The 117,519-nt window shown below is 41.2% G+C and overlaps 2 protein-coding genes and 1 long non-coding RNA gene across 3 annotated transcripts; 2 read left to right on the top strand and 1 right to left on the bottom strand.

Annotated features, from left to right (window-relative positions):
- Positions 1–19,019: 19,019 nt before the first annotated feature.
- LOC124261286 (ral guanine nucleotide dissociation stimulator-like 1) lies at positions 19,020–70,105 on the top strand. Its single transcript, XM_046695594.1, is given in 18 exon segments — positions 19,020–19,164; positions 29,529–29,621; positions 34,041–34,246; positions 35,018–35,080; positions 36,218–36,402; positions 37,850–37,983; positions 39,380–39,592; positions 46,893–46,996; positions 47,615–47,699; positions 48,726–48,815; positions 49,391–49,632; positions 50,586–50,654; positions 51,063–51,122; positions 59,714–59,837; positions 63,430–63,448; positions 63,451–63,575; positions 64,619–64,730; positions 67,776–70,105. Coding segments are annotated over 18 exon segments (2,097 nt in total). The 5' UTR covers positions 19,020–19,137; the 3' UTR covers positions 67,922–70,105.
- A 5,511-nt stretch (positions 70,106–75,616) lies between these two features.
- Positions 75,617–75,917, bottom strand: LOC124261288. The gene is made up of 2 exons (XR_006894288.1): positions 75,734–75,917; positions 75,617–75,684 (listed from the first exon to the last, which is right to left on the bottom strand). It is a non-coding gene; the product is annotated as an uncharacterized LOC124261288 (long non-coding RNA).
- Positions 75,918–86,003: 10,086 nt separating this feature from the next.
- Positions 86,004–93,057, top strand: LOC124261297 (protocadherin gamma-A10-like). The gene is made up of 5 exons (XM_046695604.1): positions 86,004–86,061; positions 88,398–88,477; positions 91,627–91,784; positions 91,901–92,094; positions 93,053–93,057. Exons 1-5 carry the CDS (start codon positions 86,004–86,006, stop codon positions 93,055–93,057), a joined length of 495 nt encoding a protein of 164 aa, XP_046551560.1.
- The last annotated feature ends 24,462 nt before the right edge of the window (positions 93,058–117,519 follow it).

Raw genomic sequence — 117,519 nt, 5'->3', positions numbered from 1 at the left:
TAATGATGGCACATTGGTAGCATAACTTCCGTATTGCAATCTAATGCATTTACTATACGAACAAAAAGAGGTTCTATCGGATTTGACAGCGGCCGTTAGTGGAGTACGTGTACAGAAAATACTATGTGTGAAGTGTCGACATATGACTTCAAAACTGATTTTAGGGACCGTTCATAATTTATGCCTAGTGGGGGTGATGATGATATTTATGAAGAAGCATGTACAATGTGAATGACACTGCCCCACCCACCCGTAAAATTTATGTACAAAGTAAGGGACGCCTCGTTGATGTCATGTACAAATTGCTGATCTCCCTTCTAGTACATGTGCACAAAATTGATGACCCCACCTCCCCCAGAAGAAAATGGATGGAACAACAACCCCTACCCCCTTTAAAATCATCAACATCCCCCCTATCCATAAATTATGAACAGTCCCTTATAATGTAAAGAACAGTTAAAGCTATAGTTTGGCATGAAATGCATGTGAACCCGTTTTTTTGTAAATATCTCTTCATCCAATGACCCAATCGATCTCAAACTGTGCAAGTGGATGTTTTGTCAGACAACCTAATCACATTGTAAATCACCGATTTTATGCATTTGTATTAAAGAATCTGTCTATGTAACTGTCAACAAAATAAACAGCAGAACGCAGACGACTTGCAGAGGGAGGGAGCCAATGACCTGTAACAGCGGCAGTGTTGGGTCAATATTCCAGCAATGTCATGTTGGCAGCCACCAGAAATGGGGTTCACGTATACTACCCATGTGGGGAACACCATCTTAAAGACGGACTAAGTGCTGATATATTGTTCCAGGACATTCCAAGCCAGCTCAAATTTCATGATTGATGAACCGGTAAATTTGGCAGTGCAGAAATGTTTCAATTTCTCCTGGCAGTAATTACAGTTGTATACCCAACCTCAACTCACAAGGGCATGTAGATTTAGATAATAGCCCCTTTTAAATTTCCCCCTACCCATACAATCACAGTTTACATAGCTCTAGGTTAAATGTAGATTATATCTGTTAGCGTGCGTGAGCTGCAGAGGTGATCGCTGAGATGAGACAATCTTCTATCAAGGTCACCATTATCTATCACAGTGTGGCAATTTACCATGAAAATTCTCTTAAGCAAGTGCTTAGAATTTGTAATTAAATTCACTATTGCATCATTCAAATGAACATACTTTATTTAGAAACCTTTGAATATCTGTTTAAGCCATATATACAATGTGGACTATATTGAGAACTCTGCTCCACTAAGCCCCATCTTCACACGGCCATGACCTACTTCTAGAATCGTTAAATAATTCTCAGAGATAGCCAAACTAAGATAAAATGATTAAATGAAAGTCCATATTGTGCATATTACATTGTTTTTACAGAAAACAGTAGAAAACTATTATTGAAAAATGTACAGTTTTCCCAATGTTTGAACTATGTTTGTTCACCACTTGAATTCCAAAACCAACTTCAACCATTTGTGTTTCAATAAGTACCCATGATTATCTATTTTTGAAAAGCACAAGGTGTTAATAAGGTCAAATACTCCACATATGTCACATCCAACTTTACAGCAAGTTATAATTTATGGATATAATGACTTCGACTTGTTGGCTCATTGTGTTGCTTTCAACCTGTTATAAGTAAAGCATGTGATACTATTGTGGAACAGTTTTTAGTTTTTCTCATGCATGGAATAACTTCTTTATATCCCCATTTGCTATAAAATATGAATGGTTCAAAAGTAGATATGTTTTGATTTTACTTTTCTGCTTCCTGTACAACAGTAATGGAAAAAACCTAGTTACTTCTGCACAGAGCAAATCATTCGAAATTACTCTCCTGAAAGGAATGTTGAACTTCAGTGACACACCTGTTTAACTGATTTTTGTCTTAATCCTTACCTGATAACACTTTTCCATAACATTTTCGATTTTGTTGATAACAATATCATTTATTATACTGAAGATTAAATAACGTACTTAGTACCTAGTACTTGAAACTGCAAATTATAATCTGGCTAAAGCCCCACCCCTTCAACATCCAACTTGTCATTCCACCCGCCCATCAAACACATCGTGGAACCGGTATGGGGGATTAGGGGGGATATTGGGAGTTAAGGAGGGGTAGGGTGGGTGAGACGCGACGCGACGCGACCCACCCCGTAGTGATTTCATAACACCAGGGCAGCGAGGGTTACGTGGGGACACTCATACCTGCTTGTTCACACGTTGGCAGTTGTAATGTTTAGCTGGCTACCGTGCTCCGCATCATGTAATATTCTGTCTGGGGTTTTCTAACGCGGAATGCAGTTTAGAAATGAACTTACCTATTTCCCAACCATTCGTGGAAGTCTATCTTGCCAGCAGTAGAGTCAACTTGGAAATTGGGGAATACATCGCCGAGGTTCACCATTTGATCCGACAGTTCGACCGGTCTGATTGAGAAGAGCAAGTTGCCGGGTCTGATAGAGAGTGCGCAATGCGCCTAGATAGTGGAGATCTAGTTTAGAGTATGACCTGTCCGTCTTGCTCTGATTACAAAAGGATGTGTTTGCGCAGTTTTTTTGTGGACGCCTTGATGATTTGAATTCAATACGAAGTGGGATGCGGGTTAACGAAATAGGGTGCAGGTTAACGAAATAGGGTACGGGTTAACGAAGTGGGGTGCGGGTTAAACGAAGTGGGTGCGGGTTAACGAAGTGGGGTGCGGGTTAACGAAATAGGGTGCAGGTTAACGGATTGGGGTGCGGGTTAACGAAGTGGGTGCGGGTTAAACGAAGTGGGGTGCGGGTTAATGAAGTGGGATGCGGGTGCACAGGGGCGTGTAACGCTAAAAACTGCTATCAAGGTATATACTGTCACTGACGAGGTCTAAATACTATATAAAAGGATACTAATTAAGACCCCGTCAGTGACAGTATATACCTTGATGGCAGTTTTTAGCGTCAATACAAGCCCCTGTGCGCGGGTGAACGAAATGGCATATGAGTGAACGAATGTTTAATAAATAATATGTCCATACATTTATTTTCACCTTAGTTTATTATAGACAGTGCCACTTAAGTTGTGTTCGTATAGACCGTCATGATAGTGTCTTTTCACCGAAGCGTCATAAAACATCTTCTACACTTCATTCCTGCAGATAAGCAGGCAGTCGGCTCTCAAACAATAATTATTAATTTAAATCATAATTTCAAAATTATATAAATAAAAAAGGGACATTTTGTACTCATAACGGACTGCATGGAGTCCTTCTCTGTCACCATATCTAGCTTGTGTAAGGATAGAATAACTTTACATCCGCGGACTTGTCATTCAGTGAAGCCTTGAAGCTAGGGCAGTCCTACAGGAATGAGTACTGTGTGTTGTAGCACCGCAGTCCACAATATTCTAGTCTGCCTTTCCAGCCCTGAACCACATGTTCCCTTCCGCCAAACCCGTTCTACTATGCAAAGGCCCCACACTAATAAAGCAAGTCTTGTAACCGTCGGGTTCTTAAGCAACCTTAGTCAAGCAACATACCATCATAGCGGTCTGTACATACAAAGTTTCAACCGCCTCCATGGTGTAGTGGTTAGAGCGTCCGCCCGGAGAGCGGAAGGTCGCGGGTTCGATCCCCGATCGCGTCATACCAAAAGACGTTAAAATATGGTACTTGTTGGTCCCTGTCTGGCGCTCGGCATTAATGGGTACAACAAGGACTGGTCGGCTCGGAGTCAGTATAATGTGTCTGAGTGGGGTATTCATGCTTCTACTGCGGCATGGTATCTCTCAGTGTATAAAACCAGCTAGTCTGGGCTAGTACAAGCAGCCGCACATACACATACACACGCATGCACGTCGTCATATGAGCGAAATATTCTCGAGCACGACGTTAAACCCAATTTCACCTCACACATAAAAGATTCGAGACTAACCACTGACTGTGTTGTAAGGGGTGGAATAGTCCTAAAATGACGTCATCATCGAACACCTGGCTGACCTCATTTCACAGGGGTGTCAATGACCGTGGGATCCGGCGTCACATCACACCATGACATCACGCCATTAATTTGGACCAATCAGCATACAGCCAACTCACTCCGGTGTGACTCACCCTGACCGAGGGGTCAATGACCGCGCGCCCCGTGGGAAACACATCATAGCATCACACCATGACATCACGCCATTAATTTAGGCCAATCAGCGTAGAACAACTATCGGGGTTCACTGGACCACTGACCACAAACTAGTTTCGTCCGGTTTCAATTTTACCTATTAAAAAAACCCTCTGACAGTCAGTTGAAGTTATCATTTTGTCCTCTTACAAAATGTTTATATTTTCTATACTCAATAACCTTTTCTGCGGCCTGTGGAGAAAATCTGTCATCTCAGAGCGCGCGCCGTTGAGGCATGGTGAATTAACAGTCGCAGCCTCCACACACTTCCCTCGTCTCACTCAGCCGAGGTGTAATATGATACCTCCTCAAGTTGTACTCAAAATCGTGGGTCTAACATTAGCCTGTCTCACGGTGTCTGACCCATATTATTTTGCCTACAGCCTAGCCCTCCCTGCACTGCTAAGGCTCTAAATGAAGTCTAGATTTCCCCCCAGGTTTGCCTTGGGCTCCTTGTCAATTTAAATAGGTTTGTTTGTTACTATCAAGATAATACATTCAGAGACTAAACATTAGTCTAGTCAAACATGTGCACTCATATGTGTAAAAGAAATGATACGGGTTTTATAACACATTTGTTCAATGCAATCAGCGTTCATTGCCACATGAAAATGGTTTGAGTTTGTCTTGACCATCACCAAAACAACCCAACTCAATAGAATTTCAAATGTATTTCAAACTTACCGGTATTCACATTCCATATTTGAATATCCAATCCATATTGTCATTGTATCCTGCCTTGTAATGCGATAAATTTAGGAATCAGGGATGATATTGAGATGTTATACCCAAATCCCATATGTTTGTGATTGTATTGAATGAATCAACCACCAAAACACATGAGACTAATATTGCACCTTCCATGTAAATAGAACATATGTTATATCTGGGATTGTGTTGTGCAAAATACTCTCCCGCTCACAGTGCTAGCAGAGACGCGATCTGGTGACCCACATTTGCGTGTGTGGGACTATGCTGTGGCGGGAGGGGTAGGGGAGGCACGGGGGGCACTGCTGTGGCAGAGGGAGGGAGGTTTCTGTCGACAGTAATAGCCTGACGACATTTCTCGTGAGTGTAAAACACCCATAAATAAAAATGCTCGTTAGAATGAACGCTAGCTAGGGCGTGTCAGCTTTGAAATGTGCGTTCTGGTCATGGGGTTTTTGTACATCATATTTAGGAATGCAACTTTCAACTTTCTAAAATTCCATCAGGAAAGGGGTGTAATTGTATAGTGTTAGCATGAAAGAGTAATCATAAATGACAACTCACAGGTGTATATTATTTTTATATGGGTATTTATATAGCACTATAGTCCATACCGCATGCATGCTCAAAGGGCTGGTAACTTTTTCCTTGGATGTCAATCACAGCCATATTACCATTCTCAACTCCCCGGGGAGCATCTTGCTGCCACTAGGCGCACTAAGTTAATGTGGCTCCCAACGAGGTATACATCACAAAAAAACAAGATAAACTGATTTTCATTTTTTTATTAGCTCCGTTTCAAACGAGTACAACTACGGGATAGGAGCGCTCCCAGAAGTTTACTTTACATCTGTTGTCTTATCACCGTTCCTAATCGTCATGGCCTTCACTCTCTTCATCAGATGTTATGTCTGCATTATCATCTTCGGTCAAGCCTTCGACCCAAGACTTATATTGGTACAGTTTGGAAAACACATCATGATACAGATTATTTGTGTCTCCTACTTGTTTCAGTATTCCTTGTGTCTTTGGACCATACTGCATATGGTACAGATAAGTAATAAATCGTGCATACGTCTCTTTAAACGTGCTCCAGATGAATTTGTTCAGTTTGGCTTGAATCGTGTCTTCGTTTAAACCTCTTTTCATGTACAGCTGTCGTTTCTCATCCAAAAAGTCTTTATTCAGCTCACGTGTACGTGAATACATTTGTCTTATACCTTGCTCTTCGAGATCAGCCATCTCTTTTTCCCTGTTGTTTTGTGTGACATCGTTTAATGATTCATCATCATCATCATCATTTTCCATTTCAGGACATTGTTTATCGTGTAAATGCCTTTGTAAGTTGTGGTTATTGCTAAACACTTGACCACAATAGTCACAATCTGACAGTGTACGTGGCGCCTTCACAGGAGAGAAGTTGTCGTCTTCCTCCCTCTTCCTTTTCACTTGGGGTATTCCCGGTGGACACACTGAAGACTTTACAGGACACCAGTTTCTTCTGTGTTTTTGCAAATCATGCACGTCTTGAAACATGAGTCCACAGTCATCACAAGATGGCATGGCTGGGATGTTTTCTTCACACGTCTGCTCACGCCGAAAGTCAAACTCGGACTGAATGGTCCTAGCTTGGATGTCTCCTTTTAAGCTGAATGCATTGGGGCAAAGTCGCAAATGGGGAGGTGTTTGGGGTTTTAGATCAACCAACAAGTAACCATATGGTTTCTGGATAGCCCTTTGAAACGGCTCCATGAAACGGTCTGTGTTACCTGGATACATTTGCCTCGCCAAAGTCATGATGGGTTGTTGATCGATAGGGTTGTTGAACAGAAGCAGATAATGGCAGTTTCTTCGTTGTGTGGGATCCTTACTGAAATACAAATTCTGGTTCAAGGCTATCACTGAGAGATTACGATGATGACTTCCTTCCGTAAACAGATCTGTAATGCGTGGATCTTTGCTCGCTGTCGACATTAAATCATCGAGGATCACCACATTCACCACATGGGGGTCCAGAAACGCATCCTTTTCGAGATCAGAAGGAATGCCTTGATGAAATTCAACATAGGGATAAACATGGGTTTGAATGGTGTTATACAAGGGCTGCCATCGTATGTAGAGCCAAATAATACGTTCAGGATAAGGTTTAATGTTCATGCGTTCTAGAATCTGTTTCACTAAGTACGTTTTCCCACAGGAGGTGGGCCCTGAGACAATCATGGTGAAGGGGTGTATCAGTCTACATTCTTCCAAAGCACCCACATGTGGTTGCACTGGTTGCATCATAGGTGGTGGTGGTGGTGGTGGTAGTGGTGGTGGTAGTGGTGGTGGTGGTGCTCGTGGTGGTGGTGGTGGTGGCTGCATTGCTTGTCTGTGTTGATTCCTGAGATGTCTAAGCATGGCATCCCTTCTGGAAAACGTCTTATAGCACACGGGACACTTTGCTGGCTGCATGGTGGTCCGAGTCTAAAAATGGCAAAGAACCTGTCTACTAGCTGCTTTTATCTAAAAACACGTCTTCCGTTTCTTTGTGCGACTCTGGGAGGAAGTCATTATTTTGGCTTCAGTTTCCCCGTTCTCCTGCATCTGAATACGAGCTTTGGCCTGTTGAACGACTTGTTGGGTTGGAGACGTGAGAGCAAACTTGTCTGTAGAATGGGGTAGGTTCATCTTGAGGCCTTGTTTCTCATAATAGATCACATAATCATCCACGTTAGTAAAGGGATTGGGATATCCTTTAGCCTGCAAATAGTAATATTTGGTCCATTTCTTAGGATCGTCCAAATAGGGTCTCCAGTATCTCCTGTTCATTGTCTTGTTCAGAACGAATACTGACTCTCACACAGAGGTTTCAGATGAAGTGTCACTATCACGGGTCCACAGCTAAATGAGGCTTAATCACCGTTTCTGTCTTTTATATAGATGTATGCTAGCCCTAATTCTAACTTCTAAAAACATGTTGTTAGCAGAGCGTGGTTTCGATCCACGGTCCTCTGGGTTATGAGCCCAGTGCGCTTCCACTGTGCCACTCTGCTCTCCCTTCACCTACCTTTTGTTAGGACTTTTATAACCAAAATTGATTTATTCTCAAATAGTCACAAATACACACAATATTGTACGATGAACATCACACTCGTACACATGTAAATCTACATGACTACCATGATGTCATTCTCTTTCGGTTGCTATGCTCCTGATCTAAAAATACCCCTGGGAAAGTGGTTTAATCCAAGGTCAACTCAGTACAAGGTCATTGACACCCCTGTGAAATGAGGTCAGCCAGGTGTTCAATGATGACGTCATTTTAAGACTATTCCAGCCCCCTTACAACATTTACAGACCACCGCCATATAGCTGGAATAGTGCGGCGTAAAACAACAATCAATCAATCATAGTAACGACAACAGACAATTAATCAAGTCACCACGACTGGCCCCCGTTTTGTTTTAACCAACAAAACGGGGTGCACAGGGGACTAAACCTACGCAGAATATTCATATTATATGCAAGTATAATATGAATATACTGAGCAAATATAGAAACGTACTGAGTTGCACGTGTTGCCGTTATTATAATGGAGATCTCCTACAATGGTTGACATGTTTATATATATCATTTACTGTTCCAAGATTATAAATGCCTTTTTAACAGAATGTGTTTGAATTAGGTTAAAAGCAACTAAGTATAAATGCTTGAAATAGTGGAAGTGTTATAAAATCCCCCCAAAATGTAATGAGTCCATTGTATGATTTCTACTTTAACTGAACAAAAAAAAAGAGAAACTCCACACTTTGAGAAATGAATTCTATTGAAAATGGATAAAAAAGGTAGTTAATATTGCCGAGTACCATTTCGGCCAGGTCTGACCTGACGCATCCGCCACGACGTGTGCATGCAGCTAGACTAAGGCTTAGTCTCTGAATATATATAATTTGGATAGTAACAAACAAGCCCATTTATATTGAAAAGGAGCCCTAGGGAGACCTGAGATTCAGAGACTAAGAACATCTGCATTGGGGCTACACGTGCTGGGGTCATTACCAATTAGAAGTCACAGCATACAACCATCAGATAACGCTATAAGTGAAAGGCATATTTATTGGCCCTCCTGTTAAGCCCTGTCCTATCTCCATGCTGTCATCACCTCATGTGGGCCGATCAAGTGCCCCTACTGCCTAACATTTTACTGTTCGGAAACTTGCAGCCCACAATGTCACTTGGACACTAGATGACCAAGGTGCAAGATCTGTGTGGAACACCAACAAAATTATTTATGAATTTGAACTTATCTCCAAATTCAAAAGTTTCCATTTGTATAATATGCGAAGAGGATATAGATAACCACCTTTTTAAACAAACTCGTTCAATTGAAGTGAAAAGGCCAGCGTCTGTCTTACGCTTGAAGATGTTCTGGGCATTTCTAGATACTATATCATCCTCACTAGATTTCACCTTTGCATGCGTCACATCACGAAGGTAAACAGATTTAATTCCGAGATGCTGTGCCTTTTGAATTTGGTTCTTCACGAGAAGGCGACTAACAGGGTCGGGTGGTCAGACTTGTTGACTTGGTTGACACATGTCATTGTATCCCATTTGCGTAGATGCTCATGTTGTTGACCACTGGATTGTCTGGTCCAGATTCGACTTATTTACAGACCGCCGCCATATATGGAATATTACTGAATGCGGTGTAAACCCAAACTCACTCACTCACTCACTCACCTTCATGAGTGCTAGGTCCCTGCCATATGTTTTACTGTTGAGCAATTAGATAAAAAAGAGATACTCAAAAACACACCAGAGTTTCGGTACACAATAATCTTATATCAGGAATAAGAAAAAATAACCCTTGTTTTAATTCATTACAATTAAATCCTTAACCGCATTTACAATTGGGCTGCAAGTGTGTGGACCCAAGTTAGACAATGAAACAATACTTTTTACAACATAACATTCAGGAGTAACCTTTCCCCACGATTTTGCTTGATTTGTCTCTCTTCAAACCAGAAACTGTGCACAAGGCCTCCACTATAGCTTCATGTCACCCAATGTGCTTTGTTAATTAAGAGTTGACAGATGAAAAAATGTGAGGCAAGATTCCAGACCACTGGTGAGGATGTTGGTCCGGCCAGCCATGATAGTTAGATATGTTTACTTTGTAACCCGACCCCCAAAGTGAGTTAGTTTTCTTGCAGATGTTAACAGACCCTGAACCTGAGGAAATCTAGACTTGCTTTAATTAGGGCTTTAGCACTGCAGAGAGGGCTAGGCAGTGGGGAAAATAATGTTGTTCAGGGACTGTGAGACAGACTAGCATGCAGCCAGTGGCCTAGTCTCTCGTACAGACCCTGAAGCAAATGTATCCAAGAAAGCCCACACAAGTCTAGAAAATGTGGCAAGTCTATATTTCCTCAGCTTCACCAAAACATTTGACATAGTCATAACTAACTGACATATACATGAAGAGTATTTTGCCATTGCGGGGGATATTGATGACTTTTTCCGCTTGTTACATTATATATATGCGACATCAATTAAACTTCCACATATAGTGCAGACACAACCTTTGGATTTTGGAGAATATAAATAACTTTGGATTTTTTTTGTGAGATCCAGTTGTCCAGCCATAGGATTATCAAGAGATGCTACCCTTAGCTGGTATCCCTGCTTGCTCTCAAAATAGGTTTGGCGACACTTGATACTCATTACCCCAAATCGGCCCACACCACTGGTAGGACCGGGAGGCGGTGGGGGCAGTAACTATTCATGTCACACACAATTAAAGCAGTAATGGGTGATAAGAATCTTTGCATATGTTGTGAAATTCCAAGAAATTATCCCTCTGCAGATTTGTTTAGTCTCTGAAAATGAAGAAAGTTTCAGGGCTCCTTTTCATTATATATATTTTTTTTTTACTATGAACTTTTTTCAGTAAAATATGTTCATTTCAGAGACTAGTTGTTAGTCTACCAGTGGCCTAGCTACCATTTTAAAAAAAAGGCCCGGGATTACACATGATTAATGCTAAAAAGATTGGGCTTAACACGATCTAAATGTATAGCTTTACAACCTATCGGGGTTACACGAAAGAAATTGGCTTCCTTATTATAATCTTGGTTTGTCAACACCACGCTCGGGTGTTTTACCATGCTGACCAGCATTCATTATTACACCTACATCACTACGGAATTTATTTACAGTCAACCGACGCTTTGCGATGTAACTAAAACAATTTTTGTTTGGTTTTGTGTTTTTGTATAACAACACCCAGCAATATTTAAGATGCCGATGCCTGAAGGCGGTCTAAAACTAAAAGAGTATGGGTCAGGTGATCTGGTGATTGACATCATGAGCATGAATCTACGTCAGTGGGATACGGTTTCATTCTGTCAACCAAGTCAACTAGCCTGATCCCACTTTCTGTTAAGTCGTCTCTTACATATTATTTTGTTTGTTGTTTAACGCCACATTCAGCAATATTATTGCATTATCTAAGCAGCAGTCTGTAGATAATTGAGTGTGGGCCAGAAAACCCAGTGATAAACACGTGGAAACCACCTTATAAATTACAGACCCGTGAAGATCCGAGGTAGAATAGGTCTTCAGCAACCCATGCTTGCCACATAAGGCGACTATGCTTGTCGTAAGAGGCGACTAACGGGATCGGGTGGTCAGGCTCGCTGACTTGGTTGACACATGTCATCGGTTCCCAATTGCGCAGATCGATGCTCATGCTGTTGATCACTGGATTGTCTGGTCCAGACTCGATTATTTACAGACCGCTTCCATATAGCTGGAATATTGCTGAGTGTGGCGTAAAACTAAACTCACTCACTCACTCACTATAAATTACATTGTGTGTTCATATCATGAGCCACGATCTATGCAACTGGGACACGATGACATGTATTGACCAACTCAGTGAGCCTGACCAACGATCCCGTTAGCCACCTCTTACGACAAGCACGGGCTGCTCAAAACCAATTCTAACCCTGATCTTCACGGTAACTCGTCTATTACAAGAAGCAAAGGAGTGAGTGAGTTTAGTTTTACGCATCTTCAGCAATATTCCAGCAATATAACGGCGGAGGGAAACCAGATATGGGCTTCACACATTGTACCCATGTGGGGAATCGAACCTGGGTCTTCTGACGAGCGAACGCTTTAACCACTAGTCTACTCCACCGCCCACAAGCAAAGGAACCTCCAGGGGCCCGATACTCATACCCGGAATCCCCATGGATGGACGACTGTAACAAAAGAAAATATACTGGACAAAAATAGTTAGGGATATATGTAAATTCAAAATTATGAATAATGATCTATTTAGACATTAACACACTGATAAAATATCAATCATAAAAATACCAACATCCCCAACTTATTTTGTCCAGTAGACAAGGAATTCAATATTTCACACAATAGTGAGGCTTCCTGTAGGTTATGCTAGCGGACAGTTAAGCACGCATAGAGCTTCCTGGTAATTCAACTGCCTGAACTACAGCAAATTGCTTGAACACTATAAGGATGTAGGAAATGATGCGTTGCCCCTGATGGCGATTAATGTGCGTAGATGCACGGGGGAAATGTTTCGCTAAATATAGATACAATTTGTAGAATGTCAAACTACAATACGTATGATTTCCGATGAACTTACGTACTCGTGACAAATGGAAAATTAATGGGGAAATTTATTAAAGTAAAACTAGAGATCTACTAACATTGAAACTATAGAAATGTTACGACCGCTTTATTGTCTCATATTTTCGCTAGCAGTACGTTGTGTTAATCTTGCAGCCTCAATCGGACATCAATGTTTCAGTTGTATGACCGCGGTCGGCGATTTATGTCGCCGGCCGGCGCCAGCAGGCTAGTGGAGACATGGAACGTCATTGTCAGGATCCGATCACGCATAATCTCAGCCAGGTTAGTGAAGATTGGGGGCGGTGGGTGCTTAAAGCGTTTGATCGTCACGCCGAAGACCCGGGTTCGATTCCCCACATGGGTAAAATGTGAAGCTCATTTCTCGTGTGCCCAGCCGTGATATTGCTAAAAGCGGCGTAAAACTATACTCACTCAGTGCAGACAGTTAGTTAATAGTAAATTATGATCATCTGGGAAGAATACTTACTGACCAAGATATCATAAAACACCTTCCCCTGATCCTTGACTGGAGTTCATTTGTGGTGGTGGTGGTGGAATTGGGTTAAACGTCGTGCTTGAGAATATTTCGCTCATATGACGACGTGCATGCGTGTGTATGTGTATGTGCGGCTGCTTGTACTAGCCCAGACTTAAGCTGGTTTTATAGTGATAGCCCACTGAGATACCATGCCGCAGTGAAGCATGAATACCCTACTCAGACACACATTATATTGACTCCAAGCCGACCAGTCTTTGTTGTACCCATTAATGCCGAGCGTCAGACAGGGACCAACAAGTACCATATTTTAACGTCTTTTGGTATGACGCGGTCGGGGATCGAACCTGCGACCTTCCGCACTCCGGGCGGACGCTCTAATATACACCACGGAGGCGGTCTCATTTCTGGTGACCGTAACATAAAGGTAAGATCATAAACTACCTTTCCGTATTTCCTGAACCCGTGAAGGTCTTGGTTAGAATGAGTCTTCAGTAACCCATGCTTGTCGTAAGAGGCGACTAACGGGATCGGGTGGTCGGGCTCGCTGGCTTGGCTGACACATGTCATCGGTTCCCAATTGCGCAGATCGATGCTCATGCTGTTGATCACTGGATTGTCTGGTCCAGACCCCCGCCATATAGCTGGAATATCGCTGAGTGCGGCGTAAAACCAAACTCACTCAATCACCGTATTTCCTGACGTGAGTGAGTGAGTTGGTTTTAACTCCATTTTAACAATACTTCCGTATCATAACGGTAAGGTCATAATCCACCTTCCATCTATACACATAGAAACGAATAAGGGAACACATGAAAGTACAAGTGTTCCTTTATTTATTTCCAGAATTTCACTCACAGTGCAATACATACCTTGTGAAGAAACCTGGAAAAGAATAAAGGAACATGTGTTCCCTTATTCGTTTCCATGAGTATATTTACACAATAAAATGAGTGAGTGAGTGATTTGGCTTAGGGAAGTTTTAGCAGTGCTCACCTGAAATAACGGCTAGATAAAAAACAACCGTCCCTAGTTTTGCTTAGTGGAGTGAGCGAGTAGGGTTAACACCGCTTTAACAGTTCTTCCGTGTTATAACGGGGTGCCATCTTGATGTGCGAGGAAAGCCACGGGTGATAGATGTCTCAGGCGTTTACCGTTACAGCGATATCCATGGGAACGGGCATGCATGGTGTCGACTAGACTAACAACTAGTCTCTGAAATGAACATTTTTTACTGGAAAAAAATTCATAGTAAAAAAAAAATAATATATAATGAAAAGGAGCCCTGAGACTTTCTTCATTTTCAGAGCTGAGGAAATCTAGACTTGCCAAATTTTCTAGACTTGCGTTGGGCTTTCTTGGATATATTTGCTTCAGGGTCTGTATGACAGACTAGGTGTCGACAAACCAATGAGGATCAGCATCTAAGCGAAAGTGGGATTCGAACCCCCAAATAGCAGCCCAGATAGTACATTTTACTAAAGAAGTAAATGTTTCATTGTGATTAAGGGAATTCCCGAACAAATATTATTTTTCCCCTATAGGTATTTCAATTTCCTGTCCTTTCAGTGTGAATTATCATTTAATCAATGCTCCTTTCGTTCAATCAAAAAATGGGGGAGGTGGGGTAGCCCAATGGTTAAAGCGTTCGTCACGCCAAATACCAGGATAGGATTGCCTACATGGGCACAGTATGTGAAGTTCATTTCTGGTGTTCCCCGCCGTGATATTGCTGGAATATTGCTTAAAACATCACCCACTCATTCAACCAACCATGAAAAATATTTATCAAGCATTCTAACCATCATGATATCAGTAAGCCGTCCATTAACTTAGCGACCGCCTCCGTGGTGTAGTGGCTAGGGCGTCCGCCTAGAGAGCGGAAGGTCGCGGGTTCGATCCCCGGCCGCGTCATACCAAAAGACGTTATTAATTTATATGGTACCAGCTTAATTCTGCATGGGCTAGTACAAGCCACACGCATGCACGTCGTCATATGAGCGAAATATTCTTACGTGCGACGTTCACCTCACCTCACCATGAACAAGACAGGAATTCACTATGCAGAGTTGCGTCCCTTAACAGTGGCAGTATCAGCTGTTCTTGACGGCGAATTGTGATTGCAAGATCATGTATCTTTATATATCTGCTACATATATCAAATGAAATACTGCCAAGCGGAGTTAAGTTAAACCGAGCTCACTTCATGTAAATGTTTCGTTACCAACGCTACAGCCGACATATTCTAATAACACGCGTATGTGACTTTGTCCATAGTGTTGGCTGCATGAAGTTTACAGATGTCTATATTCTTGTGATAAGATGGAAAGGGACGCAGGCTCCTTGAAGTCTCGGGGACGAACGTGAGAAATACCGAGATCACATGTTTTCCGTCTGTCAGATTGTCGTCTGCCAAGCGGCGCAGGACAGCAGGGAGTCATGAGCGCTTTGTCATGTTCGACTTAGGGTTTTTTTTGTCGAGGACGCAATCAGCACATTCTCCTGGATGTAATGACAGCTGAGTGACGTTACTTCACACCAAAATAGCCGAACAAACACTGTGTTTTGAATCACCGGTTCATTAAAGGAGGTGGTCGCTGCGAGTCCAGAAGTTGGCAGAACTACACTTTCAAAGGGATGCGTCAAGTGTCTGATTGAATCAAGTGTCTGACTGCCTCACTGACACACATTAAATGCGGGACTTCGAGGTATGTTTATGTGTCTATGTTGATTGTTGGATTTGATACGACAGGAAAGTGTTAACGTCGTAACCTTTACGACATACACTTAGGCATTCAAAAGATTTGGTTAACACATGTCATCGTATCCAAGATGCGTGTTGTCAGTCAATGGATTGCCATGTCCAGACTGGGTTTTTCATAGACTTTCGTCATGTCGAAATGTTGCTAAGTGCGGCCTTATAACAACGGAGCAACAAACATACGAAAACAAAAAAAAAACAACCAAAAAATAAAAAACGAACAGTGTAAGGTATTTGTTTTAACCATTGTTAGTGAGCTTTGTCATTTTCAAGACCAGCTGGGGCGGTGAGGTAGCCTAATGGTTAAAGCGTTGGCTCATCACGCCGATGACCCGGGTTCGAATCCCCACATGGGCACAATGTGTGAAGCCCATTTCTGGTGTCCCCCGCCGTGATGTTGCTGGAATATTGCTAAAAGCGGCGTAAATACCAAACTCAGTCAGTCAGTAAAGACCAGCTGATCCTGTCCATGCTAAGAGAGGTAACTCTACGGCGAATTACTGCATCTCAGATACGGGTGTGTCACCCGTCAAAATGGAAGGAATATCAGCTGGATCGGAATGGGATGATCAGGATTGGTAGTTTATTTGAAGTGTGTCATAGTATTCTTAAAAGGTCAAAAGGCTTAAAAATAAGAAATTTCTAACAAATTCGACCATAAAAATAATGGTAACCGTCATGAGAACTTTAACGTCGCGGTTGATTTAGTGAAAAGCAAGGGCGACAGAAAGTCGGGAGTTTACGCAAACATGAAGGTGACAGAGAGAGATAGGTAATTTTCATGATTGTTTCGATGTTGTCAGTTCTTTATTCATTTGGTCAGCAAAGACCCTTTATCGTGTAAAAAAAACAAATCAAAGAGGTGACAGAGAATTAATTAAGAGGTGTTTTAGTGGTCACATACACTCGGCTAAATTTCCGGTTAAGACAAAGATGAGTACATAATCTGATTGAACTTTTAACGTATCAAATTTCTGTAACAAGGCATGTGACAAACAAAGGTAGGGTCGAACACCTGAGTGTGAGTGAGTGTGTTGGGTTCTGGGCCTATAGCAATATTCCAGCAATATCACGGCTGGCCCGGGGACACCAGAAATGGGCTTCACACAATGTACCCATGTGAGGAATCGAACCCGGGTCTTCGGCGTGACGAGCGAACGCTTTAACCACTGGGCTACCCCACCGCCGCTAACACCTTATGAATATACCTTGAACGCCAGCAGAGTTCGTGCGGGCTTTGCAGCTGTGTTACAGTTCTAGTTTTTAGATAGAGTGGTGGTGGTGGAATTGGGTTTAACGTCGTGCTTGAGAATATTTCGCCCATACGACGACTTGCATTGCGTGTGTATGTGTATGTGCGGCTGTTTGTACTAGCCCAGACTGAAGCTGGTTTTATAGTGCTAGCCCACTGAGATACCATGCCACAGTGAAGCATGAATACCCCACTCAGACACATTATACTGACTCCGAGCCGACAGGTCCTTGTTGTACCCATTAATGCCGAGCGCCATGCAGGCAGGGACCAACAAGTACCATATCTTAACTTTTTTGGGTATGACGCGGTCGGGGATCGAACCCGCGACCTTCCGCACTTTTAGATGGAGTGATGCAAAGTAAAGCTATGTAATTATAAACCTTGTGGAGCGTTAATTTTCGGATGGTGAAGGTGATGTTAACAATGACAGTAAGGAGTCCGGTCGTCCGATTACTCACTCCTTCATTTGAGGACCCTCGACGGACCAGGCGAGTGTAGAGTCATAACTTACACATCATATATAGCTTCTGACAACGTAGAACGGCAATATGAGTAAGATATGTCTTAGTAACTGTTATAGGGTCACCTGCACTCTATTCGCTTTCGCGACAGTGTTCAAACTGGATTTGGGTTATTTGGTCCTGACCCGATGTTTTCGCTGAGTGCCTTCTATGTTGTATTTTTTAAAAGTGTTAAAATTGAGGGAGGTATGTTTCATGTTTCACACTCTTACGTTTAGTTTTTAATAACAAAAGTCTTTGTGAAAAAATACGAAAGGGTAAACTGGGGACATATCAAACATGAACGTTTCCGACATACTTAATGAAAAAAATCATGTATCCAATTTCTGGACTCATTTGAAAGTCACGAAAAAATTAAAGTTTCGAAATTATAAAGAGGATATATTCGTGCGGACCAACACAGTGAAAAAAGTATATATGGCAAAAAATAATGAAAGAAAATTAATCCGATTCACTGCTGTAAATATATGATGAGAAAAAAGGAAAATAATTTGTTTTAGAGTGATTTGGTCGTTGTTTCTGCTTGCGAACGATCCTGACAAATCCCAGAAAAAAAACCCCGTAAACCCCTAGTAATTAAAGCCTTTAACTGACAGGTGATTGGTTAACTTGTTTGAGTGGCATTTTTAGAAGTTGAGACGTACAATATGGAACAAGTTTTTATGGATAACAACTTCTTTATTTCGTTTCGATACAGATTCTTGTACCGTTGTACTCTTGCTTGACAACGGTACAAGAATCTGTATCGAAACGTCGCACTCACGAATTATAGAAGTTGTTATCCATAAAAACTTGTTCCATATTGTAAGGTGATTGGTTGTTCCCGTCGTGACGTAGTTGGGATTAGTATCTAATTCGGCGTGAAACTAATATTCATTCACGATCTCATTATGTAGAGCATCCTCGATAATCTCCAGGATATACGTTCCAGTGGTACCAGTGGAGATTTATCGGAACGTATACCCTGGAGATTAGTCTCTCGTACAGACCCTGAAGCAAATATATCCAAGAAAGCCCACACAAGTCTAGAAAATGTGGCAAGTCTAGATTTCCTCAGCTGAAAATGAAGAAAGTCTCAGGGCTCCTTTTCATTATATTTTTTTTTTTACTATGAACTTTTTTCAGTAAAATATGTTCATTTCAGAGACTAGTTGATAGTCTACCTGGAGATTATCGAGGTTGTATACAGAGCGACGTACGTAACTAGGAAGTTCTACAATTGTTCAAATACAATTTGCCGATAGAGAAAATGTTTATTAACTCCGTAAATGGTACTCGAATGTGCTTGTTTCAAGATGGGTTTATCATGCTGTGTCTTGTCTGAATATCGAAGTAATTATAGAAATAATAGGAAGAGGTGTATCATATCTGACGTGATTGCGAGATATTGTAAGGGAAGTAACCCGTGGGTGGCCTTCAGATTTCACGGAAATCCCCGAAAGTAAGTGTCGGAAACCCAGACAAAATGGCTGACCGGAAGTAGGCTGGGTGATCGCTATCACACAAAATATTGAACCAAAACTTGATCACTTTGATCAAAAGATGGCTAAAACGAATTTAATACTTTTGACTTAGTTAAGGAATGGAAGCAGGCAGACAGGAAAATCAGGTGAGTGGTCGTTTAGAGTATTTCTATCGTTTGGATTTATCGCAGGTACATGCTTGTAAATTCGTGACATTGTGTTTGACAGGTGAGTTCTTTATGTATTGGTATCGGTAGAATTTTGTGCACGTTGTCATATTATGTAGTATTTGAGTCCCGAAGGCTTTGTTTGTTATTTTCAAGTCCATGCTTACCGTTAGTAAGCCAGTATTTATGTGGAGAATGTATGTTTTGTTTCGGTTTTGTGTCGTTTGTGAGATGTTTGTGATGATCTACGAACGAACTTCGGTTATTGAATGTTGACCCCGAAGAGACACTCGGAAAGATTTAATCCGACTACTTTACACTCAAGGTTTTCTTTAATCTATACTTTTCCAAAAACTTATCTAAATAGCTTCTTTCTGGTTACCCAGCTGGTTAGGGGTAATATCTTTTATTTACTAATCACTGAATCAGTGTTTTTCTATTACAGTGATACTCGATTATTTTCCGGGTTTTGATATTTATGTTACAAATCATGAAGTGATATTCGTTAGTTTAATAGAATCAAAGTATCATGTTTTCCTCTAATAAACAACCCAGCACATATTCTATAGATACAGTGTTGCATACTGTAACAAATATATTGACATACTATGTGATAACATGCATTTGATAAAGTGTTTCAAGATAGCAAGCTAGAGTTAATGAAATGAGATTGCAACAAAATCAGGCCCTCCTATCTATTTGACGAAAAAGTGTTAAATGGGATTATAATGATGGCACATTGGTAGCATAACTTCCGTATTGCAATCTAATGCATTTACTATTCGAACAAAAAGAGGTACTATCGGATTTGACAGCGGCCGTTAGTGGAGTACGTGTACAGAAAATACTATGTGTGGAGTGTCGACATATGACTTCAAAACTGATTTTAGGGACCGTTCATAATTTATGCCTAGTGGGGGTGATGATGATATTTATGAAGAAGCACGTACAATATGAATGACACTGCCCCACCCACCCGTAAAATTTATGTACAAAGTAAGGGACGCCTCGTTGATGTCATGTACAAATTGCTGATCTCCCTTCTAGTACATGTGCACAAAATTGATGACCCACCCACCTCTCCAGAAGAAAATGGATGGAACAACAACCTCCCACCCCCTTTAAAATCATCAACATCCCCCTAGCCATAAATTATGAACAGTCCCTTATAATGTAAAGAACAGTTAAAGCTAGTATAACTGATGCTTATTCTGTTTTGTAATTTGTACATTTATCAGTAAAATACAGTATGCTGATTTTAAGATGGTATTAGTGTTTGATTGTGTTGTTCGAAGGATAATTGGCTATTGGTATCCCAACCAATTCATCATGTACACAGGTTTGATAACAGAAAACAATTTACGGAACAGAAAAATGTTCAACATTCTCAAGTTACATCTATTTTCCTGTTCAGGTCCAAATGAAATGTGTTTTGTATTATTAGTGCTGTATTTGGTTTCTTAATGAAGTATTCAAAATTAAGTATGAAAGTCAGGGTGTTCTTGTAATATTGAACAATATTTTGGTCTTAAGTTTCAAATACCATGGTGTAAGAAATCGTCCCAGGATGCTCCTTATTTTCAAATGTGACACCCTCCATAGTCTAGGGCATTTGGTCGGAGATTGGACAGTTCAGTTTCCAGCTGCATCATAACTAAAGACAACTTAAATATGGTACATGGTGTACTTGTTGTGCATGCAGCATGAAGGGGATTAGACTATGATTTATCATCCCTGAGTCATTTCTGGTGTCCCCCGCCATGATATTGCTGGAATATTGCTAAAAGCGTAAAATCAAACTCAGTCAGTCAGTCAGTCATCATTGTAGTGAAATTGCAACAATCTCTGACACATTGTGTAACCTGATTTAACCCCACCCAGGGCTTGATTTAGTGCTTTGTTATTTGCACTGGTGCAGCCCAATACTACAAGGTGCAACCACTTTATTAGTCTTACTTGCATCATGTGCAAGTTAATTTTTGAGAAATATATCAACAATAATTCTAACATTGTTTCAGCAGCATATAACTAATTCAATAGCATATTTCTTTCTTCACATTTTGCAAAAAAGCAGTGCAACTGGAATTTGGCTGGTGCAACTAGGTCTTTATTTCAGGTTGCACCTGGTGGAAGTAGGTTAACATCTATTAAATCAAGCCCTACCAACCTCACTGTCTTATCAATTTTTGGGACTTGAATGTGAATGTGACACAAACAAGGATTTGAAAGATCCAAGTTCAGACAACAGGTGTGGTGAGGTGAAATTGGGTTTAACGTCGTGCTTGAGAATATTTCGCTCATATGACGACGTGCATGCATGTGTATGTGCGGCTGCTTGTACTAGCCCGACTTAAGCTGGTTTTATAGTGCTAGCCCACTGAGATACCATGCCGCAGTGAAGCATGAATATCCTACTCAGACACATTATACTGACTCCGAGCCGACCAGTCCTTGTTGTACCCATTAATGCCGGGCGCCAGGCAGGGACCAAGAAGTACCATATTTTAACATCTTTTGGTATGACGCGTTCGGGATCCAACCCGCGACCTTCCGCTCCCCTTCAGACGACAGAATTCGCTTGATATTTTTCGAAACAACTCATTATTTCGGTCATTATGAGATATGTCAAAACATATACAATTTAATTCGGATTGTATCCAAGCTATTTTTTACAGTAGGTGAATCTGAAGCATAGTAAATCAAAGCAAAAACTGATATTTGTCTCATTGTAAAAGTATCATGATGATATTTTTTAAATGATTTACAAGTCATTCTTCCCGAGTGTTAATGGTCTGGGAGACTCTTGAGTTCTAGTGAATCACTTGCAAGTAAAAATATGATTTATGAATGGCAGTAAAGTCATCAGTCAGTACATACAACTCTGTGCATTGTTGAGCCTGTTAATATGTAATTAGCTCTTGGTGTCATTTATAGTTCTTTTCTGTTATTACACACAGAGAAACTAGATTAGTCAATGACAAATTACAAGATACAGGCATAGGGCTTGAAATCCAAGAATTGTAGTTATACTGACTGATTTTCTTTTTTGAGGATTTGTGTTAGTGAAAGTCTTAAAGGTCACATGCAACCAAAAAATCAAACATAATTAAAACACAATTATCACTTCTTCATGACATATAATATGCATTGCTGATTATGAAAAAACAAATAAACAAAATTATAAGCGTATAATCGCAAATCAAAAGTGCAATATTTTGTACTTGGGTTTACCTCCCTCGAAACGAAGCAGCCGGGATACCGAACCCAGTCAGAGCGGGTGGGTGTGCACTCAAGTGTAACGGCTGGTTCATTAGCAGATGCCGCCTTCACGGCTCATTTGTGTATGTGTATATATAGAAAGTTGGGTTTTGTAAATACATGCTCATTTTTTGTGTATAACATTTTGCAATCAACAGACATCATAACATGTCATGTGTTCAAGTATCACACCTGCCTGTCTGTGTAATTACATAATGTGACAGAGACCGAACTCGGGCCATAAATCAATGCGTTTTGTTTATGGTGTATAGCCTGATTGGTGTTAAGTTCAAATTGCATGTGGTCAGTGATCGCAGTTGTGTATTGAATATTGTCATTAGCAGACAGGCAGGCAGACACACTGGTGTCAATAAAACAAGACATTGAGTTTTGTCTGTGACAGCAACATATCTATATCACAGTTAGAAATCGTGTCAACTCTAAATAATGACATTGCTTTTAAGTATCGAACTGAGAAAGTGACTCGGTAAGAAGAACGTGTGGTGAAATAGATAAATGAAATTATATAAACAAGTTATTTACTGTCATAACATACAAAAAGCTCGCGCCTGTGAGATATCAACAAAACATTATGAAACTAGCTCACACCAAAGCCTTCACCGAGTATTCACCAGACAGCCCCGCTTCCAAGTTGCGCGAACCTATTTCACTGCGCACGTGCTATGAGCGCAGCCAGCTGTTGAAACCCGTATTCCCCAGAAAGTCTGGGGAAAATTAGTGAAACGTTTGAACTCCGATTTCGCGTTTTTTTTCATCGCGTTATTTTCAACTTTATAAGTTGAATTTGCATTTTGGCTTTTTTCGGTAAGTCCATACCGAAGGTATCAGAATCTGCAAAGTTGTGTTTTACGTTGCATGTGACCTTTAAGATTTATGGTTGACATCGGTAACTGCCAGCTTCCTGCTTTTAAGCAATCGTTGAGTGGCATTTAGAAGCTAGTACGATAAACAGGAACAATTTTTTATGGATAGACTACTTTATTGCAATGGATGCATCGTTTCTTACTTGATAATGGTGTTAGCATTGACACTTAAATGTCACATCCTTTGAAATAAGGAAGGTGTCTATCCTTTAAGATCACATATACTCTAAGGGGTTACAAATACTCTAAGGGGTTACAAATACATAAGACACTAATTGGCATCATTATAAATGAAACCCTGTCATTAAAACTACTCATTTCGATCTTTAATTAACTTAAATTGACCTTTATGACAACAGTGCACAATTCTCACCCGCGAACGAAATTTCAACCAATCAGATCGGCGCGTCTCTGTGACGTCATATGAGGAATAGATATGAGGGCCGATGCAGAATTCATTTACATTTCAGGGGGTAAATTATCTTGTTTACAGGTTTGTAGAAACCTGAAATCCTGACAACTGTTGTGAAAAATGAAAGCTATATGTTCTCACAATCTACTGTCATTTAATTTTGTCTCCTGCTTTGCCTAGTTTCCGAGTTACAACTTGTTTTCATAGACGATTCTGTCAAAATCGCTTGTGTCGCTAGGCCTTAATTGTTCGAGCCAGACGCTAGTGATAGTGAAAACGATGATCAGCCTCGCTCATCACGGTTACGGTTAATTTCTTCAACCTAAACAGTGCGACATTAAGAAGGGTGGATTGCCATCAGATGCAGTTATTTGAAAATATCCCCGGTAGTTGTTGTCTGATTGTAATAAAGTATCAAAGCAGTGTGGGCTTTTTCAGGTTTTCTAATGCCTGGATAGCATAATGACTGATCCAAATTGATCCCATTCTGTGTTTTTTTTAACTTGATATTTAATCATGTCATGTAAAAATATGACATCTATTACGTATTATATTAAGATTTGACGTTTGATTTATTTGAATCCGTAACCTACTTTGCCATTGCCAGAAGAATCTGAAAATTTACTAAGGTAAATAGGTACATGCAGTTTTAGCACACAGCAAATGCTTATGTGTATTTCTTATGCAACAATGAAGTTCTGTTTGTATTCTCAAAACAGTGTCGGCCCATAAATTTTCACCTGCAATACAGCAATTAATACTCCCTTGTTGTAACCCGTGTTAGGTGGTATAAACCTACACATGTTATTTGTCATCATTCACTTGATGGTCAGTTATTGAATTTATAACAGGTACAATTAGTATAATTAGTGGTAACACCACTTAGATTACCCGACAAAGGTTCCCATTTGGCATTTCTTGTGTCTGGAGTAATTACTCAACATTATAAATGTCGATCAAAGGATTAACCGATAACACGCTGATGGATTAATTACTTTTATCTTACAGAGCGGATTTGTCAAAAGGTAGTGTTTATGTGTGTAGATTTACTAATCTATACTGAATACACTCTGTCATGTCAGTGTCTGCGTAAAAACAACATCCTTCTTTCAAAGGATTAACCGCCAATACATTCATTGATTGCTCATTATTGGCTAACTAAATTACTTTTTTTAAAGATCGGCAGACATTATGCAATTTGTTGCCAGGTGTGCTATCTTGAGTGACCAATAAGACTATACACCAATGTGAAATACCTGAAACGATATGTCACTTTTTCGTATATTAGACTGTTAAAAGACACATCACTTGGAACAGCTGCAGATGAAAGGCATATCACTCGTTTTTGTGGATATTGATGGATACATTCCTCGAATAAGGTAATAGCCTGACATTGCTCCTATAACTCTAATCTGTTTTAATTTTAATATTTGCATTTTGTTTTTATTCATTTATCATAGCGTTCAACTGAATCATTGTTTTCGCCGTGAAGTGTAATGAGACAGAGAACATACACTAGGGCGTGTGTGAAGTGATATAAAATGTCTAGATATTACAATTATGATTCACATTGGCAAACTATAAAATGTCTAGATATTACAGTCCTGTTATAAATTCACTATAAGTATCAGCAGATCGTCTGCTTTTTATTTAGTTTCAAAATGCATACAAGTATGATAATATACTAATTAGGATTATAAGACCAAATATAAAGACGTACATTGACTAGTATCTACACACTGGTGAGTAGAGGTTAACCACGTGAATTGAATTGATTGTTGAAGATGTTAGAAGGTAACATAACAATTCTCTCATGGAAGCGAGGTGGGTGTCAATATAATACTACATGTACAGTATTATTGTTACTTCGACCACAACCTCGCTTCCGAGGAAGAAATCGTTATGTTACAAGTTGTGTCATGGAAAATCTTTATGGTCATCAATCATACATATTTTACTACAACTAGTAAGTAGTTTTGATTCTTTAACTTTCGTGAAAAGTTCTGAACACAAGTAAGATATTGTTTCAGGCTTCCACAACGCTCGCTTCGCACTCACAAACATAACCCATTTAGCACGAACTGCGGGGTCCTGTGGAAATTTGTGCATGGTTACACCATCGCCCGACCCCTAGGAGCAATTGACGACAACGCCATGATTTGGCATGTCTTCGTTGATGTCAAGAAATCATCAAAATGACGAGCTTGCTACACACTTTCTATACAACTAACTGAAAATCCTTCCTCATATGACGCCACTGCAGTGCTCTGGCGACAGAGTTAGGTAACCTGTCTGCGGTTTCGTTGGCGGGCGAGAGTGAAGCAGGCGACTTTTTGGCAACTTTTATTCGCTCGGTATTAATTAACCACAAGTTTTTTAAGAATGAATTTGGTGTTCCACATAAGACTAACCACAAATCTTTCATGTGAAATAGTTAAAAGAGTACAAAAAACCAAAGTTTATTTGTTTTTTTAAAAAACATTCCTGTTCAATCTGAATGTCAATAAGTATATATATCATTTATACTGAGGGGGACACGACCAGGAAGTGAAATATACAAAAGTAGAGTATATTTGGAGAATTCAGGATGCTGTCTGTTGAAAGTTGATGACTTAATAAGCATGCATTAGTTAGACAGGAAGTACTCCTATAATTTTCTGCTGATGGGTTCAAGAGTGGGCAATTAATTCTTGCAGAAGTTACAATGACAAGATGAGAAAGAGGAAGGTCCTAACGATTGCAATGGGTGGTCACAAACAGGGGATATAAAACCCCAGAACTATCACATTTAGGAATACAACAGTAAGAGTATACAGGAATTGAAAAACTCTCTGTGTTATGGTATTCTGAAGAATGCATTGTTTGTAGTTGTTTAAATTCTTCAAAATGTTCCTCCCATTGTGGATTCTGGTTTAGCAAACATGGCACAGTATTATCACTTCTGCTTGTCTTCAGATGGATATTGTGGTGAGATTCTGGTTGGTGACATGTCTTTGTCCTTAATCATTATTTATACTTCCGTTGGTGTACTATATGTCTATTACTGTATTGTTTTGTCCAGACATATTCATTTTCTTATTGTTGAAGATGTTAGAAGGTGTTGTCAGGAATACAGTTTTAGTTTCTCTTGTCACACTGTTAGACATTTTCAGCATGTTGAACTGTTTGACCTTTGTAGTTAACGCAGAAATTTGGGTTTAGTGGAATAAGGACAAATTGAGCTTCTAAGCTTTTGTAGTCATTTTGTTCACCTTTCCATTATTAAGGCTTAGAGAATCTAAACTACTATTTCATTAAAATCAATTTAAAATGTCATGATTGCAGGATGCATCCATGTTTAAGAAATAATTTTTGCCTGATCAAAAGTATGATCTTAGTTTGGACAGAAAATATCACAATTTCTTTTCTTTTCCACTATGTTACTATTCCAACAAAGAAATTCCATTCTTTTATTATTCTTATTCTCCTCAGAAACTTCGTCTTACAGCTTGGTCCCGACCTGCGATCCCATGTCGCAAATGTAACGTGTTATATTTGGGATTACACTCTCTTAGTAAAGTACAGATTCTAGTACTTTTGTTGGGTTGAGTCCCATCCGGGATTCGAAGCCACACCCTCAGAGTCAGGCACCTAATCGCCAGCACACAAAGTCAGCCACCTAACCCGTACAGCCACCGCGACCTCCACAAGAATGGAAGTCGGACAACTGGTAGTCTAGACTGTGGACTTTGTGGAAGCAGCGTTTAGCGTGATAGCGTTTTACATACATGATGCCCACATTTGACCTTCAATATAAATCTGTAAATGGTCCTGTGGTTATTTAAACACTGCTGATGTACTAATCATGTAGATTGGGGTTTTTTGAAAAAAATCATGCTTTTCTGAACACAAGCCTCTAAAAATTAATGAGAGTATGATGATTTGTTACTGTTGTTTACATTCACATGTGAAATGTGAAAGATAGCCAGAGTTCTGTAGTTCTTCCTGAAATTTAGTGGTTTTAGTAGTTTTGAGCCATACCTGGCCTGAACAGTGATTATATATATAAACATGCCCTGGGCTTCAGAAAGACAGACTATCAATTTGTGGAGTACAAATTATAAATGGCATTCTTTCAAGTGAAGATAGCCATCATACCAATTAGAAATGGAACGAGGAAGTTGTGTGCAAGAGGATCATCATGATCAGTTGTTACAGTGTATGATGTCATCAGTAACGGGCACACCCTTCACCTGGGGTGGATTGGAATGCAGGCAGGTTGTCTCAGTGATTAACAAGGATGTCAGTGTCTGTTACTAGGCAAATTGGTTAAAAGCATTATCATTATTATATTGCCCTAAAGTGAATTTAAAGAAAGGGTATAGTCTAAATTTTGGAGACATTGATACAGTTGAAACCTATGTATTAACTTTATCATGTTTATTAATTAAAGCTTTCTCTTTATTCTTCATCATGCTTGTCATGCTTTACTGAGATCAGTTAAATACAATTTCATCTTAGTGAAGCTTTCATATTAGTTATCCTATTTATGGATACAGAAATTTTACTGATAGTCATGATAGAACTGCTTTAACCACCACCACCCCAAAAAAAGAAGAAAAGAAAAAGAAGACCAACAACACCTACAGCCTCTTGTTCATTTCTAAATTTCTAACTATAATGTAGCCAAAATAAAAATCTTTTCATGTTCATTTTGCAAGCCATCATTCAAAATGATGTGACTGTCTTAGAAGTTTGTGCCAATAGCATTTGAATCTGGGATCCAACGTGTCCCACCCAAATAGACTAACGCTTAGTCTCTTAATATATATGATTTTGATATTAACAAATAATCCCACTTGATGCTTTAGCATTGCAGGGAGGGCTAGGCAGTAGGGGAAATGATGTGGTCCAGGGACAGTGAAACAGGCTTACACTCAAGATGTGACTAGTTGTTTGACAATAGACAACAAATGGATCAGATGGTCAGACTCCTTGACTTGGTTGATTTTGTCATCGAGCAGCAATGTCGTGGTTCACTGCTCAAAATATTCTCTGGATTGTCAGATCAAGACATGAATATTTAAAAAATTAACAAATGACTATCATACAGATGAAATTCTGCCACGTGTAGCATTGAGCAAGAGTCAGAAACAGTACCAGCAAACCTCACTTAAGTTTCCAATGATGAAAATGTCCAGGGGTGGAAATAACCCATTGCCCGATGTCCAAGTCCAGTGTTTTTTTCTGTCGGGCAAGCAAATTTGTATATCACACTGTACTGGTGTCCAGTTGACTTTCCAATGTTAATTATGTTGTTTATTTTATAAAATCAACAAGAAAACGGACGGTATAGTGGAAAAATTATCAGTGCAAGTGATTTTACCAGTGTTTACGAATATAGTCTGACCCTCTGACAAATCCGGCAGATTCACCAACGGTCCGATAGAAGTCTACAACCCGCCGGGCCCCAGTGTCTGACTGTATATTTCTGACTGACTTTGACTGAAGTTGTTATACGTGACATGTGACACTTGTTAGCTGTTCAAATCTTATGTTTGTTAATAATTGCAATGCCAGTTATAAGAAATGTTAAATCTGAAAGGTGTGATTAATTTTATTCTATCGGTCCTGTGAATTTTCAGTGTGTCAAACAGACATCTGAAACTTACAGGACCCAATGTCCTGTTGCTTTAAAACACCATTCGTGAACACTGTTTTACATGTGCCACTGTTCCAGAGTACACTAGCAATTTTAAAGTTATTTCCACCCCTGATGTTGAATGTTGACAATGTGGCTTGTGTTGCAGGATGATGTGACACGATTCTGGCGCGAGGAGAGGGAGGATGGAGCAGTGTACAGTGCCTACCTGAAGAAGGTCACATACCGCTCTCAAGCTCAGGTACACAAACATGGCACTTTGTAACCATGGTAGCCAGGTTTAGAATAGTTGTTTTTGTGTGACATACAAAATGTGTGAACATACATAAGTTTATTACCTACGAGGGCTAACATATCGGGGTTCATATTTTTCATACGATGCCCTAGGGCAAAGTATCACTTTACGAGGAGAAGTTCCATGTCAAGCCTCGATTTCCAAGGGAACTACTTTTTTCGTTCATGAAATTTTACTATGCTTTACTACGTTCATTCACAGCTTGGCATTTCGGAGATAACCTCAACTCGAACTCCGCTTGCCATATTATTGTTATTAAAACAAGGTTGTTCAGTTGAGTATATTTTTCAATAAAATACATAAACAAATTACAATTCATTACATTTTTACTTACATACTTGTTACATCGATTGATTAACCTGCAGGCGACAAGATAAACAAACAATATGGCTGCCCTATCGGTTTTACCGCAGTCAATCAGAGTCAGTGATCTTGTTATGATCGATGGCAGACTAGTTGGAATAGTAGAATGTGTAATCCAACCACTTGGGACATTTCATGTGTATAATGTTCGAACGGAAACAGAGGGTGTGAAACAAGTTCAAAGACACTGCCTTCAAGTTCTCCCTGAGACTGTCACTTGTTCACTTGTGCCTGGCAGACTGATAGTCACACTCCGGCACAGCGATGACTTAACATAACATCACTGCCACAGGCTAATTTGCATATCAACGTGACCAGACTTTTCTCTTGTTTGTAATCAAATGCGATATTCATAATAAGAAGAGACTGGACTCACAAAAGCTTTTCGGCGCTCTTTTCATAATGTTTTACATTGTTACATATATATTCTTCCACAACTGCGACAGTAAGGTTTATGACAGTACATATTTAGATATCAAACTGGCTGCATCGTTTGCTCTCTATCGGCTCGATGACAGCATCGTGGAGCCATTACAACCTATGTAAAATGACAGCGAAATAGTGTTACGTTTTGGAGAAACTAATTCATTCTATTAAAGATGTTTAGTTAGATGTGTAGACTTCGTCAAAACTAAAAGAGTAAAAGAAATCTGTACATTATAACCTGTCACATTTTTCTGGCCTGTAAACATGCTGGCTTGCCGCATGGAACTCTGGGTAGGAGAGTGATCGCGTCACACTTGTGGCGTCAACAGTGTGGCGTGACGTAATCATTCTTGCCTGGTGTTTCAAGTTGCTATTTCAAACAAACTTCGTGTTTCAGCGCTGAGCTGGATATCGGCTATACAAATTTTAGTATGTATGTAATGTAATGTAATACGTACGACTGAAATATATTCTTACGGCAGGTCGTGGTTCGATCCCTGGCCGCGTCATACCTAAAAGACGTTAAAATATGGTACTTGTTGGTACCTGCCTGGGGCTCAGCATTAATGGGTACAACAAGGACTGGCCGGCTCGGAGTCAGTATACTGTGTCTGAGTACGGTATTTCATGTTTAACTGCGGCATGGTATCTCAGGGAGCTAGCACTATAAAACCAGCTTCAGTCTGGGCTAGTACAAGCAACCAGACATACACATGCATGCATGTCGTCATATGGGTGAAATATTCTAAGTACGACGATAAACCCCATTTCACCTCACCGCCATGAAGTTGTTAATAGTGTTTCCCCTACACATTGTTAGCAGGGTGCAGCGCTCGGCCCTTTTCATTTGGCGCCCTGCCCTTCTTTAACAATAATTGATGATTACCACTTGCTTGTTTTTATTTTCTATTTCATGTTAGATAACTGTACACTTTGAGCCTTTGAGAATTATAAGCATGAATAACTTAACATAATACTTGGAAAAGTATCATTGCATGCCATTTTGGAAATAGGGGTGCCCTTTTTGAAATTCTATCACCCAGCCCTTTTTGGATCCTGGGGGAAACGCTAGTTAACCCAGTGTATGAAATAAGCCTAAAACCCAGGCAGACAATAGATTTAACCAGACCAGACACCAAGATATGGTGGATTTCCTCAGATGAAAGAATCATCTACATATTTAACCAGACCATCGGGCTGGCAAGCTGTATACAGTGGAAACCGCCTAAGTAAAGACCGCTTAACTAAACAGACCTGATAAGTAAAGACTTTTCTTTGGTCCCAGCAAATTTCTTCATTAATTATCACTATTAGACTAAACTCGGATAAGTAAACAATACCGCTTAACTAAACGTCTTCTCACGGTCCCTGGAAGTAAATTACTTAACAAAAGAGACTGGATAACTAAATTAGCGATCACCACATAATCCGACATGAGGGGCAGTCATGTCAGTCTCCAGTCAAACAAACACATCGCTGGCGTCAAGCAGTTGACAGTACACTGACAACTGGAGGCCAGCCCTGATAAGTTGTTCATTGTTACATATGTATACATATACATGGATAAGGTTGCCATTTGCAGGTTTTTATAAGTTTGGATAAGTAAAATACCTGATAAGTAAACAATTTTGGCGAGTCCCTTGAAATTTTACTTATCAGGTTTCCACTGTGTTTTGACTGTCTGTCAGAAATCTAGCCTGTCTCGGTCGGCCGTCGGACGGGCCTTATTTCTTACACTGGTTAACTATAAACATTATACTACTTACATGGAATAACCTTTTTTAATTTTTATTATATGTCATCCAACTACTCCAACATAAACCAAGAAAATAAAAATATTTGTGTTAATTTACAACTGTTGACTTAACATGCATTAATCTTGCAGTATCGTGTTGAGTTATCGCAAGCTCCTTGACCCTGATGACATGTGGTTGTTTATCTCAGATATGAAGCCTAGCATGGAAAAAGCAGCAACACTCCCATTGTCTATTATCTTCAAGGGCATATGGTGTTTACCCATAAATTTGAAAAAAAACTGCATTTTAATGTTGAAGGAGGTTTTGTTGGTTATTGTTGGAAATTTCATCAGAAGGGTTTCTCTCGAAACAGATAGTTGTACTCCTAAAGATATTCTGCAATGCTAGAGAAATGTAATAATTTTAATAATATAACATCCCCTTGAGATAATGGTTTGATCATAGCTAGTGACCATTTGAAAAGATATATAAAAGAAAATTGTTTTTCCTAAACATCTTTAAAAATGCTTTAAAAACACATATCAGGCATTGAAATAGTGCTAAATTTGCATGCCAAGGCACATTAAATATTGAACTGGCATGTAATGAAATATTTTCAATGTGCACTGGTGGCACAAGTAAAATTATAAAAATAGTACACAATATAATTCATTTAATGGAAAATGAGATAAATTTGATCAACTTGACACAAAAGGTATTTTTTGCACCACATACAACTGTTTATCCTGTGGCACTCTTCATCTCACAGCTTAACATGGGTGTGGCCATTTTGAATGCCAGTGAGCATAACAGGAAAGCTGTTTTGGATGATAACATAGTTTGTGGGATAGTTTATGGGTCCGGGACTAATGAAGGGGAACTATTCTTGCAGTCTTGATAGTGTTATCCAGCACTCAACATTACATGTTAGACTAAGGCTTAGTCTCTGAATATATATGATTTTGATGGTAACAAGTACACCCAGTTACATTGAAAAGCAGACCCAGTGAGAATCACAACCTGTGGAAATCTAGACTTGCTTCATTTAGGGCTTTAACATTGCAGGGAGGGCTGAGTGGAAGGGGAAATAATGTAGTTCAGGGACTGTGAGACAGACTAGTTGACAGGTTTACATGCTGTTTACTGACTTATTAACAATACATTGACATGACATAAATGTTGTGATGTATTAAGTTTAATGGATCATCAAAAGGTTATAGGCACAAAGGCACACCTATGTTATCTGTGTGGTGCCTTATGGCACCCTCAACCAACTTTGCATTTCTATTCTGCATATACCAATGGAATCAGCATCTTTTTTATAAACAGCATGCTTTAACATTGTTCAAGTCAGACACAACATTTATGTTCAATGATAATAGGCTGTTTACATCTTTTCAAGATGTTTGTGGAAATATTTGTGTTTAAAAGGATTCTATTACTGCAGTTTGCAGCTGTTCCACTAATAAAAGATCCAAGGACTCAGTGGGGTAGTCTATTGGTTAAAGCATTTAAGGCCTAGGTTTAATTCTCCACATGGGTACAATGTGTGAAGCCCATGTCTGGTGTCCCCTTCTGTGATATTGGTAAGATATTGTTAAAAGTGGCGTAAAACTGCACTCACTCACTCCCACCCACCCACCCACCCACCCATCCACCCACCCACCCACCCACCTCACTCACTCACTCACTCACTCACTCACTCACTCACTCACTCACTCACTCACTCACTCACTCACTCACTCACTCACTCACTCACTCACTCACTCACTCACTCACTCACTCACTCACTCACTCACTCACTCACTCACTCACTCACTCACTCTGGATGTTGTTTCAGCTTGAAGATGAGCATGAGCGAGAGTTTTCCCACTTGATGTGGGAGACCCAGAAGATTCGGGTGATCAAGGCAGGGACTCTGGAGAAGCTGGTGGAGAGTTTGTCTACCGTCAGGGGGGAGCTGGACTCCACCTACGTCAACATCTTCCTTGCCACTTACCGCACCTTTGCAACACCACAACAGGTGCTCAAGCTGCTTATAGACAGGTGGGTACTGCATGAGGAAGATGACAAACCTGCAGAGGGAGGTTTAGATAGGTTGAAGAGGAGTAACAATGAATATCTTACGTTTATCAAAAGAACACCCCCATGACTACCCAGGTTAGAATAAGATATTGTTATTCTGTTTTCTGACTGTCCTTTCGTTTGTGATTTAAGACCATTAATGACATTTGAAGTAATACACAAACATGGGTGCAGCTCTTTGTGTAATTTGTGGTCCTTTGATTTAGGATTAAGATCATGGTAATATAATCAAGAGATCAGAATTAAGTATCTCACAAAGTCATGCCAGAATTGGTCTCCAGCAGCCTGTAATAGTTGTAAGAGGGGACAAACAGGATCGGGTGGTCAGGCTCACTGACTTTGTTGACATATGTCATCATCCTAATTGTGTAGATCGATGCTCATGCTGTTGATCACTGGATTGTCTGGTCCAGACTCAATTATTCACAGACTTCGGTCATACAGCTGGAATATTGCTGAGTGAGGCATTATACCAAGCAATCAACCAAAGCTTTTAATATCCTTGATTTGCATTATGCATACCATCAAGTCCAAACTGAGTAAATCTGAGCTCACGATGTCAGTCACTGGATTGTCTGGCCCAGATTCAACTATTTACAGACTTCCATACTATGACTGAAATATTGATGAGTGTGCATAATTCAAACAAACAAACAAACACAAGAATGTAAAAACAAAGGTGACAAACACTTAGTCCTAGCTTCTACATTCCTCACGTCCTTTGTTCCCCAGGTATCAGATGTTGAAGTTGTGTTGTGAAGATGACCGGACAGAACTGAATGAACTACAGCTCAAGTAAGTAGGATTTCACAGTGTGCTGGTGATAATACAGTCATCCCTTTGATGGACATGATTCTGTAATTTGAATGGCTTATTCTGTATATCATTTGTGCTGTGTGCTGGAATATTGTTGACTGACAGAATGAACTCACAGAACTCACGCACCTCCTATAGTTATTATTATTATTATTATTGTTGTAAGATATTTATATAGCAGCACATATCCATGCAACTAGTACAAGGATGTCAGTCTCAATGGCACATCGTATTATCAATCTCCCTGGGGAGCATACAACTCTTTCAGCCACTAGGTGCACCAAGTTATTGCAGCTTTCCCATCCTTACGAGGTACCAATTAACAGCTGGGTGGACTGGGACACATAGTCACAGCACTTTGTCCAAGTTTACTGCACGTTGCTGAACCCGCCACTAGGTGTTTGCACGTATTCATGTGGCCACCATCAGGTCATATACCAGCGGATTCGTGGATTCTTTTAAGTGCACAGGGTTGTGTACTGTACACTAGGGGTTGTGACAACACTGAAAGAGTCTATGCACAAAGTTGACTCCAAGGTTTTTACCTCTGGCCACAGGTGGGCACGATTCTGACACCTCAAGCTCACTAGAACAGTAGCCTGGCACATTAGACAGCTTAGACGCCCAATTATTTTACATTTAAAAAATTCCCAGTTTCTACAGTGGTTTCTGTAGGTTGTACAGTGTTCTTGTGGAAATACAGTCATCCCTTAGATGATGCTCATGTTGTTGATCACTGGATTGTCTGGTGCAGAGTTGATTATTTAGGAATCGCTGCCATATAGCTGGAAAATTGCAGAGTGCAGTATTAAACAAAAAAAACAAACAAAAATATATGAGTTACTGCTATTAGTTTTGATGGTAACATCACCTAAGATAAGACATTTGTAACTAAGATACCTTTTTCAAAGGAACTTTTTCAGCATAATTTAAAAAACTAACATAGAAACAATGTGTGACTTTGTCCACTTGTCAGAATCTCATGTTGGCTAACATTACGTTTGGTCTGGTTAGCTCAGTTGAGGAAGTGAAAAGGTATGTGCAGGCTAGTTGACTTGGTTTTGGCAGAGACAGTTGAAAGCCGTCATATCTCTACTCTCTTCTTCTTGTTCACAGAACAATTAAATCTGTGATATCCGTGTGGCTGGACACCTATCCGGAAGATTTCCGGGAACCTCCAAACTATCCCTGTCTCCATACGTTAGAGAAGTTTTCTCTGCACTTCCTGCCGGACAGTGACCTCGCGGGCCGGGCACGACATCGGATCGAGCGCCTCATGAAGGATCACTCAGGTGCTGATGGTCAGTGTCAGTTTGGTTGTGGGTAGATGATGTTTCCCTAAACACTATCAACCACTTGCAGAGTGTTCGGGGATGTCAGGGGTGCAATATATTCAACACTACTATAGAGTTTTCTTTAGATAATAATTTACAAAAGAAGTGAACTTCCTATGATATCTGGGGTGGTGGGGTAGCCTAGTGATTAAAGGGTTCGCTCGTCACGCCGAAGACCCGGTTTCTATTCCCCACATGGGTACAATGTGTGAAGCCCATTTCTGGTGTCCCCCCACCATGATAGCGCTGGAATTTTATTGCTAAAAGTGGTGTAAAACTAAACTCACTCACTCACTCAAATATGATAGGAAGTTCATAAGTTTCATAAAATTTGTATCTAATAAGAACTTGTGTGGTATTTTATTTATTACCCATGTTTTAGAGAAATTTTAATTGTTTTTAGTGTATTTGTGTACATTTTGTGTTCATGAACCGAAACCAGTTTAACAAGGCCTGACTTCATCAGGGTAATCTTTTGTATTCATGAAGCATAAACCAGTTTAAGAAAGGATGACCTTGTGGCGAACCCTTGATTATCCAATGAAATTTCTCACAAGGGGTCTTAGTGTCATTTCAGCAGACATGATTTCACTGATTTAGAAAGGTGAATTTGCTGGAATTAAGGGACGTTCATAATTTGTGGCTAGGGGTGTGAGGATGATTTTTATGGAGAAGCATGTACAATGTGGATGACCCCGACACCCCCCCCTAATGTTTATGAACAAAATAAGTGACCCCCTGCATGTCATGTACAATATCAATGACCCCCCTCCCCTTCCCATAATTTCTAAGCATAATTGTCCCCTGCCGCAACGCGGAACAGGGGACTATGTATATTCAGTGGTGTCTGTATGTACGTCCCGTTGTCCCGTTTCTTGTTAACGTGATATCTCATGAATTGTTGTACCCAATGTCTCTAAATTTGGTGACAGCCTACTTTGGGGATTACACAGACAGCAGTTGATTTGGGTAACCTTGACCTTTTCTTCAAGGTCACCACAGCACTTTGACCGCTTTTGAAACTTTTGTTAACGGGATATCTAAAAAAACATTGCACCCAATGTCTTCAATTATGTCGACAGCCTACATTGGCTGATTATGCAGACACGAGTCATTTCAGGCATCTTGTATGTGACCAAAATTGCTGACCACCCCCCAACCCCCCCTGTGCGTGTAATACGAAATTGCTGACCCCCTAGCTCCCCAGAACAAAATAGGTGCCCCCTTAAAAAAATAATCATCATCACCTCCCCCCTCCAGCCATAAATTATGAACGGTCCCTAACTTCAAATATGTTGAAGGTGCTTTTTCTAGAGCATGTACATATATATTCATTTGACAACATATATATACACACTTGCAATTGCTATTTTTAGATTTTTAGCCTAATGGTATTCTTCTGTTTTTTCTGCAGCTAACGAAATAGAATTCCGATTTTCCATCTGTGAGGAAGTTGATCATATGATAGACAATGAGTATCACAAGCCATTAACATTCAACGACATCTCTAGTCATACCTTTGCTCAACAGCTGACACATCGAGACGCTGTAAGTATTCAGTTCAGTGCTAATATATCTCTTCTGTACTTCAATAGGGGCGATGTGGTAGCACAGTGGCTAAAGTGTTCACTCATCACGCTGAAGGCCTGGGTTCGATTCCCCACATGGGTACAATATTTGAAGCCCATTTCTGGTGTCCCCTGCCGTGATAATGCTGGAATATTGCTAAAAGCAGCGTAAAACCCAACTCACTCACTCACTCACTCACTCACTGTACTCCAATATGTCTCTCCTTCTTCAGGAAAGACCTCGGGGAGCATTCCATGCTTGTTATGAATTAACTGATAAGATTTTAGTGGTTCCAGTGTGTGGTTTGTTGATTGTTTGCCATCACAGCTGGTTGTAATCTGTGAAGATTCAAGGTAGAATTGATCCTCAGTAACCGATACTAACTGCATCAAGTTGTCAGGACGCTGACTTGGGTGACACATGTCATTGTAACCCGATTGTGTAGATTGATGCTCATTCTGTTGACCATTGGATTGTCCAGACTAGATTATTTACAGACCATCACCATTTAGATGGAATATTTCTGAGTGCTGTGTTAAGCAACAAACACACAAACACATCGTATGGACATGATGTTTAATTGTTATATCAACCTCTGGTTTAGAAAGCTACTCTGATACTCCTTTGTTGTCATAAAATGAGGCTTATGAAGATCCGATGGTGACATGATGTGACTTGCTTGAATTTTGCTCATGCTGTTAACCATTTTGTTGTTGATATGATTATTTGGTGTAAGAGTCTGACTCCAGGTCAAGAGGGCATCCCTTCTGCCCAAATAAAGCATGATTACTACTTTTAAGTAGTTTAACATTCTCAGGGGCGGTGGGGTAGCCTAGTGGTTAAAGCGTTGGCTCATCACGCCAAAGACCTGGATTCGAATCCCCATATGGGTACAATGTGTGAAGCCCATTTCTGGTGTCCCCTGCCATGATGTTGCTGGAATATTGCTAAAAGTGGCGTAAAACCAAACTCAGTCAGTTAACATTCTCAGTGTATTTGTAAGTTTAAAATGGATACATCCAGGGGCAAAATGTGTTGTGTTTTCAGTAAGAGCAATGGGTACAACGTGTGAAACCCATTTCTGGTGTCCCCTGCCGTGAAATTGCTGGGACACTGCTTAAAGCGGCATAAAACTAAACTAACTCACTCACTCACTCACTAGTAAGAGCAAACTGAAGGAAGCTCATAAGGTGGGACTTGGTTGTGTCAGTATTGATTTGTGCTTATGCTATCTAACACAGGTTTGCCTGACTTCTGTGATAATGCTGACATATCACTGATTGTGGGATAAAAACCATTCATATGCTTTATGTTTAAGAATTGTTTATGAATGAACTTTGTTTGGGTTTTGTCCAACTCCCGTTTCTGTTTGCAGGAGCTGTTTCGGAAGGTGGTTCCGCATCACTGTCTGGGTGCGGTGTGGGCACGGCGGGGGAAGAAGGGGGGCAAGGAAGCAGCCAGCGTTCTCGCTACTATAGCACAGTTCAACCGTGTGTCTCTTCGTGTGATAGCTACTATTCTCAAAACTCGGGATCATAAGACATCGCAAAGAGCCAAAATTGTACAGAAATGGATACACATTGCTCAAGTATGTTGTCATAGTTTATTCTACATTTAGGTTTTGTTTACATTTTTTGGGATGAATGCATTCAGCATGTTCAGGTTTATGTGGTTATCCTGATCTTAGAAAATTCACATGTCTTTCGATTAAGTTACTGACAAGAAGAAAAAACTAAACAGCCAGTGCAAATTATGTGTTATATATATTTTTCCATCGTTTATCTCAATTATTTACAAGTATTGGCCAAGCTTATTGCACACAAACTGATCACAGAGTCTGGAGAGCAGAAAGAAGATCAGTGTTAGATCCCTGTCATTTCATAAAAAATGTGGGGTAGCCAAGTGGTTAAAGCGTTGGCTCGTCAGGCCGAAGACCTGGGTTCGATTCCACACATGAGTACAAGTAAAGTCCATTTCTGGTGTCCCCCGCTGTGATATTGCTGGAATATTGCTTAAAGCGGAGTAAAACCATACTCACTCACTCACTCGCTCACTCATAAAACATGTTACAAGATGGTACTTGCTGTTTCCCTGCCTGTTGCTTGGTAGTAAGGGGATATACTGTGCCTCGTTGGAGTATACTTGATGAACAGGGCATGAGTGGGCTGGCACCATAAAACAGGTGTTAGTCTGGACTAGTAGTCTAGTACAGGCCTCCACAGACCTGCATCGGTGCTTGTACATGGCTATACAATAGTCCCGTTATGATTCACTTGCATCTTTGATGATGCCTAAAAAATCCTTTTTCAATAGTAGTATAGGGAATGGGGGTTCTGTGACAGGCCGATTAAGAGCGTCATTATATATCTATTCCGCTTCCAGCCCCAGTATAAATTAACGATTTCGAGCAGAGACACCATTCGATGCACATCCCAGACCCCTATAGGGTACCATGAGTTTCGGCAACCCCAGGCGGGAACGAGGACTGTAATACGTCCCCAAGCCGCAGACGGTGTCGGATGCTAAGTTCCCAGTCATAGAATGGGGATTCTGTGACAGGCCGACTAAGAGTGTCATTATATCCGCTTCGAGCAGAGACACCATTCAATGCACAGCCCAGGTCAACTAAGAGCACTAATTTCACCACTCAGTGGTTTATGAGCGATGTGCCCGTGGCGTGAAGTCGTGGATTGCCGGGCGGCGATCCACCGTTGGTGTCCATGGGCGACAGCGGCGTCTTGTTGAGGGTGATGCCGTAGATGTTGTGTTTGTCGGCTTCTCAACGCTGCGTTCATTCGGTGTTTGAGCGTCTTATTCTTGAACAGAGCTTGTTTGAAGAGGACGTGCTTGATGTGTTGTTTCACCACGTATTTCTTGACCCCTTTGCCTTTCGGATCTCTCCCTTTGTCAGCTTTCAAGATGGAGTACATCTTAGGCCTCAAGCCGACGTGATTCGGCGATGGGTGTGCCCGCGACATTAAGATCCTTCATCTTGCCAAGGACCTTTTGTTGATCGTGTTGTGTAGGGCATGGTCCTTGGGTAATGTCGCTGGTGTCGTACAGGTGTATGTGTTTTGCCATGTCCTCATACACATCCTCGGGTGTGTATATCTAGCAACAAGGAATCTGTGTCCGTGTACAGCAGCCCACATCGATCACCGTATTGCTTCTTGAGCCGGTTGTAGTAGAAATCATACATGAGATGTTTGGACAAGTCGAGAATGCTCATCCCCACGTAGACGGGTCGGTTGAGCTTGATGTGACTTTTATTCATGTGCAGCGCCGCCAAGTCGTTATCGAATAGCTTGCTTCGGTTGAAGGCCGGGCTAGCGATCAGTTTCCTAAGTTTTTCCTCCTGCTGCGATCGTACGAGTTTTACCATCGTTCTCCATCGTCTTACCAAACACCGAGTTGTTCATGAGCTTATACAAGTTCTTCTCGAAGTCACTGGTGGCCAGCTTTCGCAGGTCCGTGTTCATTCTGATGTAGGGCTCCATCCAAGGACTTTGGTCAAACTTCAGCACCCTATGAATTTTGGTCAGTTTCATACCCAACGATAGGTACAGCTGCAGGTTGCGATAGTGCACGACATACTTGGTCTTGTTCATCAAGTTGGGGACGAAGCTTTTCCACCCGAGCCAGGGTGTTCTCACCCAACAAGTCCCGCTGATAGTCGGACATCCAGTCTCGGCAGACCATCAACCGTTCGGGGCCAGGGGTAGCTGTTGTGAGCAGCGTGCAATGCCTCGGGATACTCCAGATCCACTTCGAGGATGTAACCCTTCCTCGAATCGGCAGCGATGCTTTCGTGATATCGATCTCATCGTCCAACCACTCAAACCCACCCGTAGGCAGAGACTGACTCATAGCCCAGCCGTACAGGTTGTTGGCGTCTAGGTAGAGGAGATGATTGGTGGGTTTGCTAGAGTCGTGTAAGCCTTCCACGTGCGTATTGTTGGCTCTTCTGCGCACCGTTTGGCGTGCCATGGAAATCCCACCGTAAGCCTTTCTCGATGAACAGGTGCATGTCGTAATCCGTGAGCAATTCCAGCTTAACTCCGGTTTTCTTCAGCAGCGCATCCCACGATAGACCCGGGCTGGTGTAGTACCATGCAGGGTCGAGTTGATACTGTTTCAAACCGTCCTCCTAAACGCCTCGAACACATCGGCTAGCAGGAACACGTCCGTTCTCAAGTACAGGTCGTGGTAGTCACCCAGATTCTTACATCCCAGTTTCTCCCCACGTTCTCGCCGGCGTGGTCGAATCGTCTTGGGAGATATGGGATTCGGTCAGGTTGCTGTAAAACCGGTCGATGGGAGGTAAATGGTCTCATCGAACTTAGACCAATCATCCATGCCTTTCATTATGGGTACACACCCTTCCTCATCAGCAGGGCCGAAGTCCCGGCGTTGGTATGCCGATCAGTGATGGGGAAGGTGTCAGTGGCTGACCAAACTATCGGCGATGACAGGAGGAACTGAGGGCTGTCAATGAATCTCAGACCATTGGCGAAGCGAGATGTATTTTCCATGTTGTTGGGGATGCACTTGATATCACCATCGACCTTCCCGAGATGGCCTGCATGATCAGGTGGGCATCGTACCCTCTCAGATTGTGGAAGACCGCGGGGATGTTGATTGTTTTAGGGTTGATTCTAAGCTGGAGATTGCACGCAGCGCTATGGGCGGCACCTCGATACCGCCGGTGATGTGGCAGTGATCTCACAACATCCCCATTCAGCGCCCCTGACATATGTGGCAATTCTCAGCGCTTGTGGGACGACTTGGTCGCCGGCGTCATCGCGCATAGGGGGCAGCGGTGTACAGTCTTTTCCTGATGATTTTCTCTTCCTGTTGCAAACACATCAGGAATCGTTCGGTCGCGCTAGGACCTCGCCGGTAGATGACTGGGCGTTCGTCTGTCCATCGCGATCGGACGACTACGCACTTCGAACCCGCCAGGCTTGGTGTTCTTGGGTCTTGCACGTAAAACTTTGCTCAGTGTTGGGCGCGCGTCGTGAGTCGACCCGTTTGATGAGGGCTTCCGAAGTCTGCGTAGATCATGTAAGGCACAGGCATCTGATGTTTGTGGTTGGTGAATTTCAAGATGTTGTCGCCTTCCTTAGGCATGTCAATTCGGATCGCCGTCTCTCCTACACCTAGGCAATCCCCTGGTGTGCTTGCAGCAGGTCGACTGCGCGTAAAACGTGCAGACATCGTTCGCAGAAGTGTTTCTTTTCTCTGTGCATCGATTGATCATGCAACAGCCGGCTCAGATTTTTATTGCCGTGTAGTGATACTGGCCGTCTTTTTCGATGAGGAATATATTGGTTCTACGCGACGGTTTTATCACCCACAGGGCTTATCCTATATACGATGGTTTTGTCGCCTTTGGCCGAACACGTTGGACGCGGCCACCTTGTTCTGCTTTTCGAATTGCCCAGTAGGAGATGGGTGTTGCCGTTCTACACCCGTGAAGTCGAACCCGGATTCTTCGATCGATGGATAGCTGGAGCGCCTGCCGGATTGCCCGTTGGTTCATGCGTAGCAGCTATGACCGCCACCAACGCGCACAGTAATCGCTAACATCGCAGCCTTGGGTTTTGGGGTTAACGAGGGCCTTTTAGCCTTGAAATGCTTGGGCACCGGTATGCGCGACCCACCTTTGAGCGGCATGTAGTTCGCTATGTCGAGATAAACGGTGTTGATTTTGTCTACCACCCATCCAGAGCCCATATGGGTATATCTCTCCAACGACTCTTGTATTTTCTGCAACGTCGTACGATGGAGGATTCAATCAATTCTGGTTGGGTTAGGGCTTCCTGTTTGCCTCTGAAATAAGGTGCAACGTACTCAGTACTGCCGCCCCATTATTCTGTTTTGGAGCTCCATTTTCATCGTTAGTTGGTACTTGATGCTTTTCAAGTCGCCTAGTTCTTCGCGGAGTTTACTAGCGATGGGGTTTGACTGTACCGTATCGATATTGGAATCAACCGTCATTATCCAACCCCGAGATACTTTACCCGGCGTGCTTCGTCTGCACAAATCTCAACTCGACTGGCCTGGTGTCTTCCAGCAAGGTGATCAGCTCGGCTCTTCTCATGCGGGAATAACCCTTCAATCCGCGCGTTCTTTAGCACGGAGTTTGAGGTCTCGCCACGGTAGGGAGCTTGGTATATTTCATATCGAGCAAGGTGAGCAGTTGGGGTTTCCTAAGGCGGGAATAACCCGTCAGTCCACCGACTTTTGGCGAGAGCTTTGAGTTCGATGACAGTAGTCATGGTGTATACCATATGCGAGCCACATGTCTAATAGAGGCGTTTTCAATGTGCAGATAACCCTGTCAGCTTTAAAAATGAAGCGCACCTTTAAACTTTCGGTCCTGAGCAGCCGGTTACGTTCGTTGAGGTAGTCTTTCTTCTTATAAGTAAATAAGTTGGTTTCAACCACGTCCCTTCCATGGTCTTTACACAACCCATAATGTCCTTTTGACCCCTATGCCACATACTTTGCAAACATAATTGACATGACCCTTTCTCACACAGTGGGCATCGACGAGTGGCAATATTCAGTCATACAGCGTTTGTCGCAGGTTGTGGGCTTGCCGAGCAATACCCATTTGCAATAATGAGTTCCCACGGGCCACATGTTATATACCTTATCGCGAGTCAAATGTCTAAATGAATGTTACTACATGTGAAAAGGGTCCGGGGTTTGGGGCAGGTGTTGCTGGCTTGTCGGCTGGGAAACTGGTTTGCTATGCTTCCAGGTCTTGTGGATGACCTTCCAGAGTATCACGGCAGCTATCGAAACATAGGTTAACTTTTTGGGCTGATTCTACCATCTCCCGCACCTTCTGGATACCCAGACGGTGTCTTCTTGTTCCTCTTCTATTTCTTCCAGGACTTAAGTCATTGTCATCATCCTTGTCCAACCTCGACAGGATGTCAACCAACAAATTCGACGATGTATTGGCGGGTTTGCTCCACCACGAAGTCTCGAGACTCCCAGGCGATCGTGAAGTCCTGGATGGTTGGTAACGATACTACCAGGTATTGTTACTTCGATCTATCCCCGAGTCACCTTTTGTGGTTCATCGACCGCAACGATACTTGTTGGTTGTCGCCTAACCGATACTTCTGGTTCTTGATGGTTTCCTCGATCTGATCTCTCCATATATCGTAGAGTCTTGTGGACCCAATGCCGAGCTTTTGACCTCAAGCTTGCTGGGAGCACCTCGAAGGGAGCGTATTTCTTGGATCTTATCCGAAGGTAAATCTCTTTTTGGTGGCATGGTTGTTTTTCCTGGGCATATATATACCCATACTTCCTATATACCTATATGGGGATCCCAATCCTCTCCCAGGAATCCCAATCCTCTCCCAGTAATCCCAATCCTCCCAAGGAATCCCAACCTTTCCCAGGAAACTCCTAGCAATGCTTATCAAATGCTTAGCAATGCTTAGCAATGCTTAGCAATACTTAGCAAATGCTTAGCAATACTTAGCAAATGCTTAGCAATGCTTAGCAAATGCTTAGCAATACTTAGCAATACTTAGCAAAACAAGCAAACTTCTAGGTTCTGTCTAGTGTACCCCAGTATGTCTAGTGTGCCCTAGATTCCCATATAGACAATTTGTTGCAACTGTAGATATATAGTACAACCAAATGCCCCCAAAACGACAACTATCACAATACCAAGTGGAGGAGATTCGCAAGATGCGTGGAAAAGTCCCAGCACAAGAAACAAGACAACGATTCGGCATCGGTTCCAATCGACTACACAAAATATGGAATACAGCCCCTGGAGGGAAAGCGTCGACCCCCAGCACTAGACGTATTGCCCGCTGCAGAGCCGACTGTGCTCCCCGTCCAGGACTTCTATGAATGCTTGGGGAGGCTCGTGTGGTGATGTGGTGTACATCGAATGGTGTCTCTGCTCGAAAACGTAGAGGTGCATGGGCTGTACATCGAATGGTGTCTCTGCTTGAAATCGTAGAGGTGCATGCCAGGGGTTTGCGTTGTACATCGAATGGTGTCTCTGCTTGAAATCGTAGAGGTGCATGGGCTGTGCATTGAATGGTGTCTCTGCTCGAAGTGGAATTGGTATATAATGACACTCTTAGTCGGCCTGTCACAGAATCCCCATTCTATGACTGGGAACTTAGCATCCGGCACCGTCTGCGGCTTGGGGACGTATTGCAGTCCTCGTTCCCGCCTGGGGTTGCCGAAACTCATGGTACCCTATAGGGGTCTGGGATGTGCATCGAATGGTGTCTCTGCTCGAAATCGTTAATTTATACTGGGGCTGGAAGCGGAATAGATATATAATGACGCTCTTAATCGGCCTGTCACAGAACCCCCATTCCCTATACTACTTCAATAATAAGAAATATAGAGAGTGTTTTTACTTGGCACTACTATGTTGTTGATCTAAGCAAAATAGAAGATATCCAAACCATGCAGTGACAAAGTCATGAGGCTGTAGCGTCTGCCAGGAGAGCGGAAGGTCACGGGTTCGATCCCCGGTCGCGTCATACCAAAAGACGTTAAAATATGGTACTTGTTGGTCCCTGCCTGGCGCTCAGTATTAATGGGTACAACAAAGACTGGTCGGCTCGGAGTCGGTATAATGTGTCTGAGTAGGGTATTCATGCTTCACTGCGGCATGGTGTCTCAGTGAGCTAGCACTATAAAACCAGCTTAAGTCTGGGCTAGTACAAGCAGCCACACATACACATGTATGCACGTCGTCATATGAGCGAAATATTCTCAAGTGTGAGGTTAAACCCCATTTTACCTCACATCATTGGGCTGTAAGTGGCATTTTTCACGATGTATCACTCTTTTGCTTGAGTTTGAATCAATGTTGTCTTCTTATTGAACAGGAACTCCGAGAGCTAAAGAACTTTTCGTCTCTGAAAGCGATAATCTCGGGCCTACAGTCTCACCCAGTCTACCGGCTACGCAGGACATGGTCGTCTCTACCAAAGTAAGTGCACAGTGTTGGTAAGAATTAGACTGCAGCAGTTTGTGCCTGTTGTTTGATGACTTGATTGACTCATATCACAATGGCTTGGATCAACATTAGTCAATATTTATCAAAACACTGCAAAATATTTGCCTGTTCGTCTTTTACTTCTCTGAGAATCCCTTTAGAGCGATGCTGTTTCAGAGGCATGTTTCAAACAAAGTCCAGGGCGGTGGGGTAGCCAAGTGGTCGCTCGTCACTCTGAAGGCCCGGGTTCGATTCCCCACATGGGTACAATGTGTGAAGCCCATTTGTTGTGTCCCCTGCCATGATATTGCTGGAATATTGCTAAAAGCGGTGTAAAACCCAACTCACTCACTCACTCAAACACCTGGTGTAAGCAGATGTTACATGTGCTTCAAAGTGAGACAGGACTGAAGTACTAGAAGCTCTCATGGTATTCTGTGGAACACTGTCAACCATCCGATTGATTCCACCAGATTTGTGACCTGAGCGGTCTGCCCATAAACACATGCTGCCAAAGACCATTGCAAGGATTTTGTCAAAGTTAAACCAGCAGATGTCATCTCTGTGACACTTAATGATTTTGTGTGAATAACATACATTTCAATATTGCAGGGATACTATGGTGCTATTTGAAGAATTGTCAGAAATATTCTCAGGTGAAAACAACCAGCTCAATTCTCGGGAACTGCTTATGAAGGTACTGGTACAGCCGACATTTGTGATAGGAATTACATGCCATTATATGCTGACTGGACCCGTGAAGGTCCGGGTTAGAATTGGCCTTCAGTAACCCATGCTTGTCATCAGAGGCGACTAACGGGATCAGGTGGTCAGGCTTGCTGACTTGGTTGACACATGTCATCGGTTCCCAATTGTGCAGATGGATGCTCATGCTGGTGATCACTAGATTGTCTGGTCCAGACTCGATTATTTAAAGACCATCGTATAGCTGGAATATTGCCGAGTTTGGCGTAAAACTAAACTCACTCACTCATATACTGACTGATAGTACTCACTGGATTGTCTGGTCCAGACTCGATTATTTAAAGACCGTCGCTGTATAGCTGGAATATTGCCGAGTGCGGCGTAAAACTAAACTCACTCACTCATATACTGACTGATAGTACTCATTAAGTGATAACAAGAACATTTACTGTTCAATACTTTATGCAATACATATTGATGTTTACAGCAGATTTGTTGTTGTTCATAAGGGAGGTGGGGTAGCCTAATGGTTTTTGGTCGTTGGCTCGTCACGCCGAAGACCCAGGTTCGAATCCCCACATGGGCACAATGTGTGAAGCCCATTTCTGTTGTCCCCTGCCGTGATGTTGCTGGAATATTGCTAAAAGCGGTGTAAAACCAAACTCAGTCAGTCAGTCAGTCAGTTGTTGTTCATCATGTCAATCACTGGATAATCAGGTTTAATCTTGATTGTTTAAAGGATACTGTCAATGAGGTTAGTATTGATCTTCAGTAACCCAAGCTTGTCATAAGGGGCAATGGGATCGGGTGTTCAGGCTCGTTGACTTGGTTGACACATGTCATTGTATCTGAATTGTGTCACTCGATTCTCATACTGTTGATCACTGGATTGTCTGGTCCAGACTTGATTATTTACAGGCCACTGTCATATAGCTGGAATATTATTGAGTGCATTGTAAAACAGCAAAGAAACAAGATGAGAGTTTCATGTGCAATATCTCATTATTCTCTGTTCCAGGAAGCGACAGCAAAGTTTCCCGATCTGGACAGCCAAAATAAGACATTAAAACGACGCAACATGCAGAAGAGCCAGTCATGGATAGATAATGTAAGTCTTGCTTTCACAGTGTTTGTCTGTGTTGTGGCTAAATGAGCATGTATAAATATATGTTGAATTGCTGGATCCCAAGTGCCCAATACATGTCATCCCTGCGGTGGACAGATCTCAAGTACATATCTTGCACGTGCCTCAAAGATGCAGAATATGTTCCCTGTTTCCCATGCCTATCTCCTAAAAGAAATTCAGAATTAGTTTATTGAGTGTAGATCTGGTTTCCCCATGATGTTAGGCTGAAACCTGTCCCTAAATATAATGCCGTCCATATTGTCATGCGACAAGAGAGAGAATGATCATTCAGATATAGTCACATGGGCAGTTTGTGGGGCATGCTGCATGCTTCAATGGGGACTAGGAACCTATCCAATAAGGAGAGCAGCATGGAGTGCATGGGTGAATGGACCAGGAGGCCTATGGGAAAAAGTTTACAGTCGTTCCACTTAGAGTCAAAACAAGTGAGAGAGGTGCAAGTAGTGAGATAGGATAAGTATATAAATATACAATTTATTGTTAAAATTTTCAAACTGAAACAACATGATTTGTAGTGACACATGTTGTCATTGCAGGGCATTGTCCAGGGAACGGTGCCGTACCTGGGAACGTTTCTGACAGATCTGACCATGATCGACACAGCCAACCCTGACATGACAGAGGAAGGCCTCATCAACTTCGAGAAACATCGGAAGGAGTTCGAAGTGCTCGCTCAGCTCAAACTGCTCCAGTCAGCAGCTCAGATTTACAACTTCAAAGAAGATACTCAATTCTGGATATGGTTCGATTCAGTTAGAGTGTACAACGATAATGAAAGGTTTGCTTTCCTTAGACATTGTTCAGTTCAGATAAAGTGCACAGTGATAAGAAAGGGTTAGTCTCTTGGATTTGGTTTGATTCAGTTTGAGTCTACAATGAAAATGAAAGAATAATAATTTAGCTCACCTGAATCTCATCCTGTTGGGGAGAGGTGAGGTGAGGTGAAATGGGTTTTACGTCGTGCTTGAGAATATTTCACTCATATGACGACGTGCATGCCTGTGTATGTGTATGTGCGGCTGCTTGTACTAGCCCAGACTTAAGCTGGTTTTATAGTGCTAGCCCACTGAGATACCATGCCGCAGTGAAGCATGAATACCCCACTTAGACACATTATACTGACTCCGAGCCAACCAGTCCTTGTTGTACCCATTAATGCCGAGCGTCAGACAGGGACCAACAAGTACCATATTTTAACGTCTTTTGGTATGACGCGGTCGGGGATTGAACCCGCTACCTTCCGCTCTCCGGGAGGACACTCTAACCACTACACCACGGAGGCGGTCTCATCCTGTAGGGATTCTGAATTGGCAGTCTGTTCTGATCTCAAGAGGCAACAAAATGGATTGGATGGTCAGGGTCAGTTACTCATTGAGTGTCATCATACCCAAATGATGCGGGTCGATGCTTACAACATTGATCACTGGATTGTGTCATGTCTAGACTCATTTAGCTGCAGTATTGAGAGATTGAGTGTCACCATACCCTAATATCATGGTTTGGTGCTCTCAACATCAATCACTGGATTGTGCTGTCCAGACGCAATCATTTAGCTGCAGTATTGAGAGATTGAGTGTCACCATACCCCAATATCATGGTATTTTGTGTCACCATCTCTAAACATGGTTTGTGCTCAATCACTGGAGTGCCAGATTCAATCATTTTAGCTGCATTCTTACTGAGTGTGGCATTGAACAACAAACTGAATCAAATGTCCTTGTTTGCTTCCAGCCATGAACTGTCTTGTGCAATAGAGCCTCCCATGGAAGGGTCAGCCAAGATCAAGAAGAAATCAGCCAGGTGAGCTTCAGCTTCCATATAATCACAACTAATTCATTAGCAACATAATATCCATGTATCTTCTCCGCTAGATGCTACAATATGCTCAACAAGAAATGATAATATCAACTGGAAATTGATTTCTACATGTATGATAGAACCCAGTACCCAAATACTGAAATTCAGTAAATTTGTTTTGATATAAAGGAAATATGAAATTTATTTAAACAAATAATGAATATGATCAAAATTTATTTAGTATACAGAAATTACCCCAAACAGTTTGTATGATTGTGCTGAATAATACTGTAAAATTGGTGAGATTTTTTTGTAAATGTAACGTCCCTTGTAAGATAATCCTGCTTTTGATGTTACCATGCATACATGGAGAATGTGTTTGTTCCAATATTGATTTCTTGAACTCTCTAGAGCAAAGGCTAAATCTGAGCCTATCCTGACTTGTGCAATTAAGTTTTGCTCTTCTCCAAGGTAAGATCTTAACTTGTCAGGCAATCCGCTTGCAGGGTTGGTTGTGGTGTCACGGTGATGGTGTCATTGCAAGAAATGTGGAGAAAGGGGTAACCTGTTTAGCAAGCTTAGCTTTCATAGTGCTTTGATGTACTTACATTACGCTTTATCATTTGTAGGTTCTGTTGAGGGGTAGCCTAGTGGTTAAAGTGTTTGCTTGTCGTGTTGAAGACACAGGTTTAGTTCCACAAATGGTGACAATGTGTGAAGCTCATTTCAGGTGTTCTGTGATATTGTCCAAACCATCCTCATACACTCACTCACATGTACCTTGAGTGATACGGTTAAATATCATAATCGGCTCTTGAAGATCCGGGTTAGAATTATTCTTGTGCTGTATTAAGTTGGCGGAAGCATATTAAGGAAGTAATAGATTGAGATACAGTAAAGGTGAGACAGTAACCTGGTGGGCAAAGTGTTGGCTTGTCACATCGAAGACTGGGTTTGATTCCCAATAGGGGTACCGTATGTGAAGCTCATTTCTGGTGTCCCCAGTTTTCATATTGCAGGGATATTGTTAAACTTGTCATCATACTAAGATAATGTTGCCACACTTGAATGTATGCCTTGCTATGCCAAGATCCAATGTCATCAGATTCAAATCATGGATCCTAATTTGGCAACAATATTCCAATTCCTATCACTTATGAGGAGACTGCAGCATGGAAGCATGGATGGAAAGGCTGCACAGAGTGCAGTATGTTGATAGTTCTATTGTTAACAATGCCACACAAAAAATTGTTTAAGGATGGTATTTGTTGTTGCCCTGCCTGGTGTTTGGCATTCTGTCACAGACACTGACACAGAAGCACACTCTCTCTCTCTCTCTCTCTCTCTCTCTCTCTCTCTCTCTCTCTCTCTCTCTCTCTCTCTCTCTATCACTCACTCCACACACGATTCTAAGAAATTCAAGGACTTTAATCACTGTTAATTATATTAAAGTATTAATATCCTTGAAATTCAGTGATTGTTCAAACATTCAGTCATTAAGCAGTCTCCCAACTCATCTCCAAAAGTCATTTTCTGAAAACGAAACATTTTACCTTTTCAGCCTAAGTAACCAGTGGTATGTTGTTTTATGCTAATTCTCTGAGTGATATGCTAGTTTCCATGGATACAAGATGTAGAATGTGTCATCCCTCTGTTATAGGCATATACAGCTACATGAACCGACATTTGCTCAAAGTCTTAGGTGAGGTGTTGGATGCAGCCTCATGTCGGCCATAACACTGCTCGCTTAGTTTCTTAGGCCTGAGGACTTTCTAAATCTCTCAATTCTTTTCTTTTACTATTGTCTTGTTTTGATAATAATGTACAGTTGACTCTCACTATGGTGCAGTTGTATGGACACGGTATTAACTTTTTAAATTAGATGGTTACAATCAATTCTTGAATCAAAGTGTAACAGGGTCTATTTTACAAAGTGATCCTAAATTGACTCCTAAACTTTAACATTACTACTTATTACAGTTTGTAGTGCTCAGGCCCTGATTTCTCGAAACAAACTTAAGTTCGAGGTTTTACTTAAGTTTTTACTCAGATTTGAGAAAATGCAGGAAAATGTATTTTCCAAAATGAATTTAAATCAATATTAAACTCAAACATAGTAGACACTTTGAGTTTGGGGATAGATTATTTAAGTTGTTTGGGCTTTTTTATGTAAAAATACAGTTGAGTTAAAAAGTCAGCTGTTTAAACTTGTCAAACTCAGTTTGAAATTTGAGTAAAAACTTCAGTTTGTTTCAAGAAATTAGGGCCAGATCGCATTGTGAAAATGTCAATTTATCACATGGACTCAAAAATTAAAGAGAAGCATAATCAAATGTTGTGATGAAATGCTTAAATAGGGTCAGATTGTGTGGTTTTTTTTTATTAGTTGATCACTTTTATGTATTAAATACCATTCATTTATAATTAGCTAAAGATTTGAAAGGAACACAACAAAAGTGTCTATTTCCTATTTTTTCCATTCCCCACATGGGTACACTGTGTGAAGCCCTGTTCTGGTGTCCCCTGCCGTGATATTGCTGGAATATTGTTAAAAGCAGTGTAAAACAAAAGTCACTCACTCACTATTTTTTCCAGCAGATTCTACTAATGAGAGTCGACTGTCCTTACTGTCAATACTGTATAAAGACTATAGCTTTTGTTCGAACAAGTCAAATCCAGCTTTCAACAAATCATAGTGCTGTAAATGTTTATTACTATCTAGTATACACTACAATAGTCACAGAAATAAGGTTTATATATATGAAAAAACTATGGGTTCAATATCAATATCAGCACTCTTTCGCTAATTTTTTCCTTTTTCATATTTGCTTTTTCTGAGCTGAATTGTTTACAGTAAGGAATAGGTGAAAATATGGGATATTTTGGAATTTATGTAAAGGAAATATCTTTATGGTTTTGTTGCCTTCAGCTGCCTAAGAAACCAAGGTGTTTATGACCATATTGTTGAATGACAGCACCAAGTTTCTGCTCCCTTTCTGGTCAGGGGAATAGTATCATGAACATAGACTTGAGACTATGCAAGTAGTTGTGTTCTCATAGTGCAATCAAATTAAGATAATCCCTGAACATAGTTTGGACAATCAGTGGAGCATACCATTCAGTTTTGTGGGGGCGTGGGGATTAAAAAAGATGGCAAGAAAAAATATTGTCTCAAATTTTCCAATATGTATTTTGTTTTGGCTGCTTCCCCTTTCCAAGAAAATATGGAATCTCTTGAAGTGATGGAGTATTCGGTCTTCCCCTCCCAGAATATTTAATGGCTGGTCCCAGTGCCTGTTAGGATCACAGTGAACATGATGTGAAGAGCAAAGAGACTGTAGACATTGTCCACTGTTCGGCTTGACAGTCTAACCTTTCAAAATTGATTTTGTTCACCTGATGAATTCAGATAGTGTTTTGCTGACAGTTGCTATGGTAACATGATATAAACCCCTGACTAGTAAGGATGATCCAGGTGGTGCGTGGTTGTCACTAACCCAGTAACCATGGTAACACTGTCCACCTAGTGTTGTGTAGCTGTGTGGTTGATGGTCACCAGTTGTGATACAGTGTTGGTGTATGTTTGCTCAAGTGTGACTGACATCTAGATGGTATACTTCCACAATGTATATGTGCAAGTATAGTCATGTGTTCTGCATGAAAAGTATGTTCTGGTTATGTTCCCGATGTGAGTTGAAAGTGACATGAATATGGATTACAGTCCAGTTCCTCATCCAACATGTACATGTTTAGATTACAATCCACATCTGCATCCAATAAACCATTTTCCCATCCAAGTAGAGATTATAATCCAGTTTCTCAATCCAAGTACAGTGGAAGCCTTCTAAACCGGCATTCGTTTGTGCCGGTATAGAGGGCGTGCCGGTTTAGAGGGCGGTTTATGATCAGTAATTAGCTTCTACCGGGACCAAATTCTAGTGCCGATATTGAGAGCATGATGGATTGGAGGGCTGCCGGTTTAGAGGGCTTCCACTGTAGTGATTACAATCCAGTTTCTCAATCCAAGTAGAGATTACAATCCAGTTTCTCAATCCAAGTAGAGATTACAATCCAGTTGCTCATTCAAACTGAGATTACAAACCTATTTGCCATCTGTTTCTTGGCTATGTTCCACTTCTCCATCAAATTCGAGATTTATTCCAGTGATCTAGTCAAGTTGAAATTGTGTTCTAGCTCACCAGTCAAGTTGAAATAAGGTTCAAGGTCATGTAGTCTAAGGTATTGCAAGAAGCTGTTCAGAGTTATTTCCCTTAGTGTTGCCAGGATCTGCTGTTTGTGGCATCACATCCAAGTGTTTACTATCATGATCCAGAACCTTATATGAACAATCACATTGTTCAGTCTGCCACATTGTTAAGGATAACACTGTCGGATTAATAATTATGACTAGGGGACCGTTCACAATTTATGGCTAGGGGTGGGTGATGATGATTTTAAGGGGGGATTTTGTGCAAAAATATTTTAAAAAATTACTCTTACAAATTATGGGAAAGGGGTGGGTCATTGATTTTGTACATGACATGCAGGGGGTGACTTACTTTGTACATAAACTTTAGGGGTGGGGGTGTCATTTGCATTGTACATGCTTCTCCATAAAAATCATCATCACCCCCTAGCCATAAATTATGAACGGTCCCTAGGTTTGTTTGTATAGACTTAAACCTCTCCTCCTGGGTTGACATTCAATCCTTCAAGTAATTGTCTGTGTCATAAGGGGCAGTTTATCCTCACTGTCACCATACATGTTGCCACACACAGACATTATGAATACTTGGTTAGTGGCATGTTTTACAGTTGTTCATGCAGTTAGTGAGGAAACATTCTGTTCTTAAGTGCCCAAAAACCCATTATGCGATAATATCCACGGGGAATTTTTCTAGGATTCCAACTCTCCAAACTTAGTGCCCGCAGCAGGAAAACTTAAAGAACATATTTCTTTGTGAAAACTTTTGATTTCGGTTAATGTTTATCAAACCAGGACTTATTATAAAATCGCAGTCACTGCAAAAGTTTCAGTGTAAGTATTAGATCCTCTTTTCCTGTTAATGGTGAAATACAAGTGTCATCTTCAAAGCCATAACTTTATCTATATGAACTGAGAAATTCCATTTTGGGAATTTGTGCTGACATTACTTGCAGACATTGGGCTGATAATGATCACAATTCTTGGTCTGTGCACCGTGTTTCTTTTGGTGTCATTGACATGGTAAGTGTCAGTGCCTCGCTTCAACTTTCTCCTCCCTATTTGGGAACACGCGTAGCCCAGTCACTTGAAGTCCCACAATTCCCTGATCAGAGTTGGGCATGCCTGAAATATATAATTGTAGCTTCAATTCCTGTTACACCACAATTACGTTTTCAGGTCTTTCAACACCAGACCCATGCTTGTGGGGTTTACCAAAGCTTTACTTCGGACATTTCACGCACATTAAGTTATAGGCCATGATATAACAAGGCTACTGTTGTTCTTGAAAGGCATATATAAGTTGGACGAACATGAATACATGACATGTTTTATGGATAACAACTTCTTTTTATTCTTTATATGACAGGGGACGGTGGGGTAGCCTAATGGTTAAAGCGTTGGCTCATCACGGCGAAGACCCGGGTTCGAATCCCCACATGGGCACAATGTGTGAAGCCCATTTCTGGTGTCCCCCGCCGTGATGTTGCTGGAATATTGCTAAGAGCGGCGTAAAACCAAACTCACTCAGTCAGTCTTTATATGACAGTTCAGAGCTAGTTCTTCATTGATTCACCTGATGAAAGAGCAAGAATTAGCTGCGAAAGGTTGTATAAAGAATAAATAGAAGTTATTATCCATAAACATGTCATGTATTCAAGGATACTGTTATACTATGAAATAACATACACTACTGTTCCAAACTTGCTCACCTGTGAAGATCCAGGTTAGAATTCTGCATCAGAAACCCATGCTTGTCGTAAGAGACGACTAACTTGATCAGGTGGTCAGGCTCGCTGACTTGGTTGACACATGTGATTGTATCCCAGTTGCATAAACTCACTCACTCACTCCAAACTTGCTCACTCTTGTAGGATGTCAGTGTGAAGTAAAGATTCGTGACCTGTGAAATATATAGTGTTATAACCTGTGATATACAGTGTATATTGTGTTATAACTCCTATATCTAACCCTCACCCAGTGTCATGGAATGACTGTGTTGTTGCTCATCTTGGTTTCAGAAAGTAATTAAGAACTGTGTATTCTTTTGTAGCATTATTAGACTGCATTTGTTGTAACTATATGATGGTCTTTGTATAATCATGGTGTTATTATTCATATTGTCCTGCATTTGAAAGTGTAAAGTTTACTAATCCCTTGATCAAAGTGTTCACTTTGTTATTATTTTGTAAATGTTCCTTTACAAGAGCACAAACTGATTGCCTTGCCCATGTATATGTCAATCCTGTGACCTACCTCATGTGCTCTTTTATCAGCCTCTCTAGGAGTGTGACAATATGTACCTTACATATTGATACATATCATGATATGTTAAACTATGGGTATAAGGAATTCCAAGGGACCATTAATTTTAGTTTGGCCGTAGTTTTATGTTATACACATTGTGACTAAAATATACAACAAGTGGCTGGGGCAATTAAAAGAAAATGTTTGTTATATCTGGAAGTTCGTTATAACTGTGTTAGTTATAAACTGTACTTGAGTCATGATACAAGGGTATCCCTTTACAGAATGTGTGTGAAAGTCTTCATGTTTCATGTGTCCAATGTTTATTTGTGTTTAGTCTCATGATTGGTCAGTCTAGTAAGTTAGGCTTGTTCAACTAATACTAGGGAGACAGCTGCAGCATTTGTCACCATGAACGGTGGTAAGGTAACAGTAGCTGAAGTGGTGATGGTTGACATTTTCTTTGAGTGGCATTTTAGAATTTGGGAAGTACAGTATTGACTTTATGAATAACAACTACTATTATTTTATTAGTGCAATGTTTGGATACAGATTCTTGCCCAAGACCTGTGTCATTCAATGCTGAAGCCCATTTCTGGTATCCCCCGCTGTGATATTGCTGGAATATTGCTAAAAGCGGCGTAAAACCAAACTCACTCACTCACTCACTCACTCCTACAGCTGGCTGTCACTCTGTGATTTAGTTTCTGTATCAGTACTGTTAACAACGGGGTCAAACTTACTCCTTTCTTGTACAGTTCACGTGTAAACCATGATACAGAGATACAGGGGGTCGTAGGCAGAGATATATAGAGGGTTATGGATAGATAGAGGAGAGGTACGGGGCTCATGGTTAGGTGGGGGAGACATATAGGGGGTCATGGCGAGATGGAGAGGTACGGGGTTCATGGTTAGGTGGGGGGATGTACAGGGGTTATGGATAGATAGAGGAGAGGCACGGGGCTCATGGTTAGGTGGGGGACATATAGGGGTCATGGATAGATGGAGAGGTACGAGGCTCATGGTTAGGTGGGGGGACATTACAGGGGTTATGGATAGATAGAGGGGAGAGGTATGGGGCTCATGGTTAGGTGGGGGACGGTTAGGTGGGGTTATGGATAGATAGGATAGATAGAGGAGAGGTACAGGGCTCATGGTTAGGTGGGGGACGTACAGGGGTCATGGTTAGATGGAGAGGTATGGGGCTCATGGTTAGGTGGGGGGCGTATAGGGGTCATGGTTAGATGGAGAGGTACGGGGCTCATGGTTAGGTGGGGAGACGTATAGGGGGTCATGGTTATAGTCCGTTTGGCTCAAAAGCGGACCGATGAATTGCAATCTAACTCAAAAACTAATGAACATATAATACTCAATGAAACGCTGATCATAATCAAAACATCACACCAACTCTGTGATTTATTTGCAGAATATATGTACTAAAATTAAAAAAGTTGTTTAACAAATTATCATTAAAATTTTGACAAAGTTCACTATTTGTTACGAGGGAGGAGTGCAGAGAAAGGGACAGCCAGGTGTTAGAGAAGCACATGCACAAGTGCCGACAAAGATATTGATCATTAATCTGTGCTGTGCCGTCTCCATCCTTTCTCGCACACCTGGCTGTCCCTTTCTCTGCACTCCTCCCTCGTAACAAATAGTGAACTGTGTCAATATTTTAATGACAGTTTGTTAAACAACTTTTTTATTTTTAGGACATAAATTCTGCAAAAGCTTCACAGACGTTTTGATTATGATCAGTTTTTCATTGAGTATTTTATGTTTATTAGTTTTCGAAGTTAGATTGCAGTTCATCGGTCCGCTTTTGAGCCAAACAGACTATAGGTGGACAGTATGGGGTTCAGGTGGTGGGCAGATACAGGTTGACTATGCCTCATGGTCATCAATCATGTCACATATAATTCTAGAAGTGATTAAGCAGGTGTAACTGAGGCCCTCTGTGTGTGTACATTCTGAACAGCTCTTTCGATTTACAAAATAAAGTCTTACGTTTGGAGACACAGGGTCTGCTTTATTGGGGTCAAATGGACCTGGTTGAAAATGGTAATTCAAACGTTATGTTGGAACTCAAAGTGAGACAATGAGTGTTCTTTGAGAAGGTCCTATTGGGATGTTTGCCTTATTGCATGAAAGTCTTACAACAACTCAAATTTCTGATACTAACTTAAAGAACATGCTGATCTAGTTTGCAGAATATCTTTTTCTCATGTTCTTTTTAGTATATTCTCATTTATAATTGTTGATAATACTGGCCCTTGGCATAATTTGTGCCAGATTGTTGACCTTGTAAGTCATTGTGGAGAGTTGCCTCCCTTAGTTGTGCCAGACTCTTGAAGCCACATTTTTACTGAATATACTTCTTGGGGTTTGTAACATTTGCTGGTGAGCTTCACCAAAGTAGTTGATATGATTTTGAGATTTAATCTCACAGTCACACTAAACAGACATACTGTGATGCAACTGAAATACTGTACAGTGGTTACCCATCTCACTCACTGTGGGTTCCATCTGACTAATATGATTTACGGATGTACTCTCCAGATTGTATATACATGTCTGTACAGTGAATAATGATGTCTTCTGTGTTTTTCAGTTTAGGTCACAAGCCTGCCAAATTTGACAGCAGCAAATTTGGTTTGTTTGCATGTGGGCTAGAGGACAGAAGTAGTCTCTCCAGTATTCCTGACACCATCACAGCCTCGTTAGCTGGGCCACTGGTAGGTCATCTTCTCTCCGAGATCTCCCTAGCTCGGCCAATGGTAGGTCCTGCTGTCGTAGGGATCTCACTTTCCAGGTCTCAGGTACATCACCCTGACATGTCATCTTCTCACTGGCTCTGTCATTGGTAGGCCACAAGCTTACTGAGATGTACTTAACTTGCACATTGGTAGGCCACAAGCTTACTGAGATGTACTTAACTTGCTCATTGGTAGGTCACCAACTTACATCAACTGTCTTTGGTCATTGGTAGAATACCAGCTTGCCATGACTAACTGAGATGTTCCTAGATTGATCATTTGTAGGCTACCTGCTTGCCATGACTGGTTGGCTTGGTCATTGGTAGGTTATCAAGTTACTGGGATGTATCCTACCATTGGTAGCTCATTGTCTCTCTGTGATGTCCCCAGATTTGACATTGGTGGCTCATGGTCTCACTGAGATGTCCCCAGCTTTGACATTGGTAGGTCATGGTCTCTTTGTGATATCCCCAGCTTTGACATTGGTAGGTCATGGTCTCACTGAGTTTCCCCAGCTTTGACATTGGTAGGTCATGGTCTCACTGAGATGTCCCCAGCTTTGACATTGGTAGGTCATGGTCTCACTGAGATGTCCCCAGCTTTGACATTGGTAGGCTCATTGTCTCACTGAGATGTCCCCAGCTTTGACATTGGTAGGTCATTGTCTCACTGAGATGTCCCCAGCTTTGACATTGGTAGCTCATTGTCTCACTGAGAGGTCCCCAGCTTTGACATTGGTAGGTCATGGTCTCTATGTGATATCCCCAGCTTTGACATTGGTAGGTCATGGTCTCACTGAGTTGTCCCCAGCTTTGACATTGGTAGGTCATGGTCTCACTGAGATGTCCCCAGCTTTGACATTGGTAGCTCATGGTCTCACTGAGATGTCCAGCTTTAGCTTTGACATTGGTAGGTCATTGTCTCACTGAGATGTCCCCAGCTTTGACATTGGTAGCTCATTGTCTCACTGAGATGTCCCCAGCTTTGACATTGGTAGGTCATTGTCTCACTGAGATGTCCCCAGCTTTGACATTGGTAGGTCATGGTCTCACTGAGATGTCCCCAGCTTTGACATTGGTAGGTCATTGTCTCACTGAGATGTCTTTAGCTTTGACATTGGTAGGTCATTGTCTCACTGAGATGTCCCCAGCTTTGACATTGGTAGGTCATTGTCTCACTGAGATGTCCCCAGCTTTGACATTGGTAGGTCATGGTCTCACTGAGATGTCCCTAGCTTTGACATTGGTAGGTCATTGTCTCACTGAGATGCCCCCAGCTTTGACATTGGTAGGTCATTGTCTCTCTCAGATGTCCCTAGCTTTGACATTGGTAGCTCATGGTCTCTCTGATATGTCCCCAGCTTTGACATTGGTAGGTCATTGTCTCTCTGAGATGTCTTTAGCTTTGACATTGGTAGCTCATTGTCTCACTGAGATGCCTTAGCTTTGACATTGGTAGCTCATTTTCTCTCTAAGATGTCTTTAGCTTTGACATTGGTAGATTATTGTCTCACTGAGATCTCCCTGGCTTTGACATTGGTAGATTATTGTCTCGCTGAGATCTCCCTTGCATGGACATTGGTAGATTATTGTCTCACTGAGATCTCCCTTTCTTGTACTTTGGTAGATTATTGTCTCACTGAGATCTCCCCAGCTTGGGCATTGGTAGCTCATTTTCTCTCTAAGATGTCTTTAGCTTTGACATTGGTAGATTATTGTCTCACTGAGATCTCCCCAGCTTTGACATTGGTAGCTCATTTTCTCTCTAAGATGTCTTTAGCTTTGACATTGGTAGATTATTGTCTCACTGAGATCTCCCTTGCTTTGACATTGGTAGATTATTGTCTCACTGAGATCTCCCTTGCATGGACATTGGTAGATTATTGTCTCACTGAGATCTCCCTTTCTTGTACTTTGGTGAGATGTCCCTTTCTTTTGGACATTGGTGGATTATTGTCTCACTGAGATGTCCCTTTCTTGGACATTGGTAGATTATTGTCTCACTGAGATCTCCCTTTCTTGGCAATTGGTAGATTATTGTCTCACTGAGATGTCCCTTTCTTGGACATTGGTAGATTATTGTCTCACTGAGATCTCCCTTTCTTGTACTTTGGTAGATTATTGTCTCACTGAGATCTCCCTTTCTTGGACATTGGTAGATTATTGTCTCACTGAGATGTCCCTTTCTTGGACATTGGTAGATTATTGTCTCACTGAGATGTCCCTTTCTTGGACATTGGTAGATTATTGTCTCACTGAGATGTCCCTTTCTTGGACATTGGTAGATTATTGTCTCACTGAGATGTCCCTTTCTTGGACATTGGTAGATCTATTGGTGAGATGTCTCACTGAGATGTCCCTTTCTTGGACATTGGTAGATTATTGTCTCACTGAGATGTCCCTTTCTTGGACATTGGTAGATTATTGTCTCACTGAGATGTCCCTTTCTTGGACATTGGTAGATTATTGTCTCACTGAGATGTCCCTTTCTTGGACATTGGTAGATTATTGTCTCACTGAGATGTCCCTTTCTTGGACATTGGTAGATTATTGCCTCACTGAGATCTCCCTTGCTTGGACATTGGTATTATTGTCTCACTGAGATGTCCCTAGCTTGATCAATAGTCTAACTCTGTAGGACATCTGCTAAGTCACCATGATAAGCTATTTTGGGGCGAGTGGCTGAATCACAATCATCTACAGTGAAGTCAGCATGACTTACTGGTAGTTTCCTTGATCCCTGCTCTCTGAGATGTCAGTATGCCTTGCTTCCCAGCTGTCCACTGCTAGATGTTCAGTTATCAGTACACCATCTATCACATCATCATGTTGTTTGTTGATTTGTTCTCTACAAATAACAGTGACACAGCATGATATTACTTGACTGAATCAGTTTGTAAATACTTTGATCTATAATCAGTGTATGAAATAAGCCAAAAATCCAGCCAGTCATCAGGGCTGGTAACTTCAAAATGTTACTAGCCCAAAATGGGTGTAACCAGACCAAATATGGTGAATTTACTCAGATGTATGGAACATCTAAATTTTTTACCAGACCATCGGGCTGGCTAGCTGTAAATTTAGACCCTCCGTCAGAAATCTAGACCGTCTCGGGCGGTCGGACGGGCCTTATTTCATACACTGCTATAATATTTTAGAACCCAAATAAAAATAACTTTTGAGTCATTTTAAGTTTAGTTGTATGCTTTCCCATCTGTTGCCAGAACATTAGTATTAATATGGACACATTTTTTTAATGTAGGCCCGCTTACTTTTACAATAGCTGGAAAAAGAATATTCACCCTAAAATTCAATGTATTTGGATTGAATTTTAATTATTTTTTTTAGCTTCCATGTTAAAAATGCAGCTAATAAATAAAAAAACACATCCCATGATAACATATCATATTGGCAACAGGACACTGTGGTGCGTGTATGATACATTACAGATTTTTGATCAGTACAAAAGGTTCCATGTACATGGTTTTCCTAGGCAAAAGTAGATCAAAAGTAATTGGAAGTTCATCTGATGTGTAGAATTTCTACAACTCTTTCTACATTGTCTATTTCAGATGTCTCATTCCTCGTCAACGCATCTGTGATCTCCTCCGATAGTGACACCTCGTCGTCCCCCTACAGGTCATGTGACACCTATGTGATCCGTGTCAGTCTCGAACCCAGTGACCAGGCCAGCACACACATCTACAAGAGCATAATGGTCAGTCCTGGTGTAGTCTTCTGGGTAGATTGACTTCCCGGAGAGCTGAGAATCAGTGGTTTGATCCCGTGAGGTGTCATACCTAGAACATTCAATGATGGTACTTGTTTCCAAACCTTGTCACCCTTGAAGATCCGGGTTAGAGCTGAGAATCAGTGGTTTGATCCCGTGAAGGTGTCATACCTAAAACATTCAATGATGGTACTTGTTTCCAAGCCTTGTCACCCTTGAAGATCCGGTTTAGAGCTGAGACTCAGTGGTTTGATCCCGTGAGGGTGTCATACCTAAAACATTCAATGATGGTACTTGTTTCCAAGCCTTGTCACCCTTGAAGATCTGGGATAGCATTGGTCTTCACAAACCATGCTTGTCGAAAGGGGTGACTTCAAGGATTGGGTGGCAAGGCTCGTTGATTTGGTTGACAATTGCATAGATTGATACTCATGCTGTTGATCTCTTGATTGTCTTAAGCATGTACAGACCGCAGTCATATACCTGGAATATTCCTGAGTGCAGCGTTAAACTACAACTGAACCAAAGCAGATAATATCCCGGAACTTGATTCAGTCCTTAAGAATCCTGTACATAGGATTTCCGGTTGTGTTTGTAACTGCTTCTTGTTGCTATGTAACACCAACCACAGAATAGTGAAGTGAATATCTCCAACACAGAGCTGTCCCTATAATACAACTTGCAAAATGCCAAGCTCTTGATATTCTAGAAATGTTTCTGACTCCTAAAGATCCTGTACATAACAACCCGTGAAGGTCTGGGTTAGAATGAACCTTCAGTAACCCATGCTTGTCATAAGAGGTGTAAGAGGTGGGTGGTCAGGCTCGCTGGCTTGGTTGGCACATGTCATCGGTTCCCAGTTGCGCAGATCGATTCTCATGCTGTTGATCACTGGATTGTCTGGTCCAGTCTCGATTATTTACGGACCGCCAACTTATAGCTGGAATATTGCTGAGTGCGGCGTAAAACTAAACTCACTGTACGTAACATATGACCTCTGGCTCTGTGTGTAATTGCTGTGCTTGTTGCAGCTATGTAACACCGACCACACCAACACCGTGATACAGAAGGTCCTGGAGAAATACTCCCTGGAAGGCCAGCCGGAAGACTACTGTCTCCTGCAGATACTGCCGGATGGAGGAGGTGAGGGACCTGGCCGGGCTGGGCAGGAGGGTGGTCTTTGGGTTTGGTGGGCTGGTGTCAGTCCATGTGAGGGGGAAGGGTGTCAGGATTTGGGGTGTCAGCCCATGTGATAATGAGGGGGAATGGTGTCACTATGTGGGGTATTAGTCCATGTGATAACGAGGGGGAACGGTGTCACTATGTGGGGGATCAATCCATGTGATACCAAAGTGTAAGGGTGTCATGATGTGAGGGATCAATCCATGTGATAACAAAGTGTAAGGGTGTCATGATGTGGGGGATCAATCCATGTGATAACAAAGTGTAAGGGTGTCATGATGTGGGGGGATCAGTCCATGATAACATAAGTGGATCAATCCATGTCATGATGTGTGGGGATCAATCCATGTGATAACAAAGTGTGTCATGTCATGTGGGGATCAATCCATGTGATAACAAAGTGTAAGGAGGTGTCATGATGTGGGGGATCAATCCATGTGATAACAAAGTGTAAGGGTGTCATGATGTGGGGGATCAATCCATGTGATAACAAAGTGTAAGGGTGTCATGATGTGGGGGATCAATCCATGTGATAACAAAGTGTAAGGGTGTCATGATGTGGGGGATCAATCCATGTGATAACAAAGTGTAATGAGGGGAAGGTGTCATGATGTGGGGGATCAATCCATGTGATAACAAAGGGGAAAGTCATGGTGGGGGATCATGATATTAGGGTGGGGGATCAATCCATGTGATAACAAAGTGTAAAAAGGGTGTCAAGATGTGGGGAATCAATCCATGTGATAACAAATAAGGGTGTAAGGGTGTCATGATGTGGGGGATCAATCCATGTGATAACGAGGGGAAGGGTGTCATGATGTGGGGGGATCAATCCAGGTGTCATGATGTGGGGGGATCAATCCATGTGATAACAAAGGGTAAGATGGGTGTCATGATGTGGGGGATCAATCCATGTGATATCCATGTGAGGGGGAAGGGTGTCATGATGTGGGGATCAATCCATGTGATAACGGGGAAGGGTGTCATGATGTGGGGATCAATCCATGTGATAACGAGGGGAAGGGTGTCATGATGTGGGGGAAGGGGTGTCATGATGTGGGGATCAATCCATGTGATAATGTGAGGGGAAGGATGTGTCATGATGTGGGGGATCAATCCATGTGATAACGAGGGGAAGGGTGTCATGATGTGGGGGATCAATCCATGTGATAACGAGGGGGAAGGGTGTCATGATGTGGGGGATCAATCCATGTGATAAGCGTGTGATGTGGGGAAGGGTGTCATGATGTGGGGGATCAATCCATGTGATAACGTGAGGGGAAGGGTGTCATGATGTGGGGGATCAATCCATGTGATAGCGATTGGGGGTGAAGGGTGTCATGATGTTGGGATCAATCCATAACAAAGGTAAGGCGTCCGCGATGTGATAACCATGGGGAAGGGTGTCATGATGTTGGGGATCAATCCATGTGATAAGTGAGGGAAAGGGTGTCATGATGTTGGGGATCAATCCATGTGACATTAGAGGGAAGTGGGGTGTCATGATGAGGGGGATCAATCCATGTGATACTTGAGGGGAAGGGTGTCATGATGTAGGGGGATCAATCCATGTGATAGTAGGGGAAGGGTGGATGTGTCCGCGATGATGTGGGGATCAATCCATGTGATATGATCAATCCATGTGGAGGAAGGGTGTCATGATGTTGGGGGATCAATCCATGTGATAGCGTGGGGGAAGGATGTCATGATGTTGGGGATCAATCCATGTGATGATGGGGGAAGGGTGTCGATGGGGAATGATGTCATGATGTGGGGATATCAATCCCATGAGGGGAAGGGTGTCATGATGTGGGGGATCAATCCATGTGGGGAAGGGTGATGATGTCATGATGTGGGGGATCAATCCATGTGATAGTGATAAGGGGAAGGGTGTCATGATGTTTGGGGATCAATCCATGAATGATGATCAAACGTGGAGGGTGGGGGGTGTCATGATGTCATGATGTTGGGGGATCAATCCATGTGATACTTGCAGTGGGGAAGGATGTCCTGATGTGGGTCCATGGGGAATGGATGTCAGGTGAAAGGGTGTCATGATGTGGGGATCAATCCATGTGATGAGGGTGAAGGGGTGTGATGTGGGGATCAATCCATGTGATGATAACGAAAGGATGAATCATGCATAATGTGGGGAAGGGGATCAATCCATGTGATAACGAAGGGGAAGTGGTGTCAATCATGATGTGATGGGGATCAATCCATGTGATTGTATGGTTTGAGGATAAGAGGTGTCGGGGGGAAGGGTGTCATGATGTGGGGGGATCAGTTTGGATCCATGTGCAATAAGGAAGGAAGGAAAAGGGTGTATGAGGGATGTGGGGATCAATCCATGTGATAACAAGGGTGAAGGTGTCCGCGATGTGGGGGATCAATCCATGTGATAACGAGGGTGAAGGGTGTCACGATGTGGGGATCAATCCATGTGATAACTTGAGGGTGAAAGGGGTGTCCCATGATGGGGATCAATCCATGCGATAACATGGGGGAAGGGTGTCACGATGTTGTGGGTCAATCCATGCGATAACGAGGGGGAAGGGTGTCACGATGTGGTTGGGTCAATCCATGTGATAACAAGGGGGAAGGATGTCATGATTTGGCGGGTCAGTCCATGTGATAACAAGGGGGAAGGATGTCATGATTTGGCGGGTCAGTCCATGTGATAACGAGGGGGAAGGGTGTTATGGTTTCGGGGAGGGTCAGTCCATTAGATGAACTAGGGGAAGGGTGTCAGGGCTGGGGGCATTCGTAGGTGTCATTGTTATGAGGTGGGGAAGCGTGTTAATCAGTTTGGATGGTGTCTGATCCTGCAATAAGGAAGGAAGGAAAGTTTCAGCTGGGTGGTATGAGGAGGTGGGCTGATGACAGTCCATGGGATGAGGTCGGTTGGTAGGTATTGACAACATGATGTTCCTAGCACAACCATGGAATGAGTATTAGCCAAATGTGTTGGTAAAGGAAACTGATATTCGATCCTTTCTTTTCCAGAACTTTTGATACCGGAGAGATCCAATGTCTTCTATGCCTTGAATAGCAGTATTGATCTGAAGTTTGTGGTGCGAACTCGTGCAGAACATGAAACTCTCACCCTCCGACGGAAAGGGAAGCGTCGAGGAAAGAAACTGAGCTTGTAGTATTTGGCAATGTGCAATATGTGAACACAGAGTGTTAGTGAGATCACCCGTTGTGAAAATGTCCCTCAACATCTTCACTGCTTCCATCATCGGCACAAACAACATCATCCCATCATGGAAACTTCTTCAGCATTTCTTGGAACCAGAAGCAAGACCATAATTGTCTATCCCTTTGAGTGTTGAATCATTTCATCATTAATATTAACATTAACTGATCTCATATGAAGCAGTCAAAGATTAGTATATTATTAAAGAAACTGACTCAAAAAAAGCATCTAGATATACAGTTTTACAAAAATGGCAAAAAGATCTTTTAACATATAAACAAGACGAGCAGATAATATTCAGCTACTAAAATATTCTGCTTTATTTCCTTGCATAGTATTAGTTTTATTGCTGTTTTTTAATAATCAGAGAGAACCTTCGATGTGATAGTGGTGTAACGATATGGCAGTAAATTATTGTATGACGACCCAAGGCCCACGATTCATTGATTTGTAACTCCTGTACGCAAGTTCTGATGCAAAAATGTGTGAATTATTTTCGAAACTGTTCTGCGACCAGCTTACACCGATGTTGCAATATACAATATTTCCCTGTTTTCTATAATTAGCAAAAAAGACCTTGGGGTATACAATATTACAAGATCCCATCTTTCATCGCCAAAATTTAGGATAAATGTTTCAGACTCATGGTTGGATATGAATCGTGTCACACTCATAGTATTGAGATTATCGTATCATGATCTAACCATATCGTTACACCTCTGTGATCTAATTCTAAAACCTAATCATCAATATCATATTAATATAAATATTCATATTTAATACTCAGACATGGAGGATGTTTCCTTAGCTGTAGGCAGTGGAGGAGTTCATCATTTGAATGAAATCATGCTGTATCTTCCATTATTTGTTACCATGGTTACGTGTGACTGTCATGTTTTTTTACATGCTTTGTACGTGAAGTTGACATATGTCGTGTGATAAGTCTTGTTAATTATTGTTTAAAGTGATGAAAGTTCCAGAATGGTTCTAGTCAGTGTGTTTGTTTGGAGATATTTATGTTTGTTTGTTTGTCTGTTTTGTTTGGTGTGTTGTTGTTGTGTTCTTGTTGATTTGAAGTTTCAGGTGTAAGAATCAACAGTGCTTTTACCATATTCTTATTTTAATATGTTTACATTGTGCCATGACAGATAAAGATCTGGTCTTTGATTACCTTTAATTTTGAGATACAATTTTGCAAGAATTTTACCTGGTGATTACAGGTAGGAATACAACTTTTTTACAGGTAATGATCAGATCATGTTTTACAAATCACAACCAATATACTATCACAATATTTTTGATAATTTCTTTGTTTTAAAAGATTATTGAATGTAAGGTTCAAAGGTGTAAATTTAGGATCTTTTAAAACTAAAATGAGCTACGGATTTTGCATTATTGTTGTGAGTGTGTAATTATATATTCATCCGAGATTTGGTGCAGTGTGGTATAATGATGAAGATAATATCAAGAACATCAACCAATACTCAATCATTTACGTTTGAGGACACAATCTTAGTTTTCACTTCTGCTAAACAAAGCAGACGTCCCATTACAGGTCACATGTGAATGACCGTGAACTTTGATCTAGTTTTGATGGAATCGCTCATAAAGTCACTAACTGTCGTTCAGAATATCCTGTGTTGTGTTCGCCTTTTGGATGTTACATGATTAGAAAACAAATTCTGACTGTCAGTTGTTCCAGTCTTGTTGGCGATGTTGTGATTTGTTGGATGAAAGGCGATTCTTGCAATGAGATATCATCAGATGTTTGTTTAGCAGTAGCAAGAACTAAGATTTTAATGAGACTGGGGAATTATGTAAATTTGTATTGAAAGGATTTCTAGCCAGGTATTTGAGGCAGTGATTGTTAAATTAATCAAATTTAGAAATTTGTAATTCAAAAGATGAATGTATGTATGTTCAGTGAACTGAATTATTTTTTTAGGTGGAGAGGAAAATAAGGTTAACTTTGTGCAGAGTTCTGTCCCTTAGTTGTGCCAGGATGTTTGCATTCCAGATTCTGCCAGCATAGTAACAGTAATAGGTCTCAACATGGTTTTAACATCTTTGCAGCATGACTCCACCATCAAACTGCTGGATTATTCAATGAAGATTTTCCTGCATCAATTTGACAAAAGAGTTCAGATTTTGTCATGAGTTCAAGTATTGCAGTGAACTGGTATCTTGACAACCCTAGTAATAAATGATTCTATGAGGTCTGTTATATCACACTCTTCCTTCATATTTCTATAGTAACCATTGACTGATTAACTAGAATGTTATGAAAGGTTTGGGTGGCATTAACTTTAATTTGTATTATAGGGCAAGGTCACAAGATATGTCATCAGACATGACATTTATGAAAGCTTATGGATATGGGATTGTAATCAGGAAAACTTTTAAAACTGAAAATAATTACTCAGCATTCTCCTAACAAAATTTTGGTACTGCAGTGTAAAGACACTGCCATTTCCTTTTGAAGAAATGGATCTTCCAGTCCTTAAATTTTCCATTAATATCCAAGTTCTTCCTTGTATGTAGCAAACCTCTAGAGCTATTAAACCTGTTGGCTTTCCTCCTGAGCTAACGTGAAATAATAAAAAAAAGATAAGTTTTTTGTTTGGGATGAAGATTGCCTGGTTGACCAGGATGTTGCTATTCACTATGCAGAGTTGCATCCCCTTGGTGTGCCAGAATCCTGTGACTTTTTCATCTTGATTCTTGGCTTGTCAGCACCATAATAATGCTTGTACATCACTTTGGGATATCCCCCCATTTTGATAGGACGTAACTGAAATACTGTTTAAAATGACATTAGCCTAAGTAACGCTCTGATCAGATGTTAGGAATGTGAAGGTCATTTGGCAACACTGAGTGCAATTCTCATACTCCTTGAGATATGAGGGCTGTATAGGGAAAAGAGAAAAGCTTATTGGACACTCAGGTATCTGTACACAAGCAAGGGAGGTAAGTACCGGTAGTTGAACTGTTACTTTAGTTAAACACTGTAGCTGCAAAGAGTGAATATATGCATTATTGCTGTTGGTGCTAAACAAGTCTACATTTTTAACCATCATTATACAACAAGACCAAGGAGAACTTGTCTACCAAAATATACAGAATAGAGTTAGATATTGAACAGTGGTGAATTATGGGAGGTCCATGTGCCCTCTAGGTCTTATAATGAATATTTTAGACTTCAATAACCTTAACTTTTAATAGTGGGGTTATGACAAGGACATTTGATTTGATGCTTAATTTTGGGTAAGCTAATATATAAATTCATTCTTCAAAACCAGTTTAAGATTTATCCTCTGCCATTTAGTGTGGTGGGGAAAGTTCGAAGGGCACTGGGGCTAAAAATGAAAAGATTTTGAAACCCTTATAACCTCTTATATTTAAAGTATATTTATATTTAATATAAAAAACCTTTAAAATGGGTGGTGTGATATATTACGTTCTTTGCTTTACTAGTCTGTATACTGTATGATGACCAGTTCCATACAATAAACTCCTGTTAATATGGAAACCTTGCATTCTGGACAAGTACTGATATGTACAGTGCACATGTAATTGTGGAAGCTGTCATGATTGCAGTTCCATGATACGTCCATTTTAACAAGGTCTTGCTTCATGTGAGTTGCCTCTGTAGATTCACATCCTTAAAAGGAATCTGATTCAGTCAATTTTTAAATACATGTACCTTTATATTTCAAATACCAACACCAATTTTGATCACAGGTAGTTTTTAGAAAATACTCAAGGCAAATAATAAGTGAACTGTTCTCTAGTATTGATTCAGAATGTGAACATTCAATCAAGATTCATTCCAGCAGCATTCAGTTCAAAAGTTTTTTAAATTAGACATCCCAGTTATTTTGGGAATGACATACTTCTGTATGTATTACACATCTTTGAATGTATTTAACTGAAATAAAATCATTTGGTAGACAAAGTAACTTACAAATTAATTCTGTTCCAAACTCAGGGATTGGGGTAGCCTAGTGGTTAAAGCATTGCATTCAGTTGCTAAGACCCGGTAGACATCCAGTTACATGGGTACAATGTGAAGCCCATTTGTTTTCCCCATCTTTGAATGTATTTAACTGAAATTAAAAAATAACGTAAAACCAAATTCAGTTCCTCTTTCGGAAAATTTGAAGCAAAAGCTTCAGTTTCTTCTTTGTTTATTTGTTCCCTTAATTTTTGCCTTGAGTATATTAGTGTAGGCCACAGTCATGTGATAAATTGATATTCACCGTGACCTTTGAGGTGAAACAGCATTATAAGGACTCAATATATGTCTGGAGTTGTTCTAGTGTGTTATTGCTGAATCCGCATATTTCTCAAGTCACAATGCAATGCAGTAGTTAGCTAACGTTACATGGAAGTTGAGGTGGGAAAAGGTCTGTAATGAATTCTTTCATTATAAAACTGTAAAGATTAAAGACTATAGATGAATCATTGCAAGGTTTATGCACATGTATGTCAACCACAAGGATATTTTGGGGTCACAATTTGGTAATTGATGAAAGTGATTTTAGCATCTTAATTTCCGTAAACCACTTATAGAGCTACACTCTGTAAAGTTGTTGAATTTTGTCCTTGTCTTAACTGAAACAATATTAAGATCAGATAGTTTGTAGCCCTAGTTTCCATCTAGTCTATATGACATTTGATATTTTTCAGAAAATTGTGTGAAGTTACACTTTCAGTAAATATTGAACGTAAATCATCTTTCTACATTTTTTGCTGTCATAACCTATGCTCGTATGCTCATAAGAAGTAAAAAAGTTAATATTTGAATCCTGACGATTTTCCTGCCTCCTCTTTCCTTTAGGGAGTTATATAATACCATGCCTACCTCATGCTCCAAAACTGAGGATTATCAAAAAGAATTCAATATTTTATTCATATCAGTGTTTTTGAAATATTTATGAACTGTACATGGAAAGCTACAGACTACAGTAATAGCCTTGGCTATTTCACTGCTGAGTGATGATATATTACACAGACACTGCAGATTGTATCCACATTGATGGTGTAGGTGTCGTAACAGTTGCTCAGAAAATATTATCTTTAGTTACCCATGCTAATCTCTGAAGTATATTTTCACAATGAAATAGAAATTTCTGTCAATTGTGTTGAAAGTTTGTCTCTGAGTGTTATTTATGAATCGTCTTCCGTATTGGTATCTTGTGAAATATTGTAAGATATTGTTGTATGTACACTATTTGTGTCAACTGAAATGCATGTCGTTCTGTAACTGTCAGTACTGAAATCAACACGCATCTTTGCAATGTACAAGTGTTGATAAATGTGATCATAACCAGGGCTATTTTCATACACGTCTCTACTTTCTTGAGTAGGTTCTTGAATTGATTTCTGTAAATTAGGTCAGCCTGTTCAATCAGTATTACTGGCTTAATGACATACTCAAGGAAACAAATAACGGAACACCACTCCCGGGAGTGTTCCTTAGTTTGTTCTCAGATTGTTAACCACAGTGCAATACAAAGCTTGTGAAGAAACCTTGAGAAAACAGAGGAGCACTTTTACTCTCATGTGTACTTGGTCCCTATTTGTTTCCCTCAGTATATTTTAGAAGCCCTCAACACTAAAATGAAAACTGCATGTACATATTGTCATATTGTGCTAATTTCTTTTTAATGATGTCACGAGAAGCCTGGAATCTGAATGGTACACCTACCATTTGAAACTATGGTAATCTGACTAAGGTACAATCATTAATTTATATTTTATGTCAAAAAGTATATTTTGATATTCAAAGTCTTAATGCACAAGGGAAATATAATCCCATTATTGAAGACATGTCTCAGTGACAAGATATCCGCATACTGTTATAATTTCTCTTTCATTATGCTTGTTTCTCCCCTACTGTTGATTACAGAGTTGCTTCTGTATGTAATCGGTTTGTTTCACCTCTAAGGATGTCAGAACTTCAATAAAACTAAGCCAGCATTCAGGTCGAAAGACCCAAGTTTGCCGTATTGGGTACAAAGTGTTTGATTCCTAGAGAGTGTCTTAATACAGAGATGCCAACCTCTACGATTTTATCTTAGTTGCTACGAATTTGAGCCTCAAACTACACCAATACGATTGCACTAGAAATTCTATGAAATTTGAAGAAAATTCATCATTTAAATTCGGATATATAGACAAAAACATATATTTTCGTCGATTAAATACATTTTCGCCAAAAAGAGACAAGAAGAAAATAGCTGTTACAGTTTCATGAATAAATCAATGAAAATCAGTGATGACACCAGTTGTTATGAAAAGGTAACGAGACCGTAATGTCTAAAAATCATGTAAAATTAGATTAGAATTTAGAGCAGTCTTTTGATACTTGAAGCTCAGTTGAGTGATAAATATTACATGTATCCATTATGAAGTTGAGAGATGTGCTCAAACTGTGAGAATGATGTCTGTGATCCCCTGTGCTATTTCTGTGCCGATGTAGATGTGATGACAGTCACACTTGACATTCTATGTGGAAACCCTACGGAAACCCTTGTCTGTGTTACAATATAACTAAAAACTATAGCTTTCTGTTTCCCCAAACTGTACCTAGGCTTAACTCATCAAGGTAGGGTTATATGAGTCATGTGTGAGTTATGTCCCTTACCTGTGATAGGATAGTAGGTTTAAGTTCTGGATTATGATTCTTGATTCAGCACCATACTACTGCTTGTGGGTTTCTCTCAAGTGATTCACTTGTCACGCTGAAGACCCGGGTTCGATTCCCCACATGGGTACAATGTGTGAGGCCCATGTCTGGGGTCCCTGCCATGATATTGCTAGAATATTACTAAAGCGGCGTTAAACCAAACTCACTGTTATATATATTGAGTACTATTCAAAGCTATTTCATTCAAGCTCAGTCAAACAGTGACTCTCACTGCATAAGTAAAGAGATGTAACAATTGTTTAATTGTAGTAGAACAGTAATAACATATTTGGACACATGTGTAGTGCAAATTGGCATCCTGGCACTTCCTTGTCAAGAACCAAGATTTGGATTTGAGATATGTTACTTAAAGTGTTTTCTGAAGAAAAAGAACTTGGATTGAAGGGACCACCCTCAGCCAGATTCCAGCTAGAGGTAAAAACAAAAAGAATAAATCAGTGTTAGTCACAAAACTTTGAAGTTTATATAAGTAACAAAATGTAAAAGTTTCATCTAAGTGATGGATGTCCAGGACCTGCATCACTTCAGGCTTCCCCCCACATATAGCTGTCATACTGTGATGTAACTTTACACTGTTCAGAGCAGCATTAAACCCAGCTCACTCACTCACTCTAGAAGGCGGTGGGGTAGCCTCGTGGTTAAAGCGTTCGCATTTCACGCCAAAGACCCAGATTCGATTCCCCACATGGGTACAATGTGCAAAGCCCATTTCTGGTGTCCCCGACCGTGATACTGTTGGAATATTGCATAGAACTAACTCACTCACTCACTCTTGTCTAGAAGGATAATCCCCAGCTCTTTTGCTGAATGTAACAGAAGCAGACAAGGGCTTCCTCATGGAATTATTCATGCTTTTAGTTCCTTTGCTCAATCGTAGCGGTACATAAGCTTGTTTTACTTTGTTTACCTTTTATCTTCAACAGGCACACGTTTTTGTTGCCATCTTCATTTTCATGTCCCTCACCACGACCTGTATACAACCCAGCCTCCATCCTCTATCCAACCTCCCCCTTCAACCTTTATCCAAACCACCTCACCCACCCACCATCTAACCCTCCCGCCTCCCACCCATCCTTTATCCATACCCCTAGCCTTTTTTTCACCTCCCCAATGTTTCATTTGCTCCAAGCCCTCTCCTTCATCCTGGTCCTATGTCAGATATCATTAAAAAAAGATATCCAACATATTAGCATCTTTTGTTTTACTCCAGTTAACACAGGCACACTGTTGGTACGGCACTTGGTTTGTGAATTTCTATTTTCATATTATCACTTTGTCCTGTTTATGTTTTTGTCATGATCTTCTCTACACATGAAATGTACATGCATTCATCAGGGTGTGCTACCTTCACATGATATTACCATGGCGCCAGGCTGGTCAGAGAGTAGGATTGTGATTTTTAAAAAACAAACTCAAATGACAAACAAAAATAAGTGTGTGCTTTTGTAGATTAATTTAATCACAAATTTGATTGTATTTTTCACTCTATTTTTGATATTTTAGGTTCTGAGAGAATATTGAGTATCTTGTCTTTACACACATATTAATACTATATTTTTTTTGTTAAACAACTCAAAAACTTCATGAAAATATCGAATGAAAAATGAAGTAAATATTTGATGAATATTCCTATATATTACTTATGTATAAACTGAGTTTGATATTAGCTATTTAATTGAATGGTCAGTCTCCAAATGGATGAATGATTGCATGTTAGGTTCCATGTAGGATATATTTTTTTATTTCACCACTTTTTTCTGTTCATTATTTATATGTAGATCTCATAGTAATGTTATTTAATTTGTGCAATGCTCTGAACTTGTGTTGTTTTAATGCAATGGAGACTATTTACCAGATCATAATAATATGTAATTATAAAACTATTTAATCCGAACTTTGCTCAGTATGATCAAAATTGTTAATGGTTAGTATATTTGACTTATTGAACAACATATCTATTTATTCCTTGAAAATGAAATTTTAGAGATTATGAAATAATATACATATATTAATAGTGGTATGTTTGTTATCTTTGATATTTTTACCAAAAAATTAACATGGTCATTATTTACTCTGGAATGGTGTATTGATGTAACTATTGAGTATACAAATATGGATTAACTAACGATAAACCTATGATTACAAAATAACACGTCAGCTTGGTTATGATCTCTCTTGTTATATTAATATGTTGTCAGAATTAATATTAATCATAATCAGGTTATATCAAGCATAATTAGAATATTATGTGTAACCAAATAGAGAGAACTTTGATATGGAATGTCGTATAATCTCCCTTAAACGAGGAAAGAATTCTTTTCCATGAAGATAGTTGACTTTTGATTTGTTTTCAGACTTGGTGTAACATTTGTCAGAAGGAATACATTTTAATATCCTATACTAATTAATGTAGAAGAACTGTTTCCTGTACTTTACCCAGCCATGATGATGATTAGTATTGTTATTATTATCTATTATAATTATCATTATAAGGAACAGCAAGCTGTGAAATAACTTATATATTTATTATTAACAGACAGTAGTCTCCCAGCATTTAAGGGTTGTTTATTATGAATTGACTTTGCGAATTGCACAAAACTTTGTTTGTGAATCTTTTGCATTTTAAGAAATGTGTATCTTTAGTGATTCTGAAAACTGTACCTCAGTACACAACTGTATGAGGTCTTACCAAACTGTGACAATGTCAAGGTCATGTCTGGCTGATTTTTTTGCTTGAATATCAAAATATATGTAGATTTTTAATTTTTTAATATATATGATGTGTAACTATTCAGTTTGAATATGAATAAATTGAATACCTATGAAAAAAATTATTTTTGTGTGTGTGTTTATACTGAGATACAGAAACAGGGATTTGTTTTTGTCATGTCTGCTGTTAAGGATGGTACTCAGCAGTGGTCTGGCAAAATGAGGGTGGTCTGCAAGTAATCATGGCAGGACCAGACAATCCAGTGACTGATACAATGAGCATTGATCTATGCAATTGGTTGGTTGGTTGGTTGTTTAACACTGCACTCAGCAATATTCCAGCTATATGGTGGTGGTCTGTAAATAATCAAGTCTCTACCAAACAATCCAGTGATCAACAGCATGAGTATCGATCTACACAATTGGGATGCGATACCACCCAACCCCGTTAGTCACCAAGAATGGGTTGCTGAAGATCAATTCTAACTCCGATCTTCACGGGTTCTGCACAATTGATCCACCTGATCCCGTTTGTCGCTTCAGATGACAAGCATATGGATACTGAAAGGCAATTCCAACTATATGTTCACAGGCATCAGGAAATAACACCTTGGAGGTTAAGACAATATGACTCTTATGAGATGAGATGATACTTAGTTTTTCCAACAGCTTCATTGTGAATAAACATAATACATAGCAATACATAAAATACAACACATGACATATGAACGAAATCAATTATGTAAGGTTTTGTACTGAACTAAGAATGTAACAAATCATGGTTCTTATAAAACAACTGGTAATGGCATAGGATGCATTAGTTCAACATGCTAAATAAAATCATTCACACCTTGGATACTGGCTGGGATAAAGGAGTGGCAAGATAAAATAAGTAGCAGCGAAAGTATAGCACTAAAAAGATAACAGGTATAGTTCTCAAGAAATAAACAAACCAAAAACCAAAAGAGAGACACACACCCCAAAAACAAAAACAAAAACCAAAAACCTGAATAAGTTAAGTCAGAACTGTTTTCAAATATACATGTATATCAGTTTTCACTGAATGTATATATAAAAGTATGTTTCTGGAGCTGTTGAACGAAACGTTTACACACATATAGTCATAACATTTCATAAATATAGAATCACAATGTCTTTCATGAACATTTTTCACCATACTGATTTTAAATGGATTAGACTGTCAATGACTTTATATTCATTTTGAAAAACAAATGGAGTATTTGTATTGTTATATATTCAGGCCATTTAGCTTGCTTAGTCAGATTGGTTGGTGCCATTTAACATCACTTTGTGATTCTGTTTAATCGGTTTTATTAAAAAAAACACCTTCTGGTATGTCCAGCGTGCAGCCCCGTGCTGAAAAGCGTCCACAAGATAACCATTCCCATAGTAGATCCAGTTTGTGTCTTAGTTATCTCCCTTACTCATCCAAAATGAGGCGCTTTCCTACAAGTCAGACTTCCGGGTTTGTGCGAGCAACTCTCGTTCAGAGACCGCAGTGGCGGACTATGTTTATCGAGTGGTACACCTTCTCATATCGCGCGTGTTATTCCGCGTAACTGTTGTTTTCTATGCGCGACGCAAAATGCACGTGCGCGGTACCCCGATAAATGTATTTATGCTTAGTTCACGTTTGCAGGGATTTCCCCACTTCCGGTTGAATAAATCCGGACAGATCATGATCAGTGCTAGTAGCAAGGTTAATCCATCTTTGGAAAACATTGACGGAAAACCACCCAAACGAACATACTGCCTTTTTAGTTTTCTGCATATGGGCATAACAGACATAAATATAGTACTTTGATGATTTAATAAGTGAGTAAGCAAGCATGGTTTTGCACAAATCAATAAGTGAGTAAGCAAGCATGGTTTTGCCAACATTGCCAACGTAGGGCCAACGACCGAATGCTATCTGGGATAAAGAATGGTGTTTCCATCCCCATAGACATGTCATGATTGTGTATGTTTAGACATGTATGTATACAGAGTTCTGGAAGGTACTTCAGGGTACTGCAATCCTATGACATAGGATTAGAAATAGGTTTTGCGCTATACTATGACTTAGCCCCACATGAAGGAACAGTATTTCTCAATTTTACTTACGCTGGAAATGAATGTTTCATCCGGCAGCCACATGAACTACGTTTTATATCTTCGTAACATGAACAACGTTTTCAAGTCAAAACATTGATTACACAACAGTCTCGTTTCCTGCTGACTGGGTTCCGTCCTGTTGCGCACCTTAGTACTATAACCAGTCCAGAATTTTGAGACCAATTTATTCAACTGGATACATACATATTAATCAGTATTATTTGATACATTTAAGCACTTGTACATTGCAATACTACGCTCCTTCTAATCCTTGCAAACACGTCGTGCAGCGTGCTCTGTCGTACAGCCTGCTCTGACAAACGGAAATCTGGAAATCATGGAAATCTCAAAACGAGGCTCTAGCGCTAGAAACGTTTGGCGGTCTGGTACGGACGTGATATTATATCAATCACATTGTGCGTTACAAACCTACACTGGATAAGCGCAAAGAATACACAACAGATGTAACCAGTGAGCCAGATGAATTGTGAATCATTTTACAACCTCATCGAACAGGGGCAGTCTGTGACGTCTTAGTTAAGGTCTTGCTGCCTAAACCTCGCAATAAAATATTGAAATACGATGTTATTAAAGTTTAAAATTAAAATTAACCTGTAAATACCATGTTCTTATGAAACAAGGAATTGGAATTCAGTGTAACCATAGTTGTTTGTGGTGTCTCTTTTTACTTTCACACGAGAAAATTCGGATCGGCTGAAAAGTAGGTCATTGTCTGAATAGGTTCATGAGACTGACGTTTCGGTTTGAATCTTCACACGTTTACGGAGGTGTTGAAATACACGAACACTCAACTATGTATTTACATATGTTTCATAAGTGTTTCATCAATTTTGTACACATGTACTGAAGGGGAGTCATTGATTTTGTACATTTGTCGTACCTGACAGAGGGAATTGTCAAGTTACATGATATAATCACTATCAACTATTCAATACGTTGGCAGACGAGTTAGATGCATTAGAAATAGACTTTGCGAGGAAAACCTTGAAATCGTATATACTTATTGACAGTTGTGGGTGACCTCGCCTAGATGGATACTACCAGGCCAAGTGTCGTTCCTTTCCCGTTTCAGTATGACTACGTTGTCCTTCAAGCAGGAGGGTTAATGAATTGACAATAGTTAGCACATCATGGAATTGGCTCACGTGAATCACTATTTGATCGTCAACAATACAACGGCAACCCTGATATATTGACAGACCTCAGCCTCAGACCTCATGAACACTACCAAATGCATGTACAATGTAGTAAACTGCATTGTTCCAACAGACATTGTGGAGCCAACAGCTGTGATCAGCAGAGCGTGTTTTAAATGAAGGAAATCTGTTGCCCAGATCTATAAATTGATTTTCCTAAATACGTACACTAATATATTTATTTTTAGAAGATTAGGGTTTTAAAACGCGTTCTCCGACTTGTACGAGTCACATTCGCTCTGTATCGCTGGGTCCTTACACATGCCAGTAGTCTGTCTCATGCTCCAAACTTTCCCTTTCTCCAATGCAATAGTCCAAAATGAAGTCAGTCTGGACTCCCTATTTTTCTGAGTCTCCGAGCTCATTAAGGCTATGAACAGAATATAAACAGAGACTTAAGATCATGGAAATCACATGCTCACAATCATGTAGCACAATTTCAGCGAATGCCTGGTGTCATTATCAATTCATATCGATCATAAATCGTACAACCGAATCTGTTTTCATTAGAGACTTCTTGCAAGTGTCAAAAGAGTTTTGTCGATTATATTCTATATACATGTATCTATGAGACTTCTATAGATGAGGGGAGGTGGGGTAGTCTAGTGGTTAAAGTGTTCGCTCGTCACGCCGAGCCCGGGTTCGATTCCTCACATGGGTACAATGTGAGGCCCATTTCTGGTGTCCCACGCCGTGATATTGCTAAAACGGCGTAAAACTAAACTCACTCACACTATATTTATACAATACAGTCACTGTGGCCCAGTCGCCTATGGCGCCCAAATACAGTGCAAACTTGTGTCCCTTAGGTGAGCCAGAAGTCGTGGGTTCGAATCCCGTTTCTGCATGTTTAAATTTACTTTGTCATCACCATACCCCAAAGTGAAACATGTCAGACCTGCACCAATTTGGGATTTCCACCAAAACTAAAATGATATAATTGAAATATTGTTCGAAGTATTAAATTCACAATACTCGCTGACACTTGTAATACAGCATATCTAGGTATTGTAACCGAAAAGGTGAGTGAGTGAGTACGGTTTTACGCCGCTTTTAGCAATATTCCAGCAATATCCATATCCAATATTCCTGCGGGTGGACACCAGAAATGGGTTTCACACATTGTACCCATGTGGAGAAGCGAACCCGGGTCATCGGCATGACGAGCGGACGCTTTAACCACTAGGCTACCCCACCGCCCCATAACCGAAAATGAAACTGTGGCGATGTAAGGGAATTCCCCGTGGGCACATCTCAATTTTGTTCACAACAGCTTAAGCAAACAAGAGTACATGGGGAATGAATTACGCTGACATGATATAAAAACGTCGTTTCTGCAAATTTTGTCAGATGCTTGAACTCATATTGCGATTATGTTTATTGGGGGGTTGCGTTAACCGCCTAGGGTGAACTTGTAACATCTGTTGAAACTGACGAATAGCTTCCTTTGTAGTGATGACTGTTTCCGGCCTGCTAGATGATCATTTACTGAACGCCTCATTCATACGGTGTGAAAGCGCAGAGAAGAAACATAGCCGCCCATTTGGGTGAAAGAATTTGATGCTTTGCGCTTGCTTTTTAAGCTATACTGGAATGAAAAAGTTTTAAAGTTTTTTTTCAAATTCTTTTTATTCATTTCAGTTCAGCAGGTGTACAGTTGATTACTTTTATCATTGTTTTTCAGAGCATATACGATGAAGCGCTCATAAAATGATGGCCATGTCAGGTGTATAATTATGTCTGTAATACATTGTGCAGAGGTTTCCATTTGGAATGAAATTTAGGCAAATCATTGTTCTTACATGCAATTAGTCTTTCTACTTTGTACACATCCTTGACGATATTAGCAAAACAATCAATGGATAGTTCATTCTGTTTTATACTTGAAGTATGAATATACTGTTTGGCCAACAGGATAATGTGTGTTGCTAGTAGACTAGCTCAACTGTTGCAAAAGAGAATGTCTTGATCAGAAATGGGAACATCACAATGTGTAGGATTAATAAGGTGTTCAACTTTTCTCCAAAATCCCTGTACAAGATAACATTTTATTAACACATGTTGGAGGCTTTCTGGTTCAGATTTACAAAAGGAGAAAATATTTGTTTAAATTATCTTCATTTGCACCAACTGTTTTCTAGTATAAATTGCTCTGTTTATAAATCTATACTGAAAATCTAAAAGCTTTACATCCTTTGTGCCCTTTGTGTGTTTTTTAAACACATTGTTCCATGAAATGTCTGTATTTAGTTCATTCTGCCATTTCTGACAAACTGTAGGTGGAGTGTCATTTTCTATAAGTTTGTCACAGACAATTCTACATTTCTTCATTTGAGAAAGTAGGTCTTGAAGAGTTGAGTTTAGTGAGAATTTTGAGTACTTACGGGATCAGATAAAAGAGTATTTTTTCCAAGACTTGGGAATGTTTAAAATAATTTTATTGTACTCTAAAATTGTTCTTTTGATGCAGTAAAGCTTTTTTATTTCATTGAAAGAAAAAAACCAGTTTCACCCCATATATCTCTTATTGTATGAATACCTCTGTTAAACCAACCTCCAATCAAGAAATTACTATTTCTAACTTTGTGATTCAACCACAAAGGTTCAGCCATGATTTCTTCTGGTTTACAAGTATTTATCTTATGTTGTTTATAATATTTACTCCAAATAGGTAAAACATCATCCCCAAATGGGTTTATCAATCCTTGCATAACTGTGAATAAGTGCACCAAGAAGAAATATTTTGTTGAATGGAAATCAACTGGGATTGTGGGGTGACGTTTTATTTACATGCCTTCTGAGGCGAAGTTTGAAAGTTTGATAAACGCAGGTATCGGGCTGCTCTGAGGACTGTGTGAAAAAGACTCAACAAATAGTGTAGTATGAAACCATTGTGTTTGCAGCCAAATTAAATTATCCGTCTTTCACAGAAATAATAGAAATCGATGTTATGAATAGGGGTGGGTATTGCAGAGAGTTTTCATATTGTGATATATTGCAGTTCGAAATCATATATTGCGATATGTATTGCAATATATTGCAGGAAGTTGTTTTAACCAAAAAGTACTTATATTCGAAATAATGCTTGATTTATAAAGCAAAAACACACCAAAACACCCTGGTGTGTTTAATAAAAAGCTTTAATAAAAACGTTTAATAATGACAAAGTAAAAATGTGAATAATATTTGACACAAATGAAACAAGGAAAAGAACAATTTAACATCAACACAGTGGTTACTAGTTTGAACTAGTTTCTCCACGCTCAAAAACATAAGCCCTGAGATTTTAGACAGCAGCTTGACCTGGTCAGGACATATCAGAAATCACTGGTCATTAATCAGTAAATATTTAAAACATTCAGACCCAAAACATTACGAAACACTTGAACAAAAAATTAAGAAGTCAACTTCAAACCGAACTTAACAATGCAGTTAAATATAATTTTCACCACGATCATTCCCACCGCCATTACCGCAATTGCCACAATCATCAACATCTTCATCACCACACCATGAAAAAAAATGAAATATCCGAAGATTTCCGAGTGTTGCGAAGTTTTCCGAATGCATGTCAAAATACCTGTTTTCGATCAGCGTATCGCAATACGTATCGCAACACGTATGTTCAAACCGGTAAATACCGGTAAACCGGTCATATTGCGCAGCCCTAGTTATGAACCAGTGACTGAAAATATACCTCTTATGTCCCTGTCTCTCTCCTAATATTCATAGTGGTTCGCCATTGAGAATGGTAAGACAATGACCACGTCAGCTACATAAATTCACTACGTTGGTGAGATGTTAAGTGGGACCTGTATCAATTCGAACCCAAATTTACCCGTGAAGATCCGGGTTCGAATTGGTCTTCAGTAACCCATGCTTGTCGTAAGAGGCGACTAACGGGATCGGGTGGTCAGGCTCGGTGTCTTGGTTGACACATGTCATCGTTTCCAAATTGCGTAGATCGATGTTCATGCTGTTGATCACTGGATTGTCTGGTGCAGACTCGATTATTTACAGACCACCGCCATACAGCTGGAATACTGCTGAGTGCGGCGTAAAACCCAACTCACTCACTCGAACCTAGATTGAGGCAAAAGAGGGACACAATGCTGCCATGTCTAGGGTATGTAGTAACACTTACCGCCACAAAGTCGAACAGGTGAGACAAGAATGGACAAAGCAACTCTAAAAAGCGTTCAGGTCCAGTCACACGCATCAGGGCTCGATGAGACCCCCACTGAGGTCTTTCAGGTTTTCTGTAGTTATTGTGGTCTCGGCTTGAAGTCTCTTCGATCTCAACATGTTGAAGGTTTGTGTTGTGTGTTCAAATTTACTGAACATTGTACACAAAATTCTTTTCTCCTTATACTGTTTTAAATTCGTTTTCATTTCTTTAGTTTTATGTATTCATGTTAAGAAGACTAAATACATTTAGTTATTGTACGTAAATCTTACATCTGGGGCATCATCGCGTCACCACTCACAGTGTTCAGAGCGCTACAATACAGCATACAAATTTATGAATACTTATCGTTGGGGCAACTGGTAACATATCCGGACACCGTATACTTAATAATATCTTGAAAATCTGTAATTTATATTTCTGGATCTCTTAAATATATAAATTGCATCACTTCAACTTGGACACCAATGACATTATGAAAGAAACATTGAGTGCGTGAGTGAATTTAGTTGTACGCCGCTCTTAGCAATATTCCAGCAATATCACGGCGGGGGACACCAGAAATGGGCTTCACACATTGTACCCATGTGGGGAATCGAATCAGGGTCTTCGTCGTGACGAGCGAACGCTTTAACCACGAGGCTACCCCTCGCCCACTGAAACAAAGAACAACATCAGATTCTGCCACCATAACCTCCTGTGGCTGCCAGAAGGCTGTCGTTCACCAATTCGTACTCCAAAAGAATTTCGGAAATTAAATTTTTCCATACAAAAGAATTACAGAAAGGTATACGGACCTCTGTAAGCTTCAATAACACTTCGACAATAGACATTAATGTCATATACGTACCTCTTGACCGCCACAGCGTTCACATTATACCTATGTGCCTGATACTGATACAGATCTTGACGGTTCTCCCGCAAGGTTAAAGCCAAATCATAAGCACTAAGTATGCACGTAATTGTATATGGTATGGCATTGCTTGCAACAATATTCAGCGCTACGGGTGCTATTTTGTTGTGGAGACGTGAGCTGTTTGGATACTGTGATGGATACTGTTTTTGAGTGCACATTTATTGAGTTTGAATTTTAAATATGGACAACTGGTTGTTCGTCTACCTTGTCTCTATCGTCATTGAGCCTATACTTTCAGGTAGGTAGATCCCAAGACCCACGAAGAACCCTGGTTAGAATTGGTGTTCAGCAATTTTATAGTAAGAGAAGACGTGGCCAGTCTCCCTGCAATGGTTGATGCATGTCATCGTGTACCATTTACGTCGACCGTTCTGGATTGTCTGGTCCAGAATCGATGAACAGTCAGCCGTAGTTTGCACCAACAATTCATACAACCAAACAAAAATGGGTTTCAAATTGAATTTAGCGCTGTGAATTCCACATCTAGTCAAGCTATCTTTACATTGCAAAATACAGTATTGTTAAAACGTTCCGATAGATTCCCAAACTTGACGCATTCGGACCAGGTGGTTCAAAACAATATTCGTAGCGATAGGGTTGATATCTCTTAATTTATACCTATTTGTTGAACAGTGTTAGATCGTTTGTGATAAAGGGAGTAATATGAGATTACAACGCCCAATTTGATAATATGTCCCTTTGAATTACCCTCATTTTTGTCCAACGGTTGCCTAATACCGATTACCGTTTTCATATGTGGTCTTAAATGTCACGCTACGATTCCTTTGCGTTCGCTCATGGATAATTACCTGTTTGTCTGCATATGATTACAAATTTGTTTCAGATTTTTGAAAATCATGTTCTTTTAACAAAACAAAGTTTTACTTTGCTTGTGATTTGGCAGTAATTACACCAGTTACCGGTTTGAGTGGAATGTCGTTGATGTACCAATGAAAAATGGATTGAGTACTTAGTGGGTGTATCAATGAAGATAGGATTAAGATGCCGGTGTGAGTAGGATTTAGATAATGTACCAATTAAAAGATGATTGTGGCCTCGGTTTGAGTGGGATTTAGTTGATGTACCAATTAAAATAAGATTGTGGCCTCGGTTTGAGTGGGATTTAGTTGATAATACCGACTACTATAGGATTGCGACCTCGGTTTGAGTAGGATTTAGTTGATGGTACCGATTAAAATAAGATTGTGGCCTCGGTTTGAGTGGGATTTAGATTTACTGATTTGATGTGACCAATTTGAATGAGAGTTGATGCACTGATTACTATTGAGATTTAGTTGGGATTTAGTTGATGTGGGACTGATTACTATATGACTGTGAGGGCCTCGGTTTCGGAGTGAGTGGGATTTAGTTGATGCACTGATTACTATATGACTGTGGCCTCGGTTTGAGTGGGATTTAGTTGATGCACTGATTACTATATGACTGTGGCCTCGGATTGAGTGGGATTTAGTTGATGCACTGATTACTATATGACTGTGGCCTCGGATTGAGTGGGATTTAGTTGATGCACTGATTACTATATGACTGTGGCCTCGGTTTGAGTGACTGTGGGGATTTAGTTGATTTAGTGATGCACTGATTACTATATGACTGTGGCCTCGGTTTGAGTGGGATTTAGTTGATGCACTGATTACTATATGACTGTGGCCTCGGTTTGAGTGGGATTTAGTTGATGCACTGATTACTATATGACTGTAGCCTCGGTTTGAGTGGGATTTAGTTGATGCACCGATTTAGTGGAATTTTGTGGATGAGACAACACAGATAAACAGTTTAGAACTAAGGGGTTTCAACTCCTTCGTATTCCATGTGTTTATGTAGCACTAATGCTAATGTCCGTTCTAGTCAAGTAATCCTGCCTTCGAGTTTAAACGACAGTTACAGACTGTGAATATTTTCTCCTTCCAGGTACTTACATCCAGGCTGAGACAGACTCACAACACAAGATCGTCGCCATGAATGAAAGGGGGGTGCCAATCACCGGCCAAAACTCACTTATTTTCCAGATCAAGGCATGTTCTAATGCATATTTTGTTCTGTCTGAGAAGTACCGGTTTAATAAACCAGACCAACGGTTCTTCCTAGTCTTCTTGGGACGGCAACCGCCAGCGTGAACGGCATCCGAGACAGTTGTCTGAGAAGTTGCAACAAGCCTTCAGCAAAGAAAGTAGGACAGTGGCTCCACTGCTCCACCTTCCGGACGTTCTGGCTAGCCTGGGATGAACACGGAGGCTCAGCTTCCTCTTCCTCTGGGGACAGGGTAACAGAGGTGAATGGAGATTTCTTCTAAGTAAGGCCAGTTTTTGCTTTAAATCACTTGTTCCAGTTCATTTTCAAAACAATATTTAAAATAAATGTTCCAATCCTTCTTCATGAAGAAAAACAGATGTGAGGTAGAAAACGCACAGGTGCAGGAAATCATTTTAGAATGGCGATCGTTTTCAGGTAAGGAAAGGTGTTGTTTATATAAGATAAAGTATTCTAAGCTTCCTGAGCGTACTAAACATAAAGTAACGGTTGATTTCTGACGCTGCGTTTTGTTATTCCCCTCAGACAACGCTCCTCAGTTCGTGTTCCCGAGGCCATATGGTGGTTCAACAGTCGAGATTCCCGAAAACACAGATATAAAGAAGGTGCGTATGTCCCTCGATCTGAAATATTAGAAATAATAAAAAATATCTATATCATTGTGATACGGTCATATTATCCGGGCTCTTCCATGTACATGGGTGACCAATAGGTCAACGTCGCATAGTGTTTTAAGTTTGAAGAGATGCACCAAAAATTAGCGCATTTATCTTTTAATTCTCAGTTTGTACTCCAGATGTGTCCATAATCAATTATATGGTCTCTCAGTATCATACACGAGAGTGGGGGTGCTTAGGATTGCATCACGTTGGGGTTGGTGTCAGCCCGATCTGTCAGAGTTGCTTCATCTTGGCTGAACATTACAGATTACTTTAGTGCAGATATAAAGGAGTTTTGGCAAGAAGAAATATCTGGACTCATCTTTTATATATTTATTGCTTATACACATGCAGAAATCACTTATTTCTATAATACACACCCACACACACACATATATATTGTGTGAGATTTCTGAAATATATATATACAAATATGTTATATTGAGTGACATATGATACATACATGTTGTTATATTGACTAAATAAATATATTGTCTTCTATATATATCTCACTCTGTTTTAATTGGTTTGTTAATTTCGAGAACACTGGGCGTGAAGTCACTCACGTAGAACATCATCTCCCTGTCCCCGGAGTGTCGACAAGTAATTTGGACGGAGTATTTGTTGTTATCGACAGTCCGGGTATAAACCTGGGGCTTTGCTCCGTGGCGCAGCTGACGAGTTTAAGCCGTGTTGTATTGACAGAGTATTGAAGCACCAGTAGCATGCATTGCAAGGTTAATGCCTTTTAGAATCTGCCTTCAAAATGACATATTTTAATGCTATTTTGAGGGCATTATCATTTGCAGAAGCCCGTGGTCTTCCATTAACTGCCCGACAAAGGAGTTCAGTTGAAAAAGACCGAGGGCTTCTGCAAATGATAATGCCCTAAACAATAGCATTACCCTTATTATTGCTAAAATACATGGAATTGTGTTGAAAAGAAAAAGGAAACAATGAAGGAATTTGACTGTAAGTTTACCAAATCAACTTCTGACGGTCTTGACTGCCCGAATGCAATTACGTCATCGAACAATTCAAGTGACGTCACAACAGAGAGTGACGATATTCGACCTTGGCCTTTGACAAGACCATAGCCTGCAACATGTAAAACTATGTCAGTGTTCGGTTTTGGTCCAACAACAACTTTAATAGTGCAATTGTTAAGGTTAGCACCAGCAAGAAAGCCAATATTACCGCTATTTAAGCGGGAATTCGGGTTGCTTTGACTTGTTTCACCCAGAATATCTGCCAGTCGAAAGCCAATTAATTAAGAATTGAATGTCACTTTGTGTGTTTGCACTGAAAAATGAACGATGTCAAAGCGTTGTTCACACGAGATTTTGAACAACGTTTTGACATCGTTCATTTTTCTGTGCAAACACACAAAGTGACATTCAATTCATATAATTTCGCACTTTGATGTTTACACATACGTTTTGTACCCACTTCTACATGATCATTGTTTACAGTGATGTGTTTTAATACCTGATAAATGTTGTAATTTCATTCTGTTCAAGACCGTATTCGATGTTTGTACACTTGGCGATTTTTTTTACACATGTATCCCAACCCTTGAAGAAATAGTTCCCAAAGTATTCCTATAAATATTACACCAAATTCGTCAATAGGTTTGAAACTGCTTTAATAAGCATAACACCAATAAAATTATCAAACAGAAACAAATATCAATAACAATATCATTTTAACAAAATGTCATTGTACCTATAAAACTATGACGGATTCGTTTGACCGCGTAATAATACACTGACCGACTTCAAAGTTGTGCGGCGTGGCGAATAGGAAGCAGATCCCGTTGGTGTATTCTATTTATTTGTGATTGTTTATTGTGAAATCAAATGAGCAGTTTTTAAACAGATCACGGGGTGGAACCCGCAAACCGCGAGTGATTAAACTCTTGTGATAAGGAACAATGCTCTGCAATTGGAAATCTGTTTGGTCGTGAAGAAGCGACATTGCCAAAATTGGGGTGACTTGAAACAGGATCGCTCGCTAAATTGTCATCACCAAATCATTGGGGTTCCTTGAAACCGTAGCGGAAATTTGAAAATTAGGTCGCACTGGCTGGGACTTGTTGTCGGTCAGATTTTTGCAAAACTGTGCTCAGTTGGTGCTTTTTGTTACATACAAAAACAGGTAGGTGATATGTATAAATTAAAAGCAGTGTGAATGCAAATGATTTATTTGGTTTACGTCAAGGTGGACAGCGAGTATCCTGGGGAAAACCCGGAAAGTAGTTCCGGCAAAAGTTCACATGACCCAGATCGGTTCGAAAACGTTCACACACGTATGAACGATGTTTACACACGTATGAACGATTTGAAGGGTTCAAGGGAAACGAACCTTCAAATTTAGATCACATGACCGCTGTCTCAACCAACGTTCGGGAATCTGTGTAAACTTCAAAGTACGAAATTATTGTCGAATGAACCGTAAGCCCACGCACCCACTATGACGTCACTTGACAACAGAACTGATAGTGACCCGTCGTTAAGGTCTATTAGCGGTCCAATATCATTTGCGGCGGCCCGCAAATTTCTGAAAATAGGAGGGCCGTTTCATGATAATTCCATGAAATTTTAGCTATAATATATATTTTAGCTAAAACCCATGGAATTATCACGAAACGGCCCTCCCATTATCAGAAATTTTTATATGTCATTTTAAAGTGGTTCTATTAACTGCAGCATAGTCTCATTTCATCAGATTGTTTATTGAAAGATAACCATGGAAACCTAATTTTCCATGGATTCTGACTTCTTTTTTGTTGCGAAAGTCTATTGCCGTCATGTTTCCCCGCTGATGCGTGAGTGACAGCGGTTAGCAAATCTGTCAATATTCTATCGTTAGCAACCTCAAACAATTTCCAATAAGTTCATCAATATTTTCTTTTGCAATGACAGAATTTTCAAAAGACCGATTTCGAACATTGACAAATTCCGAAATCTTACTTTGAGATGATGTTTTAGAAGACGAATGCACACGAATAAAAGCTCAAACTTAAGTCAAAAACTCAGACTTAAGTTTGTTTCGAGAAATCGGGGCCTGATGTATTCTGGTGTATTGTTATGTAGGTGATACTCGATCTGAAGGCCACCGACCAGGACAAGGACATGTTAAAGTTTTCTGTTGTTGGGGAACACTCGTACACATTCAAGTGCGCAGGCTCGAGCCTCGTTCTGATGAATCCAGTGGATTACGAAGAGCAGTCACTGTACAACGTGCAAATAAGGCAAGTAATTAATTGTTTTGTAATGACGCCATGTTGTATTTGCATATCGAAATGACTTTTCTTTGTAATTTTATTATATATTTCTGAGATAAAATCAATTTTGATGTCTATTTCAGAGCGTTTGATGGGTCGTACGCATCGGTCACTCATCTCACTGTCATAGTTACTGATGTCAATGACAATGCCCCGGAAGTTGATAGAATTGACCCTCTAGAGATACCGGAGCAACTACCGGAAGGCTCTGTCATTGGTGCAATAACATCGGCACGTGATGTGGACACCAATGACAAGATCACGTTTTCTCTAAAAGGTAACCATTAAAATATAAAGACTTTTAACTTGAAATAGTGACAGGCAACATTGTACATATCCTTATCAAATTCCCAGCTGTTCAAAACTTTTTTTAGACAGTTAGACATTGAGTGAATATTGTTTTACAACGCAGTCATCAACTACAAGGCTTTATCACTACAAAACTAATCGGTCTCAACCACATAAGTAGTCGTATATATGTCACGCTGGCAAATTTTGAATGGGGAATCCTATGTTAAAATTTTCGCAAAAAAGAGGTCCCCAATTAGCGAGCTCTGCCGCGGCGAGCGACCGTCGCCCACTAATTAAACACCTCGCGCCGCGTAGGGTAAACACCTGTCCCGGGAAGCTAGCGAGAAAAGTACACAGACGTCCGATATCGACACGTAGCTAAAAGTATGTTAATGACACCTCTGTTAATTAATTAGACATACACTGTAAAACTTTACCGTTAATTTTTTACGGTAAAAGTTTGGCAGCCATGCTGCCGGTAAAAACTCAGTAGCTTTACGGGATACCGTAATAAATTCATACCGTAAAATATACGGTAAAACTCTGGCAGCCATGCTGCCGGTACAAAACCAGTAGCTTTACGGGATACCGTAATAATTCATACCGTAAAATATACGGTAATAGTTTGGCAGCCGTGCTGCCGGTACAAAACCAGTAGCTTTACGGTGTACCGAATGTATTCATACCGTAAAATATACGATGAAATTGTTGCAGCCGGTAGAATTCCTGTGCATGTATAGCCAAATAAAGTAATAACCATTTACTGAGGTTACCTGCACATAACAGCTGAAAGGCAACAGCATTGGAATGTTAGCTACAACATGGGAACTATATCTATAATTGTCTTGCTTTTAATGCTGCGAACATATGCTATTCAAATAAAAAGAATACAACTGTGTTAGATGAATCTTTGAACCAGATGATTCAGATTTTATTGTTTTCAGTGTGAAGCTGGTCTTTTCTTACATCATCAGAGTTAGTATAACGATGTTAACCTAAGTTGGCATAGTATATGCTGTATACAGCTATACCCCCTCGTACTTTGTTTAAGCTTAGGAAAAGAGGCGACAAAATGATGTGTATTAACAGCAAACAAAAGAAACATTTCCTATGTCCTGATGACAATATAGGTCTCTAACAATATAACTAATCCACGTGGACTGATATAAACAGTGATCTGTCTGAAAACATTACATGAAACAGAAAACACTAAACGCAAACAGACTACCATTTCACTTTCTTCAAGATCAGCTTCAACCAATCTGTTGTCTGTTTGTATAGATATGCAGAGCTGTCCTTCATCTGTATTTGTATGTGTGTTATTTGCTTCAAGAACTGAATCTGATAACTCCGATAATGTGGTGCTTGTGCTTTCTACTTATATGAGATGAGAATGTTTATTTATGTACAATTTTGGTATTGCATGATCTAAATGGACAAACAATGGGATCCCTTCTGTCTAAATGCTGACGCAAATGTTTCAAGAGCTCCTCGATACGAGAGAATGTACTGTCACAAAAGCTTTGCCTACATACAAGATGCACATTCACATGTGACTGGCCATTTACTGACCTTGACTGACTCGTGTTTGTGTTGCGCCCATGATCACGCAGTACGTGTGCTCGAAACGCACTGTACGTGTGAAATTGTCTTACACAAAGCTCCTGACAACATGGAAACACAATGTTTGGTACGTTTCTGTGTAAACGATAATGTCTGACATACTGACGTAAGATAGAGGTCTCAAAAGTACATTCTTTGCAACGATACGTCATTACATTTGTCAAACACAAAAATACAGTTGGAAACAACAGAAAAGCTAAATAGTGAACATGTAAGTCCTTAATCTGCATACTCTAGACATCGTATAGTACAAATTACCAATAGATGAGTCTTGTGGCAGCTGATTCTGGAACGATTCGTCTTCGTGTAATCAAACCCAACGTAAAATGGCGGCGGCGTGGATGACAGTATCCCACAATGCTTTGGGGTTAAACGGTATTATACCGTCAGAATCATTCACTACAGTAAAATGCCGTATATGCCACAATGGTTTGGGGTTAAACGGCGTAATCCCGTAAATTATTGACGTTAACGGCATTGCACCGTGCCACTGTCATAACGTAATTCTACCGTCGCATTTTCACGTGATGTTACCGTATATTTTACGGCAAAGTTTTACAGTGTACACGCGGTCTTATAGTATGACCAGAACAACCAAACTGTAGAATTTGAAACGTAAGGCACCCCAAGTAGCTGAATCGAGTTCTTCTTCGAAGAAAACGAAAAAAGCGACCAGCGGTGAGCTGGAAGAACGAACCCGAATGCTCCTCACAAGATACTGATATCGTGATCTGTGATGACGATGATGATGATGACGATGTCTACGCGCTGAGTAATCTTACTCAAAAAACAGAGAACAGACCTCGACGATGACGCTACCAGCGAAACCGAAAGCGATGTTATCCTGTTAAGCGATGACAGCGACGATGACTACGACGAGTTCGGCAACCCAAACGTGCCCTATGTCACTTTAAAGGACACTATCTCCAGAAAGATTTCAATCAAGATCGATGGAGGTATCATCTACATCCAAAAATATACATTTGCATCATCGAGAAATCGCGCTTCCTGGAAAAAGTCGCGAGAAAGGTAGGTACAACTTAACATGTAACAATATCTCTGTGTGTGTGTGTGTGTGTGAACTTTTCTCTACATTTAATCCGCGCGAGGCACGTGTTAAAGGAACATTGGATCGTGTGTGTGTGTGTGTGTGCGCGCGCATGGGCATGCGTAGGGGGAAAACTTAAGATGTATTAATTATACCGTAGCTTTATTTAACGGTATATGAAATGTCACTATTTTCCTATGTTAAGGACAACTTAAGACGTAACAATTATATATTAACTTTTCTCTCCATTTAATGCGCGCGTGTGTGTGTGTGTGTGTAATGCGTGCGTGTGTGTGCACGCGCGGGCATGGGTAGGGGAAAAACTTAAGATGTATTATATATTAGCTTTATTTAACGGTATATGAAACACAAACGCTCGCTTGCAGCAATTTTTCATTTTTATCAGAGCAATTATCTCTTAAGCACGTGTTAAAGAAACATTGGATCGTGTGTGTGTGTGCGTGCGCGCGTGGGCATGCGTAGGGGGAAAACTTAAGATGTGTTAATTATATTGTAGCTTTATTTAACGGTATATGAAATGTCACTATTTTCCTATGTTTCGCACGAATGTGTGTGTGTGTGTGTGTGTGTGCGCGCGCGCACGGGGAGAGCATGGTTGGCGTGAACATTAGAGAGACAATAGTTTTGCGGTTATAGTCACAAACACTCGAGAAACCCGGGCTTCCCGGAAAATGTTGCGAGAAAGGGTAAGGACGTAACAATTATATATTAACTTTTCTCTCCATTTAATGTGTGTGTGTGTGTGTGTGTGTGTGTGTGTGTGTGTGTGTGTGTGTGTGTGTGTGTGTGTGATATGCGTGCGTGTGTGTGCACGCGCGGGCATGGGTAGGGGGGGGAACTTAAGATGTATTATATATATATATATATATTAGCTTTATTTAACGGTATATGAAACACAAACGCTCGCTCTCAGCAATTGTTCATTTTTATCAGAGCAATTATCTCTTAGGCACGTGTTAAAGGAACATTGGATGATTGCACAAATATTTATTTATTTATTTTTTAATTATTATGTTTCTTTATTTACAGCTGTTTGAGAAGATCGGGGACATCAAACACACGTACAGCGTGGTAGTGAAGCGACACAAATCAGATCACGACGTGAGAGAGGCGGCTCAACTGCTCGTGTCCAGGAAACCGTTCTACCGTTGTTGAACAAGAGAAAGGTTCACGACCCAATGAATCTCTATCGGTCCGTGTTGCGCGATGGAATGTCGAGATCGATTGTCAATACCGGTTTCAGAAGTAGAAATAATACCATGTATACATATCAGCAAAGGCGCTCGGGACTGTCGTATTTCTACGCGAAACGAATGGTGATGTCTGACGGAGTGACGACTCGACCGTTATGTTTGACTTTGAAACACGTTTCCAGATAATGTTGATCTGTAATCTCACGTGTTGGTCTGGTCAGAAATGTGGATTCATATATATTTATACATATATCCTTGGTGTTGGTGTATATCTATATATCTATATAAATAAAATACAACTATTATGTACTTTTGTGTTTATGAGTTTTATTTTATCTATCTATACGTCTTAACTACGGATACATGGATACCTCAACCAGAATATGTATACCACTATGTACATATACAAATAGAGAAGTAACGCCACGATTTCACATCGTCCTATTTACAAACACTATTCGTACAGTGGATTCGTGATACTTGATATTGTTCATTTAGTATACAATCAATGGAAAAGAGAAGTATACACGTCTTAAATACGGATACATAGTTAGGTCAAACAGAATACATGTATATAGTAAGTTATGTATGTACACCACTCATATACACAAATAGAGAAGTAGCGCTACGATTGTACACGGAGCTATTTACAAACTGTATTAGCACAGTCGATTCGTGATACATGCGAGGATAGTCACTGATAAAATGTATCCGTTCGGCTCGTGGTGCAGTATTCCTTCAATATCGTATCCAGTGTTGATGACCAACGCTATCGGGGTAGCTGGTGCTATGAGTCTTCATTCTTTTCGCTTTTGGGTGGTGATACATAGTCGATTGACAAGCGGGGAGTTTGCGTTTTTTCCCAGTTTGCTGTTGTTCCGTTGTAGTCTCGTCGTAATGACTTGATGGCGTTGAGTTGTCATTGTCATCCACTCGTACGTTGTTATCTTTCGCTCTTTCCTCATGCAGATGGACGCATCGCTCGTTGAGCGCTCGTTCATATTTCTCCTTCGGAATCAGAACCATCTCCTGTGCCGTAGTGCCCGTCTTGTTCTGATGCGTCGTCTTCGAGTGTAGATTCGGATCTAAGCTTCAATAGACTAATTATTAATGGCAACAAATGTCTGATTTGTAACAGGAGGCGTTTGGTGGTAGAGCGTCCTATTCTCCTGTCGGCGATCTTTCTCAACTGACTTTTCTTGCGTCTGAGCTTCTCCTTAAGATAGGGCGGAATTGGGATGTTTCCGCATAAGATGTTTGCACACAATTCGCTCATTACGTCCATTTGCTCATTGGTCATCAGGTTCAGTATCGACTTCCGCTGTCTGTCCGTCGGCGCATCTTTGATAAAATGCAGAAACGCGCTCGCCGATGATAACGGATGGGACATGGTGATTATCAGGACGCTTCGTATACCGTCAACACCTCACCCGGGAATATGTTGGTTCTGAGCTGGTAGCGCGGGTCGCCTCTCGGTGACAGATCTATGATCAAATACCCAAACGGTTTACTCGTTGCCTTTTCATACGCATCCAGAAAAAACTTCACCTTACCGGGTAAGATCTGTCGTCCAATCGTTGATATTTGAGAGGTATCGCGTCTATTTTTAAATAGTACGATGTAATGAGAATTTAAAGATATGGTCCTGGCGTACTTTCCATACGCGACGGAGGGGAAGAGTGTTTGGCTGAGAAGACACACCGTTATGTCTTTATGGTGCCCGAGAGTCGTATAGACTTTACACATTGTCGGGTCACGTGATGCTTGGTCGATCAGATCGTCGGCTATCATTAGTTTGTGTTCAGTAGAATTCGCCCATTCATTTACACTCTCTTCGCATGGTAATCCTTTGTAGAATTCTAAGAGCGGATGATGTGCATTTTCTCGGGCATTTCTTTCCAATGAGTCGTAGATATCTTGCCACACGGAATAACAATAGAGTATTTTCGTTACTTTTCTTTCGAACATGGCGTCAACATTTTCTATCAATCTCTTGGTGAAGGTTGACTTCCCCGCTTGCGTAGCACCGCTAATGAAAATAGTGGTCGGGGCGAGTAGAGGTAAGGTCGTCGACGTCACTTCAACGTCATCATCTGTAGTACCGCGTACGACGCCTCTGTCTCGCGCGGTACTCGTCATATCGTCGTTGCTGCACACGGTTTAATGGTAGACACAGTAGTGAGACAATACAGCTAATGCCTCGGTATATATCGGTATACATAACATTCCTTCTGTCTGTTCATTCTCTCTATCGCACTATGACATTCCTGGTTTTATCGACCTGAAATCCACCCCCCGAATTCCGCATACACGTGACCGTTTCCGGAAGAGCAGTCGCGAATTGAGCTTCCAGGCGGAGGTTGCCTTGTTTTTGTAGATTTAGATAGGATTGTTCGTGGCTTCGTCCAAAGACGGGTTCCAATGGGAAGACGTATAGGGCGTATCCCCCCGTCGAAATCCGTCCTATCTAGATAGACGCTGCTTTGTGAATCGATACCTCCTCCGTCAGCCGTCCAACACCCGTTGAACCGGAAGAGATTAGCGAATGCCATCATCATGTTTTGACCTCGCGTTTTGTCGAATTGAAGTTTCATAGGTCCCGATTCTCCGACGTTTCGACCGTCGCAGTAGAGCGCTGTCTGAGATAGATCGTAGTTGGCGAAGTTGAAGGGATTTCGACTATAATCTCCAGCTACTGCGTTGGAAGGTACGAAGCCTACGACCACCTTATTGGGTCGCACGCCTTGAAAGATATTATCGTATGTGAACGCCACTTGACCTCTGGGTATGGACATCATTTTCACTTCCGTGCGAGGGTAAAAATTCTTAGCCGTTGTCGTAGAAAGAGCGGTGTTGTGTCCGTATATGACGCCGGGGTTCACCTCGACTCTCATGATGCGAAGGACGATGTCGTCTATGTGTACCGTGTAATTTTCATCCGGTTTGGTGGCCATCGAGAGAAAGCTCGGAGGGGATCTGTATAGTTTCACTTGCACGTCGATCTGGTTCATGATGTAACGTCTCAGCTGAAAGAGATCGTGCATAATAGGACCTTCCATGTCGAAACTCTTACTCTCCGACATAAGCTTGTGTCTTTCGAACATTCCTCTGTTAGTCGAGTTTGGCTTTGTAACGTCCATACTTTCTGCCGTGTCCTTGACGAATAGTTGCGATGTCAGCTTGGAATTGGCGTCGACTTCGTTTGTATTTAACAACGTTTTAATGATGGCTTTGTACGGATAATGATTGTTTGTGGAGCTGATCCGGACAGGGGAGAAATAGGGCGACAGTCTTGTAGATACGTCCTTTCTACTGCCGTTTGCGTCGGGGGTAGACTAAATAGATCCAGTTCTGGTGGTTGGGTTTCGCTGAAAAATCCGGACTCTGAAGAGAATATGGTAGACATAATTAGCTTAATATATCTCTGTATGAGAGCGATTTCCCTGTTTTCGCTTTTTTCCCGTATGTGGATATTTTCCTCGTCTTCCCGTTTTTTCTGCTCGGAGCTTTCTTCGTTTTCTTCTTGCGCGGATTTTTGTTCGTACGTCTGCCTTTCGTAAGGGTCTTCTTCCAACTGCCTCCTCCGTGCTTGCGACCTCTTGTTTTAATCATCATACCTTCGTTTATGGCTACCTTGGAGACCATGTTTGGGTTGTGTTCGATCTCCGACTTGGCTTGTTCTACTGCCTGTTCTACCGGACTCACGGGGTTTATATCCCTTGCGACGTCTGCCACTCGTTCGACACGCGCCTTCGGGAGAGATGACATGTCACGTGGTGAGTTGATGATCATCGGATTTGATGCGGATACTGGTGACATAGTCGTGACATTGTTTCTGGAGTTATTGTTTTGGTGAAAATAGGGGTTTATTTTCCCGTGCGCTACATCGCCGTAATATTTCTTCCACGTGTTTGCATTCGGAATATATATCCTGTCTGCTGCGTTTGGTAGTGCGTCGTCGACATCCATAACACTAAAATGTTAAAGGATATGGTCTCAACTGCAGAGTGATTAACGATACCGTGGAGCGCTTGGATGTTTATATAACGGACGCCTGGGGCAATCCGAGCGATGCGATGCTGTATTGTATCTACCCACTCAGATAGCTGCTCCTTTAATTTGTTCAGATTTTGTTTTTCCACCCATATTGTTAAAGGATGATTCGTTTCCTTTTCTCTCCGTCTTGAATTCCTGTATGAATGACAAGTATTCATCTTGTAAGCGATATTGATATAGTTCGAATTGTTCAATGCTTCGTTGATCAACTACGACTTATGCAGTGTTTTCTCGTTGCCCTTCGTGTTGTTCGGCGCTGCAAAAAAAATATTACAAATAAATAAATAATAATAATTATCTACATATATACATTTGTATTAATTATTCCCGTGCGATATCCCTGATAGCGGTGTGAGTAATATACCACGTGATATTATTGCATTCGTTATGGGTGTACTTACCTCTCGTCTTGTGTGTCTCGTATTTCTTGATTATCGTCTCTTGATACCTCATTTGTAGTGTGATGAATGACTACAAATTCAACTTCTTCATTGAGATAGCGAAGCGTTGTTGATCTCGGTGATATTCAGTGTCCACTTCATTATACGTTTTGAAACCACAATTCCTGCACTTATGGTTGTTTTTTTCGCACTGGTTGATGAATCTACTTCTCGCGGTATTGCAAGGGTCGTGACGTTATAAATTCATCCAACGTGACAAACCACGGTTTATCTAACGAGTCATCTTCTGAGGATGAATCGCCTTGGGTAGTCGATGATATTTTATCCGATTGGTGCTGTGTCTTCTCCTTATAGTTTTCAGTTCGACATGATCAACGATATATGTAAGGTTTTGATTTGTTTTTTCGCTCATCGAGTCTGGTGTAGTCTGTATTTTATTAAATACTTTTCTTAAACACGTAAATATTCATCTAGTCCAAAACCAATGATTACACGAAACTGGGGATTGGTATCTCGTGTGCTAGCTGAGGTTCTCCACTCGACGATTACCATTGGATGGAGAACAGCTTAACTCAATACAATAGCTAAGAGAGATGGGTGTTTGGATTATCCAGGTGGGGATGTGTTTGTCTTCGCTACCGGGTTTACCACTGTGTCTGTCGTTCACCAAGTGTAGCTGTTTGTATTTAGTAAATACTACTCTCAACTCGCGATTGTTCTTTAGAAATGTAGCTAATGACGATTCGAGTTGAAGTGGGGAATGTTAACTCGTGCGTGAGGTGTGACAAGAGTAACAATGTGTTTGTAATTAACCGCGAGTAAGAAATTGGTCCTTGAAGCTTCAGCGGGAGTAATGTTACTGTTTTCATTGTTGTATGGATTAGTGGGCGTGGGGGGTTTATAAGACGTGATTAGCTCGGTACTCTTCCTCCGAATTATTCTTACGGTGATATTCGTACAGTCATGAACCACAATATCTACCCCAGCGACATTTTTCGTCTGTTTGACAGAGGGCTCATTTCCTCAAACGCATATCTACGTTCACTAGTGGATAAATATCTACTAACGGGATTAGACATTGCTCTCGATGAGGCAAACGCGAGAGTTATAGACGTTATACACAGATTTGGAGTAGTAGAGGGAATGATTGTACGGGACCAGGTCCAACAAAAGCCTCTGCAAAGCCTTATTCCCCAAATAAGGCTTTGGTCGGACCCTTAGCTCTTGCTACCATTACCCCTACTATAAAAAAGTTTGGGACGCTAGCGGGATACGAACTCCCGCGGCTGAAGTGTGTGGGATTGCGTATAACGTGCCGCTATGACATAGAAAGATAGAAAGGTTCTAAAAAGTAGTAAAATGTCCCGGCAGCCACAATTCCCCAAGGGTGAAATCGAAAGATGATGTTGCGCTTCCTCCCCTTGGGAATTGTGCCGGCTGCCTTTCTCTCACCATGAGAGTGCCCCTCTCAGCTAAGTAGGGCGCTTTATCGAGAGCACAAAAATGGTCAGGACTACTAGGATTGGTACTACCTTGTTGCATTTTTTCCCCGCAACAGTAGTCGAAAATTTCCAATTAGAGGTTTGGTAGTTCCAATGAATAGCACTACATATAGCAGAAGATGGCAACCCGAAACGACTTTCCAACAAATGGGTCACGGTCGAAAAGTCTGTAGGGGCACATCTACTCCTAGAAAATACTGTAGACAGCAATCTTGTGTCGAATATAAGCCGGCGCCGACTATCTTGCTGGACATCTTGGCAGAACAAATCTACAACCTTTGGAAGGTCTACCTACATTCGTAGATCGATATATCGTGTTTGGCTACCTCCAAGCGCTAAAGACTGCGTTTGCAAGAACGCCAAGGTATCGTGCGACTGGAAGGGAAGGTTCCATGACAACTTCGTCGTTTCCAGAATCTCCATCGCCCCAGTACAAGAGTCTTTGGCAAACTCCAAACATGTGCAAACAAATATCCTACACACAATAGGAATACGAAGACAACTGTGGGCAATACGGAGCACCATTGCTAGAATAGAGAGAGACCGGAAAGAAAGCGAAAAGACAAGTGGCAAGAACTATATCCGAAGAGAAGGCATGCGGCTCTATTCGTAGCAAAGATAGACGTTTCGAAATACTCATTGGCAAGCTACAAACGTCGATTCCAAACTAGAACGCCAACTACCAGCACACGGCTATGGGCTGTATTCCCATCGACTATACAAGAGATTTTTCTGGTGTACTGGACCGCAAGCAACTTGTGGAATACCTTTGGAAGAAACATGGTTTCCGAGCAAGGAGACTTGGCTTCTGCTATGCAGTCGAACAGTCCAACAATTCCTAGACAATACGGGTAGCGTTGGGGCCCACGTCTGTACTTGGGTCGAAACCTGGAATGGCTATACAATGCTAAACGAAACTCTACAACAAGGTTGTTTCCAATTTCAAGCAGGAGAAGTCCGGGAGCAAATCCGGAGGACATCTGGCAGACTATGTGGATTGCCCAAACCAACATTTTGCGAAAACTTTCCTCCATCCAGACGCAAGCCCGTGGTTGTACTCGCGCATAGAAGTTTCGCTTCTACGCGCACATCCACACAACTCGGAAGAAATAGCAAACGATTTGGTAGAACAAACTCTACAGATGGTTTCTCCTCCAGACACCAACTTGTTCACAGTAGTACAACCCCAGCAAAACAATGGGAAAACCTATCGAAATGTCTCAGACCGCTGTCTCGCTTCTGGCAGATCAGTCCACAGGGCACCATCTTCGTAGTTTGGTATGCACATTCGAGACGGGTAGAATTTCTGGGGTCCGTATTGCCCTACAAGAGCAGACGATGATAAGTGTGGGAGAAAGCGATAGAATGGGCTGCAGCAGATTTTGGTTTCCGAGCATGTCCAATATTTCGGCAGATATACTCTCCGCTACAGATACTGGTGTGGAGCTAGGTCCACTACGTTGCTACACAAAGGATCCCGATGCCAAAACGATACTGTCTGCGAGTAGAAGACGCAAGCCAGCTACATCCAAATGGAGCAGATCCAAGTATTCTATTGCCTTCTTGCAAGACAGTAGAGTGGGAATGGAGAACAGCCAAATGTAGCACCATAGGAAGGCTTCTTCCAAATTCCAACTGCAGGAAGTACCAGAAGATTGCGGAAAAAGACAGAGAAGTATATTCTGGATCTACTAGGGGGTCGAGGAAAACGATTGCAAGAAATAGACCCAGAAGAACAGCTGTTCGGCAATATCCGCGAGATAAATTACCAGGTCCTTTCAGAAAAGAAGAACATGAAATTCATTGCACGGTGAAGCCGCCCCAGACGCAGAAAGTTATTTCAGAAACCTATGAAACAGAGCAAGATCATCAAACTTTCTAGATACGCAGCTCGAAGATGTGCAGTCGCCAGTAACATCAGGAAAGCGTTATCGTAGCTGTATCACGTCAGCGGGGAAGATGGGGAACTCAACCGACATCGAACAATGACATATGATTACAGAAGAAGCGAAACAGAAATTTCGGCGTATTCCTTAGTGGTTGTTTTCCGTAGAGTAGGCTCAGAAAGCATAACAATCACCGAAAAAACAAAGATAGAGTGGTGTCAGCATACAGAAACAAATATCTCACGACAAGTACTCAACAATGCCTGCTATTTTGCACCAGCCTGTTAAAATAAAATGGTGAGCCGGTTACATAATGTCATTTCTTCCGAGCACGTTTCGCAGACAGAACCTAGAAGTTTGCTTGTTTTGCCAAGCATTTGCTAAGTATTGCTAAGCATTGCTAAGTATTGCTAAGCATTTGCTTAGCAAATGCTTAGCAATACTTAGCAATGCTTAGCAATACTTAGCAAATGCTTGGCAAAACAAGCAAACTTCTAGGTTCTGTCTAGTGTGCCCCAGTTTGTCTAGTGTGCCCTAGTTTGCCTAGTCTGCACCTAGTGTGCCCTAGTTTCCCATATAGACAATTTTTTGCGACTGTAGATATATAGTACAACCAAATGCCTCCAAAAAGACAACTATCGCAAGACCAAGTGGAGGAGATTCGCAAGATGCGTGGAAAAGTCCCAGCACAAGAAACGAGACAACGATTCGGCATCGGTTCCAATCGACTACGCAAAATATGGAATACGCCACAGAACCGCCTACCAGCACCACTGGAGAGATAGCTCCAACCGGGCGCCGACCCCAGCACAGACGCATTGCCTGGGCGGCTATCTCGCCCGCTATCGGAGACATCTGCCGGCAGCTGCATTGCCAGCCAGCGAAGCCGCCTACCAGCAGCATAGTGCCTGCTGCAGAAGCGCCGACTGTGCCCACCATCCAGGACTTCTACGACCGCTTGGGGAGGCTAGAGGCTCGCGGTGGAGCAAACAGCGCGATGTCGGCTCGCGGTGGAGCAAACCACTTAATACGCTTGTCGCCCGTGTGGAGCAAACCACGAATTTGTTGGTCGACATCTTGTCGATGCTGGACAAGGACGACGAGGAAGAACTCCAGGAGGAAATAGAAAACGTCGAGGAGGAGCAAGAAGAGACCCGTCTGGATATCCAGAAGGTGCGGCAGATGCTAGAAACAGCCCAAAGGTGGACTCCTACCTTTCGCTAGCCGCTGTTTTTCTCTGGAAGGTCATCCACAAGACCTGGAAGCACAGCACACCACCACCGCCGGGTCCACAAGCAGGCCCACGAGACGACAACAGCTAAACACCAAAACATAGGGACCCCTTCCAGATGGACTAGAAAAAAAATATTGTACCCAATCTGAAGTATACACTGTACTGTGTATACATCTCGAGCATGCATATTGTATATAGCAGAGGAAATACACCTCGCTTCCCATTCGAGGAATTCGGACAAAGCAGAGGCTGCATACTGGAAAGAGGACCCTATGGAGTATTCTTCTGTGGGCGAAAACTACGAGAAATGGCTGGGGAAGGCCCAATAGACCAACCAGCTCAGTATACTAGGCCATTTTGGCAAAACATACAGCAAAACAGTTTGCAAATCGTAGCAGAATGTATATCGTTGGGTACGCTGAGAGGTATTCTATTCTGTATCCCTGGTGGGACTATTTGTTTCTAGCTGTATACTACAGACACCACTCTATCTTTTGTTTTTTGTGGTGTTGTCTTTTCTGGACCTACTCTACAGAGAAGCAAGCTGTCTCCTTTCCCGCAGGGCTTCTACTCCGCCAAGTTTTTCTATTTCCTTCTCTAGAAAGTATCCATATGTCGGTATTTCGATGTCTGTGGTTGTTCCCATCTTCCCCCACTGGCAGCAGATACAATACAATTCTTGCTTTCCTCGAATGTTGCAGCGCAAACTTTCTGCACATGTATTTTCCAGGCTCGACATCTAGAAGTTTGGTTGTATCCTTTGGAAGTGGGCTATTGCAGTCTCTACCACAATGGTTTGCATTTTTCGTCTAGCAGGTCGTTGTAGTCTTGCTCTATCTCTTCGGGTTTCTATAGAAGATAGCTTTCTAGGATCTGGGGCAACTACTTACGGCAATAGGATTCCAGAGTATGGTTCTTCCATCTTCTGGAAAGTTCTGGTGGGTTCTATGCGGATGCAGGCCAACAGGGTATTCTTCGCTGCTGGCCAAGCCTCTTGGTATCCAACACGCTTTTCGTCCGTGATTTGTCCAGTAGTGGTCTCCACAAAGTCGTGGTTCTCTTCCAGCACACGCTCCAATCTTTGTTTGCCCAAACCACAATTGGCATTTCTACTTTTGCAACAAGACTACTCTGCTGGATGTTTGTCCTTCTGGTTGTTTTATGTATCCTAGAATGGACCATGTAGTATTTGGCAACGTCTGCTATTTTTCCGTTTGTGTATTTCGTGAGAGCCGTTTCTACCTCTTTTAGCTTCTTTCCGATTGCTTTGTGTATTCCCTTTTCTCCCGTACCATTTCTCCTAGTCGCTCCAGTTCTTTTCTCTACGCTGCTCTTGTTCTATCTGCCGTGCTGTCTTTCTACCTTCTAGGATAGCCCATGCTTTCTTCTCCATTCTTCCACGCCAAGTGCTGCTTCTTGTATTTCTTGCAATCGTTTTCCTCGACCCCTAGTAGATCCAGAATATACTTCTCTGTCTTTGCAATCTCTGGTACTTCCTGCAGTTGGAATTTGGAAGAAGCCTTCCTATGGTGCTACATTTGGTTGTTCTCCATTCCCACTCTACTGTCTTGCAAGAAGGCAATAGAATACTTGGATCTGCTCCATTTGGATGTAGCTGGGCTGGTCTTCTACTCGCAGACAGTATCGTTTTGGCATCGGGATCCTTTGTGTAGCAACGTAGTGGGACCTAGCTCCACACCAGTATCTGTAGAAGAGAGAGTATATCTACCCGAAATATTGACATGCTCGAAACCAAAATCTGCTGCAGCCCATTCTATCGCTTTCTCCCACGTAGCATCGCCGCCTGCTCTTGTAGGGCAATACGGACCCCAGAAATTCTACCCGCCTCCAATGTGCATACCAAACTACGAAGATGGTGCCCTGTGGACGATCTGCCAGAACGAGACAGCGGTCTAGACATTTCGATAGGTTTTCCCATTGTTTTGCTGGGGGTTGTACTACGAACAAGTTGGTGTCTGGAGGAGATACCATCTGTAGAGTTTGTTCTACCAAATCGTTTGCTATTTCTTCCGAAGTTGTGTGGATGTATGCGATATTTAAACTTCTATGCGAAAGTACAACCACGGGCTTGCACGCCTGATGCAGGAAAGTTTTCCCAAGAATGTTGGTTTGGGCAATCCACATAGTCTCGCCAGATGTCCTCCGATTTGCTCCCGGACTTCTCCTGCTTCGAAATTGGAAACAACCTTGTTGTAGAGTTTCGTTCGCATTGTATAGCCATTCCAGGTTTCGACCCAAGTACAGACGTGGGCCCCAACGCTACCCGTATTGTCTAGAATTGTTGGACTGTTCGACTGCATAGCAGAAGCCAAGTCTCCTTGCTCGAAACCATGTTTCTTCCAAAGGTATTCCACCAGTTGCTTGCGGTCCAGTACACCAGAAAAATCTCTTGTATAGTCGATAGAATACAGCCCATAGCCGTGTGCTAGTAGTTGGCGTTCTAGTTTTGGAATCGACGTTTGTAGCTTGCCAATGAGTATTTCGAAACGTCTATCTTTGCTACTTAATAGAGCCGTATGCCTCTCTTCCGGATATAGTTCTTGCCACTTGTCTTTCGCCCGGTCTCTCTCTCTATTCTAGCAATGGTGTCTCCGTATTGCTCCACAGTTGTCTCTCGTATTCTATTGTGTGTAGGATATTTGTTTGCACATGTTTGGAGTTTGCCAAAGACTCTTGTACTGCGATGGAGATTCTGGAAACGACGAGTTGTGCGGAACCTTCCTTCCAGTCGCGTGCACGATACCTTGGCGTTCTTGCAAACGCAGTCTTTGGCGTTGGAGGTAGCCAAACACGTATATATCGTCTACGAATGTAGGTAGACCTTCCAAAGGTTGTAGATTTGTTCTGCCAAGATGTCCAGCAAGATAGTCGGCGCCGGCGATATTCGACACAAGATTGCTGTCTACAGTATTTTCTAGGAGTAGATGTGCCCCTACAGACTTTTCGACCCGTAGACCCATTTGTTGGAAAGTCGTTTCGGTTGCCATCTTCTGCTATATGTAGTGCTATTCATTGGAACTACCAAACCTCTAATTGGAAATTTTCGACTACTGTTGCGGGGGAAAAAATGCAACAAGGTAGTACCAATCCTAGTAGTCCTGACCATTTTTGTGCTCTCGATAAAGCACTTAGCTGAGAGGGGCACTCTCATGGTGAGAGAAAGGCAGCCGGCACAATTCCCAAGGGGAGGAAGCGCAACATCATCTTTCGATTTCACCCTTGGGGAATTGTGGCTGCCGGGACATTTTACTACTTTTTAGAACCTTTCTATCTTTCTATGTCATAGCGGCACGTTATACGCAATCCCACACACTTCAGCCGCGGGAGTTCGTATCCCGCTAGCGTCCCAAACTTTTTTATAGTAGGGGTAATGGTAGCAAGAGCTAAGGGTCCGACCAAAGCCTTATTTGGGGAATAAGGCTTTGCAGAGGCTTTTGTTGGACCTGGTCCCGTACAATCATTCCCTCTACTACTTTTGGTGTGTCGATGTTACCTCCTCTCGAATGTGACACGGTGCATCATGTAAATGGTAAAAGGAGCTATGATGGAATGATAATGGCCCTAGGACCATCATCTGCCATACGACCACTTGGACGCGCCAAATGGCGTGAAACGGTGGACACTTTACTAAAGTCTACGAACGACCCTCGTGCCCCTGTGACACCCCCCGTTGGTCGAGTTAAATGGAGGGAAGGGGTAAAAAAAAGCCTCTTTGCTGTGTGTTCCTAGACTCTCTCAGCAGCGTATAATCCCGACCCTGTGATGGGGTGTCGACCACCTTCACTCCCGAATAACCAACGACGAACCCGCAACCAAATGGACAAAGTTGTGGGACGAGTGGCAGCGGAGAGGACGCGATGGCAAGATCCTAGCATAGGACACGGGAAAACGATTATGCTAAAAAGTACGATATCTTTCAATATTTTAGTTATTCATCTAATAACATAATATTGCTGCTCGATTCATCTAACATAACGTCTCACACGCACACACACACGCACACACACAGCAAAACGAAACTTTCACATTGCGTATTGATAAAATATGTCTTACCTCATCTTTTTCCTGTGTCCCATTCTCCATGTTTTGTGATTTTGATGAGCGCTCACTCCCCGTGATCCTCGTAATCGTTTGTTTTCTCCTGCAATCTGGATAGGATCCGTGTGTATAGGGCATTGTTCCGTTGATGGATTTGTGGGAACCCATGCATGATAAGACCTTTGAACATGTTTCTTTTTCCTTACAGAGACCCAGCGATGAAGACCCTGCTTTGGCGTTCCTGACGCTTTGAAATGTTACAAAGCATACTTAAATGCCGCAAATTTTATTTTTAAAAATAAATGCACTTCCTAAAAGTTCCTTTCGTTGGTTGTTGTTGAATAGTTGTGTAAATGTATTCACTCGAGAATATTAGGAGCTTTGGTTGATATGTACAGTGTCTAATGGCGTTAGCGGAATGATGTCAGTGTATTGTCTCAGTTCCGACACACACACACACACACACACACACACACACACACACACACACACACACACACACACTGATATATTAGGAGCTTTGGTTGATATGTACAGTGTCCAATGGCGTTAGCGGAATAATGTCAGTGTATTGTCTCAGTTCCGACACACACACACACGCACACAAAAATTCTTGTACATGTACATGGTGGTTAGTCCGTGTAGTGCACTCTCTTACACGTGCATGAGTGAATCTTTGAAGATACTTTTTTCTTCACGGCACACTTTCCGCTATGCGTCAGAAAACGATGGTACGTGTATTTCAGTTTGGTGTTGCAATACACACAAGTTAATTGTCCTTGGTAATCTTCACCGTTTGCGTCCACTGGTAGCAGACCAGAACACGCATCACACAGGTAGGCCATTTTAAACTAAAGTGTAAGCGCTTTAGAATGGCGTTGGTGCGCACGTAACACTCCTCGGCGAGATATTCAAACTCATATGACTCTTAAGACTCTGCGGGGGCGGTGGGGTAGCCTAGTGGTTAAAGCGTTGGCTCGTCACGCCGAACACCCGGGTTCGATTCCCCACATGGGCACAATGTGTTAAGCCCATTTCTGGTGTCCCCCGCCGTGATATTGCTGGAATATTGCTAAAAGCGGCGTAAAACTAAACTCAGTCAGTAAGACTCTGCGCCTATAGCTACTTAACCGACACTAGCATTCACATTTAATTGTCGTTTTCAAGTTCTACAGTCTGGATGTTCTGTTCATACTATAAGAGCACGTGTATATCTAATTAATTAACTGCGGTCTCATTAGAATACTTTTAGCTATGACTCGATATCGGACGTCTGTGTACTTTTCTCGTTCTCGTTAGTTTCCCGGGGCAGGTGATTGACATAAGCGACGATGTGTTTATTGTACGTCCGGACATCTGTGTACTTTTCTCGCTAGCTTCCCGGGACAGGTGTTTACCTAGACTAAGGCTTAGTCTCTGAATATATAATTTTGATAGTAACAAACAAGCCCATTTATATTGAAAAGGAGCCCTAGGGAGACCAGAGATTCAGAACCTGAGGAAATCTAGACTTGCTTTATTTGGGGCTTTAGCACAGCAGAGAGGGCTTGGCAGTAGGGAAATTAATGTGGTTCAGGGACTGTGAGACAGACTAGTGTTTACCCTACGCGGCGAGGTGTTTAATTAGTGGGCGACGGTCGCTCGGCGTGGCAGAGCTCGCTAATTGGGGTACCTCTTTGCGAACATTTTAACATAGGATTCCCATTCAAAACTTGTCGGATAGTGACATATATACAACTACTCACATAAACCCGTGACTTAAACCAAGAGCAACTGCCCACGACCTAGAGACGCGATGTCCGACTGTCCTGTCCAAGTGTGCCACCTCTTCGGTTGCTAGGTTACTATAGGGAATAATTAGGAGATAAACATCATGTGTTGGCCAATTTCTGGGTGTTATTGAGTATTTGAAGCACGGGAATTCATTTGGAACCGACGGCTTCAGCCGGAGGTTTCAAATGGAATATTCCCGTGCTTCAGATACTCAATAACACCCGGAAATTCGCCAACACATGATATTTATCGACATTGTAAACACAAAAGTAAACTGTAAAGTGTGTCTGCACTCATTGACATCGAGTACGGGTACAGCAGTGAAATGTCATCAGCCGGTCGTTTCGGCTGTCTCCCATGGTAGCATCTGGAACTGCTCATTTGTGACGTCATTCGGACTTTACGTCACAATATGATTTTAATGACGTCATCACAGCTGACGACGTAACAATACAATGGTGTGAGTGATGTTTGTATGTATTAATACGCAGATAATTTCCGGGAATCAAATACCATTTGATCACGTTTTTCAACCAATCAGATTAAAGAACACAGTGACTTTTGGTTTACAATTTATCTTTGAACCCCCAAGAGATTGCCATTAACACAGTGGAGATAAAACTGTAAGACACTTGATTGCTTCTGCCACATTAAAAAGGCGGGTGAAGAAGTTAACTGGACCACAGAGAGAAATAAAATGAGTGGTGTTACGCCGCTTTTAGCAATATTTCAGCAATATCATGGCGGGGGGATACCAGAAATGGGTTTCACACATTGTACCCATGTGGGGAATTGAACCGGGATCTTCGACGTGACGAGCCAACGCTTTAACCACTAGGCAACCCCATCGGCTCGAGAAAAATGAAATCGTTCCATTTTGATTTAGTGGTGTTAATATACTTCTTGAAAAGGGGACACATTTAGCCCAAAAGTGCAGAGTTGCCTCCCTTGTGCATGCCAAGTGTTCGAATCCTGGTGAACGCGAGTAAATCTCTGAGTCTGTTCGCATCATGCGCGTGATCGTCGACTTTACTCAGGTGGAAAGCATCTGAGCCCCGGACATACTTGCATTAACCGATATTAGCTCTACGGTGATCGTAGACCAGTGTTAAGGTATGTGAGTTAAGATTGCCTTAGGTCTAAGATCGCTTTGTGAAACTGGTCCGTCTGTTACTTCGGGATTTATACCCACATTAAGACGATACGCTATGATGATACTGGAAGACTGTTTCAAAGCGATTTAGACCGAACTAAAACATTCGCTTAAACAAAACATGTAAACAGAACATGTTTAAGCAATTAGGTCAAAAGCGATAAATGCTACCACTAAATAAGCAACGGCATATATCAAAACAGTTTATCCTCGATCAGGTTTGAATTCGAAGTTCATTTTGTCCGCAGAAAGAGATTCGTCATACTTTTCTGTCGACCCAAATACTGGCCTCCTGTACATAAGACGGACAGTGGATCTTGAAGCGATGTCAGTGACGTCATACATTGCCAACATGACGCTAATAGTGACAGACGTGGTGGGTCACTCTACGTCCACGGCTGTCATCGTCATCGTCAATGACATCAACGACAACCCACCTGCATTTCTGCAGGACGAATACCACATTAACATCAGCGAGACGAGCAGTGGAGGTACGTGTACGTTCTTGATTCTTATCTCCAGGGTGTGTGTGTGTGTGTGTGTGTGTGTGTGTGTGTGTGTGTGTGTGTGTGTGTGTGTGTGTGTGTGTGTGTGTGTGTGTGTGTGTGTGTGTGTGTGTGTGTGTTAGCCTAGTGGTTTATCATCCAAAACTGTGTTCCACAGGAGATATCGCTTGTGTGAGATCAAACGATATCTCCTAGGAGATATCGTTTTGACAGTAGATTTTGTACAATGCCCTGACAATGCTATAATGTCATGTACTTGATGACGTCACAATGCTATGACATCGCTGCACTGCAAGTGTAATGGCAGTACCATGTTCAGAGATGTACATTTTTCACTGAAAATTAATAAAGAGTGATTTGGGATGATAAATAGAATCTCACCCTCGTGTCTTCTGATATCAAATATATCAACACTCGTTGATAAAGTAAAAATATCCTCAGCAAGCCTCGGATATTTGTAACTTTATCAACTCGTGTTGATATAATTGATATCAGAAGACACTTGGGTGAGATTCTCTATTTATACGTTTTTGCAAGTGTATAATTCTGAAATCTTTCAAATGTTTTTTGATAAACCACAATAGATTGGTATCTGTTCAGTTTCAAAGATATGTCCAATGTTTCTTCAAACCCTAATTTTATCCACTGCCTGCACAGCGTGTTGAAAGACACTAGATTAGATGTGAACCCTTACGATGACTCTGCTGTGTTTCATTATCTGATGATCAAAACACAGAAGCATTTCATTTTATTTTTGGGAGACATCAAATGTGTTTTCAAAGTGTGTCAGTATAATTACTTGGGAACATTGAACACTATGTGTATCCTGGACCTTTCCGAATTACCAGGAACTATTCGTAAAACAGGCCAACAACATATACTCTTAAAAATATGAAAAACTCTGTCAAAAAGAAACGCAACCCCTGTCCTCAGATATGAAAAATTCGTTTGAATGAAGTTATTGCTTCCAAACTAAATTTTATTCGAATGTATTGAAATGATACACGTAATTAATGAAGATTACCATCCAAACAACTGCATTTGTACGCATAAGTGTATTTTATTGCTTATTCCGTCACAACGCATGAAATGACCCTCATGGTGACTTCGCACAAAAAACACATGCAAATCATGAAAATGGCAGTTAATGTAGGGTGTATAAAAGCCCATGTGCTTCCGTATTATATTCATTCATTTGTCGCCGAAAAGCTGTGTTAAAAATGCCACGATTGAGTGCTGCCGACCGAAATATCGCCATTGGTCGTGTTCGCCGGAGAAAGTTTTGGAACTGTTGCACGGCACCTAAATGTTCACAAAACAACGATATCCCGACTTTGGAGCCGCTACAACAACTTCAATTTGACCAACGATCGCCCGAGAAGTGGAAGGCCAAGAATCACGACCCCTTCAAGATCGGTACATCCGGGTCCATCACCTGCGTAATCGGCATGCCCTACCAACCGTGACTGCCACACAAATACCAGGTTTGAGGAGAGTGTCAGCTCAAACGATTAGGAACCGTCTGAAAGAAGCGGGTTTACGTGCCTGTAGACCAGTTGTTGACCTGTACTACGCCCCCTACATCGACGCCGACGACTCAGGTGGTGCAACAACGTAAGGATACGGACTTTACAAAACTGGAGGCGAATCTGGTTTTCTGATGAATCACGTTTTCTTTGCAACGTCACGACGGAAGACAGCGTCTGTATAGGAGACGTCATAAACGTTTTGCGCCCATCTGCGTCCGACAGGTGGACAGATTTGGCGGAGAAAGCGTCATGGTTTGGGGAACCATCTCATACAACCAGAAATCAGACTTGGTGATCGTTCCAGGGAACCTGACAGCCCAACGTTACATCAACCACGTGTTAGAGCTTCACCTTCTCCCGATTATTGACCAACAGACACAGATTTTTCAACGGACAACGCCCGGCCTCATACTGCACGTGCAACAATGAACTTTCTGCAGAATTCCAACGTCAATGTCTTGCCATGACCTCTAAATCACCAGACCTCAACCCTATTGAACACCTGTGGATACTCTGATCGACGCGTACGTCAACGTCAGCCGCCGCCACAGACGCTGCAACAGCTCGCCGTTGCACTGCAGGAGGAGTGGAGAGCCATTCCCCAGGAAAGAATCCGGCGTCTTATCCGTTCTTGTCCAAGGAGATGCCGTGCAGTGATTGCAGCGCGTGGTGCTCATACGAGATACTGAGACAGACGCCCCCCTGGTGACAAACTGGTGTCTGTGAGATGACTTTTGAAATGACAATTTTAAACATGCCCATCTGGGTTATTATTCTGCCAAATTTCAGACTTCTGTCTTAAATAATAAAAATGCCGTGTCGTCCTAAAACTTCAGATCAAAATCTCTAAAATACAGGGGTTGCGTTTCTTTTTTGACAGAGTTTACTTCCTATACTACCAAATTGAAAGTTCAGGTACCCCTATATACTCGAGTATATTTCGAGCTCATTGTTGTACGTACTATTGACCACTATGCATTTCCTTTCTCATACTGAATGAAATATTTATATGTATGCTTATTTTGTAATCTGAATCAGCCTTCCCATTTTGCCGGTTCACTTAAAAAATATCTGGAACCAACTTATTTGCACAGACGTCGAGTTGATAACTTTTACCTTGTATGACCCCGACGTTGACCCTGACGCTAACATCAGCCTGTCCCTCCGCGACGTCAGTGACGTATTCTACCTGCAGGACCGAACGCTGGTGTGTGCTACCGACCGGCTGAAGTATGATAACCAGCCCCAATACACGCTGAAGGTGGAGGCAAGGGACAAGGAGAAGATGGGGAGACAGAACACGGCGACAGTGACGGTCGTAGTTGAAGTAGGTGTACGTTGACGTTTACTTGTTGTATGTATTTGTAAGGGCGGTGGAGTAGCCTAGTGGTGAAAACGTGTTGAAGACACAGGGTCGATTCTCCACATAGATAAAATGTGCGAAGCCCATTTCAGGTGTCCACCGCCGTGACATTGCTGGAATTGCTAAAAGCGGCGTAAAACTAACCTCAGTCACTCACTGATCCGAATGGGATTATTGAAACTGTTTTTGTTGGCGTTGACTCTATATATTCTATAAAAACACAGGGCCGCGACCGTTGACGGTCACGGACTTCTGACGGAAGATGTGGCACTCTTCCTTTCGGGGTTTCTTGTTTAACGACTGTCTGTTGGAAAGCCTGGACCGGACAATCTGGTGATTCATAGTTTGACCCAGTCTATGTTACAGTAGTATGCCATTATCCAAGTCAGCGAACCTTTCCAATGACTCACCTCTTACAAACATCATATGTTACTGGGGACCAGTTTTGATCTTGAAACCACTGGCGCGTGATGTATGTCAATTATACGATCCACGAAGAAATCAGTACACTGTTTTAGCTTTATTCCGCCTTTATCAGTGTTTGGAACAATGAATGATTTTACAGTGTACCACCATGGGAACTGAATAGCTGTAGAGCCTGAAACGTCACCGTGAAGTTTAAACTTCTTATATAGAGTAAGAAAGAACAGCAACAATGATGAATACGAATACACAATGCCATTTCGAAAGTGGTCATATATTTGGGATTTCACTTTCTCAGTAAAGTAATGATTCTAGTATCAAGTACTCCTGTTGGGTTGAGTCCCATCCGGGATTCGAACCCACATTCGATTCATTCATCTAATCGCCAACACACTAAGTCAGCCGTCTGACCCACCCAGCCAGCGCGGCGTCCACAGCAACAGAGAGACTTTGGTTCACATTGGTTGTGACGATTCCATCCATAGTGAACCGAAACGTGAACCAAGTACCGATACGAAAGAATACAAGAGTATAGGCCCCCAAACCTCTGTCAATACATGATTTACATTGTCATAGATCGACCCTTTCTTTACAGGGTTCGAAATACCCCATGTATTAGCGTGCCATGGCACAGTAAATTTTGAAATGGCACGGATAAAAAATGTTCTCGGTGCCCTTATGGCACACCTAATTTTTTTAGAGACATAACTCACCTTTAGTCATTTCATCCCCCAAACAAAACACTTACGCAAGTGACAAACAAGTTAAAACATTTATTGACTCTATCGCCCTGGAAATCAATGGAATTATGATGGATGATGTAAAGAAATGTGGTTGTTTTTCCATTTAGAGTGATGGGAGTACTGAAAATGTGGTTATTGAACAGGAAATTGTGCATGCTAGATATATTGAACAAGTGAACCTGTCACAAAATTCTTAGCTATTAAACTGACTGACTGACTGAGTTTGGTTTTACGCCGCTTTTAGCAATATTCCAGCAACATCACGGCGGGGAACACCAGAAATGGGCTTCACACATTGTACCCATGTGGCGATTCGAACCCGGGTCTTCGGCGTGACGAGCCAACGCTTTAACCACTAGGCTACCCCTAAAACTAATCTCAGTCAGTCAGTCAGTCATGCAGGAAGACCTAGCTTCAACTGCAAAGACCATATTTGGTGTTCATGTCCTTGGTATTTCTGGGGTTCATTTGGTGTGGTGATGTCGATGCTAAACAGTTTATATGATATAAATTTATATTCTTTCATTGATTATTCTTGAATCTTTTATATATTCTGTACTAGCAGATGTAATGAGACTTGAATACATTCAAGCTCGCAGTTAGTTATCCAGGTTGAAAAATACTTGTATTTTCTGGAGGTGTTGCCGGTTGTGAAACGCGCTCTCGCCTGGATGACTGGAGCCAATGGCAGACTACCTCGAGTGACCTTGTCCAGGAGAGTTCCACCCGGATCAGCAGTGACCGTCTTGATCGCAAGTCAGTCATGCTCGGGGACAGATGGACACGTCTTCTACAGAATTCTGTCGGTCAAAGATGGTAGCTGAGTTTTGGTTTGCCTCTTTTAATTTAATTCATTTTTTATAAGATATTGTTTAAATAAATGGATGTTAAGGTAATA

This window comes from Haliotis rubra, unplaced genomic scaffold (genome assembly GCF_003918875.1).
Source record: "Haliotis rubra isolate DU_JTF1 unplaced genomic scaffold, ASM391887v1 Scf795, whole genome shotgun sequence".
In the NCBI taxonomy this organism is placed as follows: Eukaryota; Metazoa; Mollusca; class Gastropoda; order Lepetellida; family Haliotidae; genus Haliotis; species Haliotis rubra.
Note: the sequence above shows the minus strand (reverse complement) of the source record. Positions and strands in the feature narration are given on the sequence as shown.

Excerpts from the sequence above, each read along its gene's own strand:
- LOC124261297 (XM_046695604.1), top strand. The coding sequence starts at position 86,004 with ATGGACAACTGGTTGTTCGTCTACCTTGTCTCTATCGTCATTGAGCCT. Across the intron at positions 88,478-91,626 it reads AAAACACAGATATAAAGAAG|GTGATACTCGATCTGAAGGC; the intron begins GTGCGTATGTCC and ends ATTGTTATGTAG. Across the intron at positions 91,785-91,900 it reads CTGTACAACGTGCAAATAAG|AGCGTTTGATGGGTCGTACG; the intron begins GCAAGTAATTAA and ends TGTCTATTTCAG.